At 34.0% G+C, this 115,813-nt stretch overlaps 7 protein-coding genes and 3 long non-coding RNA genes across 18 annotated transcripts; 5 read left to right on the top strand and 5 right to left on the bottom strand.

Moving 5' to 3' along the window:
* The first annotated feature begins 1,034 nt into the window (after positions 1–1,034).
* Positions 1,035–79,456, top strand: LOC132914925 (mediator of RNA polymerase II transcription subunit 26). Of its 3 annotated transcripts, XM_060974442.1 has the most exons (5): positions 1,035–1,045; positions 73,749–74,031; positions 75,337–75,411; positions 75,568–75,846; positions 76,371–79,456. In XM_060974442.1, the coding sequence occupies exons 2-5, from the start codon at positions 73,969–73,971 to the stop codon at positions 77,574–77,576; spliced, it is 1,623 nt and encodes a 540-aa protein (XP_060830425.1). In that variant the 5' UTR covers positions 1,035–1,045; positions 73,749–73,968; the 3' UTR covers positions 77,577–79,456. The 3 variants fall into 3 exon arrangements, with proteins under 3 accessions (XP_060830425.1, XP_060830426.1, XP_060830427.1); XM_060974443.1 differs by lacking the exon at positions 1,035–1,045 and having other exon boundaries at positions 73,667–74,203; XM_060974444.1 differs by lacking the exon at positions 1,035–1,045 and having other exon boundaries at positions 73,667–74,182.
* On the bottom strand, positions 17,919–53,516 carry LOC132914926 (forkhead box protein A2-A-like). Of its 2 annotated transcripts, none has more exons than XM_060974446.1 (3): positions 51,869–53,516; positions 38,450–38,984; positions 17,919–24,046 (listed from the first exon to the last, which is right to left on the bottom strand). In XM_060974446.1, the coding sequence occupies exons 2-3, from the start codon at positions 38,666–38,668 to the stop codon at positions 23,168–23,170; spliced, it is 1,098 nt and encodes a 365-aa protein (XP_060830429.1). In that variant the 5' UTR covers positions 38,669–38,984; positions 51,869–53,516; the 3' UTR covers positions 17,919–23,167. The 2 variants fall into 2 exon arrangements, with proteins under 2 accessions (XP_060830429.1, XP_060830428.1); XM_060974445.1 differs by lacking the exon at positions 51,869–53,516 and adding an exon at positions 47,807–48,615.
* On the top strand, positions 61,428–65,232 carry LOC132914912 (protein max-like). The gene is made up of 4 exons (XM_060974422.1): positions 61,428–61,542; positions 61,600–61,659; positions 61,958–62,192; positions 65,110–65,232. Exons 1-4 carry the CDS (start codon positions 61,504–61,506, stop codon positions 65,139–65,141), a joined length of 366 nt encoding a protein of 121 aa, XP_060830405.1. The 5' UTR covers positions 61,428–61,503; the 3' UTR covers positions 65,142–65,232.
* LOC132914911 (protein max-like) lies at positions 67,785–70,189 on the top strand. The gene is made up of 4 exons (XM_060974421.1): positions 67,785–67,943; positions 67,999–68,058; positions 68,465–68,699; positions 68,958–70,189. The coding sequence occupies exons 1-4, from the start codon at positions 67,905–67,907 to the stop codon at positions 69,137–69,139; spliced, it is 516 nt and encodes a 171-aa protein (XP_060830404.1). The 5' UTR covers positions 67,785–67,904; the 3' UTR covers positions 69,140–70,189.
* Positions 71,595–73,563, bottom strand: LOC132914930 (uncharacterized). Its single transcript, XR_009659731.1, has 2 exons — positions 73,108–73,563; positions 71,595–73,025 (listed from the first exon to the last, which is right to left on the bottom strand). It is a non-coding gene; the product is annotated as an uncharacterized LOC132914930 (long non-coding RNA).
* Positions 79,457–81,399: 1,943 nt separating the features above from the next.
* Positions 81,400–84,650, top strand: LOC132914927 (ras-like protein 2). Of its 3 annotated transcripts, none has more exons than XM_060974448.1 (5): positions 81,400–81,888; positions 83,394–83,481; positions 83,594–83,621; positions 83,772–83,983; positions 84,071–84,650. In XM_060974448.1, exons 2-5 carry the CDS (start codon positions 83,413–83,415, stop codon positions 84,263–84,265), a joined length of 504 nt encoding a protein of 167 aa, XP_060830431.1. In that variant the 5' UTR covers positions 81,400–81,888; positions 83,394–83,412; the 3' UTR covers positions 84,266–84,650. The 3 variants fall into 3 exon arrangements, with proteins under 3 accessions (XP_060830431.1, XP_060830430.1, XP_060830432.1); XM_060974449.1 differs by lacking the exon at positions 81,400–81,888 and adding an exon at positions 82,282–83,194; XM_060974447.1 differs by lacking the exon at positions 83,594–83,621 and having other exon boundaries at positions 81,414–81,888.
* On the bottom strand, positions 81,570–83,407 carry LOC132914928 (uncharacterized). The gene is made up of 2 exons (XR_009659730.1): positions 83,305–83,407; positions 81,570–82,019 (listed from the first exon to the last, which is right to left on the bottom strand). It is a non-coding gene; the product is annotated as an uncharacterized LOC132914928 (long non-coding RNA).
* Positions 84,651–85,924: 1,274 nt separating the features above from the next.
* On the bottom strand, positions 85,925–88,875 carry LOC132914961 (uncharacterized). Its single transcript, XR_009659736.1, has 2 exons — positions 86,264–88,875; positions 85,925–86,192 (listed from the first exon to the last, which is right to left on the bottom strand). It is a non-coding gene; the product is annotated as an uncharacterized LOC132914961 (long non-coding RNA).
* Positions 88,876–89,232: 357 nt separating this feature from the next.
* Positions 89,233–108,515, top strand: LOC132914942 (monocarboxylate transporter 13-like). The gene is made up of 6 exons (XM_060974472.1): positions 89,233–89,580; positions 102,233–102,489; positions 102,889–103,015; positions 103,583–103,762; positions 103,905–104,068; positions 104,280–108,515. Exons 2-6 carry the CDS (start codon positions 102,276–102,278, stop codon positions 105,314–105,316), a joined length of 1,722 nt encoding a protein of 573 aa, XP_060830455.1. The 5' UTR covers positions 89,233–89,580; positions 102,233–102,275; the 3' UTR covers positions 105,317–108,515.
* A 349-nt stretch (positions 108,516–108,864) lies between these two features.
* Positions 108,865–115,512, bottom strand: LOC132914944 (regulator of G-protein signaling 7). 4 transcript variants are annotated; one of them, XR_009659735.1, is made up of 14 exons: positions 114,972–115,512; positions 114,458–114,610; positions 114,083–114,308; positions 113,915–114,011; positions 113,773–113,823; positions 113,245–113,400; positions 112,902–113,125; positions 112,574–112,794; positions 112,308–112,421; positions 112,103–112,228; positions 111,790–111,976; positions 111,520–111,612; positions 109,982–110,176; positions 108,865–109,540 (listed from the first exon to the last, which is right to left on the bottom strand). XR_009659735.1 is itself a non-coding variant. In XM_060974478.1 (13 exons), exons 3-13 carry the CDS (start codon positions 114,299–114,301, stop codon positions 110,111–110,113), a joined length of 1,554 nt encoding a protein of 517 aa, XP_060830461.1. In that variant the 5' UTR covers positions 114,302–114,308; positions 114,458–114,610; positions 114,972–115,512; the 3' UTR covers positions 108,865–110,110. The 4 variants fall into 4 exon arrangements, 1 of the variants encoding a protein (XP_060830461.1); XR_009659734.1 differs by having other exon boundaries at positions 108,865–109,545; XR_009659733.1 differs by having other exon boundaries at positions 108,865–109,910.
* Positions 115,513–115,813: the final 301 nt, after the last annotated feature.

The following is a 115,813-nucleotide window of genomic DNA, read 5'->3' on the forward strand; positions in this document are numbered from 1 at the left end:
TAAGTAGCCTTGATACAAAATTATTTTCAGTTTGGATACATAAAAACAAAATAAAATTCGTTATATTATTCTTTTAATTATCGTTGCAAAAGTCATTACATTGTGGCGACACTCGACAGCAAAAATACCACCAGTCGACAATAACTAGAATTGGACGACGGTAGCGCAGTGGTAACGCCTTAGATTACGAACGTTCGGAACCCGGGTTTCAAATCCCCGCGATCAGAGTTCCGATTTTTCTTCCACGCATCCTAAATTAAAAGAAAAATACAGCAGTATCCCAGCAACTACATCTACACACTAGCAGCATATTAGCAGCTACACAACTCTCGACGACTATCGCGGCTATTCGCCTGAACATCATTGTAATTGGAAAAAAATATAACATGAAGTAGGAATTTTAAAATAAAATTGTAGAACCAGTTAATTTGAATGGTGTGGTAGTTCTAGTGTTAAGGATAAGAATATTCAACAGCATATCTCGGGGAAGAAAAAAGAAAGATGTATTTAACTAATTAAAATGAAATTGAGTACGTTGCACTGAATTAATTGAAAATGTCCTGTTTGCGTATTCGTCGGCGAAAGTGGATTCGGAGTACGAGTATGAGACTTCACGCAGAATTGGTGCGAACCTGCTGTTGATTGTTGTTCGACGGTACTTTTGGATTTGTTCGATTTCAAATCGATTCGTCCGATTTACCAGAATTTCCAAAGCGTCGTTTCGTAAATGGGCCACTATGAGAAAAAGACGAAAATTAAGTGTTAACAACGAATGAGTAGGTTTGACCGCTGCCACTTTCTCATCTTTGCAAACGTCTTCTTTAACACTTCCGTTTATTATGGTATTTTAATTGTATTTATATAAACATCGTATAAATGCTAATTGCTGCTCGAGAAATGCTGTTCAAATATCTCGGAAGAATTTTTCGTTCGCCAGTGGGTCCGAAAGTGGCCATTTCTTAACGTCCTCCTTTCATAAACTATGAGATAGAAATTGTAAAAGATAGCATGGCTCCTGTGCATCTGAAATATGCGATGGAGCATAGTAAACGGGCACAGGACAAATCACGTGTACAATAAAGGTGAAATCGTATATCTGCTTCGTATTAGCAGTCAGAGAACACGTACATACGACGCTTGAAATAACGTTGCACGGCCAATTCCAATTCGTGAGCCGAGATCCTCAGATTAAGAGAGAAAGGAATAACTCGTCAAATACGAGGAAAATCGTAGAGAAATTTAGTCGAAAGTCGTGAATCCATAGGTCATGGTGCTTTGCCAATTCAAACTGATAAAGTTGCAAGATGGGACACTTAACAACGATTATGAACCGAAAGCTTGAAGAAAGTGTTCCAACAATTGTGGGACACAAGTACAGTACAGACAAATGTGGCAAGAAATTGTAGAGAAATTTAGTCGAAAGTGGTGAATCCATAGGTCATGGTGTTTTACCAATTCAAACTGATAAAGTACAAGATAGAATGTTCCAACAGTTGTAGACACATGTACAGTACAGACAAATATGGCAAAAAATTGTAGAGAAATTTAGTCGAAAGTGGTGAATCCATAGGTCATGGTGTTTTACCATTCCCAATTGACAAAGTGCGAAATAAAACATTTAACAACCATTAGGAACCGAAAGCTTGAAGAAAGTGTTCCAACAATTGTGGACACATGTATAGTACAGACAAATATGGTAGAAAATTGTAGAGAAATGTAGGCGAAAGTGGTTCCATAGGTCATGGTGTTTTGCCAATTCAAATTGACAAAGTGCGAAATAAAACATTTAACAACAATTATGAACGGAAAGCTTGAAGAAAGTGTTCCAACAATCATAGACGCGCTTATGACATGGCTATATTATGCGGATTAGACGAAACATTTGAAATTCCATGAAAATTGCAGGACTCCTGTGAGACTATGTAAAACGAATGTTGACTCAGGTTGCGCTCTATACCTGTCCATCTATAAAAATATCAACGTGCATAAACGTCGGCGTTCTATTTATTACACCATATCGTTATCGTATTGCTGTATCGTATTAACAGCGGGTCAAAATCGACCCATCGCTTCGACGGCCTAAAACCACGCTGCACTCAAACCCACACGCTCGAACGCGAACGCACGTTCGATAGAATAAAGAGAATAAGAGAAGGAATATAAAGAGAGAGAGAGACAAAGGACAAAAGATATGGAACAAAATGGTTATCGGAGATCATCGTCGATGATCCTGAAGGAAAGAAGTTAGAAGGGTGGTATGGCTGGACGAAAAGAGAGTAGAACGATCCACGAGACGAACAGAGGAGAGGAGAGGGTGGTGATGTTCCCATGATGGTAGGTGTGCGGGTTCTGGTTCCCTCGGTCGAAGATGAAAAGATGAAAGGCATCCCGGCGGTGAAGCCACCGCTCTGCTTCTACCTCCCCTAACCCACCAACTGGACCTAACCATCCTGTCTGGTCATCAACACCTGACCATCTTGCAACATCGTACGACGTCTTCTCCTTCTTCAACGCCTATTACCTTTCTTCGTCTCTCTGCCATACTGTCACTCGTCACTATAGTGGCCACGTTTCGGTCCATTGTTAACATAACGTCTATTTGTTAGGATATACATTAGGATTGTTAGGATTTAGTATGTTCCTCTGGAAGACAATCGAACGATCGTATGAAATTTAAATCATTTATTTACAATCCCATGGATGATGTGTCGTACGTTCAAACGAGATACGATGCTTCTAAATATTGTGGTTCGTATCGATCGAGATAGTCTGACGATCGATTTGCAAGATCATTTTCTATCTTATTTGCATATATTAGCTTGACAACCGATAGCGAACTCATTGAACAAAAATAGTGGGCATCCACCTCACAATGCTTGACGCTTAGAGTTATAGACGCCAATAATTTCCAACATTTAAAAACAGATTCTATCGCGTGATTTTGCGATAGCTCTGACAGAGGATAAATTCGTTCGGAATTCTCCTACGCATTTGTAAGCATGTAATTTCTTTAAATTCCACTTACGTTCTGTCGAAGGTAACTGAGTGTCCAGTTGTGCGTTCGAGCGGTAGCATATACGTCGATATACCAACAGATTGTGCAAACTTTTCCACGTATAAAATAAAATGATCGCTCGTAACGTTCAATTGTTATGGCAAAGTTGTGCAATTAATTTCGTTTCGAGACTTGATTATACCCGCTACGTTGGAAAGGAAGTGTCCGTATTCGAATATTATGGTATTCGCGTAACTCGATCTCTTACAATTAGCTATCCCCGCAAAAGAAACATCACTTAATTACCAAAGTTCGCACGATTAACAAGGTGATCAATCTAACATGAAATCAGCTCTGTTCCGTACGTTGCGCCCCATTATATCCAAAAAACCCTCGTAAGCCTGCAGAGGCCTGGATAAAAACACGATTTCAAAAGGAAACAAAATATCAACAGGCAGATATTAATCATCGAGAACAATTAAAAGAAGCAATTTAAGGGCTGCATGTACACTTTTCTGACTCTCTGTATGTATACACACAACACGCTTTTCGTTAGTCAAATCAATCATCATACGTTGTATAAGCTTCTACTTTCGCCATTTACCCTCGACCTTACGTTTCGCTTCGCCATTAAACTGTAAAATATGTCTATTAATTAAAAAATAGAGGGATTTAGGGCAGATGAGCAAGTTAATGGATATTTAGCGATGACTTGCAAGCTTTCCACGCTTTCTAACATGCTTTTCAAGATCGGTAGACCCCGGATGTTTACGCGTGTGTGAACAATTTATCTAAGGGTGGAAAATAACAATATGCAGACATAGTAATTTCCTATTTTTAATGAAATTAATTTACTGTCCGTAAACCGAGGAAAGAATCTAATTTATGTGTACGCGTACGCATATTTTAGGGTTGCATATTACGCGCATATTCATATATTTTACTTTCTTATTTCAGGTATTTTATTTGCAAGTTTCGGAATATTTTAACTACGCAAACATCCGCGCTGTATCTAATTACCTATTCATTATTCTTATTTTATCGGCCATTCCTGTATTTAATTATCGATTATCAGTAACTACGTTTAATTAGAAATAACAGTAATTACATTTGCTTTAGATTAATTGAACAATCGAAAGTGGTAGAGCAAATTCAAGCGTGAGTTACATACATCGCGTGATTTATTCAAACTGATACATATCTGATAAGCTTCTTTATAATCGTCGTATGAATATTCTATCGAATCGCAAGATCATATATAGGGTGTAACATAAAGAAACACCGATATCCGAAAGATATTAGCTTGCGTGCGAGATAAATTTCCAAATATATTTTTCTCTCTCTTTTCGCTACGATCTATCGATCGTTCGCTTCTGTCTCTACTATCCGCAATTACCTACGTCCAAGTACACGTGCTTAATAAATTCTTCAAGTCCATTTTCTCGAAAACCAAGCATCGCACCATGCAATCCTTATTTTTTCGTAAGAAATCGCCTCGTGCTCGCTCGTACGCGTTATTCGGCCGAACCCCGCATAGCCCGGAGCTGTGGAGTCGGCTGGAACACAGTCTCTCACACGGTCGCTCCCTACTTTGTTCGCTGGCTCGTTTGACGGACAGAATTCCTTCGGCGCGGTGGAAACGCGACATGGACGCGATTCAATTTCGCCTTTAATCTTGGCCCGCGCCTCTCAGCAAACACCTTAACGCTTTGACTGCCACGTGGGTCGTATATGACCCATCGGGAATCGCATTACTATCGCGCGACTAACTACAGCTTGGTTAGCTTTCTTATAAAATATTCTTCGTTTATTGTTGAGAATTGTGGATCTTAATCGCCGAAATAAAAGTAAAGCAACACTAAGGTTACGCTTAGAATTCATATTAAAACAGTTTTAGATTTACTTCATAAAGGATTTCTAGGATCTTCGTCGATACACATTTGCACGTGTCTCAACACTTTCTTTGTCTCGCCATTTTCCATATCACATTGTCAACGGAACAGTTGTATTTCTCCCGTGACGCCACGGTGGTCATTGGTGACCGGAGCTCCTCAACTTCTTACAATTGTAAAAATTGAACGAAAATTGACAGTTAGGGCATTTTGAATATAACTGATGAATAGAAGATACTTTGAAACGAAAAGTGCCACATTGAACGATTAAACATTTTTATTAGAACATCAATAAAAAAAAAAATGAGAAAAAATCTTGCATCTAACGGTCCACTGTGTTAAAACACTTCAAACAAAAATGTGACAATAGGACTTTTTCCTCCGATTCTTAGCAATTTTTAATCCTAATTGTTTAACATTTTTTTATACCACTCCCTGCAAAATTTTCGTGCCAGGCACGCTTGTCCTTCTTCTGCATTTAGTGTCGCTATCTTTGTCGAATAAGTATATTTGATTGTTCTGGCGAATGGCACTGTGTAAAGTGCATCGCCAGTGCCATTCTAAAATCTGATACCTTGATTTTTGTTTTTGTTGCTTGTTTAGAGAGTATCATCGCGTTTGAAATTGACGTATTTAACAAAAACTCTGAAGCTAATTTTATATACCACTCGAGGGTTCTTCTACGTGGTGTAGAATGTGTCATCATTTGATCTGATAAATGTACAGCACATTTTCCTCTCTTGTAATCTACTCTACCATTGGTTTATCGCAAACATAATTTTCCTTGTGGACCTCTACCATTTCAGCCAAATGTTTCGTCGAAATCATAAAAATAATCATAATACTGTTTACTAATATCTTCTACACGTTTCAACAATACATTCTGCACGTTTTGCTCACAATGGAATAACGAAAGCGAATGGTTTGTTGAAATAAACGAAGCCTTGTTATAATATGTCGCTATCAACTGTTACGAAGGTGTTACGGCGGTCTCCAGTGACCAGCGATAAGATAAACGGTCTATTGTGGAAGAATGTTGTCTTACATCATCAATTTATTATTATTTTGCCATTATATGCTTTTGTTGAGAATTGTGGACCTTAATCGGCGAAATAAAAGTAAAGGAACACTAAGGTTACACTTAGAATTCATATTTCATGTTATAGAATTATATCCATATTTTTCGGGAACCGCATTGTTATCGCGCGACTATCTACAGCTTTGGTTAGCTTTCTCATAAAATATTCTTCGTTCATTGTTGAGAATTGTAGGTGTTAATCGCCGAAATAAAAGTAAAGGAACACTAAGGTTACGCTTAGAATTCATATTAAAACAGTTTTAGATTTACTTAATAAAGGATTTCCAGGATCTTCGTCGATACACATTTGCACGCGTCTCAACACTTTCTTTGTCTCGCCATTTTCTATATCACATTGCCAACGGAATAGTCGTATTCATTTGTTTTTCGAGGCGCTGCGCACGCATATACTTCCATACACTCATATTCACATACGTATGTCACTACTACGAGGCTAATCTAGTCTTACACACAAAGTTATACGTATCTCAATAGCTTCGAATAATAAAAATACTCTCGTGGTGCCCTCAGCGAAACATGTGATTTCCGCGTGGCAGTCAAAGTGTTAACGGCAGCGTATAATTCATTTATCCAGCCTTCTCAAACGCTCAAAAATGCACGTTTACAGATTGTGCGCTCGAGAGCCAGACCGAAGCGAGTCTATCTTTCTTCGAAAGCAAATAAGTTGCGCTACGATACAAAAGTAAGAGCAGATGGCTCGATGACACCGCAGCCTGCTGAATTAACGCTGCTGTGATTAAAAGAACGAAGAGGCAAAGAGCGAATGTGATTCCGACCAGCGAACAGCGATATTTCGTTGAAAAGAAAAGACTGAATAGGAACATGTTGCGAATGGTACTTTGTATGAGGACGAATAATATGAAGCAATTTTGACACGTCCGTTTTAAGATAGGAGCTTTTCACCTGAGACCATCTGAGGGCATCTATTATTCGTAAGCAAACATAAGAAAAAGGTAGATAATTATTTGTTTGTATAGAAAGAGAGGAACGACAGGCGGAAATCAGGATTCAAAGAATTAATTAGCGGCGTTTCTGGAAATTCCATTGAGTTAGAAGATAAAAGGGGCTCGGTGTTTCGACACGCAACGGACGCCACGCCGATCCATTCAGCTCTCACGCAAACGACACGTTTCGAGTTTCGACTAATCGCGCTTCCTCTTTGCCTCTCTTCCTTCTGTTCCTTTTTCTCCGCACTGGCCGTCCATCTTCTTTGTGTATTTTCTCCGTGCATATTGTTGGTACTTTTGGGCCAATTTCGACCCACAGATGAGATGTACGATGGTAGAATTTATAGCATTCTTCATATTCAAAGTTGAATTCACTTGCTTTGGAATAAGCTAACCATAGAACAAATAGAACCATATTTTCTTCGTTTTCCAATTTTTAAGTGGATTCGCCAAATCGAATACTAATAATTCGAGAATCCATCGCGAAGCCTAAGGAACTGACAATCAAACCTTGTAAAACTTGCAAAACGAATCTGTAAATTCCACAGACATCGGATAAACAAAAAGTCGAAAATCGGTTGAAACAAAAAGAAATCGCAAACGCGATCGTTCCAATACTCGTGAAAACCGTTGTAAAACAACGCCACACACAGCCAAACGATCAAACTCTACTTGTGGAATCAGCCTTAACCGCCAGTCACCCGAGATTCATCGAACAAGCAAAAATTCCGCCTACGATCGGTTAAAAATGAGAGGAAGCGCTGCCATAATCTGCTGTAAAACAACGACATACATAGTCGAACCGATAGCGTAAAGGAAATTCCTCTCAACACTCTCCGAGTCGCTTTAATCTCATCGAGTAGACATTGGAACTGGATGCCTATCCAGTGATCTCTAGATCGTCGGATCCAGCAGGCTCGGAGAGAGCCGGTCGGATGATTTATCGTCGCCGGGCCTTTGTTGGGTCGAAAAGCTGAGCGAGCGGCCTCGTCGGAGGTGATCAGCCGAAAAACAGGATCGACCTCTTCCAGACAGCGTGGCTCTTGTCCGCCACAGGTGTGCCGCTCTTTCCAGCAGCTTCCTTCCTTCCTCGTCGCTCGAGCCGCCATTACCGCCACCCACACGAACAATTCTCTAAACTCCATTACTTTTTCGGCCGCGGCGAATTGCTCCGACCTGAAACACCTTTTTCTTTCTTGCTCTCGCGCTATTTTCGTCTTTCAACTCTGTTTGTCTGCTCCTTTCTTTCTGTTTCTCTCTTCTGCCTCGTACATGTGTGCGCCGGTTTGTTGGCTTGGCTTTGATGTTGCTGCCTGTCTGCGCTTGTCTGTCTCTTGGACAACACACACAGACAGCCAGTGCATGGAACGATACCTGTGATTCCACGCTAACTCGATCATCCTTTTCGAGACCATCCTTTCTCTTCGTTGAATTCTTTGCACGTGTCTTCGTGTCGGGGATAACGAGAAGCTCCCAAGAGAGAGAAGGACAGGTTTCACGAGGTTTGAGTGGGTTTGAGGGGTTGCTTTCACCCCTAAGCGCACCAATGTTTCCCCAATTTAAATGCTACACGTACGACTGAATACTAGTAACTTGACTTGGTCGTATAGTAATTTCTTACTAGATATATGTTTGCCATTTCTATGTAGATTTTTAGATTAGTTCGAAATGAAGATCGATCTGTATAATTAAGATAGTCGTGCTTCGTTGGTAGACTGCGAATTAGACGTAATATGGAGAAATCTAGAAAATATTTCAAGTATACTCGTTACAATATGTATAGAACGTATGGTGTCTGACAATCTTTGCAGAAAAATTTCAAGCGAGTTGTATATCATATATGTCAAAATCTTTTTAACACAAATGGATTATGGTAGAAAATTTGAAGAGAAAGAGCTCGTATTATGCTTCATTATGTATTGCTACGAGATTACTGTTTACTGAAAAAGCATAGATATTTTAATCGTTATTTCGTGACTCGTGCGGCTGTCGATTAAATCGATCGTTGGTAGCACGCATTGCGCAATCCTCCCCGCACAAGCGTGTTGCTCTAATTAAAAATTCACTAAGTACAGTATTTTTTATCGGGAATCGCATTGTTATTGCGCGACTAACTACAGCTTGGTTAGCTTTCTCATAAAATATTCCTCGTTTATCGTTGAGAATTGTGGATCTTAATCGCCGAAATAAAAGTAACGAGACACTAAAATTACACTTAGAATTTATATTAAAATAGTTTTAGATTTATTTAATAAACGATTTCCAGGATCTTCGTTGATACACATTTGCACGCGTCTCACCACTCTCTTTGTCTCGCCATCTTTTATAACACACTGCTAACAGAACAGTTGCCATTCGTCTGTTTTTCGAGAAGCTGCGCACGCATATGCTTCATACACTCATATTTGTACACATACGTGTGTCACTACTACGCGGCTAATCTAGTCTAGCACACAAAATTATACATATCTCAATATTTATAAATGACAAAAACGTTATTCCTTTATAAATAATATGGAAAACGTTAGGTGAGAACTATCACGGTAAATGCACGCTTCGTTCGTGTAATTAATCCGCTTGCAAATTTTACGTTACGTTCGTATAATACTCTCGGCCGCACACGCTGAATCCCTATCGTTCTTTCTCTGAAACTTCGGTCAACGATCATCTACGCGAATTTTCACGCTTTTCACGAGCTCCATTGTCCAAAGTATCCCTTTCTACAGTCGTCCCCCGGCCGGTGGCCTGATATTTGCTGAATCACAACGCCGGTCTATCGCCTGGCAAAACCGAGCAAAAAACAGGCAATTAAGGAGCAACGAAGATTGCGTGCCAATTCCTTTCAACGAGCGACGCCTTGCTCGCGGGAGGGCCGCCATTCTTCGTTGCCAGCGTCGTTGAACGCCGACAGCCAGCGAGAAATCGCTGAAATCCCAGAAATGCCCGTGTTTCACGCTCACCGATCAACCACCCACCGGATACGTATTCTCTTTCACGCCGCTGCTGTTTGCGCTTGTTTCTGCTCGGTTCGCGTTCTAACCTCGCGTCGGTTGTTTCGTTCGAAGGACGCGATAGCGAGAGAAATTTTATATCGAACATTCCAATTCTACGATTTTCCTTCTATTTCGTTCTTTCTTCCACTCGTTTAAAAGTTGCTTATTACACGAATACTAAATCGTGTAAATCGAATTAATTAATCGTTTGCACAAGGAAATTAGATATTTTTACGTAGTCGTGGGAAATTTGCACGTGCGGAGTTCTACGAAATGCAGAAAAATATCTCGCTCGAAACAAAGTGCTTCTTTTGATGTTTGCCGAGCGAAATAAATGTATCGCCATTCTCTCAGTTGTATGTTATAGAATCGCGTAACTAATTCTACGATAAGAGAAACTGAGAAGATATATACGAAAAGTATACATTGGAAACATGATCCAATTATGACAACTGCTGGTGGTGTTGCTCGGTTCGTGCATCGAATCACCGTCGGTAGCCCGAGACGAGGTGAAAGAGCCCGGCTGGCTGATTTCGAGCTGGCACGCGATTACTCTTTGTCGTAATTATCGATTCGAGAACGGAAGTGTGCACGCTGCAGCGTCTGGCGATCCTTCGTGAGCTCCCAAAGGTGGATGCTCTTCCAAAGAGAAACGTAACGATGTTTGTGGTGCGAAAATGTGGTTCGTGGCCAATACTCTTCCTTCCAGTTTCATACAATTCGTCGCTTCAGTGGACCACCGGTGGATCACGGAGGAATCTCAATGTGGTTCGTGGCGAATACTCTTCCCTCGAATTTTATACAATTCGTCGCTTCAGTGGACCACCGGTGGCTCACGGAGGAATCTCAATATTTACCATACAAGATTTTTACGTTCGCGCGTTCTATGTGTCACACGATACTTTGATATTCGATGAGAAGATCGCGTTGCCGATTCTACGAGAACGTTTTTCGTTTGCCGCACGTTCGTAAACACTTTTTCCTAACAATAACGTTCAATCGATAAATTTCTAGCGACGTACGACGTAGATATATTCCTTGATAACAAAATTGATATTATTATTTAATTCAATGAAATTAAATTAATGTTAATAAATTGCGGAAGTAAAAAATCGTAAGTTTGAAAGTTTGAAAGCAAAAATAGTGGGCAAAAGTCTGCACTTGTTTCTTGCGATCCAAGAGAAGAATAAACGTTGAATCACAGAAATATCAAACTTTCGTATGGAACTGCGCCAAATACGAGGCTGGACCATACATACTGTGCATTAAATTTGATTTCACTGCTGCTGTTTTCGTATTCCTGAGAGACTATACAGGGTGTCTCGTAATAAGTGGACGATATCTAAGCCATGGATTCACCGTCTGAAGGTAGTTTTATATTTTGTGCTCTATCTGACTATCTTCATAGGAGACGCTCTTCGATATTCCTCGAACTTGTCGAAACCCTCGTACCCGATATACAGTGCGTCCCCGCGAATAAAAATCCCACGGATACATGGTAAACTGTATCCCGTAAAGAAAATGAAATGGGACACACGTTGATATGAATTTCCTTCGTCGTTTTTAGGTACCAAATCCGCGTGTTAATTATTATGAAACACCCCGTATATGGAGAAATTGCAGAAAAGCCAGCATTAAAATATCGAGCTGCATTATCAGCGTGCACGATGATTAATTTAAACCATAGCATCGGGCTGAAATTACTTACGATATATAATTCGATGCTACACACACGTACACCCTTCGGTTATTACTCAAATTAAATAGAAAGATACACATTAATATTAAATCACACGTAATCTGTTACGACAGAACATGATCAACTCGTAATCAGCTTTAATCCTTAATTACAGCCGGCTTTTATCGTCAATTTCATCCTAGAAAGGGCTTTTTACGCCAGACGCTCTCTCTTTCTCCGCGGGTCTGTTATTTCAGTGTCGTCAGGAAACGAATTTATGATTTAATAAGACATCGTGCACCCGTAAGCACCGTACGTTGACGTTTCTGATGGATCACATCACGCTCCGTCGTGTACTTTTATTCAGATACACGCCGTTGTCCGCATGATCTATGCAACATTTATCGCGACACGCGATAATTAATTTGCCTGTGAACGTTCCCTCGGACGAATATCGCTACATTGGAATTTTCAAAAGTGGCCATAGTGCAGGAAGTATGCGAAACGAGATCCGCCATCTAAACCTTACAAATCCTGTCGAGAAAAATAACGTATATTGAACGCGACGCGACATTCCACGCTAGAAGAAAGAGTTTGCTAGAAAAGCAGAGTTCAGATTTTCAGACGACTACATCAAGACGTTCGAGGAAGAAAAATGATGCAAAACTAACATTTGGAAAACGGACAAAGATAAATCCCTTTGTATAATCGACCACACTCTCAACGTTCCACGCTAAACAAATTAATCTGCTGTGAGAGCTGCCGTAAGCTAAAACTCAGTGTCGAACGCGATTCACGTAACACCGAGATGGTTGAACCATGGAACTACACCAGCGAAAGCTAAAACGACGATCACCTTTCACATGGAATATCCCGGGAAACACAGCAGTCTCAATTACCCGAGCCCCAAATCTCCACCTCGTTCCTCTGGCATCACAACAAAGCTGAGAGAGGCTGGCCGACACCGGCCGCGAAAGATCATCCGGATAAATGCAAATGAAGGAAGAGTAGCCGGTCCAGACGTTCTCCATTCTTCATGGCGTGTAACGCGTCCGCCGGTCATTCAGCGATATCAATCATCTAAACACAGAGAACCGCGGCACTGTTTTCAAGCGGAAAACAGAGGAAGACTAATAACGAGCGGCATGCTGGCTGGAACCAGAAGGATGAAGAAGATCAGGGACGAAGAAGAAGAAGAAGAGGAGGAAGAAGCAACAGATTTGAAACAAAAAGGAAAAAGAGAAAAAAAGAAAAAGAAATGAAAAAAAGCAGAGAAGAAGAAGAAGAAGAAGGGTAGCGATCGTCGAGAGGCGGTCCGAAGGTAGTCCTTTTATCAGGGTCTCGGATGAACGCGAACGAAGGCTCGTTAAGTCGTGGCGGCCACGTTCAGCCTTACGCGGCTCGCAAGCAACCGGCCAGACCGAGCTATAATGGCATAAATAATGACCGGTCTCGGTACTTACGCCCGTTTTCTTCCTGCCACTCGACGCACGACCGCCACAGCCTTCTTCTTCGTCGTGTTACTCGTGTTAGTCGTGTTACTCTTCGTCTTCTCCTTTCGTATTCTTCGTATTCTTCGTTATGGTGTTATAGCGGCGAGTCAGCAGAGACGGACAACACGGCTACTGTCACAGGCGAAATTTCATTAATCCACTTTGATCCTGCTACTTTGATCGTTTTAACGCGGGTATTAAGCCAACACCGGGGTAGACGCTGACATCACGTAACGCTTGCACATTCGGCTACTTCCAACATCTTCCACGCTTTGTCATAATTTTTATTCGCAACTAATGTTTCCCTACTAACGCGCAATTTCAACATTGACAGTCTTCTTGCAATTCTCTTGCAAGCATTTAACGTGAAACTTATGAAATTGTAGAGATTTTGTCTGGGCGACAGAATCTGTGCGTGTATAGCGTACATAACCTAACTAGGAACCACTCTGAACGTAGTGAGACATAAGAACACACAGTGAAAGAAATTGGCATTTCTCCCTGAACCGTAACTCTGCTTCCAATATGATCAAAGATGGCGTCACGATCGATCGATATTTCTCGATCGATTCACTGCATGGAACGAGACCGATCGCGAGAATCGCTGCTGCTTCGTTTGCCGAACAAAGGGAAAAGGCGGAAGTGAAAGGCGGGTGGACGATGGAACATGGGAGCCAGTGGATCGCGGAAAAGTCAAGCCACTGTGTGGAAAATGATACGTGGCCGCGGAGGCGGGCGTATCAGCGCGATTACGCGGCAACAATGTAATTGAGAACTCGCCACGCTGAAACGCGGGGCACGCCCTACTTCGCGGGACTTTCCAAAATGAATAATGGAAAACGAAGAGAGCGGAAGAGCGTGCTCCGGCCGAGTCGTTTTACGATTCGGTAATTAATTTCGTTTGAGCGGAACAGGGTGTGAAGCATTCCCTCGCCAGCCTCTTTATGGGGTTTATATGGCATACAGGCACGTTCATAACGCGTGAGATTTCTTTCTAATGAATTGCGAATATGAAAGGAAATGTAGGGAAGAACCGGATACACAGATAACACCGGAACCTACTATTATTTTTCAAACGGTTTACAATTTTCCCGCCTCGCTGCAGCTATCGAGTGTTGTCATTCCGGTCAGCGCATAAACGGAATACCATCGACCACCACCATACGTATGTGCTTTCCAAGGTCACGATAATTTTGAAATACGAATTACACTCTTTGTTGTATATATAGCAATATGTAAATGAGCTTCATCCAATTTGCCATCGTGGTGGCAAATATAAACTATAATAATCATAAAAATTATAATGTTCATAAAACTGAGACAAAATCGGATTCCCAGTTTTGTCTCGAAAATAAGACGTGTTCATGCTACTAACGCATATTATTAGCGTCGAGTTAAACAAAAATCGAAGGAATAGCGAGAGTAGTAAAAAAAATATAATAGCAAGCACAACGGAAATATTTGTATTCAAAAATCGTATCACGTATCCAGATTGGACGAAGCTTGGGTACAGCGTATAATTTGTTCAGCCGTGAAGACTGCACTGGTCGAGAATTTAGAGAATCTAAGGGTGAATTCTAAAGTTACAGATGTTACTATCCGATTTCACCCAGGCGACCAAACAATGTTGTAAATTCGTACCTGTATGTAGAATTGTTATTTTTGCGGATTTTTTTTTCTCTCAAGAAAAAGAAACATTTAATAAAATAAATATAAGAAATTTAATAAAAATAACGTTTTAATACGTTTGTAATTTTTACTCAAGTATATTAATGGCAAAGTTATGCCATTTTATTTCTAAGATCCTGGTTTTATCCTAGTTTTCTGCAAGCAGAAGGATGGAATTCAGTTTATAAGTATGCGGACATTGGTCGATTTTTATTAACGATGTGAGATTGTTATCGAGAGTTGTATTTTATCGTAAGTGTAGCTTCAATTTATTGTAATTAAAACGTAACATGTACATTGTAACATTAAAACGTAAGATGTAAAATGTATTTTTCAATGTTATCATGATATATTGACTTCCATGTGAATAAAATCACGTGTAACTTCATTTTATTATATTATATGTAAGTCGTAATTAACAGGCAACACGTCAAGTATTAGCAGCGGTTTGAAGACGTTTTAACAGAAACAATTTATCTAGCCAGGCATCAAAGGAGTAATTCAACGGAACGTGAGCAATGTAAATTAAAGCAAAAGCGATAGACGCGTTTCGCGTGAAGTATAAAGTGAAACTTCGTAGCAACAATTATCTCCGTTGAAACTAATCTAGGAGAGCTTCGATGAAAAGCGTTCGAGAAACTGCTACGTAATTTTAAGTTGAAAAGAATACGATTTCTCATATTCATATTACATGGATGATCTTTTTCAATCTGTTTCGAGAACCTCAGAATCTAAAATCCTGAACTTCACACTGCGCGAAATCTGCAATTCCAGCGAACGACTACATGCGTGATGTTAAACAATAAATAAAAAAAGAAAGAGAAGAAAAGAACAAATTTCTGGAGCTTTACCACGAAATATAACTGCCACGATGTTTTCTTATTTCTTGCTAGTTCTCTGCTAAATAACAGCCTGCTGAAATGTGAAAAAGACATCAACAATGTATAACACGAAATATACACTTACAATTATGATGTAAAAAAAACGTGCAAAGTAAAAAGAAAGGGAAGGCGAGGATGAGAGGGATGGAAGAAAAGAGAAAAACGCGAGAGAAACAGGCGTGTCCGTGAATTAAGTGGAAAAACGTGTCGATTTCACGCACGGCACCGAAATTAAGAGCACAAAGGCCGCGGTTTAAAAGGGGCTTTGTCCTGGCAAATGGGAAACCGTCGTGGACAGGGCATCTAGAGGCAAGGATACGCCGCTGTTATCAATACGATTATACCGTAATCTCGATACCTGCGAGATTTAATAACGAATCTTGATCGTTGGTGGTCCAACCACCCTCTGTGCTATTCTTCTTTTTCTTCTGCCTCTTTTTCTTTCTCTTCCATTTCATCTCTTTCGAGCGTCTGTTATTTTTGCTTTATAGGAAGAGAGAAAGTTGCTACGTAAAATAAAATACCATTCGATATTGGCGTTATAGAATGGTTAGACAACTGGGAATTTTTCAGAGAGATTTCAGACGATGCACTTTTACCTCTTTATGTTTTCCTTGTCTCTTCCACGTTCTACGTATTGATGATGAAATTAAAATTGAAATATCATCGAAACTAAGCAATTTGCTTCGAGTATTAGGTTGCCTGGAAGGTTCTTTCCGTCGAGAACAGTTTTTTTGTCTTACCAGAAGATAACTAGTGACCACACGATTGACGGTAAAGTGATCTGGTGGTTTGTTTACTTAAGAAGAACGAGATAAGGTCCCGAGCGGCGAACGCGTGAAGGACTTTCCGGACGACCTGATATTAAGCTACGATTTCAATCGTATTACGCAGAAACCTAGCAACCGTTAAAATGAGAAAAAATTTGCCAACCCGTAAAACGAGAACTTTAAAATTATTGACACTACCGAGCCATAGTTGAAATAATAGAAATCTGATGAAGGCTACTCGCGGCAGACATTCCAACATAATGGATGCTTTAAAGGTTCTGCTAGTAATATTAGGATCAAATGGCAAAGCTATATCGGATAAAAAGCTTAAAACATTTGGCAAGAAACGAGGCACCTCGCCTCGGCAGATTGTCTAAATTTTTATGACGATAAAAAGTGACGATAGAATTTGTGGAAGATAGACAACTTTGATGTAGGATGTCTTGACTTTGATGGATGATATTGAAATCAAAATGGCCGAATGATACCAACACAGAAACGATAAAAAATTTAAAATTATATTAATTACATTACTCGATAAGCCATTAGAAAACACTGTAAAACAGCAAGAAGAAATAAAGTATACCCGATAGAAATAAAGCTACTTTATTTTTTTTTTTAATTAAAATCTTCAAACTAAATTCATTCGATTTCGTATTACCTGGCATTGGAGGGTTTCTTGTATAACATGGCCCAATTAGAATATTCGTAAATCGTGGAATAAGCAAAACTTATACGTACAAGTTTAGAAAGTAAACGTATACGAAGTACTGAATGCAGAAATAGTGCTGTGCCTGAATATTAATGCGAATAACTGCGGTATATTCGCTTGTTCCTTCAAGAGCATGATATATCTGCGGGAGAAGAGGGAACAGTTTTCAAGAGATTTCACGGTGAGTGTAAATAAGGTATCAAAGATGCTTCGAATGTTTCGCGTCCGGGCAATTATTGCTATTAAAGGAAGAAGTACGGGCTTGCTACTTTCGACCACGAAATTCGTTCTAATTTAATATCCCTGGCCGATAAATCATTCGGAGGTTTCTAATTTGGTAGGAGGCCCTTTGGCCCAAGCCAGAATTGGCCCTTTGTCGGAGCACCGACCGAAGTGCGAAGAATCCCATTAAACGCCATAAAGAAAGAATTCCTTTTTTCTTTCCCTCCTCTGCCGTACCGCTCCACGACTTTCCCCTTCGATAGTTCTGCTATGGTTATTCCCATATTAATTATCTCGCGCCTCGATCGTCCATTGCAAAAACAATCTAACCATCCTTACAGTCTTTGCTTTCTTAATTTTATTTCTTTCCATTTACTTTTCGTCCATTTTGTATTTTTAGTTTCTGACATTGGATTTGATTTTCCGTTTGATTATGCAGGATTGAAAGGAAGTTTGTCGAGAAAGTAATATTTGTCTTCTAGGAACGTAAGGTAGTGGAGGTAATTGTGTAGTATATATAATAGAATTATATTCGTGTGTTCGAGAGATTTTCAAAAAATGAACAATATTTTCCAGATATATATACAATAATTTATTTAACCACGAAGCAATGTTTACATTTACGAGCATCTTCGTGAAAGTACGATCGAGTACATTAATTATATTACGCCTGTAGATCATTTACGAGTACGTTCGCACAATGGATGAACTTCCTTTCAATGGATTCGCACGTGATCCCGTTAAACGAAATTTACGTACCATAAGTCTATAAATAACCTCTGTTCTTAACAAAGAACAATCGAAACCTCTGCTTTAATTTAAGAATAGAAGAAAAAAGAACAGTCTATGTTACTCATAGTTACAATTTAAAGGAATATTCCTTATACATATAGTATATACATATATACCTGATCTTCACTCTGCGCTATTAATTAGAATTATTAATTAAACTTCAATAACAAAGACAAGAAGCAAAATTTTATTTGCAATAACGCTTGATAAAAATTAAACGGGAAAACTACTGGCAGCTACTTACATATCGCGTTAAAGTGCAAGAGAAACGTGTAAAATAAAATTTTCTCGCAATTAAATTTTTCTCGAAATTACATAAATTGAAACGAAATAAGTATATAAATGGAAAACGTATAAAATTTGTTTTAATCGTAAAACCTCCATTGAACTAATGAAAAATTGTTTTGCATCATTTTGAAACGAAAATTATTTCCTTTGTTTCGGAAGAAGCGAACGTGCTGACTTGTTTATTTCAAGAGCACGAATATATTTTTGAAACTACATTTTCGATTAAGGCAATTACTTTTAGTATTGATTCTAATTCGATTAATTTCCCCTTCGAATATAATTCACCTTTTTGAATTTTTAATATATCAAAGTTCAAACTTTTTGTATTAATTTTTGTTCTCATTTTTTAAGTACATATAATGGGGTTATGTTTGGTCAAAGCAGTTTTTGAAGATACACTACCACGTAATCTTTTAGTTTTTAATTTCGGATCGTATGTATAAAAGAATCCGTTAATTAAAACTAAAGCGGTAATTGTAGTGGATGAAAAACAAAATATTTAATGCTTAATGAAACACTCATCACTGATGTAGTACAGTGGCTACAAAAAATATTGATACATCGTATTTATTAATTAATAAATAGCAGTTACATACTGGCAGATTAGATACAAATATATTAAACTTCAAGTCGTATGAATCGATTTTCATACGATTGCAGAAATATGATGTAGAACTTGGTAGAAGAAGCGTTTATTATCGATACTTCCTGTAGCCATTGTAGCTTTTCCAATTTCGTTCATATATTCGTTCGTATAATTACATAAAGAATACCACATCGAACGAAAGAAGATTTACTGGAATGTTACATACCCAGAATTCCTTGTGGTCCAGAAGCCGTGCAACACAAAATTCTTTTCGAATCATCCAAACACATACGTAAAACTCACTAATAAAACTTTTACCTATCTTTCGGATATCGAAGAGGAAACGCCTTATCCACATCTTCGGAGGATCTTATGTTAGGTTAACTAGGCCCGCAATTATGCGTAATGGACGATAGAGCGGACGATAAAGTCAGATTTACACGTCACGAACGAGCACGAACTAACGTGAATGACAAAACACAACAACTTTGTTAAAAAAAATACGTAATATTGACAAATACGTAACATTGACAAATTCGTAACACCATGCCGTTAAACTTCCTCGCGCTAACTAAACTTGCTTTAATATCGATTATCGATATTCCTTTTTCTCTGATCTGAAGTGCAATATAATGCGCAAAAGACGTCCTAAAAAATTATCTTGCGCATCACGCAATAGTTCACTTAGAAGCTTTTCCAGCATTCGTTTTATTCAATGCGTACACGTATAATAACGTAATTATACTTTTTGCATATCAAAAATTATTCATTCGTGTCGGTGTAGTATGAATAAAATACTTGAATCTTCAGTTAACACAGTTTTTCGTTGCTGGTGATAGTGAGAAATCAAAGTGCGAGATCAAATGTTAGTGAATAGAGAGGAATCGAAGATGAGTTACGTTCGTAAGTAATAAATTTGTTTGCGTTTATAGGCTGCTACGAAAATATTGTCACACTTAATAACAAAGCTATTCTTATTAAAGTAAAATTCTACCAAATCTATTCGTAAAGTTACTGTATTGTGTACCAAGAAGGATGATGAAATACTTTAGTCTTGTCATTGTGTGTGAACGACTATGCACACATACATACATAAGTTACTGTAATCGCCAAACACAATACAAAGATACAATTTATTTTAATAAAAATGTATTTTATTAATAATATTTGTATTAATATTGATCAATTGGTATTAATATTTTTATTAACATATTTTAATAAAATATCTCTTTTATGAAGTATTCAAAGCTTTCGTGAATGACTGTATTTAGTACTTACATATCCTTCGTTTGTGTCCATTTGTATTCATTCGTATTCAACTATACTTCGTTCGTGTTCGTTCGTCAGGTGCAGAACCGACTTTAGAAGCTACGAATATAAGAGCTACAAAGTTGCCAATTCTCACGCGTTCAATGTTCCTCCTTCGGCCATATTGAAGAACACTTCCGTTGTTCGAAGGTATGTGGTTTTCAAAATATGAGGTTTGATCAAATAATACTAAGAACATTGTTTCTTTTCAAAATTTAATATTGATATATATATATGTATCTTATCAATGTTAAATTATAGCAGAGACGTAATTGAGTAGCATTATTATTTGTTAAGTTATTCAAAAATTAATTATGACTTCGATTATTTTAGATTTTTAAATACAGTTAATTTGTGAATAATTGTTCGAAAACTTGCGTCTATCGAAACTTGCCAAAACTTCATTTATTGGAACAGAATTTTATTCATCCCGATTTTATGTTTAGTAAATATTAGTCTAATAAATATTTCTTGTACTCTAATTTCACTCGAATTCTTAATATTGTTTGATCAGTTCTCGTGTGATACACATATCTAGCCCTAAGGAATTTTTACTTTCTCGGTTATTTTAAATTATTCGCAAGAACCGAGAACCTGTAATTACACGCTTAATTATCGTTATGTATTAAGTATTTTGAAGTATCCGTCAGGTATAATAGTTCCTCGTACTCGAGTACTTCCCTAATTTTAATACTTTCACTCGAGCATCTCTAGTTATTGTTTATTCTTAACATTGGTATACTTCTCAATGTTTTTCTAAATAGTACGACATTTCGTGTTACATTAGAACACATTTCTTCTTTTATTCTTTAAATCGTATTTTGTGTTCCTGTGAAACACCTTATTGTACGTTTCAACTTGCTACTTTAATATTATCTTTTTTTCTTATTCTTTTTTAAATGCCTTCGAGAACTTCGCAGGTCAATGTACATACATATTTCATTAATTAATGGTTTTCTTTCCTTCCTTGTGCTTATATAAGATTCCTCGTTGTAAAACGAATACAAAATGTTAGAATGATATACAGGCAAATGTCCATGTCGTTGCTTGTTAAATGCAAATACGTTGTTAAACGTTAAATATATTATTATGCTCGATTTATCGTTATTTATAAGGTGTTCGAAAATTATTTGACAGATTATGCTCATTTTTGTCAAATTATTATTGCGATAAATTTCCTTAATTCACTAATTTTTTGTTTCATATATTCTTCCCTTAATTATTAGTCTTCTTTTCTTTACATGATAAGGTTAAAATTAGGAAAAAGAAGAATAGAAAAGAGTAAGAGAAATTTTGAAACCTAGAAAAAATATAACGTTTGTATTTTTTTTATTCTCAAATTCCTTTTTACTTATTTTATTCCTTAAATGATATAGTGGAATGTTATTACATAAGCCAAAAAAATATATTTTCACTGCACATGACGCAGTTACACGCAGGATCCAACCTGTAAACAAAACTACTACGTAGTTCAATAATCACTTATTTTTATTATTTAATTTGTTAAATAATTATCGAACACCATATTGCATTCCTTTGTGTTATCACTAATTGATTTTATCATTTTCGTTAAATTACGTTTAATATTGATACGTTCACTTCCATTATCTCTTCAAATATTTTTCACTCCAAGAAACTTTTAAGTTCCATTGAAAAGGAAAAGAAAAGACTATTGGTAGTGCATTGATAAAACGAGTCACTGATCTAAACATTAATTTTTAAACATTTAAATGCGTCACATTGACATAATTTTGTTTTACAGATATATTTGAATTTGATATATTTTTTGAGTCTGGAAATCTGATAAAAATATTATTATTTGAAACAGTCACATGAATCTAAAATAAATTTAGATAATTTACTTTCAATTAATAAGGAAAACAGATTTGAAAAATGAATTTCAAACTTCTTTTATAGAATTTCTCGTCACTCAAGCATTAACGCAATTTCATTTGAATATTTAAATTGAGACTCTTATCTTCTCATGGAAATAAATTACGTCATCTACTGTAGTTTCCAATTTCGAAGAGTGTTTTAAAAATCGTTAAATAGCGACCAATATCTATACGAGTTTATTGTACATTTATAACTTTCAAAATTTTCACATATTTCTTTAGAAAGTAACCTCTTACTTTGCCTATTCAATTAGTTTATCCATTGTTTCTAATTAACCAGTCGAATATTAATAATCCATAACAAGAATTTAGATAAGTTACATAGATTAAGAATCATTTCAAAAATTTTTACTAACGTGCATATAAACGTTTAATTTTAATAAAATACCTCATTAGTCTGATCGCTAGGACGATTTTGCTCAAACGACGCGTAAAGCACTTCTAGTTAATTAAAAAGCACAAATAATACCAGTTCCACAATTCTGCTACATTCAGATATTTATCTTCACTTTTAAGCGTCACTCGAACCACGCTAACTCACTTGCTCGATTTCAGACTTAAAGTCGTTCCACGCAAGAACTGTAGCACCAATAATTTTCGAAAAAATGAATACATAACACAATTAATAAATTAATTTCCACTTCAAAATCAACTATGTCTGTTTCAAACAAAATTGACGCGAGAACGTTGGGAATTTTCTAAAAGAAACAAGAGGGGAAAGAACACAAAGTAATATTACAATTTTTTAACGAAATTTTCGAGCTTAACACCACCAGAAGCCTTTTCTTCCCAAACTTCCTCGCAAAAACACGGGAAAACCCAGGAACAGGATGAACGATTCGCCAGTCATAGTCACCAGAATGACCACTAGCGTCGCCAAGTGGCGATCGTCGCGCTACTAGGGTCCCCGTTTGAATCATCCAATAGATGCACGTTGATCTAGTAAATTCAAGTAGCCGTCTCGTACGGAACCTTGTTAGCAGTGAGACCAAACGAAAAACCCGCATAAAGCGGCCTGGGAACCAGAAGATGACCGGAAGACCTCTTCTCGTCTTCCGAATTACTAGAAATCTGTTCATCGTCGGGCGCAATGATATTTTCGATGGTGAACGGTTTCTTCTTCTTCTTCTGTTCGGGCTGGATGCTCGTCTGACTGGAGATACCAGCCTCTAACACGGGACAACGAACTTTACTGTCGGTGGTGTCGACAGTGGAGCCTCTCGTGGTCTCCAGGAAGACCCTCGAGTCAGTCTTTTCGGGAACACTGGTCTCCGTGGTTCCAGCGCAGATCTGCCTGCTCTCTGGAATGTCTGTCTGAAAGTAGGACAGCTGAGAGACGTACGGAGACACCTGGAACCCGGGGAAGCTCCAGCTTCCGGTTTGCAACAAATTGTTCTCATAACCACGGAGGATCTCGTCGGTCCCAGCGAGTCTCTGTCGAACTTCTGGCGACAGAAGGTAATAGCTGGAGCTGGTCTCCGGTGTCGTAAAGCCTGGAGAACTGTTGCCACCGGATGCCATCGTTAGACGACGTTCTTGCAGCTCCCAGCGGAGCAAATCGTCGCGAAGACGATGCAGATTGGCAACGGTCAAGCTGCTGGTTTGTGCGTTCGGGTTTATCGATAGTACAGGCGAGGATTCGGAGTGAGGAGGTGGCATGGCGGACGCCAGGGCTTGGAGCTCGGATTTTAGCAGCTCTTTGTCGGGCTTGTGCAGCTTGAAACGCTTCCTACGGCGAAGGAGGGACCCGTTCTCGAACATGGACAGCGCTGCCGGGTGCAGAGCCCAGTACGCGCCCTTGCCAGGTCGATGGGGTCCCCGTGGCACCTGCAACCAGAAGTTTCCGGGATACAGAGAATTGTTTGAAGATGTTTTACGAATTTTTTCCTCAAATAAAAAGGAACCTCGGTCATTGTTAACAAATTATTATCAAGAATTTTCTCACGACCCGACAATATCCAATTATATACAAAGAACGTGGCAACACACAAGCAATTACCATTTAATTCCCCTATTAAGAAATTCATTTATTAAAATTAAATGGTTAACGAGTTTTAAATAAAATATGAACATGCCATGTATTAAGATACTATGGATTTTATTAATAGCAAACAACTTGCTATCTCACAGTGTGTTCTCTCGTTATTCATACATGATTCAAGTCATGCTAACATTACCTATTTGAGATTATGTTTATTCAAAGAGCAGAAGAGTTTTTGCTGATTATGCGGAATATTTCTGCGGCCTTGAAATACGTTATGTCAAGGTTAACATTCTGTCTCGTAACATCTCTTTCCCATATAATGGCAAAAGTATAAATGACAAAAGTGGGCATTAAATACCATTTACCAAATTAATTAAAATAAGTTTGTTAAAAAATAAGAGGCAAATCAAGTATGATGCACGAGGATTTGTATCGCATCACGACGCTGAATTACCACATTTTTCACTAGGCGTGTAATGTTATATAAACAAGAAATAGCGTATAATGCAGATTTCTATTCGCTGGTGTAACTCGTTAGAGGCGAGCTTACCGTGTACATGCGGCTATTTAATTAACATAAATGCATATATGTAGAACGTTTCGTATCTATCTGGAGGAAACAATATTTCACGCGCAGGTACGCGCAATATGTATGTTTGCACTCTGTTGCAAATTAACAAACGCATGAAAATTAATACCTTCTTGTGAATACTAATCAGAACTACTTGCTTTAATGAAACCGAGAAAGAAACGTACTGAGTAAATGAAGAGAGTATGGAGGAAAACCATTTTATAACACGTTCTGTTTATGATAACTGGCAAATCTAACCTATCAAACCATAATGATCATAATATTCAAACTGTCTCGACAAAACAGCATTTAAGATTTGGTATATACCTAGTGATCAAAAACGGAATATGTTCAGTTTTGTTGAAGTAATCGCCACTTCTGAGAAAACTTTACATTTGGTCTTCGGTTTCTCAAGCGCTAAGGTCATCGATAGTGCGTAGACAAAAGAATGCGTCGATGACAGACCATAAGCGCTACACGTGCGACGTTGGTTTCGGCGGTTGTTTAGTCTCAGGGTAACATTGCTAGCGAGAGGATCTGGATCAGCTTACATTGTATTTAACATTTTGTACTTAACAAGTTTGTATTGGAACACAGCACGAAGAGAAATGACGAATATTTTGTGATAAATATCATTGTCTTTTATGATGACCAAACTTCATTTTATGAACAATACAGTTAAATCGATCGAACGTTGTCTCTTCTTTAGTGGATGAAAATATTAATTTTCTCGTCAATGCTATTTTATGACACTCCCTGTTTTTCCCCTTGTCGCTCAGATGTATAGAGCATACCAAAGTTTACGACAGCCAGTATAATTTAATTTCGTCTAGTTAATTTAATTTCAATTTATACACGGAAAAAACACATTATTACATCGCTTAATCACAAGTTGTGATTTAATTATGAATTAAGGCGAGGTTTGGTACAAAAAGTTACTTGCTCAGCAACTTTGAGAAAATACAGGATATGCCACTTTTTCCGCCAAACTGTATCGATAGCATTCTCTAAGAGAAAATTAGAAAAGAAATATTACATAACCATAAACACTCAACGATTTTTATTTCGTACGATACCTGTTTTTACGAGATTCCGGTAGAAATATCTATTTTTCATAATTTCAGGATTTTTAGTTCAGATGCTACATTCAAGTCGATACCATACACAATCTAAGAGTATATATCGTCACCCTAACTGAAAAGACAGTAATCGAACAATCTACATACGTCTGGTTGGTATTAAGAATGCAAATTCACGATAATATAATGAGAATTCTACTTAGAAGGCAACAAACGTTCGATTGCTTCTAAGTCCTCGCTCCATACGATGATAACTTGGCAAATTTTGAACTCAGCTTCTTCTGTTTACCAATTACTGAACACAGTACAGTTAAGAGCTATTGAGTTGGTAACCAAGTGATTGCAGATTTTGTCGATAGGTGGCATTGACAAAATCCTCAATCACATAGCTGCCAACCCAATAGAGCGACAATACGTGTCGACTCGAGTGCGCATCGTGTTAAATGCTTCATTGAACAGTTCAGCTCTAGCGTGGTACCTGGACTGCGAAATATTCGACTAGAATAACACTTCCTAGGGGTTTTTGAGGTCGCTGGAGCCAAAAATGAGAGTCGTGTTTACGGAAATGAGGCAAATAATTTTCAATAGAAGATTGTAACCAACCTGAGGATGCGCCATTAGGTTAGTATTATGTTTTATTTTCCATGAGGAGGTTAGAACGTGATCATACAGACACCGCTAAAAGCATTTGCAAGCGTTGGCATTATGGCTGTGCCATCGTTTGCTTTGCCGCTTACCACTTACCGCTCTGTAGGATCACGGCCTTACGCGGATTTCTACAGGTAAGACGTTCGTCCAGAGAATTTTCAAACCGTAAAAAATGATTCTCGTTTTCTAAGACACGTCACATAACAAATTTTACAATTTCGATACTATCCAAAAATAATAACAAAAATACGAAATGACGTATTTCTGATAGCTCGGACATAGACTTCGTTGTTCGAAATGTTGCACGCGATTTTGCGAAATTACCAACGCAGGACTGCCATCTTTTGCATTACGAATATCTGTTCAAAACGCTCTGAGATGCTTAGAGATAACAAATTTAGATGTCGACTAATTGACTAACAAACTGAGACGTATTCTAGTCGAAAGAACAATAGCAAGTAAGAATATGGTCTATGACGGCGATGTTTATAAGAAAATGTTGATGAATATTGGCCGTTCTCCACTAACGGTTACTCGAGGGTGGAGTTGGGAAAGCTTTTCCCGTGTTTTATCGCAATGAGCAATAACCCTAAGAAACCTCTCGACTTTTAAAATGTTTGTAACAATGGACTGAAAAAAATGCTAAATTTTATAGATTATTATGGGCCTGAGTTGATATGTCTTGACAGTTGGTGGTCATCTTGATTGAGTGATGTTTTATGACAAGATTGCGAGTGTAACAGCTGTTATTATTGATTTTGTTTATCATCTGACCTTGTACTGATTGCATTTATTTTAAGAATAACTAAAACATTTTGTCAAAATGACCGCCCACGGTAGGCAAGGCAGAGTACAAATTTTTCTCAGAAAATAAAAGCAAACTAAAAGTAAATACCGAAAAATATATTGTATACATGTTTTAGGAAAATTCAAACATTATAAAGCGATATGATAGAGTTTAAATATGGTTAAATTTGTATGGAAGTTCAAGAGCGGTCAATTTGACCGCCACTGGTAGGTTTAGTCTTAACGTCACGAATCCTTTGCGTCAACTTCTGACCAGTATCAATATAACTTGCTGACGCAAGTAAGAACCCATATCTGATGATCTTCATGACCAAGGAATTGATTCTCCTCGACTTGTCCATCGCTGATAATCGTTTCACCACTGCTTCAGCAAATCAACGACCAAATAAACACCAGACTTTGTGGGAACGCCCTCTTACGCTATGTCGACGAAACTTTCAAGGGCATATACGCTTATATATCACTCTTTCTTAATTTTGCTTGCAAAATATGCTGGTAAAGTTTGTGAGGGAAAAACTGGGACACCCTGTATATCGAAAAATGTAATCGCTAGGCTGCGCACGAAGAAGGTCGTATTTAATGTCTGAAGTCTATAGTAAGGACATTGATGTTGAAATTCTTCGATTTGAGTACAGTCTATAGAAGCACTGAATACTTTATGTGCAAATAGGAATTGACTTATTCTTCTACATTGCGATGATGTAAGTCCAAGATCAACAAGTTAATCAACAAGTTAATCAACAAGTTAATAAACAAGTTATGGACCCATAACCGTACGACATGTAGAAGGCAACTGTCTATCGCAGTATTTACCGGCTACACGCAGGAGTCTGTGGTGACGCCTCTCAAGCAAAGCAATACGAGTGGCGAGATACGGTGGCCAAATTATGAATCGATATTCCAATATGAGAAACCTTAAAACGTTTATTTTTCGAAGGAACTTTTAGAATTCAATTATTAGGTTGGCAACTAAGCGATTGCGAAGTTTGTCATTAGGTGGTAATACCAACCTAATAGATTCAATGCCCTGCAGCTGTAGAGTTAGACGTTCAGTATAAATGTTAAGTAGGTGGAAATAATAACAGCGAGATATTGAACTAAAGGAGGTGAGCTCGTGATCATTGAATTAAATCAGTAGACTAATATCTATGTATTTATGTAAATTTGAAGTATGCAGAAATAAAGATTTGAAAGAATCTTATTGTAAACTGCTATTATTTGACGAGCAATCATAGACAATGGGAAGGAAACAATGAATTTCTATTGTATCAGCTGTATATCGTCTTACAGTGTGAGATAAACAAAAGTCTACCGTTTTTGCTCCTGTTCATCGAAATATTGAAAGAGCACTCGAATTTGGTGAATGTTTCAAAATACTCGAGCTCGTCACTAGCAATGTCAGTTATGCTGATTGACAGCTGCATTCATTATGCTCACACCGCGTGAAGATTTATTTGATGACGCCACTATTCAATTTGTTTCGACATGCTTTTGCAAATAAAGAAACCGTAATATGTTCCGTCTAATTTACGTGTCTCTTATCGATGAACATCGACTATAAAAAAAGCAAGTGAAATATAATTGCCTCGCTATCTGTTACGTCGACATGTCCAGCGATGTTTCAACGAAGGAAAATGTTCGATGTTACACGTTAGGTTTTGCCAAAGAACCACTTCTGAATTTCTAGATTTTTAACAGGAAAATTAACAGGAAGGTTCTCAAATATTATTTAAAATATTATTATTCGTAATAATAAAAATCAGCTTTGTTATATGTCTTCTCTATAATTTCGTATTAATTTTCTATTATTTAATTACTAAGATAGAGTACACTCTTCCCATATGAAATTTCATTCATTCCAATACGAATTAAGATCTATTACTCGATTCTTCAAATATCGATGGATTTCGTATGCTCTTGGCTGCTAACCTCCAAAATTCACATCATTTTTTTCCACCTAAGTTATCGCATAGAGTTTCGAATGTCCTGAATACTTCAGCGCGAAAAGCCATCTCTTCGTTACCATTTTTATCGTATTTTATATTATTTTGTCGTAACGAAACCGTTTCATTGCATCGGTACGTTTAATATTGGCTTGGCAACTAAGTGATTGCGGATTTTGTCAATACCACCTAGTGTCAAAACCCCCAATCACTTAGTTATCAACCCAATATATCCGATGCTGTTGTCAGCATCGGAGGAATCTACATGCTTCAGATAATTTTCGACACGCTGTTTTCATTTGTTATCGTGTGGCTTTTCCAGCACCGTGTCACAGTTACACCATTTTCCAGTGTTTTAATTATATCGTATCTTGTTCTGGTAGTTGCAACGCTATTAGTTTCATTCTAACCTCTCATAATGAAAGTTCATTCGGTCGAATAAAGCAACGAGTACATGACGTATAAACGCTGATAAAGTTTGTACATATTTGAAACGGAGAAAGGCTTAGGTTAGTGGAAAATGTTACGGGCCGATGATAGAACATTCGAATGTTGCAGTGTTCGGATAAAGGTAGCTCTGTCCTACTTTAACATTTTACCTACCGATAGCCTATTAATCGGTTTTTGTCGCCGACGCTCACTAACCGATAGCCTATTAATCGACTTTTTGTCGCCGACAATCTTTCTCATTATTCGAGCAGTAATTTGCCATTTAGTACTAAGATACCTTGCTCAGTTGCGTCAGTTGCGTTGCTTCGTAAGCTCCCACAGTTTTATACCAATTTGAAAAACGTACCGTTCGCAATAAACGAAAAGAACGGTATTGGAGAGTTTAAATCGAAACAAAGCCGGCGCCAGGGAGAATCTGCGCCTGAGATGCCGGTCGGACATGGATATGCTGTTGAATCAGTAGCGGTCGGTAAAGTATTAATACGAAGCTGAATGAATATTGCACACGTTAATACGTATCTTGCGTATAGTGAACACGCGTTGTATCGAGCGTTGAAGGGAAAGAAAAAAATAGAAAAAAATGCAAATATACTTGGAAAGTTAGGAAAAGGCGCGGAGGTGTTGGAAAAATCGCAAAAACCTACAACGTTGGAAGATATATAATTAATGAACATGAAAAACAGGAACCTGTAATTGAAAATTACACAAGTGTTTCAACAAGTGGAAAAACGTGAATGGAATTGTGAAATAAATACCCACGGTCTGCTGTATAGTAATAGCTTTCTTAGAACGGCAATAAAGAACAGAAACGCGTAAATGAAAATTACTCGACTGTTTCAAAATATATATATATATATATATGTATTATGCGAAAATGCTTTTGAAATTTGAGCAAATATTAAATTTCAGTTCTGATGTTGGAAAGGAAGAGATGGATAGAGCAAAAATGACGATGACAAAGCTTATTTTGAAATATTTATGATCTGTCGTACAAACTGGCTATAATTTAACGTAGTTCAATATATTAACGAAAGTTGCTTTAGCGGCAAAGAGCAGGTAGAATTTGTAAATAATTTAGAAAGCATTTAACGCCCGCATTATATCGTATTCTTTACGATCGTTCTTGTATTATCGATTTTGAAATATAAAGAGGCGCGTGGTTTCTATTGGCGAAAAATTCCCTCGTCCGAACAGTTACGTGACCCCATTAATTCCCATACTGGAACTTCCATTCTATCGTTCCATTAAAATCTTTGATTCTTTTTTTTTTTTTAACATTCTATTAATACACTTTTTACTGTTTAACATTTTCCCTCTTCTTTTTTTTTTTATTTCGTTATCAAATACGTTACATCTGACGATACATTTGCAATTCATATCTTCGTTCTTCGTTCTTTTAACACGAGCTATTATATCTGGCAAAAAAGAGCGCAGCGTGCAACGTAGTGTAAAAGCTTGAGCTATTATTCTGCTTGAGTTAAAGTATAACGGAATACTAGATGAAAAATGTGGTATAATAAAGCAATGTATCAAGAGGAATAATAGCGACGGTGATATCGTAATTATCGTCTGTAATTTATGATTACTGAAATAACTGTGTATATATGCGATTACTTGTACCTGTGTTATTTTAATTCACCGCGTGATTAAAAATACATTTGCTTTGCTGTAGAATAAAAAAGGAAACTAAGGTGAAACTGGTCCTCATATATATCCGATTCTAACGTAAATTCATTCTATTTTTAAACATATCAGGTTGTTCGAAAAGTTTCTTTCGTTTTATGAACAAATAATAGACTTTAAAATTATTTTGCCAAATTACGTGCGACCCATTTTGTTCTGTTGAGATAAGCACCATGACATTTCACAGACTTCGTTTCACGTTTCTATGAAGGCGCATTGTCGTGAAAAACACGTTTGCGAAAGAAAGACATTTTTTCGACAACCTAATACATTCTACCTTGAATATTTTTTTTTTTTATTTTATTTTGGTTATTTTACAATTTGTCCTTATGGACATTTGGTAAAATGTTATATCTTATTGGTGAAGAGAAAAAATAAAATAAAATAAAAATAAATATAGCATGTGGGTGGCTACCCCCAGCGGGGTGCCAGCTTCGTTTTTTCTAAGTTATATCTTTTATGAGCTACCTTGAATATGTATAATTCTTTATATTTTTTTTTTTTTCGTTGTATAAAAATTGTATCAAATTAAACGATCTTGTAACTTAGTGTTTAAGATTTCTCGGCTTTCCAGCAAACATTGGATGCTAAGGTACCTAGTTTTCTTTTTATACATATCGTACAAGACGAATTTATATCACGTGGCGATATAATTTCAGGAAAATGTATATTTTATATAAATAATTAAAATACAAGTGCCGGGGCAAAATTCAATTTTCACCACTACCAACGTCCATTATCTCTCGCATCGTATTTCTACTTCGCTTTTATGTCCCCGAAATTACTACTCGCGACCGATGATGTTGTACTTAAAAACTGACCACCATATTTCACCTCGACACTCGAAAACAACTTGAAATTTCAAGCATCGTACGAGTATCTTCGTGCAAATTGAAATTACCGAGGAATTATCATAAAAATGACCTCGTACCTTGTTTGATTTATGGTCGATGCGAATGTCGATGTTGCACCTGTCCAACGATAAAATGTATCTACACTCGATCATGAGCATCGGCCAGTGAAATCAAGCGGAACCAGTCGCCTTGTAAGCGGATTTTTACCACGCTCTTGTTTATAACAACCACAGTTGAAATAAAGAAAATTATAGAATCGAAGTAGAGAATTTTTCCCAAAAGAAGATTTGCCACTTTGTTTTGACATAATTTTCAAATCAAACGGCACTTTTTTATTCGTATTTTGTATCGATAGTTCGTCGAGTTATTTAAATGCGCTATCCACGTCGAGACATTTCCTCGTCCTCTTTCGTCTGCTAGTTTATCGCAAGGAAATTCCTCGTACAATCGCAATTACAAACAGCTAGAAGAGCTAAGTAGAAAATTATATTCGAAAGAATAAACCTGGCAGAGAGAAACAGTGGAAAATCAGGAAAACAAACAAGATTTATACATATCAATGAGGCAGAACTATGGCAAATATGTTTTTTTTTTTCTTTTATTTTATTTTGGTTATTTTACAATTTGTCCTTGTGGACATTTGGTAAAGTGTTATATCTTATTGGTGAAGAAAAAAAAAAATAAAATAAAAATAAATATAGCATGTGGGTGGCTACTCCCAGCGGGGTGCCAGCTTCGTTTTTTCTAAGTTATATCTTTTATGAAGGCAAATATGTGTCAGGAAAAAGCCAGAACCGACAGACACGTGCTGAAACACCGTTCAACATGTAGCAAATCCAAACCGAAGATATATACAAATGTAACGACACATGAGTCATAGGACAAGACGAAGCGAGAGCGACTCATGTTGTTGTTGTTGTGCCTCGGATACCACTCACACGAAATTAGAGCTAAATTATCTCTAAGCAGAAACAACGTCGCCGTTGAGTGCAACAGTCGTTCCAAAACGAATTTGGATCTTACGGCCAGTACAAATAAGCGGACACAATCGCGAGGTATTTTTCGGATTATTATTAGCGAGCTATTATCGAGTCATCCTCGAGCGGTCTATTCTATCTGCGTGAATACTTTGTACGATATCAACTATATTTATACCTAAATTATTTGTTCTAAGTAAACTTCTCGTATTGGAGATATGGACCCATTGCATCATCCGCCACACAAATAAAAAGAACAGGAAGATTATGAAAGAGAACTTCGAAGAGAATGTAAAGTTCGTACAGAGCGCGGTGAAAATTAGAGTAATTTGTTCAAAGTACCGAGATAGCATAACAACTTCGTTTAAAACAATGCAATGTAAATTAGGTATCAGGAAATGAGGAATAAGACTGAAAGGCATAGAAGAGAAGTCGATGTTGCAGCAAGGAACATTGTTGCTTATATATATTTCTATATTTTGTCTAATTACCTTTGTTACTTATATTTACCTTTTTATTTGTATATTTGTAGCTCGCTTATTACGTAAACTTACGAAAGCCTAACGCAAGAATAATAATAAGAATATTTATTATATAATAAAAAGAATGATATAACATTTGATTTGTAACAGGCTGTATAACGTAACGTTACCTATTTAAGGAATGAAAACACTCGGAGGCTTCAAATATTTGATCGTTCGAGAAATGAAATAGTGGTGGAGAGCTAAGAAGAGGCTACATTTGCATATTTATTACAGACTAGGAATTTTTATGGAAATTTACTTTACGAGCGCAACCAAAGAAGTTGAACGACTGATTCGATAAACTATCGATACAAAATATGTAAATCTATCGACTATTATAAAACAGCTCGTCAGAAAGCTAACGCGATTAGTCTGTGGTAAAACAACAATCTCGATCTTGCGACCCATGTAGCTTCTACTCTACAAGAATAGAAAAAAGGTTTGGCGAAATTGAGCGTTTAGATGACGAATTCTCATTAACGAAATCTCTGAAGAACGATCGGAAGGCGGAAAACGATCGTTCGAATTCGCTGAGATAAAACGAGCCAATCTTTTTATTATTTTTGTCCCTGTGTGTTGCGGCCGTGTTAAATAACGTTGTAGGACAAGTCTCCCTCTTCGTTTCTGTTATATTTCTCTCGACCATCTGTTTCGCACCTGCCTCGACCCAAATCGCTGAGAAACACGATCGAGTTAATGTCCAGGATCCACTGCTTCCTTTTGCTCTTCCTTCTTCGTTCCTCGTCTTCGTTTTTCGGTTGCTTCCGTGATTCGTTCGATAGTTCTGGCTTCAGAGGATCGCGCGAGGTACAATCCTCGCGTTGCAATTACATTCCATACGTGCGACCAAGTTTCTTTAACGAATTTTCATTTACATTAATTTTCCTCTCTTAGCAACGAGAAGAGTTCGTAGCGTTTGAAGAAAATATTTCCTGTAGAATTGAAATGAGCTATCGTGTATACAGTAACGATCTTTTCTCATAGGATAAAGTAATTAGGGTAAAGAGCAACCATAGCTCAGAGTTTACCCAGTAGACATTAACGCTTTACCGATGGATAGCCGATTAATCGGCTTTTCGTCGCCAACGCTCACTAACCGATAGACTATTAATCGGCTTTTTGTCGCCGACAATCTTTCTCATTATTTGAGCAGTAATTTGTTATTTAGTACTAAGGTACCTTGCTCAGTTGCGTCAGCTGCGTTGCTTTATAAGCTCCCACAGTTTTATACCAATTTGAAAAACGTACCGTTCGCAATAAACGAAAAGAACGGTATTGGAGAGTCTAAACCGAAACAGTGCCGGCGCCAGGGAGAATCTGAGCCTGAGATGCCGGTCGAATGTGCGTATGTTGTTAAATCTCTAGCAGTCGGTAAAGTGTTAACAGAATCGTCTGTCGATCGGTAAATATCGCTCGGCTTTTGTTTCAACATACCACGTAAGTATCTATTGGGTTGGTAACTAAGTGATTGTGGGTCTTGTCATTAGGTGGTATTGACAAAATCCGCAATCACTTAATTGCCAACGCAATACTATGTTTCTAAGAAGATTATGTTGCAACGTCGGTAAAAATGTTTGCTGCCGTTTGATATTGGCAATTTGTTGCAATAAAGAAAGTGCTTTGTTCAACATATAGCGGTAAGGTAGGGTGTTTGTATAGAGTTTGCAATTTTCTTATCTCGGTAAGTAAGCACAACACATATGAAACAATAAGATAAGCAGATGTACATATGAAACAATGTAGAACAAACGGACCCAAAGTGGATTAGACGTAGTACTCGATTTGGAAAATGAAAGCTTAGGAATGTTGCCGCCGATTACCTTACGGAGACCTCAAACGATCGTTTATGCGAGATTTTCTCGTATAGCGATATAATAATACATAAATAACGAAGAAATATTTTCCTTAAGAGATTTCTTCCTCATTTTTCCTAAATCATTAATCATAGTTAAATGTATCCTTGGAATTTAATGGGCTGTTGGCGCGATAAAAAGCGCGAAGAAGAAGACAAGATTGCCGGTGTGTTATCTTTTAATACGCGAGCGAACAAAACGGATGCGTAGTCAGATACAGATCTACGCAATGTCTGCTGTACACGTCGTTTCATTTGTAACATCTAATTAGCAACACGATCGCATCTTCCTACGCCAACAAAATCTCGTAAAACGTATTTTAATCCACGTGGTCGCCTTTTCTTTTCTTTGTTTTTCCCCCCTTTTTTCATCAATCCAATTAAAAAAATAAAATCAAAGACACTTTTTCAAGTTTTTTTTTTTTTTACGTCGCTTCTTTCGTCTCTGTATTGGCTTCATCGCGTTCTATTTTTTTTTGCTTATATTTCTATTGTCTAAGTAAAAAAACACAAAGACCGTAATAGTCAACTTCCGTACGTTCGCGTTACAGCTATACGAACAATCGTTTGAACTAGGAAAGAAGAATTAAGTTCCATTAATCATGTCTCCTCTTCTTTTATCTGCACTTTGATTTCACGGTTACCAGGCAGAAAACAATTGCTTTACCAAAGGTTTCCTCGCCTTACCGCCACTATCTTCGATGAATTGTCCTTTCCTTTGTTTTTTCTTCTTAAAATTTCTAATTATTACTGCTCGAAGTAACAACCTTTTACGTTCGACTAGACGAGCCGAGTATAACAAACTCCTTGGAGCAAATTCAGGACAGACACCACGGGCGCAAGGATCCGCCACGCTTGTAATATCTTCCGATCGGAGAAAGAGAACTGTATACTGTATATGTTGCGTCTTGTTATGGCTTTGTTTGTGTGCCTGGGAAAACAAGTTAATGTCTGCTCGGCTGTCGCTGTACGTATCACGCTGTCGTGTTTGCGAAGCATCAAAGCAACAGCTACAGGAAAAATTACATTCGAATTTGACGTATTTACGCGAGACGTTAATGTTTATTACAGGCGCAACGCAGATAAGACAAAGTAAATATCTATTTTGTTGTTTAACGCTTTAACTGCCACGTGGGTCATATATGACCCATCACGATTTCTCCTGTGACGCCACGGTGGTCATTGATGACCGCAGCGCTTCAACTTCTTACAATTATAAAAATTCAATGAAAATTGACAGTTAGGGCATTTTGAATATAACCGATAAATAGAAGATATTTTTGTAAACATTTTTATTAGAACATTAAAAAAAAAATGCGAAGATATTTTGCATCTAACAGTCCACTGTGTTAAAACACTTTAAACAAAAATGTGACAATAGGACTTTTTCCTCCGATTCTTAGCAATTTTTATCCTAATTGTTTAACATTTTTTTATACCACTCCCTGCAAAATTTTCGTGCCAGGTGCGCCTGCCCTTTCTTCTGCATTTCGCGTGGCGATCTTTGTCGAATAAGTACATTTGACTGCTCTGGCGAATGGCACTGTGTAAGGTGCATTGCCAGTGCCATTCTGAAATCTGATACCTTGATTTTTGTTTTTGTTGCTTGTTTAGAGAGTATCATCGCGTTTGAAATTGACGTATTTAACAAAAACTCTGAAGTTAATTTTATATACCACTCGAGGGTTCTTCTACATGGTGTAGAATATGCCATCATTTGATCTGATAAATGTACAGCACATTTTCCTCTCTTGCAATCCACACTACCATTGGTTTATCACAAACATAATTTTCCTTGCGGACCTCTACCATTTCAGCCGAATGTTTCGTCGAAATCATAAAAATAATCATAATACCGTTTACTAATATCTTCCACACGTCTCAACAATATATTCTGCACGTTTTGCTCGCGACGAAATAACGGAAGCGAATGGTTTGTTGAAATAAACGAAGCCTTGCTATAATATGTCGCTTCAACTGTTACCAAGATGTCACGGTGATCACCAGTGACCACCAATAAGATAAACGGTCCATTGGGGAAGAATGTTGTCTTACATCATTGCCATTATATGCTTTGAATAATAAAAATACTCCTCGGCGAAACATTTGATTTCGGCGTGGCAGTCAAAGTGTTAACGTTTTTCCTTGCTAAAAAAAAAATATTACGAAAGAGAAATTAGCGAATATGACATCGCATCCCATAGGCTCTGTGACGTGTCTTCTATAAAACATGGCAAACTTTGTCGCTTTTCTTCCTCTTTCTTCTTTTCACTTTTGTTGATTTTGCACGAGAAAAATTAAAAACTGTTTTTATTTCTCGTAATAGGTGCGCAACCATGTTATTATAATAAAAGAACGCGTCGTTTCGATAGCTACGAAATCAAAGTAATTGGCTCTTAATCAAAAAGCACGACGTTTCTGCTGAATTTACGCGCAGATAAAAACACCAGCTACTCCATAATGATCGACGTTTATAGATGCCAGTCGTTTTATCGCGTATTAACTTTTAAAGGCAAGCTTCGTCGTGCACGATAGCCCACACGAAGGAAACAACAGTCTGGTGACTTGTAATTCCCATTTCTAATATTCTAACCAATTTATACTCTATCGAAAATTACTGCACCTCCGTACAATTTCATTTATCGAATCCAGTTCTTCAAACTGTTGCGCGTACGGCTAAAGCCGAATCCGCACTCGATGAAAGCAGCCTTCGTCCGCCGCGCTGGCCCAAAGTGTAAATTCGGCTTAAGGTAAAATAAACAAACCTACACCTGATCAGTGGGAAGAATTAATACGCTACATCAACCTTCACGATCTATGCAACAGAAACAAACATACGACTCGATACAGCCACGTACCTTGATGAAACAGTCGTTGAAGGACAAATTGTGCCTGAGAGAGTTCTGCCATCTGCGAGTATCCTTGCGATAATAGGGGAACCGATCGGCGATAAACTTGTAGATCTCAGCCAGAGGCAACATCTTATCCCTCGACGACCAGATCGCCATCGCTGTCAACGAAATATACGAATATGGCGGCTTCTGGTCGCCGTAAGTATCCCTCGATGGTCGAGGCATCTTCCAGCCAACAGTTCCTCGCCTCGATCTCTTCAGAACACTTACACACCGCGAGTTTCGCCTACTTTTCTCATCGAACGAGTTTTTTTTTTTTTTTCTTTTCTTAATCTCTTCTTTCTTCCTTCTGTCACATTTTTCTCTCACTTCTCATCTTTTCCTTCCTTCGCACTCTTCGCGCGCGGACACACTGCTGCGTCTTCAGAGTGTCGCGTTTAATTCCAATGGCGTTTTCGATGGTTATTACCTTGGCTCGATGGCAGTCATTTTAGACACTGGCTGGTACTGGCGACGATCGATCACGGGGCTCACAGGCGTCCTGGGAAACAAGAAACGTATTCGTTAGGAAACATTTGGAAACTTAGACGCCACGTTCGAGGGGAAAATTCGGATGATTATATTTATAGATGTTCTATCGATAGCGACGATATCCAAGCTTCTCATCTTAGTTAGCAGCTGTAGAAAGAGCTAGTTAATTTAGGTGAATACCTTAGTTTCTTTCGTTTCAGAAGGAAATAATAGATGCACATACGATTCATCTTGTTCGCAGCATGATTCGACGAAATAATACGAAAGAAAAATTGTGCGTCGCTTATTTCCTTTTAAAACGAAAGAAACTTTCTGGATGGCATAATGTCGCGTATAAAAATCAAATAAACCGATGCGTATTTTTAATTGGTCGCGAAGGTTCTATCGAAATCAAATGCCAGGTTCTCGGAGAAGAAAAAGTTCCCGAAATTCTCGCGCCTCGGAGTAATTAACTGGCAACGTAAATAAAAACCAGTGTACCTAATCAACGTTGAAAAGCAGACACGTTCGTTGGTATAATAAATCGTGTTCGTACAAGCAGCCTTAAGAAATCACAAGTCAGTCGAATAGAACGAAATGATACGTCGAATAAAACGATCTGAATCGACCTAAATCTAGTTAATCATACACCGAGAGAAATGACCACGAATGAAACCTTATCGCAATCGGTATACACATTTGTCACTTTCGTTAGTGGAAAGTTTTTGCTAGATAGCTACGTATATTTGCGCTCCTGTGTATACTTAGACTACGTACGTGTAAAAATCGATCGAGAATATACATAGGGTCGTTCGATAAATTTCATAAGTTTTTATCTCAGCAGCTGCTTTGTCGAGTCCCACGTTTTTTTGTGAAAGAAAGGCAGGATTGCTTCCTGGAAATTGTTTCGAGATGTATCATACACTTAAAAATTAGAAAATACAACAATAGTGTGAATAAAAGTGGAATTCAAGTGAATTCCTTTCTTCCTTTGTTTATTTAAATTCCCTTGCTTTCTAGTTCAAGTAAATTTCAAATAAAACACTTGAAAGCGTTGCGAGCTACCGATAACGAAATTGAAATTAAATTCCGAGTGCGAAGGGTTAAGGTCCTAAGGAATCTTCGAATTTATAAAAGAAATCGTGAAGAAATTATACCTATCGAATGTCTTCGTGTGGAACAGAAAAATAGAATTCGAAAGTCGGAACGATAGAATCGACGATAAAACGAAATATCTTCTTTCGCTCAGTACCAACTGCACTATCTCTCCTTCGAAAGAAACATCGAAGCCACTGGCGTCAGATTCCCAGAAGAAATAAGATCCGAATGCAACTTACGTGTTTACGTGACAAACACACATTAGGGATCCTATCGTATAATAAATTAAACGCGTTTTGACGGTTCTTAATTACCGTTTGCCTACGTATTTCATTTGTTTCAAATTCCACACACTTGTCCAGCTACCAAACGTATCTACAAGTAGCATTCGCAGTTAAAGTTGCTAGGATCTTCTCTTTACTAGTCTGTTTACGTCTTTTTTCAATTTACCACGACTGCTTGGAAAGCCTGAGATAATCCGATTCGAAATTTAGCTATTAAAGTTGTCGTGTTTCAGTTCGATAACAATTTATTTGGAAACTAAGTGATTGCGAAGTTTGTCATTACGTAGTATTGACAATAATCAGATCTACTCGTTAGAAAAAGCGTCCAGTAAGTAACACACCACCGTTTTCACATGCCTTTTATCATGCGCGCAAATTAACAATTTACCGACCGATAACTGATTAATCGGGTTTTTGTCACCGACGCTTATCGACCTATAACCTACCCATATTTAATCGGTTGCCATGGCAATAAACGATCTTTCTCATTGTATGAGCAGTAATTTGTTATTTAGTACTAAGGTACCTTGCTCGGTTGCGTTGCTTTGTAAACTCCCACAGTTTTATACCAATTTGACGGTCGGACGTGCGTATGCTATTGAACCGCTAGCGGTCAGTAAAGTGTTAAAGGAAACGAAACATAGCATAGATATTCACGCGGAACGAACGTAACGAACGCAGCTGTCGATTAAATGCGGCTTGCATCGCTAGAGAGCAGGTCGAGTACTTTGCAAGTAGTTCAGTGTATTGAAACAATGGCTGATTGGAACTGTCGAAAGCGTTCGCCGAATATCTTTCCATCGTCCATATGGTGGTTAGAAATACAAACATTTGGCGATTTTTCTTTTTACGAATCACGCTACCATAAGTTTTTTTAAATGCTGTTCTTGACCGGCCTTTGTTGTCCGCTGACTATTTGCCCTTTTTCTCATAGTTGTCTCGTTTAGTCTTCCGCCTTCTTTCGCCGCGGCAAAACGGCCGAGAACATCTTTCGGTCTGTGAATTCTCGGAAATACGATCCTCCCAACCTAACCCTCCTTCGAGCGTTTCTCATGAATCATAGTGTTTCAATGACGATGCCTGTTACACGGTTTAACAAAACGCTGGATGTGGCGTGATTTCTCTCTCGGATCTCCTTTGTTTCGCTAAAATCCTAATATACAAATATTATCGATATAATCGATAATAAAAATTTATATAATTCAAATTAAAATATAATCGATCGGTTTTTAAAAACGGCCGTGGTTCTCCATCTTTTCTGCATTATGGTCCACCTGGAACGTCTCATTGATCATAGCGAAGCAGCTTGTTATTTCTGAAATGGCTAGCTATCTGTGTTTAGTATAAACAGAGGCAGATGATACGCGCAAAATAGATGAATCTGTTTTTCGTTTGAGCATCACCGACGAATACAAATTTCGAAAATATGCCAGATATTTGTGTATCTTCGATCGTCAGAGCAAACTAATACGATTGTGGCGAATCGTTCGTTTTGTCTGGACGAGAAGCGCAATTTTTGAGCAGTCGGAAAATTATTGGGTTGGCAACTAAGTGATTGCGGATTTTGTCATTGAGTGGTATTGAGAAAAGCCGCAGTCACTTAGTTGCCAACCCAATAGAAACACAAAGAAAGACGACTGTCCGACGTTACATCGGCGATGAAAATAAACGAAACGTAATTTTTTAATCGACGCGGAAAAAAGTACTCGACAATTTTCCACGGTTCGAAACGCTTAAACACTAAGCTGCCGTTAAGTAAAAAAATAATTCTTCCACGGTAACTATTGTGTTGGTAACTAAATGATTGCGGATTTTGTCATTGAGTGCTAATGACAAACCAATAGAAAGTTTCCATGATTCATAAACGCACTTTTTGTAAATTCAGTCGTTAAACCTGCACTGAAAAACGAGGTGAAAGAACGTCTTACGAACGTATGTCGTATGCATGCAGGGCCGGCGTAACCTTTTGCGGGGCCTGAATACGTTTCAATTTTATAATGAGGAATTATTTATTTACAAATGCTGTTGCATATTGTATATTTTTATAAGCAGTTTTTTAAACAAATCCAAGTAATATTTTTTCGCATCCGTGATTCCTTTTCAAGAGGCAAAAAATTCAATGAAAGTACAAAATCTGTAATCTTGTGTGACTTTTGCAAGAAAACTATTCGTGTAGTTTAATTTCTCTGAAGATGCCTGGATTTTTATCTAAACTAGTTTCCAGGATATGAGGACTTTATGAAGTTACACTGAACTTTGATGATTTTTTTTTTTACTTTATTTTGTTTTTTTTTACAATTTGTCCTGAAGGACATTTGGTACAGTGTTATATCTCATTGGTAAAAAAAATAAAATAAAAATAAATATAGCATGTGGGTGGCTACCCCCAGCGGGGTGCCTGGATTTTTATCTAAACTAGTTTCCAGGATATAAGGACTTTATGAAGTTACACTGAACTTTGATGATTTTTTTTTTTAGTTTATTTTGTTTTTTTTTACAACTTGTCCTGAAGGACATTTGGTAAAGTGTTATATCTCATTGGTAAAAAAATAAAATAAAAATAAATATAGCATGTGGGTAGCTACCCCCAGCGGGGTGCCATCTTCGTGTTTCCTAGGTTATATCTTTTATGTTTGATAATTTTTGTCTCCCAAAACGCGGGTCCGAATTCCGGCGGACGCACCGATGACCTGCCTTGCGCCGGCCCTGTATGCACTCGTCCAATATAAATACGATAGATGGCAGAAGGAGTAAAAAGACAGAAAACCGATAGATTTGGAGGATCATGTTGCCATGCAATCTCACTCTGTTCGTCGTGATATTCAGAATATCACGAAAGTGCAGATTTACGGAATGTTCTCACTGCAAACCTCTTGGACAATGTTACGCTCTACTCGCGCATAACACGAAAACTATGCTACGCAGCAGTCACGTGTCGGTTTTTACTTGTATCAGCGCGTAGATTTACGGCCTGAAGCGACGGCTCGCACTTACGAATCACCCGGTATGTCGCTGTATGTGTAATCGAACTTCGTTCTTGATTAAATACTCTTTTGCACAATTTCCCGTATTAAAACAGCCGTAAAAGGGCAATCTGACGTGCAGATCGACGACTGGGTAGGAACAAGAAGAGCCACGCACCATTCGTGACCAGGAAAATTGCTGGGAATGAAATTAAAAATCGCAAAATCAACTTTTCCATCGGCAGAGGGGCAGAGGGCGCACAGGGCGCGCGTTTAACGGGGTGTAATTGCGGGAAATAAAGTTTCGAATTGGCTGGATAAGATCGCGGTGTGACACACACGCGAATAACTTTCCTTATCGGCGATACACCGAGCCATTAACAATTAGCGATCGCGTGAAAACAGCCAGTCTACGTATGCCTATGTAACTACAGCGGCTACAAAAAGTATTTATACGTTACCCTTATTTTCCAGTGAAACGTTTTTTCCTTTTATTTCTTTTTATTAGGTTGCACCTTTCGTTTCTTATCCCCATAGGTACTGTTCAAATTGTTCAAGTCGTATAATTTCAATTTTAATTTTCGAATAACTTCCAGTTTGATCTTCCAACAACAGCAAGAAGAAAATTCGAGGAAATTTAGCAACAACGTCTATCGTATGGAAACGTGAGGCAGAACAAAACAAAGTTTATTTTGCTATGCTTCCGCGTTGCTGGAAACCAACAGATGAGAAGAACAGAACAGCTGGATAGTCGCAGTAAGCAACTCTTCCGTCTCCAACCAACCTGATCTTCTTTTCTGCCGCGAACGTTGTTCGTAAGTAGATGAAGACATCGTCGTTAACGTTGTGACGTTCGAGGCAGAATGGCGACATTTCCACGAACGATCGTTTTTGGATGGAACGAGCGCGCAGAAGAGAGACAGAGCGAAAAGTCAATACGGAAAACCATTGAAGCGACTGTACGAAAATGATGGGCTGTCGTAAAGCAGTGGCAGCTTTTAAGGCAGTTCGCAGAACTGCACTGATCAGCAAGAAGCTGGCTTTCTGTCCAGACAATTCTCGGAACATTAGTTTAGGATCTCGTCGCTACATCGCATTTAAAAACAAGTTGCACTATAATTTGGTTCAGCAACAAGGAACGTGTGCGAATAGAGGAGTTGCACGTTGCTGCATGATGCAACGCTTGAACATCGTCGTTGCTTGCTTAAGTTGAAAAATTATTTTTGCGTACCTTCTATGATAAACTTTGCAAATTTATCTTAACGTACTTCGATGCTAAACAGATATCGATACTATATTTAATATGTCCCGTAGATACAACAACGATAAATATGGTAATTGTAGAGTGTGGAGGGACATTTTTCTTAAGGTTGCCATGTTGCAGTAACTTCTCTTGTTAGATATCGATTTTTTTATAACATGTACCTAATAATTATAAATAATACAAGATTTATTACAGTGGGATCTAATTAGTAAGCGACGTACAAATACTTTTTTTAGCCACTATATCATTTTCCTAACGAGATACTATATCGTATGTAGGAAAGTGTCGAAAACTACCTGTAATATTCGCTCTATTTTCATAGAAAATTGCTTGGAAAAGCGTCGTTTTCTTGTTCGTATCGACTTGTTCGACTGGTTAATTACAAGCTGCGTGTTATGGAACACGCCGATATTATGCGTGCGACAGTTTCTACAATGAAGATTTTATTTATAACTTGTAGCCATCGAGTGTAAGTGGCTTGCTGCGCTATAACACGTTAGTCAGAGTGGATCGTCTTGTAAACGATATTTGTTGGATCGTAAATAAAAAAAAGAGGAAGATGATACGAAGAAACTAGTTGTCGCAACCACTATGTGTTTTATATGTACCATATTTATATTATATTTGTATTAGTGATGTGTATAAGATTATATACCTGAGATAGTATAATATTTGAATTTATACGCAGTCAGACTGAATAACAGCGTGGAAATAGATTGCTTATCACGTTTAATAATTCGAAGCTCGTAATTGTTGTATTATTTTCTTATTAATTTTAATGCAACGTTCTTCCTCATTGCTGTGTCATTTGCCGAGTTTCACGTGGTTCGGAAACATCGATTCTATTTCTGATTCCATGTTTTCTCACGATGCATGTCATATAACAACTTTGATTCTGATAATTTTCAGCCTGTCTTATCATGCTTTCCTCTGCTCTACGTAATTACCTCTTAAAACCCGATTTACAACACGAAACTCTTCTCACACGGAATATTCGAACTCTATGGTATTGCTATGAAACGTATGTAACTGTTAGGTGTTGAACCTTGTTCATCATCTACTCGATTATTCTTTCTTGCTGTTCGATGTTCAAACTTTATGGAATTGCTATGAAACATATCTAGCTGTTCGCTGTTCAAACATTATGAAATTGCTATGAAGTATATCTAGCTGTTCACTGTAGAACCTTGTTCATCATTTACTCGATTATTCTTTCTTGCTGTTCGATGTTCAAACTTCATGGAGTTGCTATGAAACATATCTAGCTGTTCGCTGTTCAAACTTTATGGATCTGCTATGAAACATATCTAGCTGTTCACTGTAAAACCTTGTTCATTATTTACTCGATTATTCCATTTTGCTGTTCGACGTTCAAACTTTATGGAATTATTATGAAACATATCTAGCTGTTCGCTGTTCAAACTTTGTGGAATTGCTATGAAACATGTCTAGCTGTTCGCTGTAGAACCTTGTCCATCATTTACTCGATTATTCTTTTTTGCTGTTCGATGTTCAAACTTTATGGCATTGCTATGAAACATATCTAGCTGTTCGCTATTCAAACATTATGAAATTGCTATGAAACATATCTAGCTGTTCGCTGTTCAAACTTTGTGGAAATGCTATGAAACATATCTAGCTGTTGACTGTAGAACCTTGTTCATCATTTACTCGATTATTCTTTTTTCCTGTTCGATGTTCAAACTTTATGGAATTGCTATGAAACGTATCTAACAGTTTGCTGTAGAACCTTGTTCATCATTTACTTGATTATTCTTTTTTGCTGTTCGATGTTCAAACTTTATGAAATTACTATGAAACATATCTAGCTGTTCGCTGTTCAAACTTTATGGAATTGCTATGAAACATATCTAGCTGTTCGCTATTCAAACATTATGAAATTGCTATGAAACATATCTAGCTGTTCGCTGTTCAAACTTTGTGGAATTGCTATGAAACATATCTAGCTGTTGACTGTAGAACCTTGTCCATCATTTACTCGATTATTCTTTTTTCCTGTTCGATGTTCAAACTTTATGGAATTGCTATGAAACGTATCTAACAGTTTGCTGTAGAACCTTGTTCATCATTTACTTGATTATTCTTTTTTGCTGTTCGATGTTCAAACTTTATGAAATTACTATGAAACATATCTAGCTGTTCGCTGTTCAAACTTTATGGAATTGCTATGAAACATATCTAGCTGTTAGCTGTTCAAACTTTGTGGAACTACTATGAAACATATCTAGCTGTTCGCTGTTCAAACTTTGTGGAATTGCTATGAAACATATCTAGCTGTTGACTGTAGAACCTTGTTCATCATTTACTCGATTATTCTTTTTTCCTGTTCGATATTCAAACTTTATGGAATTGCTATGAAACGTATCTAACAGTTTGCTGTAGAACCTTGTTCATCATTTACTTGATTATTCTTTTTTGCTGTTCGATGTTCAAACTTTATGAAATTACTATGAAACATATCTAGCTGTTCGCTGTTCAAACTTTATGGAATTGCTATGAAACATATCTAGCTGTTAGCTGTTCAAACTTTGTGGAACTACTATGAAACATATCTAGCTGTTCGCTGTTCAAACTTTGTGGAATTGCTATGAAACATATCTAGCTGTTGACTGTAGAACCTTGTTCATCATTTACTCGATTATTCTTTTTTCCTGTTCGATATTCAAACTTTATGGAATTGCTATGAAACGTATCTAACAGTTTGCTGTAGAACCTTGTTCATCATTTACTTGATTATTCTTTTTTCCTGTTCGATGTTCAAACTTTATGGAATTGCTATGATACATATCTAACTGTTCGCTGTAGAACCTTGTCCATCATTTACTCGATTATTCCATTTTGCTGTTCGATGTGCAAACTTTATGGAATTGCTACGAACCGTATCTAACTGTTCGTTGTAGAAACTTGTTCCATTTTGAAGTTCGTGTTCAAGCAGTCTTTAGTTGCTACAGTGAAATAAAATGTATTAATTTTCTGACGAAATTCTCAGATAGATAAGTTGTTCGATAAAAAATATTCATTAAAATTCACCCGGCGCAATGTCATAACTTGTAAGATATAAAGTCGTAAATCGTCTCGAAATTAACAGAAACGTATCGGACGAGAAAAGAACTCGCAAAGGAAGCAACGTAACTTTGCAACCGCGAAGTTTCTTCTCTTTTGAAAATTTGTAATATTCGCTTAACCTACGTTCTCCCATCGTGTCGCAAAATTTTGAACATACCTTTCGCCATGCTGTGTCTCGATCAGAGTCCCAATTTCAATTGCACGCAGCAATATCGCTGCGAGTCACTGAAATCTTCCGGAACTCTTCTCCCTTCCAATTGTCCAAGAATCTATAGTCCATGGAAAAATCCTTAAATCCAGAGAATAATCTTCCAAATATATCGATCCACTTTCACACAAATTTCAATGTTCGAAGAAAGTTCGAAGTTTACCAATGTCCGACAAACATCGACGTCCTTGCCACACAAAATACCAATTCCCTTCGAAATCACTGCCTTTCACCAATAAAAACAGCACCAATAGTTCGTCAAACGATCCCAACAGCTGCAACCGATTCAAACTCGGCTGATACTCTCGAAAGCCTCGATTCTACCATTTTCCGCATCTGAGAAAGAGCGCAACAATGTTGCACAAGGCTCACGCCGTTCTCGAGAACTCCACAAGGACCTGCATGTTCGAAATGCAGGGAAAATATCTTCGGCAAAGCTTGAGAACGTCTGTGTTTCTCCGCGAACGTTGCTGCGGCAGCATCGAAGTCTCCGCGGCGTCTCGTTTCCGGCCGTTCAAGATCCACACAACACGGCCTCTCTCGCCCTCGCTGCGATATTCCGCGAAAATAATCTTCCTTCGTAGTTTCTTGCAACAAGAGATCAACGAAACGGTGAATTTGCCTGGTGAAAATGTTTCGCAGCAACCGGAAGCGACGCGAGTGAACGCACGCGGCCGGAAACCGGTCGGTGGAAAACCGGAAGGCCAGAGGAAAATCGAGCAGCCAACTTCGCGTCTCCAGGGACACTGCGCTCGAACGATACCCACACTCCCGATGCGCTGCCTGGCCCCCACCGCTCGGCAGCGTTCCGCGATGCACGCGCTGATTGGCCGCGCGGCCAACCGCCTATCGCTCTGCACTCGAGCGTTCCAGCTAGTGGGCGTGGCCTCATCCCCTCCGCTCGTTGCTGAACGGCGAACGATGGTTCGCGTGGAACGCCAGCGTTCCTTCGTTCCTCCTTCATAGGAGGAGCGTTCGTGTCGCGTTACGCGGACGCTTTGTTAACATTGTTCTCGTTGCTGTCCACGCTGAACGATTCTAACCTGTTGTTGGCGATGCACACTGTGCACACAGGCTCCAGAGATATGTACGTACACGGTTGGTGAATGTGCGAGTAAGGCGATGGATTTTTCGGAGGAGGAGATTGAATTGGCTACGACGGAACTCGGTTTGTTTGCAGATGGAAATTATTTGCGTTGATTGTTGGAAATATCGTTAGTGGATGTTAGAAAGCTTTTACAAGCTTGCCAAAAAGAGAAACCTGCTTTCTTCTCCATGAAACTAACGTTAAAACGCGACAAGATTAATCGACATTCGCGTTAATAGTTCACTACGTGAAGGTTTATGCGTTGTAGTCGTGTCATGGTAGGGAATGTAAGGAATGTGGAAAGGTGAAAAGTTCACAATTCAGGAAATGCTAGACAATATGGGAAACTTGAAGAAACGTGTAAAATACCCAAAGTATAGCGTTTCCTATCCAATTCCTATCGACTTTCAATCGTATCCATAAAAATATAAATTTCCATAAAAATCGTATTTTCTCGTTTTAACGAACATTTTCCTTCGAACAACCGAATTATTCGAAAATTACGAAATATTTTTGAAAATAATCTGCAGGTAAATTTATGATTGTTAACGACGATATTCTTTCAGATTTTCAATATATAGCCAGCGGATATAATTTAGGATGATTCGTTGCAAGCGTTAATTACGAAATTGTCCATTAAAACAGAAATAATTTACATGTTCGTTATAAATAACAAATTTTTTTTATCCACAGGGAAGCCAAGCGAAGTCGATTTATATTTTATCTTCTGCTTCTGTTTTCCTCGTACAGTTCCTACGTACGCTTTTAACGAGAATAATCACGATAGTTTAATAATCGAGGCTCGTCGAGGAAAAATAATACTACGACCTTAACGCGAACGCACGACAGCGTAATCGCGTTTAAGAATTTCCATTACAAATTACCAAATTAATCATCTGGCCAGCGTAGATATCTTGTTACGTATATATATCTTTTCGAGCATTTTATCAAAAAATCTCGGACAGGGAAAGTCGACTAATGAAGTCCGCAGCCAGAGATTTCAGCTCTGATCGACATCCTAATCGATGCAATTTTTGAAATAATTTTACTGATATCACCTTCATTACGGAAATTATTTGCAATATTTGACTAGGCGAATTAAATTAATGAAAAAGTGCATCGAACGGTGTGTAAAAGAAAGAAACGAGTACTGTTCGTTTAGAAAATTAGAGACGAGTTTGACACTTTTGAAACGCCTGTACTTCCGGAAAAATCGCGCACCAGTTCAATTTCTTATTTTATTTTAATTTCCTCTATTTCAATTTTATTTCAATTTGTTTTCCATCTTCTATCGTATTAACGCGATGTCCCATTTTTTAGAGACACCCTGTATATTAAACTCTTTCTTCGCGCTGATAATTGGCGATAGTTGAGCTTCGAAGCTCTTTACATATCCTCAGCTGTTTCTCAGACACGCAGAGTCACTGGGATAATTAAGATCGCGGCAAGCTGCGTAGAGAAAAACCTATATTTAGGCTTTCCTCAAGCAAAATGTGTTGAAATAAACGGTACGATGGTTCTCCAGATAGCTGAAATTACACGCTACCGTTCGAAAGTCCGAGATCATTCATTCCCAGTTCTCACTGATTTAAATTCATAACCTTCTCTGCTTGTAACGGACGCGGCAATAAGATGTGGCCACTTTCGGACGATACGTTTTCACCGATGCTCCAGCTGCAATTGAAACTAAAAAAACGCTTCCATTCGTTGAAAAACCTACGATGCAATTATAATCGTTCGATTAATTATCTTTGCATGTCTAACGTAACTAACGTACCTATTCGAGCAATTCAAATACAAATCACCTACACATTATCTGACTATGTACGTAAATGTACGAATAAAACAGAAAGCAACGAGTACGTACGAATAAGAAATTGTTCGTTTGAATAACAACAATGAATAATAGTAACATCCGATAATCGATAATCGGCTGGCTACTAAGTGATTGCAGATTTTGTCATTAGGTGGTATTGCAAAATCCTCAGTCACTTAGTTACCGATAAAACAGGTAGAAATAATTATTTTAACGATTGCTAAGTCTGTTCATTTCGACAGAAGACTGTCGTTTTTAGCTTTGTTGGTATAAAGTTGTATATTGGTTTCACCCGCTCTTCTTTGCTTGTTTACGATACCGACTGAGCAGATAGATACACTACGGACATTTGTATTTGGTATGTTACACATTTGTAATATTAGGTTGTCGCAAAAGTGTCTTTCGCTATCTGCAGGTAGCTGCTTTATCTGGCGATGTTCATACAAATAGGAAACTTAGCCCTTCGCACTACGAATTTTATTCCAATTTCGTTACCAGCAGCGTTTCGTTTCGCAAAGCTTTTAATTGTTTTATTTGAAATTTACTTTAACTAGAAAATAAGACAATTTAAATAAACAGAGGAAGAAAGAAATTTACTTAAATACCAGTTTTATTCACGCTATTGTTGTATCTTGTAATTTTTAATTGTATAATATATCTTGAAACAATTTCCAGGATGTAAACCTGATTTTCTCTCGCACGTTTCACAAAAAAGGGTGGACATGAAAGAATGTCGAGTGGGACTGGACAAAGGCTCCTCAGATAAAAACTATCAGTTTCACACTCGACATAGGAATGCAAAGTGTTAATCTACCGAATATTTTGTATCTTCAACATACGTTTCGTTTGCATTAAAACAAAAAATGTAGCGTGTCTATCATTTTCCTATAAAACGAAAGAAACGTTTGCAACAACCTGATTCAAGCTGTCTGGTTTCCCATGCTATGAAAAAGATTCTTTGTTTCAGTCACGGTTTAACTATTTTCTTTCCACAATTTGCTACACGTAATATCAAAATAAGTAAAATATACAGGTAATTAGACATCGAGCGTGGAATCTACCTTGTTGCGCAAAAAAAAATAATATTTCTCATCTATTTGTTACTTACGTCGGTATATCGGTATCTCGTTTAACTCTCATTTCAACCTCTCCAGTGTAATCGCGTGGATGAATGAAAACGAGACACCCTGTGTATAATATCCTTTGCACAGACACGCCTTCTTATTTACACGACCTATTCCACAACTAACCGTGAATGTCACCGTGACAAGTCGTTCGCAAGACACCGCGATGACATATCTTTCCTCTTTTGTCACACGTGCAACTGGCGAGACCGGCACACTGGCTCGTCCTTCTATCCTCGTAAACACACGCAACCGTCGTAAATTTATTCTTCACCCTCATCCGTAACCTCTCCACCATGTTTCCCTTACGACACTTTACCTATAACTTTGTCCTTTAGCTTGGATAATCTTACGTTACAAATTACCATATAATGGCTACAATGTTAAGCTTCGTATTAAAACGTAAGTATCGAGACAGCTGTTCGTTTCATAGGACAAATTACTTCCAATTACCAATTTTACTGTTTCTCGAATCTTCCGTTTAGACAAGACAGCAGAGCCACCAGTGTTTGTTTGGTGAATTTGTGTGACAGTAAGATTAACACTTTACTGATCGATAACCGATTAATCGGCTTTCCGTCGCCGACGCTTACCGACCAATAGCCTATTAATCGGCTTTTTGTCGCCAACAATCTTTTTCATTATTTGAGCAATAATTTATTATTTAGTACGAAAGTACCTTGCTCAGTTGCGTCAGTTGCGTTGCTTCGTAAGCTCCACAGTTTTATACCAATTTGGAAAACGTACCGTTCGCGATGAACGAAAAGAATGGTATTGGAGAGTCTAAACCGAAACAGAGCCGGCGCCAGGGAGAATCTGCGCCTGAGATGCCGGTCGGACATGCGTATGCTGTTGAATCTGTAGCGGTCGGTAAAGTGTTAACTAACTACCTGACTGCTTATACTTAATGCGTATAGAGTGCACGGAAAAGAACAGAGCGTAAATTAAATATGGCGAATAAGAAAGGATAAGCACGGATGATGGTTGGAACGAGACAGCGAGCAGCGGAAGCAGTTTCGTTGCATATTCAGCGCAGCCGAGTGAACGAGTTGGCGATCAAATATTACGACTGCGATAAGAAAGTGACTTTTACGGAGGGTCTAAAGAGGAAGTTTAAACGACGTAGAGAGGTTCGAAGAGAAACACGAGTGGATACTTTGCGGACAAGGGAGAAGCTTAAAGTTTAAATTTAAGGCAGTTTCTCAAGGAGCGATATAAAAGTGGCATGAAAATGCTAATGTGAATTTTAAAACACAAGGTTTGTCGTTCGTCGCGTTGTTCTTTCTACGATCTCATGTATGTAGTTTTTCCATTTGCGGAGTCGATCGGTGTGGCTTCCGAGCAGCTCGTATATCAGGTCAAAACAAGCTCGTAACATTCCCACCTTCCACATTCATCAAACCTAAAACACCCCACCAACGAGCCGACCACTTCTCTTAGCTATCTTATCGCACCATCCAACCAATTCCTCCTCCATAGACGCAAAAACATACATTCGTTCCCCCACTCTAACGTTACGACACCACTTTTTCCACCCTCGTTGCGTCACGAACTCGAATCGCGCCGAATGCCACCAGTCGCTTTATTGTTTCTTCGTAGATTACCTCGCCTTTCGTTTCCACCACTCCGTGCCCGCTCCAGCGCCTCCCACTACGCCGCGCTGTGGGCGTGGCCTACACCCAACCGCGTTGCTGCACGCTCCTACTCTTCTTCTGTGAAAAAGCAACTCTTACGACTGTAAATAAATTTTAACTCGAATATCTTAAGTTTTGGCGAACACGGTATGCACAGTGCTGACGAGAACTGGGCCGTTCTACTTCATGAAATTTTAGTGGCAAAGCGCGTGATCGATGCTTGCGCAAGTTCCTCAGTTTCCTCTACTTTTTTAGCGTTTAATGAACTTGTCAAATATACTCTCGACCGTTGACTATTGTACCGTCACTTTCCAACAGAGTGCCTTTTCGTTACGTTCTATATCACGTGTTTTTTCTTTACCATAGCATCAAATTTTTATAGTTACGTATACATTGCTACTTACTTGCTTATATAATTCGCTCTATACGTATAAAGCGCATCGAGAAGTGGGCGTAGGCCATGACAGTGCGCCCCTCTATCGGCCTCGTTTCACCGCCATGAATCGCAAGTGGCCACGCCCTCGCGTCTGGACCCGTCTTCCTATTGGCCGTGGGCGTGAGCCGCGTTTACCAGCAACTCAGCAAACTCGCGGACGCGTCGACCGACTCGCGGTTCACCGAGGCTATCCATAAAAAGCGTGCAGCGCTGGAGGAAAACGAAAGAAGGGGCGGGAGATGGAAAGGCTCTCAGCTCTTGAAAAATTCGTATCGCTATCCCCACCTATGTGATGTACGGTAGCAAGCACGCGCGAAATACAAGCTCGATCGATGCACGCAGGAAACGTCGTTAACTGCTCGTTGCACAGCGTGTATACATATTGGGTGGAGGGCGTAAGTGAATCAATAATCACACGTTGCATATAAATCAATTTTTATTGCAATTAATATTTAAGTATCGGTTATGCGCGTTAATATTCAGACACGCCGCAATCTCCGCGTTCGTTGCTTCGCGTAATAAGGTGATTTAAATACGCAGCGCGTTGCTCGTTCTGTCTGAGAAGACGAGCCGTCTCATCGTAGCTCGAAAGCACGTAAACGTCTTCGCTAAAGCGACACGCAGCAACTTTTTCTCGCCGCTCGTTGTTGAATATCGTTTAGCTTGGACAAAAAATTGCTGCAACTTACCGTTTGTTGGAGATGTTCTGCGGAAGGTGGAGCAACAAGAGACGACGACACGTTGCTGGATGTTCGTAGAGTTGCTGAACGCAGGCAAGAGGCTTCGCGGTGTAGAAAATACAAATGATGCGAAATGAAGAGTCGAGGCAGAGATAAATCGCGATGAAGACAAAGTCGCTGAGATTAAAAGCTGCGAATAGACGGGTTTTGCCTGCTCGCAGACGAATAATTTACCTGATACGGCCGGATATGTCGGCTACTCGCGGGATATAGGTCGTTATAATATAAGCGTAAGAAAGAAAAAGCTGGCGACATTAAACATCTCGTAAAATATTACAACTACCTATCTTTAAAACCGTAAGATCTCGATTGCTCGCCATAAGCGATCATCGCGCGAAATCTCATTACGAACTTCGTGCGTATGTAAGTACGTGGACAGTTACATAGACAGCGATGCTACGTATGTACAGGGTGTTTAACTGAAACTAATCGCGTACAGTCGATCACAGAGGTCTCGTATCACGCGTAGAACACATAGAAACATCAAATATAAATGTAAGTATATAACACGTTAGCTGCTGTGAATTCTGTTGGCGCGTTAATTAGATATGCGGTGTTAACTTTATTAGGAGGAAAGGAGCGAAAGAACGTGAAACAGGACAACGTTGGAAAAATTACACCAAGTACAGATGTTGCAAAACGTATGCAACGACACCTTCCGCTGTATTCTCGACGTGGAAAAAATTGAAGATCGCTGAAAGTAGGAGAACTTCTGACGTAGTCAGACAAATGAATTTCACGCGATTTCGTCATTTTACGTCAACTACGGAATGCACAAAAGTCTGGTAATAACGTGCGTTGATATAGAAATCAAATGATCTGGAAGCAACGTGAATCACGAGAACGGAACTGCATTCCTACGTTCCCTTATCCGCGTTTTCACATTCCGTACGCTACGCGGAATCGCTGAACCTCGCAGCCGGTTAATAGATTGATCAGTAGCACGGATAAAACGATTGCTCCGCCAGCCGTTTATCTGGCTATCCGCTTCTTTTCGCTCGTCCGTCTTTTTGCCCGGACGAGCAGCCAATTCGACGAATTCAATAACTCGCCGGACCGCGTGCTCGACCGTCGACCCTGCCCCCACTCCGCCAATTATCCCCACCAAGGCAGTCGCGCGTTTCAGACGCGAGACACCATTGGTGGCGGGGCGGGGCGGCCACGCCCACTCGCGTGGCCACAGCGACGCGTCACGCTCCACAGAACCGGATCGTCCGGTGCGCGCTCCGTATTTAGCAGCGCACGAACGTGCGAACCAGCTTCGCAGACCAACCCTCCACAAAGCGGTTACAGAGGAAAGGGAATAGTTTTTTCGAGTCGGTTCGGTTCGAATCGATCCAACGAAATCGATCGATTTCGCTCGATCTTGCGTACGCTGCAGATGGTTTTGTTTCGCTTTTTTGCAGCAAGGGGCGAGGATAAGAGGATTTGTATAGTTCAGTTTTAGGGATCGAACGACAAGGAACGTATAAGGAATTATTCAGTTGCGATCGAAGTAAAAGAATACGTGAAAGATATCCGACCTTATATTACGAAGCAAAAGAGAATTGCACGCGCAAAAACGTATCTAATATTGGATTTATATCATTTGACAAATAATCGTTGGATGACAAAGTATGGTTAGAATCGAGTTAAGAAAATTTAGAATTATTTATAAACTATATTTATAAACTAGTACCGCTGAATTCTATCTATTAACGACGATTAAATTAGTTCGCTGTTACTAATTGCAACGACTAACGTCAATCGTTGAACGCCATGGAATATCGCTGGATCTTGCGTCAAGGTCAGATGCGTCTTAATTTCGACTAGTCAAAAAATTATGTCAAGACAGAGCCTAAGTTAAGTCCGTTTGCGAGCGCAGGGTACGATGATAGCACGTACGTACGCTTATGTGACTTTGAGCGTTGAGCTGAGGCGCGCGAGTCAGCGTACGCTCGACGATTCCTTTGTATTCGTCGCTCCAAGGACACCTATGGCGTTCGCTATCGCTCGACAACTGGTCATCGCGCCGATGCTGCTTACCGAGTTCAGTCGTCGAGAATCCGCGGGGGTTCGTGTCATTCGATAGACGCGCGATGTCTTTACCGATGACGATTCATCGACATCGAACTTGACCAACGATAACGAAACTCGACACGGGGTTCACTCAACCGCTTGCAGTAAACTCGGGAAAAAATTGCTAGACTTCACAGTATCGTAGGTATCGATCTGCGTTCCATTTAAAAAAGTCGAGTGATTTTGAAATTTCCGAAACTCCTACAGCTATGAAAAGATCGTCGTATCTGCGAAAATAACGGAGATATTCAACCGTTGACTCTTCTTGCACCCCGCCGTATACCGTTAATCGTCTTTTCCTCGATGAAAGCTGTCGTCAATAAAGTCTTCTATCGTCGATAAATCATTGTCGACTTTTACCGACAGCTTCGGTTTCGTGCGTGAAGCATGCAATTTTCTTACGACAGACTCTCTTCTCGCTTAACAAATTCGATTTCAACGTGTCAAAGTGCCACGTTATTCGTCGCAAAGTTTCGTACGTTTCGTATTCTTATTCTCCGAACCACGGCCTGTCATCCGCCGATAGCATCGTACGCGATTCGACAGTCCTTTCTACAAACATGCTCTATACAGTATAGTTAATTTTGCCTTTAAACACCGCGGCTTTCTTCGTCGTTCATCAAAATGCTTTTCTAACACTTACGCACTCGTGGCTCCCTCTAATTCTCCGGCGCGTCTCATGCACGAATATTGCTCTGTTATTTCGTCTCCGTATTACGAATGTCATGATGCGTTGATCAACAGTGTGTAGCATAGATCGAACGCGATTATCTTCTCACACCAACCCGTGTCTATTTATAGTCACAATTACAATTCGCGTCTGGGATTAACGATTATCGAGTAACGCTGCACCGTATTTACCGTTTATATATAAACTTGTCAACTGGCTTTACGACACATTCTCTACGAATTTAATTTTTCTACTCTCGTGCTTTCTTTGTAACCGAAACCCATCGCACATATCACGGCCTTAATCTTGTAACTGTAAGTGCCAGCAATTTTTGCCGCGAACTTATCCCGTGATTATGTACATTTAGCCTCGATATAGTATACTTAATATAGTAGCAACTCTTAAAGTCATTTGCGCGATCTCATGTGAATTAGTCTTTTCTCTTCCTGTCTCGTTTGCGTTATATATTATTTTATTTTATTTTGTGTTACATTTCTGTTACGTTGTGTCACGTTACCTATACCAACTGTGGCAGGAATTTAAAAGATAGTAATAAAAAACAGCGTCGGTAAGTTCCGTGCCAGTTAAATGATATCGACTCGACCAGCAACCCTGCTAGGATAAGGTAGGGCTGAAAGTTACAACCTGTAACTCGAGGTCTTTCGTAATCCTGTTCAGTGGCTCCTCCAATCGGAAATGAAGCTTGTTCGATTGGGGACAATTAGATATTGTAGGGCTGTATGCTCGATCCTTGGCTCAACAACCGCGACATCATCGGTTCGGTGGCTTCGACCGTGGCTCCTGTAAGTTTCGAACGGACAGATAGAAATCGATGGTAATTTGATCATAAACCTGCCGCTGAAACTTGATGCTATATCGTGCACGAAAGTGCATCACGTAGGTTCGTTACTTCTTTTTACCTTTCTAGTTTTAAGAGCAGTTTACTTAAGTCACGTCAGAGTAATAAGATAATTTTCCGATATTCTAAAAGATATTAATATCAAGGAAGTAGTATTAAAGGAGCGTTCAATCGATCGCTATTACTGCCGATATTATCATCGATATTTAAGATTCTTAACACTGTCGTGCATAAAAGACTCTCTAGACGATCGATCGTATACTCTATTGGTACAATGTTAGGAACCTTCACTATCGACGATAATATCGACAATCGTATCGATTGTCTAAACGGTCCTTTATCCATATACCGATCGGAATATTCCTTTGTAAGACACGAAATTACGAATAAAACGTCAGTAGCTTCGTTTTCTTTCTTTCGTTGCGAGTTGGACAAATGTGCCTACCTTTGATACTGACTGCTGCCAGTAGGGTTGCGTATTATTGAGTATATGGCGTTTGTAAAGATTCATGCGAGCGTTGCGTGAGAGATAGACGTTGCATGGTGTATGCTTCCTTTTAGCTCAGTGAGTGGTGTACGTTTTCCTTTAAGTTTGTAAAGATTCATGCATGCGTTGTGTAGAAAATAGATGTTGCATGGTGTATGTTTTCTTTTAAGTTTGTAGACTCGTGGAAGCGCTACTTGGGAGATAAATGTTTTCCAACTTAGGCTACGAAATATCTATCACTGCTCACGCAAATGCACAGAAAAGTAAGGTCAGAACTTTGCATTCGCATTAATAGCTTGAATATAGGGATTTATGTGTGATGTTGAGTGATTTATGGACGGATTTCATGTGGACCTACTAATTGGCATAGTTTTTCAAAGATTAATCTTTATATTTATATCACTAAAATACCACATCCTTGGAAAACAATGCGAAGAACTACGTTAATATAGTCCAGTTAAAACTATTTGAAATCCTTTTCAAAATAATTAAACGAATCATTGAAGTATCATCATTTCTTTTCCTAATCCTAACCTACCCCCCCCCCACCTGACGACTACTTAACAGATCTGTATTTAAACTCGAAATAGAATTAATCTTTGTATATTGTACTTCAATTTACTTTATTCTCCCTGCTTCGCTTGAATTATTATTAATCATAAAGATAAATTGGAAATTTCCAAACATCAGTGATAATACTATAGGATAGTACCGACGTTTCATTTGTTAATCCTTTCACTTCTTGGTTACAGTCGAGATCTGTAAGAGAAGCCGTCAACGCTAACGCCAACTGCAGTCGGTATGGAAAAATCTTATATGCGTATAAATAATATACATGTTATATGTACATAAATAAAATATTTATAATCTTATGGGTAGTACCTTTATTTATACAATTGTAATATTTCTTTATTAAACTTGCATTTTTCCGAAATTTATTTTCTTTGTAATTATACAATTAATTTTTTACATATTTCTGTTGCGAACATAATAAAAGATACATTTGATATATTTTTCTAAATGCATTCATTAATAAAGTAGATACGAAAGTAGTATTATTAAATAAGAAATCTTGTTAAAGAAGAGTAATATAAATAAATAAGTAAAATTAAAAATATAATTGTTGCGAATTCTCAACTACGTGACGATCAGTCAGGTTGCAACTGATCGGTTGATATCGCGAATCTTGAACGAGATTAACGCTCAAGGTGGAGGTAAATTAAAGCCGCCGAGTTGTAATATGTCATTAGGTTATGTATTTGCAAGTTATGAACCAGAGTACAGTGTAGTATAACACGAAGAATCTGACAACTCTGATGAAGACTGTTGGAAGATTCATAAACGGACGGCCACTCCAAGTCACAAACGATGATATAATTACTATGATTCCTCCTTTTCCAACGTAACAGGCAAATAAAGTGAATCATGCAGAGCATTACCAATTTCTTGAAAACTATGCCAAATATTGATTTATTTTATCTCCAAATTAAGCACACAGAAAATTAATCATATTAGATACAACAAATTTTGGAGGATAAATTTCCTTTAAAATCTTATTTTTAATTACAATGACAGATTAATTTGTTGTTTTGGTAGCTATTTAATAACTTTTTTTTATTTTATTCTGCATAAAAATAAATTATTATCGCAACCTGTAGGTTATCAAATAACCTAAAATAATAAAGATACAATAAATTTGAAATATTTTATTACTTCCTACCTGAGAGCTAAACATAATATGATTCTGGACAGAAGATTGACATGGAAACGACATATCTTAGATAAAACCAAACAACTCGAAGCAAAATTTAAAAAATTCTACTGGCTCATCGGCCGACGTTCCAACTTAAAACTACTTGCGCAAAGTAAAATTACACTATACAAAGCCAAATTAAAACCTGTTTGGACCTATGGAATCCAACTATGGGGAACAGCGAGTAATTCCAACATAGAAATTCTTCAACGATTCCAACCGAAAACCTTAAGCTCCCTAATAGATGCACCTTGGTACGTCAGCAACGAAACGATACATCACGACCTGAAGATCCCACAGTCGCAGAAGAATTATCCAAATTCAGCAATAGACATAGCACAAGAGTTAACAACGATCAAAACCCTCCAATTACTCAGGTACTCGACACGTCGGAACAGATCCGCAGGCTAAAAGACATTACACCTTAGACCTAAGCACTAGATTCAAATAGAATCACATACTACAAACACTTATTAACCACGTCATAGTACCAAGCCAGATAAATTTACTTCAAATTCTCTGACGAGAATTGATTGTAAACTAAACGCAAATAAAAAAAAAATCTCTATTCATGCAAGTATTTTCGGTTTATGGATGGTCTGTGAAACAGTCCTTAGGTTTATTGCACGCTCTTACAAATAACGGAGAAAGCGGATAATTGCCTAACGGAAAAGCAGGTTTTTCCTATAGACAAGGACATCCATGAACCACGTTGTCAGGAGACTTCCTCCTCATATTTTCATTTATTAACGTTGGCTGTAACCAATAGACATCGCGGATCGTTTCCCTCGTTTTCCTGCCGAAAAGTGTGAACAACGAATCCGTGTTCTTAATTCAAAAAGGCACACTTACACCGAGCTTTCCTCCGAAATAACACGAGACGGGTTTTCAATGTTGCTACAGCCTTAAAGCAGTCAGCTGTTACAAACTTGATAAAGTATCTTTTGTTTACCTGTTTTTTAAACATACCAGAGAATTTATAATGAGTGACGATGATCGAGATATTGACATTGAGAGTGATGTAAGCCCTTAAAACTGTTCTTTCAATGGACGCTTGTTAAAGAGATCGTTTTTTTAGGAAGATGACTATTCCGATTCTAGGCAAATGCATTCAAACAATACCCAATGTTCTGCTCAAGTAAGTTCATTATCTACTCTTATATTCCTTTCTTTTTTTTTCTAATTCATTTATTCAACATCTTTTATTTAATTAACGATATAAACAAGTTTTATTTTCAAAATATAAAATGTAAATATTGTTGAGGTTAAATGTACACTTATAATTAAGATTAAGATACACACACACATATTTATTTTTAATAATAAAGTTAAGATGGATATTGATTATAAGTCAAGAATTTAGATGTAAGATTTTTATACAACGTGTATGTAACTTAGTTTGATTTGATATGAAAAAACATTTTATATGTTGATAGGAAGAAAAACGGGCACACCATAATGCACTAGAACGGAAACGTCGGGATCACATCAAAGATAATTTCTCTATCCTTAAAGACCATGTACCTACGTTGCAAGGAGAAAAGGTTGCAAGTAGGACACAAATACTCAAGAAAACTGCTGAGTATATACAGTTTATGCAACGCAAGAATTCCTCCCATCAACAGGATATTGCTGACTTAATGCGCCAGAATAAGCTCTTGCGGTCTCAAAGTAAATATTAATCAAAAAATTAATTAGATTTTATTCTAACACTCTTTGGAAATTCAAAACGCAGTTTAACACTAGGTTTACGGATGTTTCTTATATACCTATCTCTACAAGCATCTGTCAAATTGATGGGTAAACGAAAATACGCATTTTATTTAAAACATCGATTTATTCAAATTAAGTCTAAATCGAACAATATTAGGCCTCAAATTTAGATATATTATCAGTAAGCAAAAAGTTTTTTTTAATTATCACGGAAATAATAACAATAATATTACCGGTATAGGGTAATCATATTTATTGAGCACATTTTTTTAAAATATATTGAATTTTGTTTGTACATATTCCGCATGTGATCTTTTTTGCAATATATACAACAATTGTTGCTTCTATCTTTTTTGCTGTAGCCCACTTGGCAAATGTTCTTATTTTTCCCAGTTAATTCCTCGGCTAAGCAAAATATGAACTCCTTTCTGGATATTTTCGATCCAGTGCAGTGTTTACATAATATCCATGCGTTTATCGCTGCCAAATCTAAAATATTGAAAACAACTTGCAGGGGTCATCGGAAACTCCTTACTTTCAAAATATATTTGCATGCCATCTGGCCAACGACATCCACACCAAACTTTGTTTTATTATAAAAACCAATGGTTTCTTGAACATGTTTATAATTGTCTTCTACTTGCACACCTGTATGTTTTTTGCTTAGAAGAAGGACTTCTACGTTAGATTTACTTTTATATATAGTAAGCGTGCATTTTTTTAAGTTATATAAATGTGAGAAAAACAAAGTCATCTTGTCCTTTTTTCCCTTGGGCATCGAGTTTCATCTTTCCTCATATAAGGGAAACCATTCAAAATATATTTTATTTGGATGTCAACTGCTAATCAAAACTTAATGTCAAATTTTTGAGGCTTATTTGGCATATATTGTGTAAACCTGCATTGGACTTTCATTGGAAATAATTGTCCATCTATTGAGATATTTTCATATGGCTTGCAACAAGCCTGGCTATTACTTATAGATCTGTTCCATAATTCGGATATCAGCGCAAATTTATCTGTTTGTAATCTTTCGGAGGCTTTCAATGATCTTGCTTCATATGCACCCTGGTTATGTAGGATTCCTAGAAGACTACGTAACTCAGCAACTGTGATTGTCCAGTCTTTTTTCAAAATATGATGCGCCTCGATTTCAGTGCAATCTTTTATATGTCCCATTATGTGTCTGTCAATTATCAATTCAAAAGCACTAGTTACACAACCCAACATAATATTTCTCTTAACATAGCCAGCAGGCCCAGCGAAATCCTTGAATATTATATGAATGGGCGTCCTACCTCTAGATCCGCCTGCTTTCAGTTTTATCCAGTGTCCTGTCAATTGCAATTTCAGTTTCACCCATTACATTTTGGGATGTGCTTGGAATGCTTGTCCTTTCATCCTCGGAGTCAGAACTAGAAAAAATATGCAGTCTTTTCTTGTTACGATACACTTCCAAGAAGCTTTCCTCTCCACTATCTGAAGATCCTTCTATCTTTCCACTTTCAGTGTATTCAGAACTTTCACTGTCAGTATCGCTATGGCATAATTCATACTGATCTTCTTCGGAGGTATCCTCAGAATAATCTTCATTGATGTTGACAATTTTGTTAAATATCTAATTATATCTCTTGGATTTACTCATGATTGTTAGAAAAGGGCGATTGGTCAAAAAAAGAAAATACTGTGCACAAATTCAGTTATCCTATTGTAAATACTTATAATAAGCGGAGACAATAATTAGAAATGTCTACAATAACTGAAACTTTTGCACACTGTCTTTGAAAAACGGATTGTTTATGAAATCAACTAGCCCATCAATTTGACGGATTTTGTAGAGATAGGTATACTAGATACAGATTTCAAAAATTAGAGAGCCTAAGAAAAAGTAATTGTGTGCATAAATTCGTTAGATGAAATGATTAATTTACGATGCAAAATGGTTAAAATTAATGCTATGGTTTTTGGGATATTTCATTTCGAAGTTTGAAATAACGTCACACTGACGGATCCCGTAAACCTAGAGTTAATATAGGTAGATCGACACAGTTCTAAGCTAAAAACTAGTACCGCTGAATTCTATCTATTAACGACAATTAAATTAGTTCGCTGTTACTAGTTGCAACAACTAACGTCAATCGTTGAACGCCATGGAATATCGCTGGATCTTGTGTCAAGGTCAGATGCGTCTTAATTTCGACTAATAAAAAAATTATGTCAAGACAGAGCCTAAGTTAAGTCCGTTTGCGAGCGCAGGGTACGATGATAGCACGTACGTACGCTTATGTGACTTTGAGCGTTGAGCTGAGGCACGCGAATCAGCGTGCACTCGACGATTCCTTCGTATTCGTCGCTCCAAGGACACCTATGGCGTTCGCAATCGCTCGACGACTGGTCGTCGTTTGCGTCGAGTCGCGGCATTTGTCATCGCGCCGATGCTGCTTACCGAGTCCAGTCATCGAGAATCCGCGGTGGTCCGTGTCATTCGATAGACGCGCGATGTCTTTACCAATGACGATTCATTGACACCGAACTTGACCAACGATAACGAAACTCGACACAGGGTTCACTCAACCGCTTGCAGTAAACTCGGGGAAAAATTGCTAGACTTTACAGGATCGAAGGTATCGATCTGCGTTCCATTTAAAAAAGCCCTCCCCTCCCCCACGGCTTATTAACAGATCTGTATTTAAACTCGAAATAGAATTAGTATTTGTATATTGTACTTCAAGTTACTTTATTCTCCCTGTTTCGCTTGAATTATTATTAATCATAAAGATAAATTGGAAATTTTCAAACGTCCCGCACATTAGTGATAATACTATAGGATAGTACCGACGTTTCATTTGTTAATCCTTTCACTTCTTGGTTACAGTTGAGATCTGTAAGAGAAGCCGTCAACGCTAACGTCAACTGCAGTCGGTATGGAAAAATTTTATATGCTTATAAATAATATACATGTTATATGTACATAAATAAAATATTTATAATCTTATCGGTAATACCTTTATTTATACAATTGTAATATTTCTTTATTAAACTTGCATTTTTCCGAAATTTATTTTCTTTGTAATTATACAATTAATTTTTTACATATTTCTGTTGCGAACATAATAAAAGATACATTTGATATATTTTTCTAAATGCATTCATTAATAAAGTAGATACGAAAGTAGTATTATTAAATAAGAAATCTTGTTAAAGAAGAGTAATATAAATAAATAAGTAAAATTAAAAATATAATTGTTGCGAATTCTCAACTACGTGGCGATCAGTCAGGTTGCAACTGATCGGTTGATATCTTGAACGAGATTAACGCTCAAGGTGGAGGTAAATTAAAGCCGTCGATTTGTAATATGTCATTAGGTTATGTATTTGCAAGTTAAGAACCAGAGTACAGTGTAGTATAACACGAAGAATCTGACAACTCTAATGAAGACTGTTGGAAGATTCATAAACGAACGGTCACTCCAAGTCACAAACGATGATATAATTACTATGATTCCTCCTTTTCCAACGTAACAGGCAAATAAAGTGAATCATGCAGAGCATTACCAATTTCTTGAAAACTATGCCAAATATTGATTTACTTTATCAACAAATTAAACACACAGAAAATTAATCATATTAGATACAACAAATTTTAGAGGATAAATTTCCTTTAAAATCTTATTTTTAATTACAATCCTTGAAAGAAAGTCACTAGCGGGAAGCATCGTACGTGAGAAAAGCAGATTTCTCCTATCTTTCCGTAAGGAAATCAAACTAAATTAGATCCAAAATTCAAGGGTCCATTTGTAATAGCAGAGGTTTTGGAAGGAGATAAATATACTCTAAAAAAACATTAGATGTGAAAAGACCCTATAAATACAGCCATGATAGACTGAGAAAAATGTCAGATAATTGCATTCCTACTGAATTGAATGTCTGTAGCGATGGCAAGAACAGTAACCATGAGGATATGAGTACCCTGATCTCGGAAAATCATTAGCACAATGATCATCACATTTGGCGGAGTGAGTTCACGTGTTCGGAGCGACAAGGTAACAAAGCTCAGTGAGGTCGTGTGATGCAGTTCACCTGCGCCTGGAAGCGACAATGTAACGAAACTCAGTGAAGCCGTGTAATGCAGTTCACCTGCGCCTAGGGCGACAATGTAACCAAACTCAGTGAGACCGTCTAAATGCAGTTCACCTGCGTCTAGGGCCGACAATATAACGAAGCTCAGTGAAGCCGTGTGATGCAGTTCACCTGCGCCTGGGAGCGACAATGTAACGAAGCTCAGTGAAGCCGTGTAATGCAGTTCACCTGCGCCTAGGGGCGACAATGTAACCAAACTCAGTGAGACTGTGGAACGAAGCTCTGCGTGATCGTGCGATCTAGAAAAACAAGATTCATTTGGGTACGAAATCGAGAATGGTCCATCATGTCATTACGACTGGACTAGTAATCCACAGGATGCAGCTAGCACTTTGAATACTAATCATAATGTTTACTGATTTTTGTTTTCTTTTATTTTGTTATTAAAACATCCGATCAAAATTTTTGTTGTTGAACTGGACCCTTGGCTTATTAGAACATTTAGTTAAATGGTAAATAATGTCAGCTGCATTGAGTTTAAGGTCGAGAAAACAATATTTTAGATACACTCGAGGATGTGTGATTGTCAGAATGGTCGTGTCGGAGATGAAAGGACATCGGGGCCTTTCCTTTGAAATGTTTGGGAATGTCCCTAATACTTTAGTCCAGACTTTTTATTATAGCCATACTTAAATAATAAAACTGAGAAATAGCTGTTTATGATTTATTCTAATTATGTTTTCCTGAAATTTATGACAGTGGGCTTGGGCTCGAAGTATTCCGACATAACGACATAACGGGTCGCTGAACGTAGCCACGATCACGGGAGGGACGTGTATTTAATAGAGGTATGGAATAATTAAATAGTTCTCCTTATAAACAAAGATTGACCCGAGGGTTACAGAAAGGTACGGAGTTCCACTTGGAGATTCAGTCAGATAAGTTCTACTTGTACCGTAGACAAATACGTTAAGTCACACCCGAATCGTGAATTAGTAAGTTGAATTCGATTTAGACTGTGGAAGAAATCGCATTCGTCATCCCGTTGACCGTGGATTCGTTATCGAACCTAAATCCATTGCCGTCAACATCTTGATTATCTAATCGCCGCTATTACTTGTTAAACTCTGTGATAATCACATTTGTATCGATAACTAGCATCGATAGTACATAATAACGATGGCCAATTCCCGTGACAATTTATTATACGCCCTTAACTCAAATGATAACCCGACATATATATATATATACGTTCCAATAATCAGTGACAGTTTTTTGTTATTTTATTGCTTCTATTAAATATAAATAATTTCAATAGTTTATTAGCTATTTTTGCGATAAAATCTTCTATCTATTATCAGGGAGAAAATAATTCCTCTCTGTTGTTATGAAATTGAGAAATAAACACACTGCATCAGTTGAAAATAACGTCCCTAGACAAGTTACTAAGAACTAGTGACTTTCGTGGTTGTCAAATCCTATGTGCGTTTTGTTAGATATGTACTGTATGTACACTGTTTGTATATTTCTTAAAAACTTGATAAAGTATCTTTTGTTTACCTGTTTCTTAAACATACCGAGGAATTTATAATGAGTGACGATGATCGAGACATCGACATTGAGAGCGATGTAAGCCCTTAAAACTGTTCTTTCAATGGACCTTGTTAAAGAGATCGTTTTTTAGGAAGGTGACGATTCCGATTCTAGGCAGAGGCATTCAAACAATACCCAATATTATTCTCAAGTAAGTTCATTATCCACTCTTATTTTCCTTCTTTTTTTTCTAATTCTATTCATTTATTCAACATCTTTTATTTAATTAACGATATAAACAAGTTTTATTTTCAAAATATAAAATGTAAATATTGTTGAGGTTAAATGAACACTTTCCGTGCGATTTAACCAATTTATTCCTGTAAATAATTTATCATTGAATATCTTATAAAACGAAGATACTCGACTAATATGTATATTGATCTATAGATTTAATTTTATAATTAAGATTAAGATATACATACACATGTTTATTTTTAATAATAAAGTTAAGATTGATATTGATTATAAATCAAGAATTTAGATGTAAGATTTTTATACAACGTGTATGTAATTTAGTTTGATTTAATATGAAAAAACATTGTATATATTGACAGGCAGAAAAGCGGGCACACCATAATGCACTGGAACGGAAACGTCGGGATCACATTAAAGATAGTTTCTCTAGCCTTAGAGACTCTGTACCTGCATTGCAAGGAGAAAAGGTTGCAAGTAGGGCACAAATTCTCAAGAAAGCTGCTGAGTATATACAGTTTATGCGACGCAAGAATTCCTCCCATCAACAGGATATTGATGACTTGAAACGCCAGAATAATCTCTTGGAGTCTCAAAGTAAATATTAATCAGAAAATTAATTAGATTTTATTCTGACATTCTTTGGAAATTCAAAATACAGTTTAAATAGAAGAATATTACAATTATTGTCCATTAATTATATTTTGTTATGATTGTAGTTTAGGTAAAAGTTTATATATGTTACTTTTATATTTAAAAAATATACTGAAATATGTTCCATACACTATAAAATATATATAATATTGATCTCCAAAATTTTTCTGCACCATAAATGTATTTTTGTATTATTTACAGTTAGGGCACTTGAGAAAGCAAAGATAACAGGCAATTTTGCTGCTGAAACTTGCGAAGTCACAAAGTCAGAAGGTGTACCAATGCCTGGATACAATGACACAGAGTCTGAATCATCAGACAGTGAAACTAGCAGGACAGTTCGTCAATCAAAAAAACTGAAAGTCGGAGGCCTCCACCATTGACCAATGGTTTGATATAATTTTTGTTTTGTCAAAAATTTATTTTTTCGTTACTACTAAACTTCATATAAATATTTATTTGTATAAGATGAAGACACTTACTCACTGAATGGAGTCTTTGAGTGGAATCTTAAATATCTTAAAACCGGTGTACAAAATATTGTAAAAATTATAAGTAATACTATTGCTTCATTTAAAAATATATTAATTAATACATTACGAACACTTTGGAATAGATTCTTAAAATTTGTTAAAAAATTGGAATTATTTTATTTATGAAGATAGTTGTTTAATATAAAGTAAATAATATATTGTGAGGTATTTTGGCTTATACTTATCAATTGATAAACTAATTGAATTTAATTAAGGTTGTGTATTAGTAACCACTTTGTCAATACAAATTCAAGCAATACATTTCCTTGAATATATAATCTCTTTATAAAAGAGTTTCGATTTTAAATCTTTCCTTTGTTTTTTTATAATTCTTAATTTATTTATCCAAGATTGCTTATCATAATTATTGTATTGTTGGTTTATCAAAGAATCTGAAAATACTAAATATATGCTCAATTGTAAAATTTATGAAAATTTTGGATTTATTTATCGTTTGGAGAAGAATTTAATAATTATATAGATAAAATTTTTATTACTAGAAGAAAATATATTGAAATATATAGAGATATAGAAATAAATATATTAGAAAATATATTATAAAAAGAATTACTCAATTTTAATCACTTTTTAACCTTTTACATATATGTCTATATGATACAAAGTAAGTATTGATAATGGTATATGTTTATTTCAATTAGAGTAGTTTTTTAAGAAAAATGTTTCTTCCTTTTGAACTTTATAGAAGTCTTTGTAAATAGATGATAAGTATTATATCAAATCAGTAGAGTAATATTCTTTTAGCAGGAAATATTGTACTCTATAATATTAAGAAATACGAAATTTATTTTATAAATTATGAAGAATTTATTAAAATCGAATGTAAAATTATTACACTCTTATAATCAGTAGAAATAAAGATCATTTGTGAAATACATTTTATTTATATGCATATCCTTCTAAAAGGTATATATGTATAAAAAGTGACCAAACTAAATCCAATCACCTAAATATCTGCTTTATTTATTATTGTATGATAAAGCTTCTCAGGACGACAGAGGAAATAGTTTCTTCTCATGATCATGTTTTACAAGATTTCATCACCATTTCTTTTAAGATATAAGATAATAAAAAATATATTTATTTTATGTTATCCTTATAGAGTGTGATACATCTTAATAGCTATACTATTCCCATCATTCAATCTCGAGATATTTACGCCTGATGTGTGCATATGTAATAATTACTTATCTTTAATCGACAGGTGGCAAAATTAAAAAGTCCAAATTTTATTGGTCCTTGGGCACGAAGAATTTCTTAATATTTTATAGTTCGCAAAAAAGTTTTGAATGTAAGGAATTGAGATTAGTTTTATCTAAGTATTAATTAGATGCGATTAGTGTAGTATTCTATCTTGGACTTGGTGACAATATCTGCATGAAAATTTTCCTTATTCTTAGTACCATGGATTTATCACAAGATGGCGTCACCATGTACGAAATAAGAGACTACACTCATTGCATGTAATTAATTAATTCTGTAGAAAATCGGAATAATGACACGGAGATGATGTATAAATCCAGAGATGATTTATGAGAGTTAAAATTTTAATTTAATCCCTGAATAGTTTAATAATTTGCCCTGCAGATCGAGAAATTTCATTTTTTAATTTAAGCATAGTGGCGCCTTTATTTGGGAGTTAGTAGTACTAACAAGAAGTCAAATTTTGCATATATTCACACTTGGAAAACTGTCAAAATAGACGTAGTTAGACCAAATTTAGGACATTGTATGAATTATCATTTATGAATATATTAAACCAATAACATTACCAACATCAAATTAGAGTAACTAAAAACAACAATCATAAATAATGAAATGGTTTAAAAATATGTACATTTATTAGCAAATGTACAGATAAGATATAAATTTAATCACTTAATTGAAATATGTTTATTTAATCACGTAAGTTTTCTCTTGTAAAATTGAATCTTTACATCATTATGTCCTTCAACTTGTACTATAATATTGAAAGTAATTATAAGTGTATTGCATTTAAAACATAGGCTATCCTAATGGTTCTTTAAATTATATATGTATATATGTTGTATGTAATATACAGTATATACATATATACATATGTGTGTGTGTGTGTGTGTGTATATATATGTCCATACAAAGGAATTTAATTTTATGATGTACATGATATATTACAGAAATAGTTTCTTTTTCAAGTATTATCGAAGTTTGATGAGAATATTTATAAAGATATTCTACAAAATGTGATAATTATAACAATTGAATTATTAATCAAGGAGATAGACATGAATCATTAAAAATAAAAATATGCAATGCATTATATCATATTCTTTAATTATACAATAATTATAGTTACAAATATAAAAATCAATTACTACATATGCTGGCAGAGTTTTCGAAATAATTTTAACATAAATATCCAAGAAGCCAGATAAACATATGTTCTACTTAACCTTGTTTCAAAATTCCGACCATCTTTGTTATATCTTTCTAAACATATTAGGAAAATATAATTGGTTTTCTACAATTATTTACGAACAATATACATAAATAAATAATGAATACATGATATTTTATATTATAAAAAATTTATCGAATGAATAATCATTATGTTTTTCTGTAACAAAGTATAATATGTAACACTAATGTTACGTATTATATTAAAGATCTCAAATTACCTATAAAATATTATGAAATAATTCGTTTAGAATTTTCAAGAAATACATACTTGTAGGATATAAAAAATTATCTGTAATTAATATTTTCATGGTATATTGATACAACAAATTACTGAAGTAGCAAAATTACGTTTTTATGTTTTCAAGTTTTGCACACTTATTCAGATTATATCGTTAAGTGTAATTTTTGCAAATTATTTTGATAAAATATATTTACTATACAATAAGTATGCACTTGATCGAGATAATGCATGCGCAAACTTATTCAGATGTATCACATATTCAACAGCTCAACTTCTTTATACTCAACATAACACAAAATATCTATTTCTCTTGCAATTCCAAAATTTAATTTTAGACAAAAAATGAAAATATAATTTTAAACACGTAGGAGAGAAAATATGCGAATAATTTGAAACTTTAGGCAGGTAATATCACAAAATATTTTTCGATTATTCCGTCAAAAACTTAGCATTAAGTATTTTACATATTTATACTTATTAAACAATTTTTATCGTGAATTTAAATGTGATGAAGATAATAAATGTGATGAATGCTGTTCATGTAAAGATAAGAATAATATTCGATTGTTCTGAATAATTTGATACTTATAGGTTATGGGTACCACATACGAGAAACTGTTAATTATCAACCACATATACCACACCAATAAAGAATATTAGTATGCAATGACAATGAAATGGACGATTCTTGATCTCTGATAGTAGAAAGTTGCTGTTAATCTGCACAAAATTTCTCCTATTAAGCACACATTACACAGACCGTGATAATTAATACAAAAAATAATGATCATAATGAACGATACAATTAATAAACTTCCATTTAAATAATCAACATTTTTAACATTATTATCATTTTAAATGTTCGTATATTTTTACACAACTAAGTAAAAATACTAATATAACTGTATATATGTATATATATACACATATTTTTATGTAAATTCATTCTATGTTGCAAATAAAGAACTAGATAGTTACTTCACGTTTTTTATATTGGTACTATAAGCGCAGCATTCGTGTAGGTAACTTCGGAGCATTCTACAATGTTACAAAGTTGATTATTAAAAGCAAACGCAATTTTTATTATTACAATTATATATGTTTTAGGTGTGAAAATTACATTTTATTTGTAGTAGTCAGCCAATAATGAACTATTTTCAACAATTATATCCTAGATTTGATAAAATATTTGCTGAAACATAAAATGTAGTAACTATATAATTTAAAATTTTCCTCTAAATCTGGTAATAAGTCAAAGTTACTAGATATAATAAGTTAGAATGAAACATACAAGTGCCTATTCATACGATCAAATTTTGACGGAAAAATTGAGCAATTCAAAATCGAATACAAATTAATAAGAAGGGAATTAACCCTACTGCATCTTTCAGGACACTTTTAACCCAATTAAATTTTTCTAACGTTTAAAGTATCTCAAATTTGAATATAGTAAAAATCTGAGAAAAATTATTATTGGTTTGTATGGATTTCTGGTTTCAATTTTATGTCAAACGTTTTTCTAAAATATTAAAATAGAATACTAAAATTCGCAAATATAAAAATATTCGCTGAAACAAAATCATGACTGAAATACAAGAATTAAACTATTGCAACAGGGTTAAACGCAAGTGGACGAAAGCAGCAGTTTGAAGTTGGCTGCGTAAAGTTGGCAACCGATTGGAGCGCTATCGGTACGGTAGTGGGGATAGAAGGGAGGTGTGGTAACGGTTAGGAGTCTCGTCCAACCACGAGAGGAGCTAGTAGCGTTCGTCTGGCAGTATGAGGCGGCGTGGGGCTAGGGACGATGCATGGGCTGCGACTAGGAGGCACTTGGGAGGTAGGGAGGGCATGCGAGCAGAGCACAGTTCAGTAGTCGCCATTGCAAGTCCCCCCGTGCTCTCGTATTCGTGACACTCGGACGCGTGGAGACGATTTTGAGCTAACCTAATCTCCCCGCGAGGGCCCTAAGTGTGCCCCCCCGATGCAGAGATATTGCACCGAGCTCACCGATAGATTGTTGAAATCACTTGATAAGGAATACAATGTAAGTAGCGGAATGAATCCGCGATGCGCCGTCCGTCCGTTCACGCAAACGGCTATCGGGCCACTCTCGATCCCCCGTGCGCCGTGTGCCTGTACCAGTAGCGTGCGCGAGAGTCACTGAGAGTGTAGTGTGGTGGCAGTTCCGCGTGTGAGTGCGAATGCGTTTCTTCTGTGTACGTTCGATTCCAGTCAGCCAATTTTCCTTTTGCACGAGTGTATACATCTAACGTAAAACACGTTTTTCGGCTACCTGGAGCATAACCTTAACGTTCCTCCAGCGAATTGTCCAAAGTCGAGAGGAACTTACAAAGAAATCACCGTTCCCTTCCTTTCTAGATGTCCCCCGCTGTTTAGACTCTAGTTACACTCGATTGCAGTACTTTCGCAAATTACCATTTTTTACCGTATTTATATCATTTTTAGAATTTTATATAGAGAATTAAGATTCGAGGATAATTGGGAGAATCTCGCAATTCGGGTCCGATAGCCGTTTTCGAACAATTTTTGCGATAAACGTTAACATTACCATAAGTATACTTTCATTTCGCTATAGATTAAGGAAATGTATATAGACACGTGTTGATTATTTGTATTTTACGTTCGTTCATGTTTTATATCACGTATTAAATGTATCAATGATCGAATCGTACTATTATTTGCATTTGTAGTTACAGTAGTTTGAGCTTTATATCAAAGTATGGTTCGATTTTACTATTGTAAGATCGAATTTATCAGGCAATGAAATATCTTTTGTTACGTATTGCTAGGAATGTAATTATCAAATTATTATTAACAATGTAGTAATTGATTAAAAACACGGATGTAAATTTATCAGAATTTTAAAACTTTCTGCATATTAATAAAACATTAAAATATTTTAAGTATTGAATTTATTATCTTTTAATTAATTTGCATTCTTTCAAATAATACTAAAATTTTTAAAGAAGTATTTTCTTTTTAAGTAAACTTAATATAGGTTGATCATCTATTTTTATTTTCAATAATAAATGATTTAATTGTTGTGTGCATCAAATATTTGATAAGACAAGCTCAACGAAATGTCATTAATTATTTATATGTTATGTAAAACATGTAATTTATTAATAATTTATATAAATATCTATTTCCTCAAATATTTAGGAAATTGGAATAACATATATATTGAAAGTTATTTTCAAATATACAAAATATAATTATTTTATTAATTCTAGCAATTTAATATAACTGATACATTTGTATAGAAATATAATACATTTAATTTACAAAATTAATACTTCATAATGGCACAGTTATTAAATTTCTTTAGGTCATCGACATGGGAGCTGTTGTGGATGTCATTACGGCCCTGGAAAAGACGACGATCACTAAAGAAGTGCTTGAGGTAAAAATGCTGCAAATATATTATATTAAACAAGTTATATATTAGAATGACAGAAATTACATCTCATGATAATTTGATGATATTCATTTGGTCTTATTTCTATTAATTTTCTGGTTAATGACATAAGTATAAAAATGATCTGTTGAATTATGTCAGAGTACAAGACTTGGAAAATACATCAATGAACTTCGACGAAAAACAAACAATGATGCCTTGGCAAAGCGTGCGAAGGATTTGGTACGAAGATGGCGTGATATGGTTTTACCTTCTGCTCATTCTACACCACAGCCTACACCAGCAGACACAGCACCACCTGCTCTTAATGGAGCAAAACCACATAGCCCTGCATTAAGATGTTTTAAACCACAAAGTCCAGCATTAAGAAGTATAATGCGGTCTCAAAGTCCATTGTTAAGGGATACGCTTGCACTCAGAGTAAGTCATTCAAACATTTATTTTTTTATTTACATAATATATATTAAATATAAAACATATATATGTGTACCATGTGACTATAATATCTTTCTAAATTGAATATATTCAGTTATTAATGTTCTTCATTTTAATGTGATTAAATTTCCAATGAATTAAAGAAAAAATTTTATATAAATGTAGATTCAGAAATGCTTTGTTACAAATTCATAAGCAAAATAAGTAATATGTAGGTAATATATCTAAACTGTTTCTTGAAATCGAGGAGAACATATTGAAGGAAAAACAACACTTAATAAAGGCTAACAGAGTAAAAGAACAATTGATCTTTGAAAGTAACACGATTGACAAGAAATTTATAATTTGTTAAGTTCAACAGTATTAAAAGTATTTATATTTGTTATTTTTATCAGATCAAATTTTAATTTGTATATTCACTATTATATTGACTTTTAATCTACTTGTATATAACATTTTCTTTTATTTTCATAGAACATAATAGAACAAATATATTGTTCCAATTGCAGGTGCTTAGTCCAGTTCTATCTGTGAATTGCGATCATTTACATTCTCCTAATGCATCATCAAATAAGCAGTCAATTACAGTAACCAGCAACCACAGAACAAGTTCTGATGTGCCACCTAAGCTTGGTTCTTCGAGCCAACATCATTCGATGGAAGCAGTGCCACGAACTCACAGTTCAAACAAACGTCTTCGAAAAGATGATCCCAAGGACCAACACAATTATCAGCGTCATGATTCAGTCTCAATTACCGAAAGTGAAACCTTTGTTAAAAAACAACGTCTAAATGGCGAAAATGTGTGTGGTAATTCAAATATGCAAGTGCCTAGCCCCACATTTAGAGAAAGAATCTCTGATCATTTTACGGAGTCTTCCACTAAACCTGATGAATCAGGGCCAAAGAAACGTGGTAGAAAGAAAGGCAGTAAATCTACGAAGAAGCAACCGGTTTTAGAAGATTGTGTAAAGGAAAAACTAGCTAGTATCTCAAGGAATCCTAAATTAAAGACAACGCAAGAATTGCTGGCTGATCTACGGGCACGCGGCACCAATTCTAGCATTAATTCAAGTGCTCTACCTAGTCAAAGTGTAGAATCATCCGGCATGGAAGATATTCTGAGGAGTAGCAATGAACAAGTATCAAAGTTCCTTCGTGGTCCTCAGAATAATTTATCCCATAGAAATACAGTTTCTGAAGCCTCACCAGAAAGTCGGTTGAAGCCCACAGAAAACTGTCTCGATGTACCATCTAAGTGTGAAGAATCAGGTGTAGTGTACAAAGAAAAATCAGTTACAAATGTTCAAAATAATCAACTAGAACAGTCTCAAGATTTAACGGTTGAAGAAATATTGGCCAAGTTACCACCAATAGATCCGAGTTCAATAGATTGGAGTGAGTGTGAAACTGAACCAACAGAAGATCAAAATAGTACTGAGTATCCACCTAGACAAATTACTGCAGAGGATATAGAAAGGTTACATACACAATGTGTTGAAGGACTGAATGGAAACTTCCAACCAAAATTATCGTTTTTAACTTCGACTTGTAAGGAAAAACCAGAGGTAAAGGAAGATGTGTCAGAAATCAATAGTGTAAACAATGTGTATAGCCAGCCTGATGAAGAATTTCGAGAATGGCATCAGATGCTAGCAAGGTCCAGTTATAATGGCCAGGTTTTCCACATATTGCCTTATGTTATTATTGATTAGTAATTTTATTATCTTATTCTATTATTATCCTGAAATTTGTGAAAAATCCCTATAAATATTAAAGAGATTGATTAGTCATCAATCTATTAAACCAATTTCTATTGCAATTTATGATTGCCTTTATTTCTATAAATGCTCTTTATATTACCACCTTTATCATCATTATCGTTCCCTAATTATTCAAATTAAAACTGATACTTTGAATATGTGAACCAATCACGCTAGAAATATGTAACTGGCAATCATTTTTCCCGCGAATATCATTCTCGACGATATTCGTGTCGTCACAAACCTTAATTTTACTTTATTCGTAAAAATCATTTATTGTTATAATCACCATTATTAGTGTCATCTTCTTCATCATTATCATCTTCACCATAGACGTTCATCAACAATACAAGAGTATCTTTATTATTATTGTTATTGTTGTTACTATTACTACTACTATTATTAATATTATCATCATTCTCGTCAATATTATTCATTATTGGCTTATCAAAGCAAGTTTTATACAGAACAAGGCATAAAGAAGATATTTAAGAATCAAAAAACGTAATGTTTGGAACTTCTAATGTAATATTTAGCTCCAATGTCTGTGACAATGTATTTGAGTCCAAAAGGTACTCTTTGAATGCTTGTCTTTCATTGTGTATATTATATCATTATTCTCATTAACATTGACATTATTGTGTAAATTATCACTGTATTAAGAAAATGGTAGCAAAAATCAGATTCGGATTATAAAAACTATTTAAAATCTGCAAATTACTTTTTTCAAATTTATTATAATTAAATTTTTTATAAGAACAATAATGTTTCATTTTCTTAAAGAATGAATTTTTCTTTGACAAAAGATTTATATAGCATTGTAATATGATTGATCACTTTTCAGAAATTGTACAAACCATTTTATTCACTTGCTAAGAAAAGAGAGGCACACTGATTGAATCAAATAGTGCATTTTGGCCTATGTATAAAGGAAAAAAGAATTATTTTCAAATATTTGAAAAGAATATATGAAAAATAATGGGTAGTTACATTTCATTTGCTGTGACATACCCTTTGGTTAATTGTATTATTTTTACAATATGTTTGAAGAATGATGTTACACAAAAAGTATAAGGAATGATTATGGCAAAATGTATACTTGTACCACGCAAAAAGATAACGCTATAATATTTCAAATGCTTTTTGACACAATATTCTGTTTATAAATTTAAAGTATTTATTGAAATGTACAGATGTCACTTAAATATAATATGAAAAATAATTTTTTGCGCGTGGTAAAAAGTAGTCGAACCGAATATAACGAGGCCTTAATTAAAGTTTAAAAGTAAAAAAAAAATATTTGTCTAATAAAGTATTATGTTGCATATACTTCTAGCAAAGGTAATACAATCCGAGTAAGTTTTAAATTTTTCTATCTCAATTTTATTTCATATGTTATTAGTACAATATAGTAAAATGAAAGTAAAAGTCTAAATGAAAAGAAAAAAGAAATTCTTGTTTTTAGAACAATTGCAGCAAAAATCCCCACATACATAATTATATTGCTGGAAGGAAAACATGTTATGTGCAATGTTCAAATGTTCCAGTGTAATGCAACAAATATTTCAAAGCTATGTAATTTTTTTAAACAAAAAGAAAGATTGAAATTATTTGAAAGATGTAAATACGTCGTTCAAAATCATGGAAACACTGGAACCAAAATATATTAATATTTTCTGTAATAACCAAATAATACTATGTGTTATGTAAAAAAGAAAATAGAAAAAAAGAAAAAAAACAGGAGAAAGATTGTACATATTATGCCACTATATCATGTATAATGAAAGCTTTGTGAAACATTATGAATTAGAAAAAGAAAATGTCTGATTTTATATGTGTTCATTTTTTGATGATAACAGTTACCTTTTTGTTTACTTTCACTTATGATGATTGTTTTTTAAATGTTTGAATATTTTGAATGTTTGAAGTTAACATCAATTATTGACAAAAGAATGAGAGATCACTCGTTGAAATAATTTTTCTTTTGAATTAAGCATCACAATAATAACAGTTGAATATAGTGAAATATTTCCAAAACGATGTACATATAATATAAATTTTTATAGTTTCTCGTGTTACATTTATATTAATTACAATGTCTTGTTTTACAAGTATATGATAAGTATTTTATTTATACCGACATTTGTGTATACCTTTGTATTTAAGATTAAAGACACAAGTTAATATAATTAAATACTATAATACACATAGTAGTTTCAAGATTGTTTAAGCGATTGTTTATGATAATTTCAATCTATATATGTATATCATTTCATTTATTATAATTAATTTCTGGATATAATTTATTTTACTTCTAATTATATTAATTTTCTACTTTAGTTAGTTACATCCCCATCAAATTTGAGAATAATGTTCGCTCTTGTTATTTAGTACAATTTCATTTTATCGAACAATGTATAAATATCGTTCACTATGAAGATCCATGAGATTATTGGATGAATTTTAAACAAACCCTGGTTCCCATCGATCTAAGTACATGCTGTGCTATCGTTATGATTACAGAGTATATGATGCGCTTATTACGTAATATACATCGATAGCATCTTTATTTTAGAGTAACGAAATATTAAATTCAGTGAATCTAAGACGATATATCCGTCGAATAAAAGTTTATGATAACAATAACCTATGATAAACAGAATTGTATATTTCTATTAAGATTTTAAGATATGCCTTTTTGATCACGGTATTTTCATTTAAATATGTTAGTAACCATGGCATGTGTTTTTTTTTTTTTTTTTTTTTTTTTATAAAAGAAAGAGATCATACGTCCTTTTTCATAAAAAATAACGGCGATCAGTATAATTTTATATGAAAAGCGTTTATCTTCGAAACGAAATCCCGTGCCTTTTTTACCACTGCAATTCTATCATAATACAGAATCTGTTGAAAAAAAGTGATATTCTATGAAATAATGATTAAATAAAGTGAAACAACCCCTTAATAAAATAATATCGGTCAATGTGATTTGAGGATGAAATATTTTGTTTTATTCGGTTCCGTATGATTGAATCATTGTTAAATAATAACAGAGCTTAAATATCTATACTTGAAGTCAAACAGCAATGCTATTTAAGAGAGTTCAGTAATAAACCAGATGTAAAAAATATCGATATTAATGATTTATTCCTGTTTAATCAAACTTTTAGTATAAGTCTATATTGGATTGATTAACAATTGGATTAACAATAACAACTTAATATTAATGCTTTTACAATATAATATATCTTTTAGTATATTTTTTATGTTACAATTATTGAAAAATATTTTGATATACATTTATTATTGTACTATTGAATAATTTTGATTTATGTTTTTTGTTTATTATAACTTTTTAGTTAATTATGAATTACTTTTTTTTCGAACATATGAAAATAGGTATCAAGACGTGCAACAGAAAGAATATTTATGGATGAAGGAGGAATTAAATTGAATAACGGTGACGTAATTTTTTTTTATTAATTCAAAATTTTATAAATTATGACTCATAAATTAATTAGTAAAATTTTTAAATAGAAGATGGTAAATATTTTGTTGTGATAATAATAAATTACATCAAGAGAACAAATTAAATTTCTTTACAGATAAAGATTTTTTCTTATATCTCGAGCTTAGCAATTGGAAAAAAGTCGTTTGTTCCTAGAAACAATGTAGCACGGTAAGATTATCATGCATTCGATATCGCGTAAAAACCGAGTGATTTTGAAATCGTTTACTTTACAACATCAGGTAGGCATAAGCGCATAAGAGGGCGGTATTGTAATAGCGACTGCGCAATCAATCGAAATAGCACGATATGGTATAACGTATGCATGTGTAAGTTCAAATACACAAGGTGGGGGATACTTTTTTTAGTGTCTCTCTCGTTTCATTCGTTAGCTCGGGTTTTTAGTAAATTCGCGTTTACAGGAGCGACTTATGATGTTTAGTCACGTTTAAGTTCTCGACTACACACTACTAGTAAGGAAATGTCCAGGATCCGGTATACTGGGCTCTTCTCGTACTAAGAAGAACGCAGTAGTACGTGCTTGCATGTGAATGCGCCTCGATTTTGTATTTTTCTACGTTTCACCGTGCCGTTTTCAATATGTGTTCAGTATTCCTCTGAAATTTCCACAATTCGTCGATCATATGAAAAATGTCGAAGCTCGGTGACAAACAAAGCTATGCGCAGACATACAAGCTCGTCGTCGTTGGCGCGGGTGGCGTCGGAAAATCTGCGATCACGATACAATTCATTCAAGTGAGTACTTTTTATGGCCAATAGGTGTAGCAAATACGTAGGTGGGTGTAGACGTATATGTAGCCGTGCGTATCGTTTGTGCTTGTGTACTCTTAATACATACAGTGGCTCACGAAAGTAATGGATTACTCCTAGAAACTTTGCATGTATATGTTATACAAAATATTTTGAAATCTCAACACTATAACGAGACACGATTATCGTGATTATAATGGTAAAATTTGAAACGGATTTGAAAATGTATATAAAAGTTACATTAATACTTATTGGGAATATATACTTCGTAAATATTGCCAAAGTATTAATTACTCAATTCAAAATCAATTATTCAATGCATTAATAAGTTACAATATTTAGTGAGACAATTTTTAGTACTAGTTGTATGTATAAAACTATATCCATGCTGTATTCTAATTTTTCACCAACCATAAGTGTATATTGCAATAAATGTCTTGGAACTTCTATATACATTTTCGGTTTGGTTTCAAATGTGACTATTATAACCACACTAGTCTCATTATAGTTCTAATGCACATAATATATTTATAAAATAAATTTTCAAACACTTTCGATACTTTCGTACATGTATGTATAAATGGTATATATGATGTATATACAGGGTGTCGCAGTAGTCATCGACAAAATGGCGATTCTATGTGAAAAAATAAGTCGAAAATATACAATAAAAATTTTCCATATGACATTTCGTTTTCGAGAAAAGAGAGTTTAAAAGTTTGTCAATTATACTTAAACTTGATCAATACCGGACTGGACAAGAGCAAATAATTAACAGGAGGTTATTTTACATATGAAAATAAGTCGAAAATAAAATTTTAGAATAAAATTTTTTCATAGAACACTGTGTTTCCGGAAGAATGAAATTCGAAATTTCTATGTACCATAATTACCGTAACATCCTGTATTTATGACATTTGTGTACATTATGCATATTAGATTTGTCAATCGGATTCGTTTCCATGCGTCCTACATCCTACGTCATTCGCGATCAATTCAAATAAAGGAATAATGAAACGAATAATGAATTATAATAAATTATATTAGAAATATTTCATAAATAATGTTTATATGTCGAGGTAAATAATTGGGCTGTTGTATTTCGCATATGAACATTTTCATAATTACGCTTGCACTGGATACTAAAAAAAGGAACAAGCCTACTTTTATCATCGATTATGTCATATATAACTGGGGATAAGGTTGTTGATATAGCCACGTAATATTATAATACTCGCATAATATATTATTTTGATATACATATATAGTAATACGCAACAGAGATTGTTTTGTATGTACTTTAAAGTAATAATTTAAGATATTATATATTTAAATTTGTATAAATTATAATTTTTTGAGTTATATTCTTTATAGTCATAATGAATTATTTTATACATATACGATAGATTTACTTGCACAATAATTTTTTATTATTATTTATAATGAGCTTTTGATTATTATTTTGTACTAATTTCACTAATGTTTTTCAGAGCTATTTTGTAACCGATTATGATCCAACAATTGAAGATTCTTATACCAAACAGTGCGTTATCGACGATATACCTGCGAAACTCGATAGTGAGTAAAATGATAACAGTGAGATGCTATATATTAATTACCATTTCATATTTATTTATATAATACAATTGTAATAACTTCTATAACTTATTTTATATTAATTTTCATGCAGTTCCATAATGAATCATGGGTTTGTTATTGTAAGAGTATAATTCCTTATTTATTCAATTTTAGAATGAATATTTTATGAAAAAGTTAGAATGGTCAGTTTATAAACATTAAAAACAATACTACATATATATTGTAGAATGTTTTGAATAATAAAACTAGTAATATTTATGTAATTTTAGTATTAGATACAGCAGGTCAAGAAGAGTTTAGTGCAATGCGAGAACAGTATATGAGAAGTGGCGAAGGGTTTCTACTTGTATTTTCGATAACTGAGCTTTCATCTTTCGATGAAATATTAAAATTCCATAGGCAGATACTTAGAGTAAAGGATAGAGAAGAATTTCCCATGCTTATGGTTGGCAACAAAGCTGATTTGGATTATCATAGAGTTGTAAGTAAATAAAATATAAAAAATCTAATATAAAGAACATTATATTAATATATTTATATACTAATATTCACTGTTTTACATGTATAGGTTCAAATTGAAGAGGCACAAAATAGAGCTCGTCGATTGAAAATTCCATATATTGAATGTAGTGCAAAATTAAGAATGAATGTTGACCAAGCCTTTCACGAATTAGTAAGAATTGTCAGAAAGTTTCAGTTATCTGAAAGACCACCGCTTGAATTAAACTATAAAAAAAACAAAAAGAAATGTTGTATGTTGTAATGCCTAATGTGTTCTCAATCAACTTATTTTTGTGCTAATACAATGGTACAAAAGGGTTGAATCAAAATCGAAATTGTGGAATCAATCAAATCATAAGGATTATTATTTATATTTAAGTTGAAATAGGAATTTGAAATCTGAAACAAGGGATTGTTGAAGTGCTTTTGAAAATAACATTTAGATTACTTTAACTTGAAATTTATACACTCAACTTGAATCAAAGAGTGCTTTAAGCAAATATAATATTTTTGACTATGCTACAAATACTTTGTACTCACTTCTAAAACGAATTAATACAATGGTATTTATGAAATGTGTAGTGTAATAACAAAGTTCACAAATCGTGTAATTTTAATTGTATAAGAAATAAAAATAACTTGACGTATTTTATTAGAAGTATATTAGTAGCAATGTAAGTTTTATATTAAATATATTAATATATTTAATACTATCATGGATCACATATATCCCTATATATTGAATTTATATGACGGTTTTCAAAACAAAGTATAATATTATTTAAAATATTTATTTGTAAATATGCATGTACATATTTATTATATATATTAATTATCATTTAATATAGTGTAATAAGATTCTAACAAAGAGTGAGGCCAATAACAACTCTAATGTGAGATTTTTAATAATTTCTTTGATTTAACACAATTTTAGTTATTTTATAGTCATTATTTAATTTTTCTATCATGATTGCAGCAAGTAAAGTTTAAGAAAGTTTATGATATTTTGATGTGTTCATAAAACAGTTCGTTAAATTAATCGAACTTGTTTATTTATATACAATAATATTTTATGTTTATTTTTGCCATAATTTTTCTAGTGTTATGTAAAAAATTGTTTTTACTCTTAAAATAATAGAAAGTAAGTTATTATAAACAATTTCGTGTTTGCTGTTATGATTATTAATTGTGTACTCAATATATCTATATTTTTTTATATTAAATACATGTACGATTAAAATATATTCATATGCCATTAATCACTATATTGTAATAATATATCAAAGTTAATTATTTTATACAAATATAAAAATTCCAAGGCTAATATAAAATACAAAAATTATATTTATTTTTGTAAACTGTAATGTATTTGTAACAAACTTTTACACGTAACTGATATATAAGTTTAGTATGTGTTCATTAACATCTAATAAATAGTAATACGAAAATAGATAATTGTATTCATTCTTACACCGAAATTGTAACAAAAAATTAATAAAAACGTTATAAACTAAGTAATTATAATTTGTTGGATATCTACAGTTGAATATCGTAAATAATAAATTTCATTAATCATTTTATAAATCTACTATTATTATTATGAATTGATTATATAATAAATATAAAATATATTAGCATTCAAATAATTTCTTTTTAAGAGTACAAATACAATTAAAAAATAAATTATTTATTAGTCAACTTAAATCAACTTCGATACTGAAATCACATTCGAACGAGTTTTTACAAGACTTTTATTCCTTAACCTTCTCTGATAATAATAGCGTTCCCTGAATTATTATTTTTGCAAAATAGATTTTGCAAGAATATTTTACCTTAAAAACAATTTCTATACAGAAAATGTGCAAAAAATTAGATATATAGAGAAAAAGGAAATTAAACAATTGCATATATGTACCATGTATTTATAGATTGCAATTTTATTACTTGATTAGGTTATATTTTACGTTCACGTTATTAATACAGCTCTATTATCAATACAATAAAATCGGACAATTTAATATTGTTATTCGATAAAAGAAATAATAACGATAAGTTTTACACAACGGAACATTCACCCTAATTTAGTCAGTAAGCAACTGGCACGCAAGGTGGTCAAACGGGATTCCCATCGTGGCTATTCTTAACCAGACCAGGCTAATATTGAATCCGCTCAATTACTTCCAGCTACACTAACATCAGTAATAAATATAACTGTTATTACGAATTTTTAATTTCTTTTCGCATCCCATTACACACTCACATGAATGAACGGCGCTATATAGAATACATTTATTTTTATTCTGTTTCGTTAAATGACGTTACGTGTACAACTTTCATTTTACAAAAAACACCTGAAGCGAAAACAGATTTTACGTTTAGACGTTAATAAGTTTCTCATACGTCAATGTACGTCTATGGACAGCGTACAACGGGAAATATATACATACAAGAAAAAAAAACCGACAATTATTGTAATAATTATGTAAACAGTTTCGTTTTACGATAACATTAAAACAGTAGCTCATGAAAGAAATTTTTTATAAAACATTTTGAAATTTTATCAATACTGTAATAAGACAACTGTCATGATTATATCGATAGTATCTGAAAAAAATTTGGAAAGATTACAAAACGTTTAGTTTAAGTATATATATTTCGTACAAATCGCACAGATCACAAACGTATGTAATCAATTATTTATTATATTAATAAGTTCTAACATTCACTGGAACCATCTTTAAGATTTATTATTTGTTTAAGATGGCTCAAATTTGATCAATATAACTCAATACAGTATTAATGAAATCTCAAAATATTATATAAAGTTACATGTTACGCATGCATACATAAAAGTTTTTTGCGATAAGTGTTCATATATTTTTGTGAATCATTGTACGTAATATCTAGCAAAAGACGATATTTGCGGTATTTAAGTCAAACAACATTTTTTATGGTCCGTAAAAATTATTATAGTACCGTATCGTTATTAAGAAGAAAAAATAAAACGAAGTACAATGGCTACATAAAAGGAAAAAAAGAAAAAAATTAGCAAATAACCTTATTTTCCAATGAATCATTTTTTTATCAGAATGTTCATTCAATTTTCATAATCATCAAATTTTCGCTGTCACATGAAACGTACCACTAAATAATACAAAATGTAATCCATTTGTACCTAATTAATTAATTGATAAATTTAAAAAGATATGCAAATACTTTTTGCAACTACTGTATAAAATGAAAAGAAAGATCTATATACAAGGATCTCGACAGTACATTTTTATTTGCCCAAAGAGAAGAGAACAGCGTCGGGACTTCTCGGTAAGAAGAAAGACGAGCTGGGAAGAAACAAGATTGCGAGGAAGAAGAATGCCCAGGTTAAAAATAGCAGCGCGCATTTTCAAATAAAAAGTGATAAGCAACCTGCAGGATAACGATTAAGGAGGAGGGTAAAGAAGGGAGCGCGAGAGGGAAAAAAAGGAGCAATACCGACCGAGCAGAAGGAGATGACCAGTAAAAACGGACTGAAAGAACGTTCGTTGGTAGAAAGAAGATGTACAAAAGCAACCACATCTGTACAGTAGGGGGAGAGAGCAGAGAGAAGAAAGAATCTCCCCGATATCTTAGCTTGGCCCACTGGAAAATATATTGGCTATAACGTATGGTGGTCAAGCTTGGCTCGGTGTTGGTTCGAATAAAGGTGAGAACCGGTGGTGCGTACAGGGTCTGGAAGGAGGAATCTCCCACCCTGTGTAACTTTTACCCGTGTATTTCGCATGGTTTACTGGCTATACGATCAAGTGCATCTAGCACCAAACCGCTAAGTAAACCTGCTCTATCTCCCGCCACGAGACCGCAGCATGATCGAAATACACATTTGATCGAAATTATCGTACGTAATCGGTGAATATTTTTTGATAAGGATAATAACAAAATCGTGGTTGCAACCTCGAGAGAATTTCGCGATAATCGCGTTTCAGGATCTATACCTACGCTTACGATACGCACGCGATACGCGTATGTTTGTGTGTAACGTCGCAGCAGTAAGCAAATTGTGATGTAATGGAAACGCGACCGATTCCTATGAAAATGTACAAGTTTTACCGAGTTTCACTAGTCGCGCGTCTATATAAAATCTCTACATTTATATAAGTAAATGTATGTATTTATATAAGCAATGCAAATCGTTATTGTTCATATTTAGTGTTTAAACCAGTTATTCAATACAAGGTCTTTCTTTCCATTTCTAAATTTCATTCAAATCCTCAGTACTTTTGATAGAAATTATTCCGTATAGTATATCTAAAATAGTAAAACGTTATCATGCGCAAAGAGAAACGTGCATCCATTCACCACCATCTGCTTTCCTCTAGGCATTATATAAACGTACGTATCAATGTAAAAACGTTGTTTTCGCGTGTTACACTTTGAATAATGTATAATGTAGTTTCTCATTCTTTTTATGTCACAGATACAATCGTTTTCAATAGATCTTCGTTTTGTTCGATACTATCGATTGTACATACAATAGCTCACGAAGTATTTATGTATATATTATGCATGTTACATAAAAATGAAACACTTTGAAATTCGATTAGCATTGTAACGAGAGTCGACTATTTACGTATTATATGTTTAAGATGATTAATCATGATCTATACTAGTCTCGAATTAAATATACGTTTGTAGTGACTATGTTGTAACTATCTTCAGATTGGTTTCAAAGATCAATATAATCATCGTCATGTCTCATTACAATGCTAATGAGATTTCAGTATTTTATATTATACACACAATTTCTATAACGTTCAAGTACTTCCGTGAACCATTGTATATTGATAAAATATGGAATCACTCTTAAAATAAATACGTATAAAGGTAAATATTAGAATACATTTATTGCAAATACATATTTAGAAAAATATTCGTTTGAGTATAAATAGTTTTAAGCATATAATTAATGTTAAAGATGCTCTAACTAATATAATAATTGATTATTCAAATACTTAAATAACCTCTGTGAAGTGTATGCTTGCAATAAATATCAAATGAATTCTGATGAAATCTTTATGAAACAAAATATTATATACGTATATTGAAAAAAGTTTATAGAAGCGTTGAAATGTTTTAGTGAGACACAGTATATGAAACATTGTGTCGAGATAGAGAAATGAGATATTCTATTGCTAAACGGTTGTCAGTGGCTGATGTACAGATCAGTTTTACGGAGGACACCGACAGTGATCTATTAGTTCGGTGGTTGAAAGCTGTTGCACGAATGAAGACGCTTCGATTTATGATGCTGCGATATGCTAACCATTTTGGTTTGGTTAAAGTCGAGGGCAACCTTCGGGTGTCCCTCCGCCTCCAGCTTGAGCTGGACTGAAAGAAAAGGAAGAGGGAAAGGAACGAGTTCTTCAGTGCCTGTGCACAGTCTAGTTCAAGACTCACGATGATAGTGAACGTCCCGTGAAGATTCCTCCGGCCGGGCTGCCCTTCTCTGCCTAAACAAGAAAACTAGTGTCACCGAGCGTTGTGGACCGGCCACCGTTTGCACAGGTCGCGGAACCTCTACAGGTCAGTGCACGTTTATCTTTCGGATGTGACTATAATCTTGACATCGTCTTCGCGAAATCGTTAAACGATTTTTTCCACGCGGTTGACATTCGATCGCTTGACAGATTCGGATAATTTGTTAACGTAGGAAAAGTCTATCATCCGTCATTGATATTTCTTATCTAACTTAAATAATGTGTTTAATTTAATCATTTCTTTCGTACGATTTTAAGAAATTTCAGAATAATAGAACTTGGTATTTTTTTTTTTAAATTTTAGATATTTTATACAACTGACTGGTAACAACGATAATTGATAATAGTATTTAGTATATTTCACGATTTCAGGAATTTTGTTAAAAGCGATAGTATTTGATATTTTTTTATGACTCAAAAATTTCGTCGATAATATTTAATAATTTCTATAATTCCCAAAATTTCATTAATATAGTATTTCATATTTGTTACTATTTGAAAAGTTTGTTTAATAACTATAGTATGCAATACCTTGTATAATTTAAAAAATTCGACACGATAACAATCATCCATGATGATAACATTATGTACTTTCGATCGTGTTTTAATCTTTAAGCGAATTTAATTTGTTTAAGTGAATGGAAATAGATTGGCCATTGCAATTATTCGTGTCAAACTTACGTGAAACGAATGTTACACGTAAAAAATACGTAAAATCCTGCTTTTCAGGTTTCGCTGCGTTTTCCCGATCGTGTAAATATTGTTACGTTTTAAATCATCTCGCTAGGCTCATAAAATTTTGAACGGCTCGACAAAGTTACGATTTTGTGATGAATGTCGATACGTGACATTTTTGCTTTTCTTGAATTACGTGTTGTGTTTTGAAAATACTGAAAATGGTGCACGATCATTGTTATACGTACAAAGATATGCTAAATATTTCAAGATCATTTTATCTGGCATAAAGTTACTTCGAAATAATTATGGGTTAGTTTGAAACAAAGAATTATCTTCATTTAAATTATTGCATTATTTCATTAACAAAAGTGAAATAGATCTTTATTTTGTTTTTATTTGAATAAAATGGAATATAAGTTTCCAAGTAATAATATCTGATTCTATTATACCAAGAGAGTTAAAAATACAAATTTCCTCGCGTCTATACACAGGCTAGTGCAATTAATAACCAAGACTAATTGAAAGGAGAACAATTCTGAGAGCAAATGCTGTTACGTTCTAAAATAATTGGGTTTTATTGTTTATGACTGAGATAGATGCAAAATACAGCATTAAAAACTCTACCTTTGTACGTTGCACCGTTTTAATATTAATTTTAATCTGTTAGATCTAAAATAAAATTACTTGTTAAAATAACGAATTGGTTCATTAATTATGATTCATTGTTTGAAATTATCCTCTATTCTTACTTAAAACTTTACGTTTATTTGTTATTTTGCTTAAAAAATATTCATTAACTAAGGTAATAAAAATTTGAGATAATAATTGATTTGATTTCGATATATCATGAAATAGAGTTACATTTTGGAAAAATCATAAATCGGCTGAATTATGTTTCGTTAGTTGAAGTTGTTATCTTTCAGTTTTATTTCCAATAAAATTTGCTCCGGGTCCTGGTTATAGCGTGCGAGAGACGTAAGTCATTGAGGCCCGAGTACTCACTTTTCTTTGGCTGCACGTAACGTGAATTCTACAATCTACTACAGTTGCACGTGAAACTAATCTTGTTCGAAAGAACTCAGTTAAAAATCTCGTACGAGCTGTTTGTCAGCATATATGTAATTACGATTGCTTGAAATTATACAGTTGAAGTATAAAAAGTGGGATCGCCAATTATTCTAAGAACGACTGGATGTGCATAAAGCTATTTTAAATTGATTAAATCTTTGACTAACGACAGTATTTTTACATATCTTAGATTTCGAATCGAATTACTACAAATTACCACTTTTATTTTCATCAATTTACATTCGTACCTTTTACAAATTCTAAAAGTTTTGCAACGTTTAATTGTGTTCGAGGGAAATAAAAAATGAAATAATAAATTTGTATTTCTTAATTTAATTTAATATTACATTTTATAATTTCGGGTTATTTATGATAAAAATTAATAAACCGAAAATATGTCTTTAGTAAAAGAAGATTATCGTAAAAATGTTACAACTTTTGTAATTGTATAATTTTTAATCTTTGCAAATGGAAATCGAAGAAGTGTTCAATTTAAACGATTGAAATAGTAAATTACAGTCTTTAGTCTTCTCATGGTAAAAGTTAATAAATCACTAAAGATTGTGAAAAGTCGATAATTTGCCTATTAATTATTTCTACAAAAGAAAAATGCAAGAATTGTAATTTAGCTTCCAAGAAAAAAAGAAACTACCAAACAAATTATGTAATTAAGCGAACACGTTATTTGAGATTTCACGGTAAGATACTGTGTCGCAGTCGATATTGTTTTCTCGCAAATGATTGATTGGCCGGCTTTCTCGCCAGCATCAATATTTTTACGCGAAAGTGATGTCTAAATCATTTTCTAGAATAATATTCAGAAATAACGATATTCTCGTATATTTAAAATATTTCTTAGTGAGAAATCAATAAATAAAAATATTACAAGTAATATAGTTAAATTACAGTTAATATCAACGTTACAATAGTATTACAATTGGTATTGCAACGCCATTTCTATAATTTGATAACATTTATTTGGTAATAATCGTATTATGAAAATATCGTTCACTTCGTTCCAAACATTTGTGCGGTATGAATAAACAAGAAGATTTTACGTGTAACTTATTAGTCACTCACAGTACTTGTTATTATAATCATCCAATAACTCAAGTCAGCCAACAATTTGCATTAAAATTTTCCTCGTGCAGAAATGATTTTTTTCAGCAGGACGCGACACGTATCCGCGCGAGGAAAAGATGCGTCATCAGAATTTCTATTATCATAAATTGTTAACATTATTATATTTTCATGTTTAGTTATAACGAAAATTTCCATTAATTCTCGACTGTAACAAGTAACGAAGACCACCATTGTAGAATAACATTTCGTGGAAGAGATTATTTTTAGCAGGAGAGGATCTTCGAATTTTACTGTTTATAGAAGTAATTTAATCGACGACTATCTTCGGCATAGCTCATGATGTTACGAAGGTTTTTTTCGAAGCAAATCATAGTCATTAATACAGAATCCCTTGATAGCTCTGCAAGAATGTTTTTCATTCTTTTGTTAGAGAAGAATAAAAAAGTATACAATTGCAAAAATTGCAATGTTTTTATAAGGTTTTCTCCTACTAAAATATACATATTTTTAATTCATTAACTTTTATCGCGAGGAAATTGGAAAGCATAAAATAAACATTTATTATTTCCTTTTCCCATTATTCAACCGTTTATGATCCTTTGATTTTCTTTGCAAAAGAATTAGAAATTATACAATTATAAAAATTATGAAATTATAATTTTCACGAGAATATTTTCTATTAACATCACATTTTTAATTCATCAATTTCCATCATTTGTTTATTGCGCCAAAGTATTGTCAAAGAAGTTTTTTCTTGCCATTCAGTACCACCTTTGCTATTGCGGTACTTCCATCTTCTATTCGGTGTTGTTTTTCCATTCATTGCCATTTTTGTTGTGGCAATAAATCTGATTAATCAATGTAATATATTTTTTTTAATTGCTTGATACTATTTCTCAGAATTGCCATATTCTTTTCTTGAGTATTAAGGCGTCATTTCTTATGATTGCAATATAGGTATTTTACTAGATACTATTTTTTTTATTATCTAATACTATTTTTGGTATCAAATCTATTATTACTGTATTTATGTAATTTTGTTACCATTTAGTGTCATTTTTGTTATTGCAATATTTCATTGATTTGTGATTTTCAAACAAGTGATTGCATCTTTACTTTTTTTTACCACATTGCTTAAACTAATTAAGGGATCGTTTTTCATGTCACTTTGGCTTTTATACTCATTACCTGTGTCTTTTATTTTTTCTTAATGCCTGTCTTAAATTTGATATTTATTACAGTATCACAAGAATAACAAGTCAATTTAACTAGCCAATATAGTGCTCCTTTATTTCTGTTTACCTGATTGATGCTATAAAACGATTCATACTAATGATTCCCTGCTTGTTTTAGTTAGTAAAGCTATTTTTATTATTAGACTGGAATATTCTTATGCATTCACTACTGCTATAAGTGTGCAAAAACATACAAGGAGATGTACAAATGCTAAAAATATATAAAATATCAAAAGTGAAACGCACATTATCATATTCAGAAAATAAAACATTCTTTTATTTGACCTATAATACTTTATCTGTGTTTGAGAAAAAAGGATTTGTGTAAATATCATATCATGTGACTTTTTATTATTTAATATCATTTCTTATAACATAAATTATTTTTTTATTATTTCGTACAATTTGTTATTGCAACATCTTTTTTATTGTAATACTTTTTCGATTTGCTATCAATGTCTGTAGCATTTATTGCCACTCCTTTACAGCAATATTTCTTCCTTTTGTTATCAATTTTTGTACCATTTATTGCCACTTTTGTAGTAACATTTTTCTCACTCGTTATTAACATTTGCAAGTACCATTTATTGCCATTTTTTTCTGTTCCACATTTGACATTAATGCATATGGAATTGACATTTATATTCAAATCGACATTCGATGCCACTTTTATCGTAAAGTTATTTACAATTTAACATCACTTTTTTGTTGTTCTCAGTACCATTATTGTTATTGAAATTTTGTTTTACTATAATATACCGTTTCGTAAATTCTAGGCGAAATAGTCTCGGTCCCTTATAACGGTTATACAGCGTCAAGGTTTTACGTAATCACTTAAAGATACGAAATAGGTATGATAACTCTTTCCAAGATTATATATTATACAAAAACATTCTGTGAGAGATCAAACTTTCTACAAATTCACCAAATTCGTAGAATATAAATTTTCGATTAATTAATTCATCTAGGAATGTACTTTGGAATACAAATTTAAAAACATGAATTTATTATATTTATATTGATTCTAGCATCGATATCAATAAATTATCTGTTAATAATTCAAAAGAATCCTAGATTCTAATGCGATAAGAATAAAACAATTGAAAATCAGCAGAATAAACGAAGTACCACTATATTATATAGACGAAGTTATTTGGCTCTGTGCCAAATATGTGACAGGAAAAAGTCAGAATCGATCGAACATAACCTTAAAGGCTGCTCAATATATAGTCCATATTTAGACCAGAAACATACATAAATAAAAACACTAGGCAAACTATGAAAGCGAACACTGAAGAGCATCTATGAAAACTATACTATTTCGTATAGATAGCAATGAGAATTAGTGCAATTTGTCTCGAGTACTAAGATAGCATATCTTCATTAAGGCAATGTGTTATTATTAATTGCTAGTAATAAGAATAGGAATAAAATTCACAGAGATAGTACCAAAGTAAGATTCTTACTTATACGTATATCTTATACTCATATACTTTGATAATATTATTACTTGTTTATTTACATATATTTGTAACCTGTTTATTATCGAAATTTGTAATGGGCGAAATCCTAACGCAAGAATAATAATAATAAAATAAATAAATATTAGCTGTTGGTTGTGCTATTAATATCGATAAATTAGCCAAGGAAAATGGTACTATTCGTGGAAAAACGTGAGAAAGAAAACGGTGGCAATAAGATTGTCTGAATAGCGTAAGCTTTTATTTATTTGTCTCATTATACGAGGTTCTTGAATCGTTTTCATAAAGGTCAAATAACGTTAGAGGAGGAAATACCACTGTAGTTAAAGTTAGCGGCAATGCCTCGGGCAATACGACGATTCTAAAATGACCGACGTTAAGTGACGCTGAAACAGACCTCTAAGAATGTAAAGAACTTCTTAAATATCCCGACTTTGCACCTCTTACAGCTTATGGCTCTTTATGCAAAAACAAGTCCTGCAGGTTATACCGTACTTGTGCTGATATTACGCGCTCAATACGGATATCTATAAATACCATTTGTTCATTTTGGTAAAAATTCGAAAACCTTAAACTTTTCGTCTCCGCTTCCATGTTTTTCGTCGTTTCAACTAGAATCTCTACGCATTATGTCACGTTATTACAGTAATAATTACAGTAATGATATTTTCTTTTTTTTTGTTTTTTTTTTTTCTTTGACGAAATCGATGACAAGACGCGTGACGAGTGAGGCAGGATAAAAACGCAAATATTTAAAAAGTATTTATTAGGACATCTCTATGCTTGCTCCATTGACGCGCAATTTTAACACGTTCAAGTACGTTTAGCGAAGCGTCAATTGCTTCGTGGTAATTAAAGTCTCGTGTTGCCACTGAAAACTATTTCTCACGCGCGGAAAAGGTGACCAATTATTATTTGAATGCCGTCACGTACGAATTCAAATATATATTTTATTTGATCTTTGTCAGCGCAGATTTTGGACAGAAGTTTGTTCTCATCGAATTTCCTTATGAACTTCCTGCATTTAACATGTTAAAACGTTTCGACGAAAATATGTTTGTTCGATAACTTGCCGTTAATTTACTGTGTATTTAAAGGCCTCGTACAAGCGTTGAAACGTGTCGTATTACATCGACACCTGGAAATCTGCATCAGTTTCAGTTTATGGTATGATAATAACGTTGAAACAAGTGTTTCAAAATGCCCGATTATTTTCTAACTACGGTATTATTATCGATAATAGGAGGTTGATCATAAAGAGCACAAAATTGTAGATTAAAAAGAAGCGAGCAGAAGATAGCTAATTAAGAGGAACACATTTTCTGAATCGTTTTAGCCTTTTATTGTAAAAATAGAAAACGAACGAACCGAATAATTATAAAAGTTATTTGCATACGGATGATTCTGCTTTTCAACATCTATTAGATGAAGTTCGCCTAAGGATCGAGAAACAAAATACAATGATGAAAATCCACTGCAAATTATATTCGCTATCGGTGCCACCCTTTGTACGTTGAAACCTGCGCCCCAATTGAGCCTTGTTCACCGACTAAGACCGGGATTCTAATTCCTCACATAATCGATACAAGTTGCTTCTGATGCCGATTTGCCGATATCGAATTACGTAAATTGTAACATGTATCGTGAATCCTAAGTATCGATGCATGCATCGCAACATGTTTCAACGTGTATAGGGGCCTTCAGGGATGTATGACGTGGCTGTTGATGTGATGGAAATTCTCAAGCATTTTATCTCTGAAAAAAGGAAAAGAATGGATTCATGTTTTAAAAAATTCAAGCATTCTGAAGCTCTCTCCATACTTGTTTCAAGAAAGGTAGCCGTTTTGTAGGATGCTCGAAAATTTTCACGAATGGCTATATTCCTTACATTGAATTTATCCACTTTGAATGTTCTAATGCAATTTACATATAGTGGTATGACGGTTATTCGAAATGGCATGGAATAAATTTATATTCGTTACGGGTTCGAGTGCTGTGTTCGTCACAATTGCATCAAAGTTCATCTATTTTTATTAGGCCGTTGTGCGTTCGTTGCACGTAAATATAGAAATCGTGTCTTTGTTGTTTACTTCACGTAATCATCAATTGTAACCGGAGCACGTTTTACCTTACGGTTTCATTGAACGCGTGTTCTAATGAAAATTGCATTTATTCCGGACAGGCAAGTGCGTAAGGCATTCTGCATGCGACATCGCCAACGGATCAATCTAAAGTAACACTAGATTCTGAAACTATGCATAGTATGTTAGAAAATCTCTAATATCTAAATTAACTATTGTGGGGAAGTGGGGAATATAAATATTATAAATGTTATAAACCGGTTCATAAATATTAGGGCACTTGCTAAACTTGTATAGAACACGACAAATAATTAATCGATAAATTAATTAGATCGTACAAGATGATGATCCAAAATACACGACAAAGACTTGTGAAAACAATTTGCAAGAATTTTAAAAGAGAATATTGAATTAATTAATATATGTTTGAACATACACAATTATTTCGTTTAGATCTCATTGAAGGAATTTGAATGGAATTAAACAGTACAAAGCTTAAATCGGATTTCTGAAATTGTTAATAGAATATAGTTAATTAACGACATATAAAACATAATGAAATAGGTATCTGATAGGAATATCAAAACTGGTAATCATTAAGTATATTCACGACAATGGGTGCAATACTTCAGAAGATATACTTTCCATTTTACTAATGGAATCCAGTTACTGTGAAAATCAAAATTTCTAAGGTGTTATAAATCTTACACCCTTGGACAAAAAGATAGCACATGTGTGCTATCATTAATTTCTCATAGATAGAGTCCGAATTTCCCAAGTTTGACGAATGGCATATAAACAGTACCTTGTAGTAATAAGGTATATGAGCTTGAAACTGTATCTTCGCTATTCCTCTTGTATTTATCAACAATGATTGTGAAATCCGGTCGGCGAAATGATAGCACACCAAGCATTTTGTTTCCATTCCTTAGTATTTCTGTGTATTCTGAGTGGTGTAGACGTAGTGAAAAGTAGAAGAATTTCATTAGAAACCTTACAAATTTCGATTCAAACAATGGGACGTGGAAAACAGCTAAATAGTGAAGAGATTCAAACAGTTTTGAAATTAAAGAAAGAAAACTTTACTATTTCTAAAATTGCAAAAGTTCTCAGTAGAAGTCGGAAAGTCATTTATAATTTACTGAAAGATGTAAATAATTATGGAACAAAAAAAAGCAGTGGGAGACCTTCCGCGATTAGTACTCGTGAAAAACGTGCAATTTTACGTGCCGCGTCAAATTCGCTTCTCACGTCACGTGAAATTGCAGAAAAAGTTGGCGTAAAAACTAATCCTCGGAATGTCAGACGTGTACTACAACAATCCGCGCACATAAAGCGGATGAAATTAAAACGAAGACCAGCTCTAAAGCAGATTCACAAGGAGCATCGATTATATTTTGCAAAAGAACATATACGGTGGAACAAGAAGTGGAGGAAAGTTATATTTACAGATAAAAAAAGATTTAATTTAGATGGCCCAGATGGATTCAATTTTTACTATCATGATGTAAGAAAAAAAAAATTGTCACAAATACGGCGTCAAATGGGTGGAGGTAGCATTATGCTTTGGGCAGGTATTGGGTATAACGGAAAGACTGATTTAATATCAATTCGCAGCAAGATGAATGCTATAACCTATCGTAATTTGATACAAAATCAAATTGCAAAGTACGCAACACATATTGCGAGACAAGATTTTATTTTTCAGCAAGATAATGCTGCAGTTCACACCGCTAAGGTTGTGAAAGAATATTTTTCAACAGAAAATATTGCAGTTTTGGACTGGCCTGCATGCTCCCCCGATTTAAACATAATCGAAAACTGTTGGAGTAAATTAAGCAATGCCGTTTATAGAGAAAATAGGCAATTTGAAAGTATTAATCAGTTAAAAAAGTGCCTTGAAGAGGAATGGAGAAATATATCGCTGGATTATATTAGAAAACTATATCGTTCTTTGCCGAAACGAATGCTGGAGGTGGTGGAGAATAAGGGAGGATCCACACATTATTAAATTTTAAAAGGTTTTTTATTTTTGTACAATTTAGTAGATAATAAACACTACAACTTTTGAAAGTGTGCTATCATTTCGCCGACCGGATTTCACAATCATTGTTGATAAATACAAGAGGAATAGCGAAGATACAGTTTCAAGCTCATATACCTTATTACTACAAGGTACTGTTTATATGCCATTCGTCAAACTTGGGAAATTCGGACTCTATCTATGAGAAATTAATGATAGCACACATGTGCTATCTTTTTGTCCAAGGGTGTATCTTACTTCATCCAAATAGTCAGCGTTAAAGATCATTACCGCAGATAAAAGTAATTGTTATTGAATTTGGAAAATATCTAATATTCTGTAAAAGATGAGGCACATATCATAAACTTGACAATGTTGATAATCCCCTTTAAAAAAATAAAATATCTGACATAATACACTCATGTGATATTTCTTGTTTAAATCATTTTTCTAATACCATAAGATTTCTTTATTTTTAATAGTAATACATTTATCATATGGTGATATGATCTCGAAACTGTGTTCTATGAAATTATCGATGTTATCTGTGTAATAATTTGTATAACTGCATATAATGAATGTCGAATGTTCTACAATAAATTTACGTCTATGGAAGTATAAAAGTTAAATTATCAATCTAATATAAAAATTGAATTTTTTAATTTTCGTTGTAAAATTATGTTACAGAAACTGGTTAAAAGTTCCTCATGTTTTCTTCCTTTTTTTAATATTCTTTTTTTGTTACTGACAAAATTTACAAAATTCTATCAAGTTCTTCGTTGAATATACAAATTATATCCTTCAACAGAAACAATATTTATCACGAATATTTTTTCTAATAGGATTATAATAAATTTCAAAGATAATTCTAACTTCCTCGAATTAATCAATTCTTTGAAAGCTTCGATTATCATACTACTTACAATAATGCATTCCTGCTATTTACAAGACAAGTTAGCAAAACGTTTCAACTGAATTAATCGTTGTGTGATAATATTGATGGATAGTAGTTTCTATAGAACTACAATGTACACTATACTATAATTGGGGATAATTAGTGCAATAATTGAAAATAACCAATAACTGTATTTACATTTTAATGGCTCATTTATTGCACACCTGGTTATTAGTTTAAAAATACCACACCAATTAACCAATATATAGATACCTACAGTATACCTCTGAGCTATTGTATTTGGTACAGGAGACACATCAATGTCGTTTATTGAATTGTCTTCATATAAATTGCATATAGTATAATTGTTAAATATTCATTTCATAACATTTTCGCGAAATAGGGAAAGAATAGCTGAAAAGATCTATCGGAATATTCCTTACGTGACTTACGAAAGATAAAATAAGTTATGTAATTGGGATAGTATGCGTTCGTATGACAAATGCAATTGCACAATGCGAAATTTGTTTGAAAAGTTCGAGTAAAATCTGTCATTCTCTTTTTTCAATGCGCATGCGCAGACGCGTACGCAGATGCGTGCGCGTCGCCACGTGACTATTCCATTCAATTGCATATGGGTCTGTGGATATGTGTCGTGTAATTATGGCGTTACGTATAAACTATTTCTGCTACCGTTTAATATGACTAATTTCACGAAAAATTATAAAAAATTACAGGAACCTATCACCATGTTCCTTTTGCAAATAAAATAACTTGGAAGATAGAAGGGAGTATAGTACTAATATATGTACGTATATAAATAATGCAAGAAATAACGCGATATGTTTTGTTTTCCTAGAGAAACATAGCTATATCACGTTCACTTCATACTTCAGCCTTGTCCTACATACCAGAATGTAGAAATTTTGTTTATACTTATATTCTGAAATTTCATGGTGTATTATGGTAAATGGTACATTTCATATTAATTACTTTTATCTTCATAAGATAAAATACGTACATACTTCGTGAAACACAATTTCAAACATGAATTATTTAATTATTTGTTAACCGATGTAAGAGATACAGTGAAGACAGAAATGTTAATATGGTTATATTTATGATATTCATATATTATTAGTTTAGTGTACATAGCTCATTTTTTATGTGAAGTATTACATTCGTGCGAATTATTTCAAGAAATTTATTCAATGTCGCAGAAAACGGACAGCTTGCGTTACGTATAGTGTATGGGACAATTGAACGTGTTAAGCATGTTATTAGTTTTACGACACAAGGAGAAAAACTAAATTACTATCTTAAGCGTTCGGTATTTTCTGTTTTATAGTATTTGAAGTACTGTAGTTTTATCCTTTAGGTTGGATATTAAAGGAACATTGAGGACAATGGACAATTTTGATCAGAAGACTTCCTAGTTATTTTTGACAGGCATTTGAATCACATGGACTATTGTAATAGTTATGGATTCTGATTATAAAATAGAATTTTCTCATTGCGCAGAGTTCTATATTTATTGACTATTATCTAGAAAATGATATTATTTTTCTGTATTTTATTGATTATTTAACAGCTATATTTATTAATTCTAAAATCTTATTCATGGTTTTATTGACTACAAATTTGACAACAATTTATTCCTTTCTTCGCGTTTACTACAAGTATTCCACCTGCGCATCGTAAAATGGTGTAAATGAATGGAGAAAATCTCACAATGAGTTAGAAAGCTTACTAAATTTCTTCTAGTGAAATCTATAAAGTTTAAATATAGTTTTTTTTAATATTTCTTACCCTAACTTTTTAAACATTTTTGTAAAAATATAATAATGAAGATTTTGGGACTCATTTAATAGAAGCGAGTAAAATATTTTTTGTATAATCTTTCAAATAATTTTTCACTTTTCCTGAGAAGTTTGCCTAAGTTGCGTCATTGTCGAAATACATTTTTCGTTGATAATTTAAAAATATCGAATTATCACTGTCGGTAAAATAGGGCGCGCTACTATTCTTAACTCCAATAAGAGAGCGCTACCTTTACCTGCTTAATTGATTAGGTCAGGACCATTTATACAAGGACCATTGTTTAATATACTTTATATCTGTAACTATCTAATGTCATGTTTCGTATAATTACAGATCAATCTAATTGAGCGCTTTTCACCACGTTCTCCACGCTAACATGACGACGAAAAGTGTAAAAACGAAATTAGTTCCGCCGGATGGAGGATGGGGATGGGTCGTCCTTTGCTCAGCTCTTGTTGTGAACCTTCTTATTCCGGGTACCGTGAAATCGTTTGGTGTCCTCTTCGTCGAATTTCTTCACGTTTTCAAATCCACCTCTACCGCCGCCTCATGGATGCCAGCTTTATGCTACTTTTTATACAACTCTTTAGGTAAGCCAATTTTTACATTCACATATTTTCTCATTGCAAATCAATTGAGCAGTAATAAGATGTCTCATCTCATGTTGTTATAGCTACTAAAATTAATAAACTGCATAATGATTGTTTATGCTATAAATTAAATTAGATCATTACATTACTGTTAAACACCGTCCTTCCACATTTTTAAAAACTATCAATGAATAATTGGTTGAAATTTAACGTAAATTTTTGTAGACTTATGAAGGAAAGTCGCTACATTTTTTTCTAACCTATAGATGTCTGTAAATAAAATAAACTTTCAAGTAAATTCTCAGATATACATGATTCATCACTGTTTTACTATTTAAAATCATACTTTGCTCTTTCAATACAATATTAAGATTAGATAAAATAAATGATATCTTATAGGTCCACTATCCAGCATTTTATCAACTAGGTACTCCTACAAAACAGTGACCATCATCGGCGGCGCGTTTGCAGCTAGCGGGATGATGTTGAGTTACTTTGCTAATTCAGTTTCCTATTTATACGTTAGGTATAATAAAATCATCTTAAAAACTTCGACATTTTTATTTTGATAAAATAAAAAAATTATGAAAACAACATTTTTTGTTTAATAGATAAATATTCACTCTCGCTTAAATTTCTAGTAAGGAAACTTTAAAAGTAAAGATTAGGAACGCCTAGTGAATAGCAACCCACTGTACATCAATGTAATTTTTTAAATGAATGCATCCCAAATACATACTTACTACACATGTATTTTGGTGTAATAGTAGAAAAATTTTTGTAAAGCATTTATAAGAAAATAATCAATTTGTTTATTAAAATTTTTTAAAAGAATTTACTCACTTCTTATACACTTTTAAGTGAATAACGTGTGTGACAGATTGCTCATTTACAGGCGCCCACAACCTTTTCTAAAATTTTATTATTAAAAAATAAAGGTAGTCGGACATATTATTTATTAAACAAAAAAAATGTTTCCTTTATCATTCAAAAATTTGTTCATTATCACTACAATTTATTGTAATAGTAAAATTAAATATCTAGAAAAAAAAGAAAGCTAATAATTTTATAATTTTATAATTTATGAATACAGCTATGGTTTGATGGTTGGAATTGGTGCTGGACTAACGTTTCCACCAACAGTGTATATTGTAACTTCATATTTTGAAAGGCTTCGAGGTTTCGCAAATGGCTTGTGCATCTCTGGTAGTGCAATTGGAACTATTGTGTTACCACCTTTTCTACAGTATCTTCTTGACTGTTTTGGATATAGGTAATGTAACTTTATATATTGAATAGCATGTGCATAATTTATGTCACTTAAAAAAATCTAATCAAATATGATCAAATATCACTATAATTAAAATACATATTTTCAGAAATTTAAAAGTGTTACATTTTCATTACATTTTTAGAGGTGCAGTATTAATCATGGGTGCACTCACACTAAATACATTGGTATGTGGTTTACTATACCATCCTGTTGAACAACACATGATCATGGTACCAGTAGAAGGAGGAATTGATAATCAAGGATTAACCATAGATGAACCAGTCCCGCATAAAAAAAAACCAACAGGTAACTTAGTATTCTTTATGCTACTAAGAAACATAATAATCTAAATGAATCAGAACTATGAAAACTGAATGGCTATTTAAAAATATATATTATATCGTACATATAATGTGCACATTTAAAATATTTTAAATTTAAATATTTTTATGACATTGAAAAGATAATTTTTTGAGATGAGTTGTAAAATTAAATTAAATTTTGGATCTTTTTAAAGGATCCAGCACAATTGAGAATGAAACATCATGCAGCAATATAAGATCAAAGAAAGAAGAAATTTCTGAAACTGAAAGTATAATGAATAACTCTAAAATAAATCCTTGTTTGAAAGATAAAAATAAGGATAAAGGCGATGAAGCAAAGAAAAAAAATACATCTGACGAAAAAGGCCCTAGTTTGAACAAAGAGAAAGAAGATACTGTAAATTGTCCAAACGTGGATTCTTTACGAAGAGAAAGTAATACTTCTGAAGTTCTTGTAACTTCCAATAAATTAAAAAATGAAAAGCTGGAGTTGAATAACACATCGTTGGGTAAGAACAGAGAGGAGAAGTTGTTTGAAAGTTCGAAAAGAGAACTGGGAGAATTGTCAGAAAAATCAATATCTGGAACATCGTTGACTAAGGTTGAAGTAAAAAATAAACGACAATTCTTTGACTTGAGTGTACTTAGAGATCCAATTTATTTAGTAATTCTCATTTCAAACTCTACTTCAGCTATCAGCAATACCAATTTTATGATCTTACTGCCTTCATATGCTATTTCACAAGGATTTGATAAGAATTCCTCAGCGTTACTTCTATCAATTGTTTCTGCTCTTGATTTAGTTGGACGAATCAGTGGTGCTTCATTATCAGATATCGATTTTGTGCCAAAGTATTATTATTTCGTTGGTGGTCTGGGTACCAGTGGAATAGCTTTGGCATTATTACCTATGGCAACAAGTTATACAATGCTTTCTTTCTTTTGTGCATTGTTTGGATTGTCTTCAGGCATGTACATTGGTATCACAACAGTAATTTTAGCAGATATGCTTGGCACAGAAAAACTTAGCTCGTCGTACGGGATATCTTTATTTGTTAACGGAGTTCTTCAATTAATTGGTCCACCTATATGTGGCGTTATATTTGAAACAATAGGATCATATAAACCCATATTTCTAGCTTTTGGTATTATACTTATTCTTGGCACTGCATTATGGGCAGCCGTACCTCTTATAAAGAGGAGCAACAAAAAGTCTTTACAAGTTGTATAATATTTCATAATTACTAGTTTCTATAATGAATATTGCACAAGTTTAAAAATTATAAGGTATTATAGACTTGTTAATAACAGCATTATAACTGCCATTTAAACCATACAGTTTTTTTTAGAAAATTTTTCATTTTTAATCATTTAAAGTCGTAAGTTAGTCTTTTTATTCACAGATCTATAGTAATACATCATTAATATTTTATCATTCCGAATACTGATACTGATCTAATTTTATTTGTGTATATTGATATATTTAATAACTTATAGTTTAATTATCAGTGAGTTTACTATAGTCTTATTTAGATATAATAAGGAAAGAATATTTAGAAAATAAAATAGTTGAATTATTATGCATAATTCTATTATCATTAAATAAAGACAATTAATGATATATAGTGAAAAACTTAATTATTTTACTGTTATGGTTGTAAATGGGCATATGTGCAGTCATATTTGATGTTAATAATGAAATTATATGGAGAAGATAAAAGTAGAAATAAGAATATATTAACCCTACGTTTACGTATTAATATAAAATTTATTATATGATTTAAAATTTTAAGTCATGATTACATATCAATCGTACTGTATACAATTCCAAAACAAACAATTATAGCAACAAGTAAAATTTAGTATAATCGGTATAGTAATGCACAAACGTAACTTTATTATGATATTATTAAAGTTTAACATCTCAAGTTTACCAGCCATTAATGAAATTGAATCATTATGATTTTCTAATAGTTAAATAATGCTTGATAATTTTTGCTAAAATTGACAAAAAGATTAATATTATGTTTAAATGAAGAAAAAAATAAAAATGAATTTACTATTTGTGAGAAAGCTTTTTAGGAACTTACAATTATACCAAAGTATTCTTTTGTATACTATTATCAATTTTCAATGATTTCTTGGTGCTTAAACTTGTTGATATACTAATTTCGTCCAATATTATAGTACAATCTATATACAATGTATTACTGAGTTACACATGTCTTTCCAGAAATATCATACATTAATACATGTTAAGTAGAATTATTATTGTGCAATACTTTTACTATTACTGAAATTTTTCTAGCTAGTTTCAATATATTTTTATATACTTCATTAACTATAAGGAGATATTATACTTTAAATAGGCTACTTTAAGGACATTTTTGAAAGTTTCCTGTGAAGAAATGTATATATAGTTATTGATATTTTAGCTATTTAAAAGTAAAAATTATAATCCATTACTATTAATATCATAGATAATCAGAGATTACATATCATAGCTGTATTGTCCATCACACTTTGTCTGAAAATTCTTCCAAAATGATGGTACTAATTAAGCACAACTTACAATTAATCAGCAAAAATGATTAAATGTAGATTTATCTTAATCCTTGCACATATAGTTACTTTTTTACACAATATGGTGCTAATTAGTAATATAAAATTTGCTATTTAAGACTTGCGACTTTTATAAGCTGTAAAAAGTAAGACTTGTAATATTGATCCAAGAGTAGTTTTGTCAATTTTTTAAATTTGGCTAAAATTCACTACTTCTAAAATATGTTTTTAAAACACTAAATGTGTAAGAAATGTAAAAATTCCAAAGTTGACATTTTTTTGGTCTTTAAAAGTAGAACAGTCTCTTAAATAAATAAGTCACCTTTTATAGACGATCTGAATTTTTGGATAGATCACAGAGACATAAAGGTTTTCAAAATTCGAATATTGTACAAGTTTTATTTTTCAAGAAATATTAATCCAATACAAACTGTAATAGTTCTAATTCCAATTTTAGTACTAAATATACTAAAGAAACAAAGACAATGATATAAGTAAATTGTTACATTATTTATGTCATTGTTTACATCATGAAAAGTATTGTATTAGTAGACTTATTAGAGAATCTTGTTACTAGGAGAGATTAAAAATTACTAGGTTCTGTTTATTATATGTGCATAGAAAATTTTAATTATATATTTATACCAAATACTCAGCTGTTTCTATTTATATTAGTTATAGATTTTTCCATGTATTACAATATCATTAATCACTGATGATCTGGATTTCTGTGCACATACTCTCTGGTAAAAATTAATTTCTTCATTTTTTGTACAAACGTGATGCGTCAATACGCATTAAAGTTTTTAGTTCAAGTTTTTATTTGAATACTGGTTAATATTTTAAGAAACAAAAAAGTCATCTATGTATTGCAGTATATATACCTGCTATAGTTTTCTTTTAGAGTTAATTGAACAAGATTTTTGTATTGTAGAGAAAATTTCTGATTTTTGTAATGATATTAAGAATGAATGCAAATGATTAAGTGTTACAAATGTAATTTTTATATCTGAGTAACATTTATTTAAAATAATTTGTAAAATAATCAGACATTATGATTACAAATAAGAACAATGGAATGTAGAGAGAAAAAGTAAGAAAAATAAGAAAGTATTATCAAATGTATTTTCTACTGAAAATAAAGAGAATTATATCTGTATATAATGTTTTTGCATACGTTCTATATGTAAAATATTTCACAGAAGTTTTGTTTAACTTTCTGCACGTTCCTTAAAAAATATTTTTTATATTCCTTTTTACATTACTTAAAGAAATCTTAATGTACAATAATTTTAAATAATATAATATTAAATACTATAAAATACTTTACAAAATTATACTAAAATAATTATTGAAATATTTATTAACTGCAATTATTTTACGTTACCACTGAAATACTATTTTTATTGTCATTAAACATTTGCTCTCTTAAAATTTATGTATGAACTGTAATCAAAATTTGTTATTTATTATAGTAAGTAATGAAATTTGAATACTTATTCAGCAATTAAGTATAGTATTTTTATTATTTTTTTAAAAATAATATGTAATTATATGATTCAGATGATATTTTAAGTTTATTAATAACTATAAAATAATTTTAATTACTATTGCTTTACATTACAAGTAGAATTACATGTATTTGATTTCAGGTGCTATTATATAGCCATTGTGATTCCTTACAAGAATCACATTTATATTCCTTCTATCGTGCCTGATGTTTTTTTTCAGTATTGATATTCAGGAATATCATTGATATCTGCTCAATTTCTTTTTTATTTGTTTTTATATGACATTTTATATTTCCTTTTATGTAAATTACATCTTTGTAATAATCCAAAATAAACTGTTTTTTACCAAAAATATAATATGAACTGTTATTCAATTTCATTAAAAAAGATAAAATTAAAGTTTTCTAGTTCCATTAAGAAAAAATACTTAACGACAAGAAATTTTATAGAACGAATAATATATATTTTGAAATTAATTTATTATTAAAAACAACCAAATATTATAGTCTAAAAAATACTTTAAAATATCTTCTAATTGCAATCGCGCAGGAACAATCTATCATTATACTAAATTTAAATTACGTACATCATAAATAAAAAAACTATAGATAATTTCAGATAATCTTAAAAAATTGGAGATGATTTTGCACTATTTACAAATTTTGGGTCAATGAAGTACTACTAGATAAAAGATCATACATCGCTGTTCTTTTTTATACTATGTTATATTTATAATTACATTTTGTTCTTCTAATATATACCTGGCTTACAATACGTTTTAATATAATAAATATTACAAGATTGCAAATGCTTGATAACTTTTCGTATAATATGTTTTCTTCACTACAGGCGTATTTGTCTATTCATGAAAAATATAATTGATACGAAAATAGGTGTGTGGTATCCTATTGTTTCTTTCTTTATTAATCTTAAACAAATACTGTAGATTTTAAACATTGTCAAAGGCATACAAGAGTTATGTGTTACTCAGAAATGTAGGAATTATATTTTTAATATTTGATCTCAATTACTTTACTTAATACAATACTTATTGTATTGACAAACATTTCATTTTTGTAAGATATGAAAGAGTATAGTGGAACATGTGCTTTATTAAAATTGTATTGTATAATAATTACTAATGTATTATTAATCATTACATGTTAATCATGCATTTTAGTTTCTGACTGTTGTAACAGTTAATAATCTGAGATGCTTTTTCCTTTTCTTTCAAACATATGCATACCTGAACATAACTAATTTTTGTCGATGGAATATCAACTTATCAAAATTTCATATTTGAGAAGTTCTTGATAGTCTCTTTAGAATTCCATGTAGAATTATTATTTTACAATTATAGTGTTTACTTTAATTTAGACTACCTATACTTGGAAAAAATATATTACAATAATTATAAATAATTAAATATCATTAATGACGTGTAATTTAATAAATAAATTTTTATAGAATTGCTCTATACAGTTATAAACTTTTTGCTTGTACTAATAATACGTCTATTGGAATAAATTATTTACAAAACGTATTTCAGGGCTTGGTATGATTTATCACTGAGTTGTTTAAGAATCATTCTGATCAATTCCATAAAATAAAAGGTAGAGGATGATGTTACAAACACCGTTCTTTAAACGTCCTTAGAATTGAACATTTATTAATTGTATACATAGATAATAAAATTAAAAAATTGACAAAAAATGGAGTTGATCAGTTTGGCTTCCAAGAGACTCAATTATTCTACAAAAAATTGTATGGAAGCAAGTGGAAAATTGCGCTAGATGCGGATTTAAAGTATTTTGCATACTTACTCTTTTTTAGCATAATAGTAATAAAATGAACTGCATTGTCTCCTCTTCGAATCATTCTGAATACGAAAACATAACACGAGACTTGGAAAGATTCCCAAAACCACTTATGAAAAATTTTTAAGCTGGTGATTACGACGTGGCTGTGTCCCTGCGCCCGCTGAACGATACAATAGAACGAATACCTTTTACTGAAGTCTGAAATAATTGAACAAAGGATGTAATTTTATTAACAGATGCTACGACTTCTTTTTTAAGCTAATTTTTTTAAATGTTTACAAAACTCTCGAATTTGCAGTGTATTACTATTTAAGAAGTTTTAAGTATATGCAATATAAGTAAGTGTTATAAAGTATTATAAAGAACTGTAAAAATGTTATTAATAATATTAACAGCGATGGTGATGTCGACGACGATAATAATGATAATAATGTTGATGATATTCATAATGTCTATTATGTAACATTAATATAAAAGCTTTACATTTTGGTTGCATAAACTAATGAAGTTAAATTTTTGACATCATTGAGTAAAAAATTGTTTCCAGCAAAAAGAACTGTTAGAGATCTTTAGATACTGTTAGAGATTTGATTGTGATTCTTGAGTATATACATACACGATAACGTATAATTATTTAATTACAAACATTAATATTATTAAATATTATTTTTGCAATTTGTTTGGGTCATTTTTATCGTCTAATTGCATTGAATAAATTGACAAACCTTCTACAAACTGATATTTTATAATTGTTAGTTACCGACTTGTATTATTTTTTGCTTGAAGTTAATATAAATATAGTGTTATAATTTTTCATTTCTTTTCTTGAAGTAGCTAGGTGATACATACATCAGTAGTGAAGCTGTAGTTAAAAACTAAATTAACAAAAGACTGAAGAATGCCTGAAAAAATATAAAACATATACAAATAATAATCTGCTAAATAAAAACTATCTAAGTAAAAAAAACTATCTCCATAACAATCTCAAAGTCACAGCGGAAACCAAATATCTCAAAAAGCGGACTACAAGATTATAATCATTAAAAGATTAAATACTGTGTATGCATATAAAAAATGTTGTGTACAAAAATTGTGAAAAAATTGAAATAAATAAATTTAAATAATGTAATAAGAATGCAAATAGTATTGTAGGACAACAAAATTAGTAAATAATATCATAACAATAAGCTATATATTGTAATGAAAAATTACACAAAATATCTTATCTAAATGATAATGATAATGCAGACAAAGATGATAGTGACGAAGACGACCATAACGATGGCGATGATGAAGACAAATAACGATGTTAGTGGTAATGATGACGGCAGCAGTAAAGATGATAATATATATATATTCATAATTGTTTTTATAAATTAAAATAACAGCATTAGGAATATTAAAATAACAGTTACAATAACAATTACAATTATAATAATTGTAACTATATTAATAACTGCGTAACTACTACGTGTCGGGGTGCTACTACTCATAGTAGTGATCTAATATGTCAAAATATAATTTATAAATGATATATTGACCTTTTTCTTCGAGCCACTGAGAAAATCCTTATACATTTCCGAGCGAAGATACCTGGAGTAACTATCGCTTTTCATCAGATGATAAACGTGCGCCTAAAATTGAATACCACAGAAGATTGTTTTATTATTTTCTCCATTATTATTATTATTTCTAAGCTTTTATTACATTTAATTTATTCGATCTTAATATTTCAATGAATTTCTTGAATAAATATCTTTTCTACGAAGTTTCTTAATTTTAGCTTGTAAAATCTTGTTTGTAATTTGTACCGCTGTTATGTCGAAACACCATCGATCAGGTCTCTGTAAATGCTTCTTTGTTAGCTCATAGGACTGGCAATCAACGTTAATTGGACAACTAGCATCTGGACCCAAATACTCATTCCAAATTTCGTTCACTTTATTTTGAACTTCTTTTTGAGGTAATGTTTTCAATTCTTGCACGGCTTCCCAAAATCTACGTATATCAACGAGGAATTTATATTTTTAATCTGTATAGTTGTATTTTATTTTACAGAGATATTCTAGTTCAAAACTTGAATATGACTATCTAAATTAGAATATCTTTCTACTATTAACTTACTTTAGATTTTCACCACTGAACTCTTTATCCAGAAAGCGTATAAATTGTTCTCTACCAACAGGATCTTGTAGCAATTCTTGAAGACTAAAACCCCATCTTTTTACTCTTCTTGTTGATATTTCTTTGCTATTTAAAAAAAATCAGATGTATTATCTTAATAATGTACATATAAATAAGGATAATATAAATTAAGAAATACACGTACGCTAATTTTTCTTGCTCCCACATTTCAGGATTATCTGATATCCATGGATTTGTGAATTCAGGTTGTATGAAAAAAGGATCATACTCTACATACTGCTCAAAATATGCAATCAGACTAAAATAATTAAAATTAAAAATACTTAAAAATAAGATATGTAATTTAAACAAATTAATATTGCTTAAAATAAATTAATTATATAACATCATACAGGTTTGGCAAAAATTTACAATAATATTCGATAATATTTAAAGATGATATTTACTTACGCTTCTGAAACTTTCGAGACCTTTATATTCGATCTATCTAGTCTAGATTTCAACATTTCAATCTCTTTATTTAACGATTCTATCGATGATATCGAGAACGATCCTGAATGTGAAGGAATGTCGGTACTAGTCATACCTAAATGTTTGTTTAACTTCGAAATTGGTTTATAAGTACGGCATGCTTTCTTAATGTCCATTTCTGTCGTATTAACACATCCAGGCTGAAACAGATAATAATTATATAGGTTTCTTATTATATTAAATATGTTATCATTATTCAAAAAGAAATAATTTTTCAAAAGATACGAATAAAATTAAATATTATTACCATTGGTCTATATACATCCCAGAAAGCTCTTTCCTGACTATCCAGTACCTTTCTTTCTAATTTATCTCGCTTTTTATCGACTTTGCTTTGTGCTTCTGCTTGCATAAAAATGAACTCCCATTTCCTTGAAAACATTTTCTGCAACTTCGCTAAATTTTCAGCCTCATAATCTGCTAATTCTAAACGTGTTTTATTTTGCATCGTTCTTTTGCATAAATAGACAGCTATAATATTAAAGTTAAATATAAATTTTTTTTACAAATAATTTGATACTTCTATAATTAGTACAAGAAATATATTTGTGTAATCAATGACAAATTTAAAAAAAAAGTAGTTTTCATACCATAATCAGTATTTTCTGGTTCCCAACAATTTGATGGCCAAAAATATGGTGTTTGAAACCTGTAGAAAGTATTATCATTTTTTACAGTAAGGCAGTGGTCATCAATAGGGAAGAAATATCCATGAGATGCCATAAGATGTGCCACATGAAGTGCCTCTATCATATTAATACATTTCTAATTAGTTAAAATCAAATAACTTTTTATATGATTTATGAGGGAAAATCAAACAATAAAAGAACATTTTAAAAATTAAATCATTCAATATTACTTATGCAATTAAATTGTTTGCCATTTTTTTATGTAATCCTCCTCAAATTCCATATCTCTTATTTTGTAGTAGTTACATTTTTTGAATCAATTAATAATTCTAAGACAAGAGCTAAATAAATAATTATTACTTTAAGCTACTATTATACTTTGAAGGCTATGATTAATTATAATATAATTAATAGTTGAAAGCAGAAAAAAAAACCCTTTTATTTTGTGATTTTTCCCTAATGTTTATGTACTTAATATTTTAATTATACCTTGATCATCTATAGCCATGGCCTTCATCATCCATGATATTAAATCTGTACCTAAAATAATAAAGAGAATTAAGTACATTAATATTATATTAAAAAATAAAGAAAGAATAATAAAATGTCAAATAAAATTGTAATATATTACCAGTAAAAACAGAAGGTGTTTTTGTCATAAAATTCTTTACCGTTTTCACTGGAACACCTGTAACTTCATCTGACATTTTTTCTACAATATCTTCCATCTACAATATACAGATAAATAAAATTAAAGATAAGAACATTTAAAAATTATAAAAAAAATATTCTCTCTTACTTTCTGATACACAAGATAATTAGGTGTATCTTCGGCACATGAGGCAGTGATATGATATGTGGGACTACTTGGAGATTTGTCAACTGCTTGGCCATTTTGATTGTTACATTGATCTATTTGATTATCTCTACTTCTATATCGATCAGCTGTTCCTCCAATGTCATTATTTTCACCTGGTTTTCGGCGACATGCCGATTGTTCAGAATTCATAGTTACCATATCCAAGCTAAAACAGTATTTGGAAAGATTTTTATTGCATTTATATTATTCCAGGTATAAAATAAATATAGAAGGTTCACTAGTGTTTGATCTTATTATTTAAAAAATTTAGTTTTATTAATTAATTTAGTTAGTTGAAAACAGAAATATATTTACCTTAAAAAAGTATATTCTCCATGACATAAATAAAAGAAAAGTGTCTTGTTTACATTATATTTATCAAGACCTAAGCCAATATCCAATTAATTGACTATTCACTATCACGAAGCCATGCCAATTATACATTTCACTAAGATGAGGCAGAAACAGCTGGTGAAAAAATATATAAATGAAATATTTCTTTATATTTCAATATATTTTCAATGTATAAATCAATGTCACAATATATATCATTGTATTATATATACATTTATAGCACGAAAAATGTAAATTTCAATAAATCAGAAAAATTTAAGCATTCTTAGATTTAAATTGATATTAAAAAACGAAAAAATATAATAATTATTACAATATATGAATTTACTAGTTATTATAGTTAACTTCATATTCTAATCAGGCACAATGAAAATCAAATTTTCATACATTCTTTAAAAATGATTATCACATTAAATTTAATTTACAAAGAAAATTTTACTTCAACAAATGATTAGATAGTTAATAATAATATTACCGACTCTCAGGGAACGAAAACTAAGTCTTAGAATGATCAACAGTGCCAATCATTCATGTTCTTTCTTGATAGGCAATTTCTCTATCAGAAATAATGATTCGACCTTTCCATATTAAAAAATATGCATCTATAGTATTTCACGATCTATTCGAAAATTTATTTTTGTGAGGCAAACTGTATTTGAAGCACAAATCTTCCTCATTACACGATCAATATTCCAAAATCACAAAACTATGAACACATTCTATTCATTCGTAGAATTGCATTTAGACAAGATTGTTTCATTTTAAATAAATTGTTCGAATTATTTCATTAATGACAATAATTTACAAATAAACCAATAATAAATTGTTTTTGATAGGTGAAATAATAGATCGGTGTTTTTACTATACATATATGTACGTGAGATTCCTTTGTACATTCGAACCACGACTGCGCGTACAATTTCATGTTGCTACGACGATGGTGTAGAAAGCATATCATATCATATTTATATATATAGCAGAAACGGAAATGATGTAAAAATCTGTGAAAATTAAAAAAATTAATTTTAAATGTTAACTAATTCATAATGTTGGTTAACCGTATTCTTTAGTAATAGAATATTTACATATTTACATGATAAATCAATAAAGATCATTCGTTGATTTGACAATAAGAATTTTTACAAAATAACGTCTATTTTAAACATTTAGCAAAACATAAAAATGTAAAATGCTTACATACACTTTTAATAAAAATATATCTAATATGTGCAAGTATTAATATCGATGTGTATTAAGTAATGAGATTATTGAACTGCAACATGTTAGTAAACCATCTTTATTCTTTCATTTCTTGGT

This window comes from Bombus pascuorum, chromosome 15, assembly GCF_905332965.1.
Source record: "Bombus pascuorum chromosome 15, iyBomPasc1.1, whole genome shotgun sequence".
Taxonomy (NCBI): Eukaryota; Metazoa; Arthropoda; class Insecta; order Hymenoptera; family Apidae; genus Bombus; species Bombus pascuorum.

Bases quoted from the DNA above. Each gene is read 5' to 3' on its own strand.
- LOC132914926 (XM_060974446.1), bottom strand. From the start codon at position 38,668: ATGCCTCGACCATCGAGGGATACTTACGGCGACCAGAAGCCGCCATAT. The intron at 24,047-38,449 runs GTACGTGGCTGT...TTCTGGTTGCAG, and splicing joins TCAACGACTGTTTCATCAAG to GTGCCACGGGGACCCCATCG.
- LOC132914925 (XM_060974442.1), top strand. From the start codon at position 73,969: ATGCAGAGATATTGCACCGAGCTCACCGATAGATTGTTGAAATCACTT. The intron at 74,032-75,336 runs GTAAGTAGCGGA...AAATTTCTTTAG, and splicing joins CACTTGATAAGGAATACAAT to GTCATCGACATGGGAGCTGT. The intron at 75,412-75,567 runs GTAAAAATGCTG...GAATTATGTCAG, and splicing joins TCACTAAAGAAGTGCTTGAG to AGTACAAGACTTGGAAAATA.
- LOC132914912 (XM_060974422.1), top strand. From the start codon at position 61,504: ATGAGTGACGATGATCGAGATATTGACATTGAGAGTGAT. The intron at 61,543-61,599 runs GTAAGCCCTTAA...TCGTTTTTTTAG, and splicing joins ATATTGACATTGAGAGTGAT to GAAGATGACTATTCCGATTC. The intron at 61,660-61,957 runs GTAAGTTCATTA...ATATGTTGATAG, and splicing joins ATACCCAATGTTCTGCTCAA to GAAGAAAAACGGGCACACCA.
- LOC132914942 (XM_060974472.1), top strand. From the start codon at position 102,276: ATGACGACGAAAAGTGTAAAAACGAAATTAGTTCCGCCGGATGGAGGA. The intron at 102,490-102,888 runs GTAAGCCAATTT...GATATCTTATAG, and splicing joins CTTTTTATACAACTCTTTAG to GTCCACTATCCAGCATTTTA. The intron at 103,016-103,582 runs GTATAATAAAAT...TTATGAATACAG, and splicing joins GTTTCCTATTTATACGTTAG to CTATGGTTTGATGGTTGGAA.
- LOC132914911 (XM_060974421.1), top strand. From the start codon at position 67,905: ATGAGTGACGATGATCGAGACATCGACATTGAGAGCGAT. The intron at 67,944-67,998 runs GTAAGCCCTTAA...ATCGTTTTTTAG, and splicing joins ACATCGACATTGAGAGCGAT to GAAGGTGACGATTCCGATTC. The intron at 68,700-68,957 runs GTAAATATTAAT...TATTATTTACAG, and splicing joins TAATCTCTTGGAGTCTCAAA to TTAGGGCACTTGAGAAAGCA.
- LOC132914944 (XM_060974478.1), bottom strand. From the start codon at position 114,301: ATGGTAACTATGAATTCTGAACAATCGGCATGTCGCCGAAAACCAGGT. The intron at 113,824-113,914 runs GTAATATATTAC...TTATTATTTTAG, and splicing joins AACACCTTCTGTTTTTACTG to GTACAGATTTAATATCATGG. The intron at 112,229-112,307 runs GTACGTGTATTT...TTTTTTAAATAG, and splicing joins TGGGAGCAAGAAAAATTAGC to CAAAGAAATATCAACAAGAA.
- LOC132914927 (XM_060974447.1), top strand. From the start codon at position 81,784: ATGTCGAAGCTCGGTGACAAACAAAGCTATGCGCAGACATACAAGCTC. The intron at 81,889-83,393 runs GTGAGTACTTTT...AATGTTTTTCAG, and splicing joins TCACGATACAATTCATTCAA to AGCTATTTTGTAACCGATTA. The intron at 83,984-84,070 runs GTAAGTAAATAA...TTACATGTATAG, and splicing joins ATTTGGATTATCATAGAGTT to GTTCAAATTGAAGAGGCACA.